This window comes from Paramormyrops kingsleyae, chromosome 5, assembly GCF_048594095.1.
Source record: "Paramormyrops kingsleyae isolate MSU_618 chromosome 5, PKINGS_0.4, whole genome shotgun sequence".
In the NCBI taxonomy this organism is placed as follows: Eukaryota; Metazoa; Chordata; class Actinopteri; order Osteoglossiformes; family Mormyridae; genus Paramormyrops; species Paramormyrops kingsleyae.
In genome coordinates this window covers 21,542,655-21,686,833 of record NC_132801.1, presented here as the reverse complement: position 1 = coordinate 21,686,833, position 144,179 = coordinate 21,542,655, and the positions used below count along the sequence as shown (strand labels likewise).

At 42.0% G+C, this 144,179-nt stretch overlaps 5 protein-coding genes and 1 long non-coding RNA gene across 16 annotated transcripts; 3 read left to right on the top strand and 3 right to left on the bottom strand.

Moving 5' to 3' along the window:
• Positions 1 to 9,536: 9,536 nt before the first annotated feature.
• LOC140590887 (uncharacterized) lies at positions 9,537 to 18,124 on the bottom strand. The gene is made up of 5 exons (XR_011991772.1): positions 18,085 to 18,124; positions 17,780 to 17,812; positions 17,610 to 17,665; positions 10,369 to 10,516; positions 9,537 to 9,608 (listed from the first exon to the last, which is right to left on the bottom strand). It is a non-coding gene; the product is annotated as an uncharacterized lncRNA (long non-coding RNA).
• Positions 18,125 to 36,770: 18,646 nt separating this feature from the next.
• Positions 36,771 to 79,897, top strand: LOC111832878 (protein FAM171A2-like). The gene is made up of 8 exons (XM_023790616.2): positions 36,771 to 37,011; positions 56,260 to 56,487; positions 60,945 to 61,037; positions 65,189 to 65,347; positions 66,577 to 66,756; positions 72,284 to 72,397; positions 72,555 to 72,681; positions 72,913 to 79,897. The coding sequence occupies exons 1-8, from the start codon at positions 36,810 to 36,812 to the stop codon at positions 74,369 to 74,371; spliced, it is 2,562 nt and encodes an 853-aa protein (XP_023646384.1). The 5' UTR covers positions 36,771 to 36,809; the 3' UTR covers positions 74,372 to 79,897.
• slc25a39 (solute carrier family 25 member 39) lies at positions 79,875 to 94,346 on the bottom strand. Of its 5 annotated transcripts, none has more exons than XM_023790621.2 (13): positions 93,386 to 94,346; positions 90,808 to 90,912; positions 90,177 to 90,236; positions 86,980 to 87,030; positions 86,019 to 86,128; positions 85,208 to 85,275; positions 84,489 to 84,613; positions 83,781 to 83,954; positions 83,442 to 83,551; positions 82,511 to 82,592; positions 82,387 to 82,413; positions 81,823 to 81,903; positions 79,875 to 81,555 (listed from the first exon to the last, which is right to left on the bottom strand). In XM_023790621.2, exons 2-13 carry the CDS (start codon positions 90,902 to 90,904, stop codon positions 81,437 to 81,439), a joined length of 1,104 nt encoding a protein of 367 aa, XP_023646389.1. In that variant the 5' UTR covers positions 90,905 to 90,912; positions 93,386 to 94,346; the 3' UTR covers positions 79,875 to 81,436. The 5 variants fall into 5 exon arrangements, with proteins under 5 accessions (XP_023646389.1, XP_023646385.1, XP_023646387.1 ...); XM_023790617.2 differs by lacking the exon at positions 93,386 to 94,346 and adding an exon at positions 91,373 to 91,481; XM_023790619.2 differs by lacking the exons at positions 86,980 to 87,030; positions 93,386 to 94,346 and adding an exon at positions 91,373 to 91,479.
• A 97-nt stretch (positions 94,347 to 94,443) lies between these two features.
• Positions 94,444 to 111,990, top strand: grnb (granulin b). The gene is made up of 16 exons (XM_023790622.2): positions 94,444 to 94,572; positions 99,992 to 100,132; positions 100,705 to 100,842; positions 101,330 to 101,414; positions 103,361 to 103,470; positions 103,853 to 104,009; positions 104,119 to 104,202; positions 104,279 to 104,370; positions 104,960 to 105,104; positions 105,644 to 105,741; positions 107,929 to 108,138; positions 108,233 to 108,457; positions 108,594 to 108,857; positions 109,087 to 109,320; positions 110,062 to 110,298; positions 110,968 to 111,990. Exons 1-16 carry the CDS (start codon positions 94,540 to 94,542, stop codon positions 111,106 to 111,108), a joined length of 2,394 nt encoding a protein of 797 aa, XP_023646390.2. The 5' UTR covers positions 94,444 to 94,539; the 3' UTR covers positions 111,109 to 111,990.
• Positions 111,991 to 112,123: 133 nt separating this feature from the next.
• Positions 112,124 to 121,306, top strand: LOC111832883 (interferon-induced 35 kDa protein homolog). 3 transcript variants are annotated; one of them, XM_023790624.2, is made up of 11 exons: positions 112,124 to 112,526; positions 115,597 to 115,773; positions 116,197 to 116,254; positions 116,348 to 116,437; positions 116,591 to 116,749; positions 117,295 to 117,411; positions 117,612 to 117,750; positions 117,874 to 117,980; positions 118,637 to 118,820; positions 119,514 to 119,617; positions 120,173 to 121,306. In XM_023790624.2, the coding sequence occupies exons 3-11, from the start codon at positions 116,243 to 116,245 to the stop codon at positions 120,371 to 120,373; spliced, it is 1,113 nt and encodes a 370-aa protein (XP_023646392.1). In that variant the 5' UTR covers positions 112,124 to 112,526; positions 115,597 to 115,773; positions 116,197 to 116,242; the 3' UTR covers positions 120,374 to 121,306. The 3 variants fall into 3 exon arrangements, with proteins under 3 accessions (XP_023646392.1, XP_023646394.1, XP_023646393.1); XM_023790626.2 differs by having other exon boundaries at positions 115,597 to 115,776; XM_023790625.2 differs by lacking the exon at positions 112,124 to 112,526 and adding an exon at positions 115,032 to 115,232.
• Positions 121,006 to 138,738, bottom strand: LOC111832882 (mitogen-activated protein kinase kinase kinase 14-like). 5 transcript variants are annotated; one of them, XM_023790623.2, is made up of 18 exons: positions 138,707 to 138,718; positions 138,466 to 138,565; positions 130,865 to 131,138; positions 130,558 to 130,633; positions 130,237 to 130,453; positions 129,448 to 129,489; positions 128,796 to 129,155; positions 128,572 to 128,706; positions 128,346 to 128,475; positions 127,904 to 128,032; positions 126,879 to 126,983; positions 126,548 to 126,711; positions 124,276 to 124,426; positions 123,769 to 124,140; positions 123,168 to 123,274; positions 122,524 to 122,665; positions 122,230 to 122,330; positions 121,006 to 122,118 (listed from the first exon to the last, which is right to left on the bottom strand). In XM_023790623.2, exons 3-18 carry the CDS (start codon positions 131,112 to 131,114, stop codon positions 121,954 to 121,956), a joined length of 2,646 nt encoding a protein of 881 aa, XP_023646391.1. In that variant the 5' UTR covers positions 131,115 to 131,138; positions 138,466 to 138,565; positions 138,707 to 138,718; the 3' UTR covers positions 121,006 to 121,953. The 5 variants fall into 5 exon arrangements, with proteins under 5 accessions (XP_023646391.1, XP_072568484.1, XP_072568485.1 ...); XM_072712383.1 differs by having other exon boundaries at positions 130,865 to 131,141; positions 138,466 to 138,738; XM_072712384.1 differs by lacking the exons at positions 138,466 to 138,565; positions 138,707 to 138,718 and adding an exon at positions 134,047 to 134,323 and having other exon boundaries at positions 130,865 to 131,141.
• Between the last annotated feature and the right edge of the window lie 5,441 nt (positions 138,739 to 144,179).

Genomic DNA, 144,179 nt, shown 5'->3' with positions numbered 1-144,179 from the left:
ACGCCGCATATGCGCTCAGCACCCCTCCTACCTGCTCCGGACCAGTCCGATCCGGACCTGCCTGCTGCCGCCGCCGCTCTGCCCGCGGCAACGTCCGCTGCTGCTGCCGCCGCCGATCTGCCTGCGGCAACGCCCGCTGCCGATCTGCCCGCGGCAACGCCCGCTGCTGCTGCCGCCGCCGATCTGCCCGCGGCTGCGCTGCCTGCTGCCGCCGCCGATCTGCCCGCGGCTGCGCTGTCTGCTGCCGCCGCCGATCTGCCTGCAGTACCGCCTGTCCAGCCTGTCCAGACTGTCCTGCCTGTCCTGCCTGACCCGCCTGCTGCAGCTGCCACCACTCTGGCTGCGGCGCCCGCCGTGGTGGCCCCTGCTGGCCGCGTGCTGGCGGCGCCTGCTGCGGCGCCCCCTGCTGGCCTAGAGACTGCAGCGCCTGACGTGGTGCCCCCTGCTGGCCGCGTGATGGCGGCCCCGCCTGCGGCCACGCCTGCGGCTCTGGTGGCCTCGCCTGCGGCCACGCCCGCGGCTCTGGCTGCTCTGTCTGGGGCCACGCCTGCAGCTCTAGTTGCCGCTCAGCCCAAGGTGCCTGCCGGGGCGCCCTCTGCTGGACTCACGCCCCAGGTGTCTGCTGAAGCGCCCCCTGCGGCTGCTAGCCGTCCGCTCGAGGACACCGCTACGTCCGCAGCGCCCCCTGCTGCTGAGGGCCACTCACCAGAAGAGGCCGCTCTGCCCGTCCAGCCCGGCTCTTCCGTCCTGCCCGTCCAGCCCGACTCGTCCGTCCTGCCCGTCCAGCTCGGCTCTTCTGTCAGCACGCCAGCCACGCCCTCGGCTCTGGCCGCGCTGCCTGCCGTCGCCGCTCTGCCCGCGGCACCGCCTGCTGCCGCCGCCGCTCTGCTCGCGGCAATTCCTGCGGCTGCCACAGCACCGCTGGTCCAGCCTGACCCACTCATCCTGCCTGCAGTCCCTGCAGCTACTGAGGCGGCCCCCACTGGCCCAGTGACTGAGGCGCCCCCTGCTGGCCGCACGCCCGAGGTGCCCGCAGAGGCGCCCCCTGCTGGCCGCACGCCCGAGGTGCCCGCAGGGGCGCCCCCTGCTGGCCGCACGCCCGAGGTGCCCGCAGAGGCGCCCCCTGCTGGCCGCATGCCCAAGCCAGTCTCGCCTGACCTGCCCGTCCAGTCCGGCCAGCCCTGCTCGCCGGTCCTGCCCGTCTCGCCCTGCTCGCCGATCCTGCCCGTCTCGCCTGTCCTGTCCGGCCAGCCCTGCTCGCCGGTCCTGCCCGTCTCGCCTGTCCTGTCCGGCCAGCCCTGCTCGCCGGTCCTGCCCGTCTTGCCTGTCCTGCCGGCACCTGAACTGCCTGTCCTGCCGGCTCTCGACCTGCCTGTCTCGCCTGTCCTGCCGGCACCTGACCTGCCCGTCTCGCCTGACCTGCCCGTCTCGCCTGACCTGCCCGTCTCGCCTGTCTTGCCTCCGGCTGCATCGCCGGCTGCTGCCGCTGCTCTGCCCACGGCAGCCCCTGTTGGCAGCTCGCCGGTCCAGCCCTGCTTGCCTGTCCAGCCCTGCTTGCCTGTCCAGTCCTGCTCGCCTGCGGCTCCGCCGGCTGCAACGGCCACGCCCGGGGTCCCGCCTGAGACTCTGACTCCTGTCCCCATGGGGGACCTTGAGTGGGACCCCTCGGGGATCCGATTGCTGGGTTCCCCCGACCCAGGCGGGCACCGGTCTCCTACACCGGTGCCCCTGAGAGGAGAAGCCCGGCAGGCCCGCCTGTCTGTGTCCAGCAAAGGGAGGGGACACAAACGTCGGGTCCGGGTCCCGCCCTCCCTGCCCCCTGGCTCGCCCTTGCGCCCCCTGGCCGTGGCTCGGTGGCTGCCTGCGGGTCCTACGGCTCCGGCTCGGCTGTCGCCTCCGGGTCCCCCTCCGGTGCCTCGTCGCCCGCCTGCGGTCCCTCCGTCGGCGCCTCGTCGGCTGCCTCCGGGCCCCCCCGCTTCGGCTGGGCGTCGGACGGCGCCTTCCCTGGCTCCGGCTGCGCCTCCGCCTGTTGCGGCTTCCCCCTTCTGCCTGCCTGCGCCGGGGTTCCCTCCTGCTCCCTCCTCGTTTCCTTTGTCGGTCCCTCCGTCTGTCTCCTTGTCCCCTGTGTGGTCCCCTCCTGCTCCGGCCTCCCTTCCGCCTGCGGCCCCTGCGGCTGCCTTCCCTCGCCCGCCTGGGTTCCCTTGGGCTCCCCTGCTTCCTCCTCCCTTTCCTTCCGTCCCGCCTGTTTCTGCTCCTCGTCCCTCTGTGTCTCCTCCGTTCCCTTCTGGTCCCTTTGTCCCGCCTGTCTTTGCTCCTCGTCCCTCGGTGTCTCCTGTGTTCACTCCTCGCCCTGTTGTTCCTCCGTTTTCTGTCCCCTCTGTGTCTCCTGTCTCTGTCTGCCTGTCCGCGTTTCCTGTTCTTTGTCGGGTCCTGTCTTTCGTTTCTTCCTTGTTCTTGTTCTGTGTTTCGGTCTTGTTCCCTGTTCTTCGTTGATGGTTTTTGGTTTTGTCTTTCAGGTCCTGTTCCCCGGTCTCGTCTCGTCCGTCGCCTCCTCTCTGGCGCGCCCGGAGTGCGCGCCTTTGGGGGGGGGTTCTGTCACGCCCTGCTCCGTCTGCTCCTGATGTGTGCCACGCCCCCTCATTATCCACGTGTGCTTTCCCGATCGTGCCCAGCTGTTCCTTGTTATGTCGGCTTGTCTTCTGCATTTAGTCCGCGTCTGAGTCAGTCTTCCCCAGATCTGTCATTGATGTTTGTTGATGTGCTTTCCCCGGTCCTGTCTTCTGGAATAAACCCCGTTTGCCTGCATTTTCGGCTTGCTTTGCCTGCTTCCCGGCTCGCTCGCTCGCTCGCTCTCCAGTCGCTCACCTGGTCACAACACTTGTAATAAGTGCAAAGTCATAGTCAAATATGCACCTGACTCCGGGACGATTAACATGTCGATAGACCTGTCGCAATTATCAATTAATTGCCTGATCGCGATAGTTTGAGGTGACCGCGATCATTTTTTGGATAATTGTCATAATCGTTATATACCTATAAATTGAAATGTTTTTACTCACTATTTAATAGTCTTTGCAGTACAGTTTTGGAATTGTGCTTGTATCTTCTTTTTCTCATTCGGTTACTCCCGTTTGATTGGTTTGATTAATGACGTCTTTTCCGTATGCTGCTATTGTTTAGCTGCGCACCGTCCCGCTCTAGCAGAGTAAACGGCTTCACAGACCAAACGCGGCGCGCACTGCGCTGCGCTCTGAAATCCATTATTTCCTAAGGCTTGCGCGGCGCAAGGACGGTTTCGCGCTGCGCCGAGCAAAGCGCAAGCGCAGAGCCAGAGCGGTACCGCGCGCCTCTCACGGAGCTTGTGCGAGCACCGCGGTCAAAGTTTAATTTTGTTGAACATTGATCACTGCGTGCTGTGACGCATTGTCGCGCGATCAATAGAAACAAGGCAAAACTTTGACAAGCAATATGAATTACCAGGCAAAACTTACGTGTCCAAAACTGCAATCCCCAATTTATACAACCAACTAAAGGATGAGGTTCTCTAGGATTTAAAAGAAATCGGAATCTGCCTAGCCAGTAATGAGCATGATCGGTTATGTGTGAAAAGGATATTGACTGTTGTATTGTTATGATAGGCTTGGTAATTATTACTGGTTACTGACTGTTTCTGCCTTTTTATATGTTATATATAAGGTTCAAAGTGAATAAACAGGGTTTCTTCATAAGGTGTATGCGTATTATTAAACTATGAATATGTTCACTTTATACAAAGAACAGGAAAAAGACAATTAAATCGTTAATCGCAATTATTTTTATGACAATTAATCGTCAGTTAAAATTTCATGATCGTGACAGCCCTAGGCGTAACTCAAAGTAATTTTAATCATTTTTATTAGAGGAAAGTAAAATGTAACTGTTAAAGCAGTCATATCTGGTTTAGTTTACGTGGACTTAACTGTCTATTAAAAAACCACCAGTAGTTTAAAGTGTGATGTAACACATTAATACTGTGGATCAACACACATTATTTATCACTGGCTACCAAGAAGAATTAAAAATACATGAGGAAAATCTTGAATTTAAAGATGAATGGATGTATGTTTGCTTTCATAGCCTCTACAGTTGGCTTCCCTGTATATTTAATATGCATTGAGAAGCAATCAAACAACAATCAGTGAAATGTCCTTTGTCATATCTTGCGTGTATTTAATGTTTATATTTCAGATATAGAGATTCGGGTGTAAAGTCTGAAACAGTGGCAAACACAGCACTGTGCGACGAATTTTACAAATGTGTATAACTTCAAACCTATCTACTAAGTCACTCTGGTATGAAGCGTTTTAATTGCAGTAAGCTAGGGAAGACTCTCCACATGCACTTGAGAGAAAAGAAGAGCGTGGACTGGATAAAGTTTAACTCTATGGAGTGCACCAGGGGCCCCTTGCATGGGGGGGCATTTCTTCCCTCTTTGGAATAATTACCTTATAACTTCAGATATAAAAGTCACAGACACATGCCTGATACCTAAAATCAAAGTTGACCCCTTTACAATTGATTGTAGGAAGTTCAATAACGAAATGAATAACCTGTGTATAATTTATGGACATGCGAATATAACAAAAACAGCTGGAAAAATACAAAAACCTGTCTTTGTGTCTTGGATTTTTGTAAATATTTCAAAAACTACATGATGGAATAGGTCCAATTTTAAAAATCTGGTTCCCAAACTTGTTTTCTACATGTGTGCCCAATTTCATATCATTTGATGCAGCCCAACAGGTTTTACGGAGGAAAGAGCAAATGGTGCAACTGGGAGCCTTTCCTATCCAAAACCTAACCTAAACTAATCTGAAACTTATCCAAAATGGCAATAGTGTAACTAGCAGTGATTTTGGGGTAGCAACTTTCTTTCTAAATGCATTACCACTTATAGGTCATAAGTAACAATTTGTCACACATCATCACCACACATTTGTAGGAAAATCTATATTTTATTCACACGACTTGTGCCAAACTTATCCAAAACCTATCCAAAACCTATCCAAACTGGCCACAGTGTAACTAGCAGTGTTTTTTGGGGTAGCGTCTTTCTTTCTAAATGCATTACCACTTATGGGTCATAAGTAACATTTTGTCACACAAAATCACCACACATTTGTAGGAAAATCTATATTTTATTCACACGACTTGTGCCAAACCTATCCAAAATGGCCGCAGTGTAACTAGCAGTGTTTTGGGATAGCGTCTTTCTTTCTAAATGCATTACCACTTATGGGTCATAAGAAACATTTTGTTTCTAACCCTAACCCTGCATAACTGTGCCCAAACAAAGCCCGACAAGTGCCCCGCATAACTGTGCCCAAACAAAGCCCGACAAGTGCCCCGCATAACTTTGCCCAAACAAAGCCCGACAAGTGCCCCGCATAACTTTGCCCAAACAAAGCCGACAAGTGCCCCGCATAACTTTGCCCAAACAAAGCCGACAAGTACTGTACATAACTTTGCTCAAACAAGGCCGACAAGTGCCCCGCGTAACTTTGCCCAAACAAAGCCCCACGTAACTTTGCCCAAGTGAAAGCCAAAAGCGCTGCATTACTTTGCACACTTCAAAGCTTGACAAAGGCGATGCGGAACTTTTCCCAATGTACCACAATACAAGTGTTACCAAAGCAAATGTTAATTGTAATTTACTGAATCACGGAATTATAAAAATCTATAGAATAAAAGAGTAAACTGTAAATAAATGTACTTATGTCGAGCGTTGCATCCTCTCCGCGCAAAAAAGCGTCCTCCTCCATCGAATCAATGGATAAAAGCGACACTTTCTTCCCCCGAACCACTCTTCAAAATCATCTTCTGTGCTTTCTCAACAGTGAAAGTCATCCGAGCCATTTTTCTTCAGTCAAAAAAGTTGTTGTCCGAAAATAACTGGGTAAACTCACGGAGACTACGTGCGCAATGCGTAATCGAGACACTCCCACAAATACTGCACCTGCAGATAATAAGTTGCGCATTCATGTCCCCAGCGCGAAAAACAATGCCCAATCAGCACATCCCATACCATTTTGCAAACCTTAGACACACCTCTATTGGATGAAGCAAATGACACTGTAATTTGATGTTCATGTAAAAAGTTTATTATGGTGAAACATAACCATGGGCAAAGGTTCAGTGCGTAAAAAATAATGTGCTAGCAGGGAAGCAGAGCATATATCTGAAAAAATACTTGACAATGAAGGATTACAGTGATTGATTTATGTACATAAGAGATCAAGCTTTCAAACGAGGGTAACTTTGTCATTTTATTCATTGGTTTTCTTCTGAAACTCCGAAGATAAAAAACATTGCACGAATGTACAGAATGCCGACTGACATTTTTCCGCGATGAGTGAGCAAGCTATTTGAGAGCATTACAGTCATATTTATGGAAAAATGCGTGTTTTGTCTTAATACTGTGACGGTTTATGAAGTATTGGCCGTGAAAGAAAAAACCATGGCACAAAAATTGCGCAACTTTCTACAGATATTATGTGAAAGGTTTTTTGTAGTGTAACAAGCCGTTTTTGGTTGATTTGATACATTTGTTTCTTTTATTGAACGTCATTTTTTTTTGTTATTGAAAATTTGGACGTATGCGTCCGAACCACTAGGCGGCGACAATGAAAGAGTTAAGAAATTGCTGTGATACCCTTAAGTCCGTGTTCAGTCTGTCTCCTTAGATCCATCATTGAAGTCTCTTGGTGTTGTGGTGCCAGTCCGTGCTTGCTGAATGTCCCTACTCCCCGTCTCCATTAAAACTCGTATTCCCAAGTCCTATGCGTCCCTCTCGTACTTCCCCATTCTGCGCACTGTGCCTGAACATGACAGATCTCTGAAAGAAGATCACAGATGAGGTAATTTATTGGCTGCAACAGCCTGAGATTAGGGGTGCACCGATTGCAGTTTTCTGGCCGATCAACGATCACCGATCCTTAGGCAACCTTACCTGCCGATCTCGATTTTTTTTTTGCCGATCTTGTTTCTTTCATAACTAAAAGACAGTTACTTCAATGTTTCCATTTTTATTGAGTAAATTGATATGAATACTCACAAAACATGAGGTAGTGTCCTCAAATATAAACGAACATATAAATGAGCATTGCTGTTTGAACTACAAAATCATATTTTTTCTTCCAGACTTTAATTTCTCTAATTTTGTAAAAAAAAAATATATATATAGCTGTTATGACACACTTGTCCAAAAAATAGGGAGGGAGGCAGCCTGCACTGCACCTCTCTCGGGAATGGGAGAAAAGGCTGATTTAACCCTCTGGGGCCTAGGGGTAGGAAACACACTTTCACTGACTGGGGCATGATCACACATTTCATCACACTTAATTCATGGCAAATAAATTATTTCTTATATATTTGTTTTGCCATTACACTCATCTTTATTTTAATATATATTGTAAATATGTCAGATTTTTGTTAAGTTTGAAATTTGACATCAAAGTATAGACATTGCAAAATGCAGTTTGGAACACTTGCAGAAACATTATAAAAGTACATAGTAAGCAATGCTGGCAGTTTGTTTTGATCCCAGATATCTGATCACCAAAGTCTTGGCTACATGAAGATGACTAAATGGTGTAGATGCAACATTAATTTGGATAAATAAATAAGAAAAACCTAACTCATGTAACTATTTCTGGCTCCTTTCATTGAATATGTAGCAACTTTCATGTGTATGAATGAGCCATTGTCACCTGGCCACGTCCCCAACCCCCTTTTATGGCGCTGAAGGGGATGTATCTGGATCGCGTTTCACCGTTGCGCTGTTAATCAAATTACCATGCGAATGCGATTTGAATACGCGCTAATGCGGCTATTTAGAATGTGAATAGCGATCTTCGGGTGAGAGCGGTACTACACGCCCCCGATGCAGGTAAAACAAAGTAAGATGACATGGTTTACTTTTTTGCCGATTTAACCTAATTAAAAAAACTTTAATACTTCCGACAATGGACGTTTTGAAAAGAAGACAGATTACGGATTTAGCCAGCGTTTTTTTCATGATTATACATTAAGATTTCAGCGAGATATTTATAAACTGAAATAGACGCGAAAAGTATGCGATGTCGTCGACGACATACTCGACCCCAAAGAGTTAAAAGCATATAACTAAGATCGGTGGATCTCATGGGAATATGGTCGATTTCTGATCCCCTCAAATTAACGTGATCGAGGCCGATCGATCGGTGCGCCGATCGATCGGTGCACCCCTACCTGAGATCCAAAAGGATCCCGCAGCACGGGCTTTAGCCAACCGGAGCAGGGACATCCTGGAGGAGATGTCCCTGCCCAGCGACACGCCTTCCCTGGCTGTGGCTGCGCCGCCACCTGCCGCGGCTCCACCTCCCTCCTCGCCTTCGCCGGATTCCCCTCCAACTTCCTCCTCGCCCCCTCTGGTGACCCCTTCGACTACCTCCTTGCCTCCTCCACCTGTCCCTCCGTCGGCCTCCTCGCCCCCTATGAGGTCCCCTCTGGCTCCGACCTCGTGGTCGCCTGCGCTTGCCCGCTGGGGTCCCCTCGGGCTCCCAGTGTTCCTCCGCCTTTCTCCTTCCTGCCTTCTGTGTCTGCCCCTCGTCCCTTTGTTTCTCCTGTGTTCACTCCTGGTTCTTTGGTTCCTCCGATTGGTGTTCCCCCGGTGTCTCCGTTCTTAGTCTGCCTGTCAGCGTTCCCCATCCTTTGTCAGTTGTTGTCTTGGATGTTTCCCTTGTGCCTGTTCTGTGTGTCCATCTTGTTCCCGGTCCCTCTTTAATGTTCTTGGTTTTGTTTTCCCCAGGTCCTGTGCGGTTCCAGGTCTCGTCTCGTCCGTCACTCCCCTTGAGGCGCGCCCAGAGTGCACGCCTTTGGGGGGGGGGGAGGTTCTGTAATACCCTGCTCGTCTGATCTTTCTGTGTGCCACGCCCCCTCATTTACCACTTGTGCAATCCCGATTGTGACCAGCTGGTTCCTGTTATTTCGATTTGTCCTGTGTATTTAAGTCCGCGTTCAGTCTCCCTAGATCCATCATTGAAGTCTCTTGGTGTTGTGCTGCCTGTCGGTGCTTGCTGAATGTCCCTACTCCCCATCTCCTTTAAAACCAATATTCCCAAGTCCTACGCGTTTACAAGGCCTAACAAAACATCATTGTCACTGAACAATGGGAGCATTTAAAAGCAGAGGCTTTAAACATTGTTTAATCTATAAATTCTTTTTGAAAATCATATGTGTAAATTGTCATTATTTCACTGAAAGTCCATAATTGTCAATTCCCTTTTGAGTTCACATTCATAAGCCCACTGTTTCCCTTCTGAATGCATTTTGTCACTTTATTCCTGTAGTCTATCTCAGTCCTGATTATTAGGAAGTAAAAGTAACATATTTATACAACATTTCTAAAGCTATATATAAAACAGCATCCAGTTAACCCTCTATTTAGGACTGGATTCCCTCCATAAGCCTACATTCAGTAAGTGGCTATGAAAAGCAGATGGATACTCACATGTTTTACTTTGAGCTGGATGTTGTTCTGTCTTGCTGATCTTGAATGCAGTTCTTCACCAATGAGCTGAATTGAGCATCTGCTTGAAACCATATGTTTTTCACATTTAGCACATTTTTAATTGTAGAAGTCATCTTTATGAGCTATCCAACTGTTCTTTATTACTGCTAACTTAATTGTTCTAAGAAATTGGATGGATTGCGGTTTTAGTCATTTGGATGTGTCCACTAGAAGACTGTCATTCTTTATTTTTTTAATTGTCTATCATTTGAGGCAGGGGAAATATGTAAGATCTATAAATATGCAATGTGCCAGTTGCATTAAAGAACATGCCAAGATTTTTTCATTGCTAATGTCTGAAAGACTGATACTGTATCCATCCATCCATCCATCCATTTTTCATGCAGGATTGGGTCTCTGAGAACCTGGAGCCTTTTTTAGGATGCACATGCCACACCCTGAATAAGATATCTTACAACTGTAAAATTTGTCATTTCTCTGTCCCAATCATTAAATTACCAATAAGGCACCTTGAGAAAAGCTGAGTTCAGCTAGAAAATCTTGACAACCTCATCAAGGAGACCTGGACTCTGTACATAATGTCAATGCCTCTGACACCTCCAGATGGAGTCGTTCCTTTTAAATGTTAACATCACTGCTTTTATGAACTGAATTATTAAAAGTGTCAGTGCTAGATTTCATTAAAAAATGGTAAAAACATACATGATGCCTTCAGCTTTCTGCTAATTCTGCAGTTTATTCTGTTCCCCTTTTTGCTTGATCATTCTTGCCATAGTACCATGGTAATTGCATAAAATTGTAAAAGAAAATTAACTTACTGGTCATAGCAAATTAGTATATGGTGGAGGGAGAAAAGCTTTCTTTTGAACTTTGCTCTTGCTGAAACACTCTCAATTCCGTCCCCTTGTTAGGTGACACTGTTGTCCACCTTCTAAGACCACCATTCCACTTTCAACAGGCTGTGCTCTATTTTAAAAAAGGAAAAACACACCTGGAATGAGGAAGAGGAATCTCATAGCAGCCAGAACGTCTCTGTGGAGATTTCCTTTTCAGTAAAAGGAATAGAAATCTACCAGGCTGGAACAAAATGAGTGCATGCTCTAATCCATGGGTGCTACAGTCCACTTCAACCTCTGCTGCCATATTGCAAGAGATGTCTTCAAGTAGGGCAGCCTAGGAATTACCCTTTTCTGCAGTGCGTTGGATTTCCTGCCCACACGCGCTGAGGGATGAGCCACAGCACTTTATTGTGTGAAGGTGTATGCTCTCCTCATTAACACTCAGTGTGTTTCTTCACTTACCAACCACACTGCACTGAGGCCCAAACACCATTCCATCTGATACCTGTAATGTGCATATTTAACACAGATGGCTATAGATGCAAGCTGGTTTTGAACTCATATGAAGTACAGAAGTCTACAAATGCTGTAGAAAGTTGGATTTTGAACTGATTTTCATAAATGAACTATGGTAATATTATTGATTATTACTTTATGTAAACAGCCAACCATCCAGTTTCCTTAAGCAGTGCTAAAAATAGTCAAGCTGCAAAAAAACAGGATCACAACTTTTCTGAGAGAGAAAATCCACTATTGTGTCCATTTATCATATAATCACAGAATACTGTCTTTTCTCACGGGACCCCACATCATTTACACATCCAACCGTCCAGGTTCCATAAGCACTTAATGGGGTTGTAGTAAGCATGCAGTATATTCCAGGAAGTATAGGGCAAGATCCCAGTCCATTGTAGGACATATGTAAATACAAATGCTCAAAAAATTGAAAACACCCATATTTGAATATGAACTTAGTCAGAGAGTAATTTTCATCATCCCAGACTTTTTGCCTATGTCCTCCAAAATCCTAACCGGCTTAAATAGGAAATGCCAAATCATTTTCAACACATTCACCATTGTTATTGCTTATGCGAAAAACTAATCATGTCACTGTGTATACTGTCTAAACATTTCCAGTGTGTATTCATAGGCTTACGGCTGTGGAGAACAGATGAAGCAGTTGATCTGTTCAGTTCTTAGAGTTCCGTGATACCCTGTCCAGTTGTGAATCATATTGATTGCTGCTGTTGTGTTGTTTAGAAAACATGAGTGGTTTGGGTAACAATAAAAACCCTTTATCTGGCCAATGAAAACTGCATAAAAGCCTGTAAGACATAATGGCAAAGGGGTATCATGCAAAAATCAGTGTTTTTTCATCCAACCATGCCTGTACATGCTGTAACTGATATAAAATTATTATTTCATGCTAATGAGTTTTAAAATCCCCTATGCAATAATTGACTCATCAGTCACGCACAGTATCAGTACAAGAAACTGTCCTGATCCCCTCTGTCGCTAATCGTCCATCTCTGGCCAAATGAAAAGAGAGCTGGCATATCGACAGGACACAGGGTGATTCTTAAAAAGCTCAGGAGATCCTGAAGATGCAGCAAATGGCCAGAGCTGACGGTTCTTTATTTACAGAGCCTGGTGCTGGGGAGAAGTTGGCTCGGAAACAGGGGAGCGGGGAGGAAGGTCACAGGCAGACACTCGCTTTAATTAAAGGCTGCCTGTGGTGAGAAAAGATCCCCCCCCCACTTACCTAGTACTAAAAATAACAGCTCAAGCTGCAAAACGACAGGTTCATAACTTTTCTGAGAGAGAAAATCTGCTATCATGTCCATTCATCATATAATCACAGAGTGCTGTCTTTTCTCACGGGACACCACATCATTTACACATCCCAGAACCGTATCAGGATTCTGAACAATTTTTACTGTAATATTATCACTCTCTTACAGTATTTGTCTCTTGTGATGAATATGTTGAACATAACTTGAGGTATCACACATCCTATAGTCATCAAAGCATTCTTTAGGAGGTTGGCAGTACGTTTTACTGTTTTTTTTCCAGTCAATTTCCTTCTCTTACCATGCTTTAGGCACAGATGAAGCCTAAATCTATGCAATATCAGCAAATGCAAAATTAATTTGTTCCAGTGATATCTGTTCTCTTTTGTTTTCTTGGCAAGCAAACACAATAATACCTCCTGCTTCATTCAGCTCTCAACAAAACATCTGCATGTCTGCTTAGCTGAGTTTTGAGACAAGTACTGATTTGTTAGAAATAGAAAGCAGAACTTGACAGACTGTCGGACGTGTGTTCCAAGACACACATTCTCTGGCAATACAAACTGTAGCAATGATTGGATGATTAACATGTTGTCTTGAAAATTTATAAAAATGTTCGATACTACAGAAAGCCAACATATTTTTATCAGTAACGTCCCCTTTCTCTCATTGCCCTTCTATTGCAATGCACAGTGTGTAGACCACAATTAAACAAACCTTTCACGTGTTAAACAGTATCTGAGGGAACTGCTGTTATGCCCATTGGAACGAAGTCCCACCTACCTCAAGAAAATGATTGGCTACTAAGTAAAGGAAGACAAAGCTGGGGAAGAGGAGGGTTTTGGAGATTATGCTTGGATAACCTTAGTGCAACTATTTTTTTTTTGGCTTGGTCTTGGTATTTGGTACAAATTTCCTGTCTTTTGACATTTGTGTTTGTTTATGTTTGTTTGTCTGACATTATTTGAGTCACTTGTTTGTCCATCCATCTGTTATCTGTACCTGTTTGTCTTGTGCAGGGCCCCGGAAGCTACGGGCACAAGACAGGAATAACCCAGGACAGGGTGCCAACCTATTGCAGTCATTTGTTTGTATTTTGCACATTTGCAGGCTCCTTTAGTTCTATACCACACTCCACAGGAGGGGAAGTACCACTTTTATTTTGAATCATTTTCTCCTTACCTGTTTAAGTAGAAATGCATACTTTCTGTTTATATTAGTTAGTTAGCTAGTTGGTTGGTTGGTTGGTTAGTTAGTGTTGACATCTCACCCTGAAGTCACTTGTGGTTATCCTGCTTAATAATATACTGAAACAATGGCCCCTCCTTCAGATGCTGGCTGCTCCAGCCGGTGGTCAGGTGCTCATGTGCTCACTGCAGCACTCTGGACAATGGCCATGGGCCGGAATTTCAAAACGGCTGTTTTGGACAGTCGGCAAACCTGGCCACAAAGCCACACCCCAGCTACCCAGGGCAAGTTAGCAGACAGATAATGGCAGTAGCTGGAGCCATCTGCTCACAACGGGGGCATTGAAATGGAGTCACTCAGTCTCGCCATGGGAGTCGTGCATGGTGTTACTGCCTGGATTATCAGCTTGCCTGCTGTTTGAAGTCCACCCCCACTTTTTAATCATTTTTCTTTCTCCGTTGTTTCTATTTTTCACTGCCTCACTCCGTATTCCTACAGATGCTGTGCTCCCTCTATCTCTAGGAGCTGTGTGCATTTTTACTCACACTGCACCACAGTATATGGTAAGGTAAGGTAAACGTTTTTGTCCCTGAGGGGAAATTTATTTCAGGCTCCAGGCCACTGCATTCAGTAACATACATTGCATTCAGCAGAATCACACCATACAATTAACACAACATATCTTATACATTATACATTGAAACATATACATGTACTGGACTCCAGATTATAAGGAAACTCAGAAATAGATGTACTAATAGATAGATAGATTGATTGATTGATTGATTGGACAGGCTGCTTCCAGGCTCAAAGTTTCTAAGACACCAGTACATAAGAACAAGGTGAAGCAGGAGACACTGGGAAAGACCAGAAACCAGCCAGGTGAAGGGCAGAAGCGACTTTCTAATGCCAGAGATGACTGTCAACTTATCTGGCAGTTTCTCATGAATCGTACGATGACATCAAGTGACTTTGTAAAGGAATGGGGAACATTAAGTGCAGGTGTGAAGTGCATTGCTAGGACAGTTTGTATCAGGCTCCTAGAAGCAGGACTGAAGACCCATAAAGCAAGGAAGAAGCCCTTCATTAATGAGAAAGAGAGAAGAACAAGACTGCAGTTCACAAGAAAAAAATATTATTCACACACACCTGTAAATTGAGAAATGAATGAAACAAAAAAAATGTGCTGTGGTCTCTTAATTTTTTTCCAGAGCTGTATATGCGTTGTTTTTATGTTTCTGGCTTAGTACTCCTAAACATACAAGGAGAGCCAAGGCCTTCACAGAACATTCACACACTACTGGATACTGAGACACAAATCCACCCGAATCCACTCTCACCCACCTGTACTGTCATTCACAGGCCACTTACAGTACATTTAATAAAAATATATCTTATGTCTAGTAGTTAGAATCAGCATCTCTATAACTTGCGTTTTATGCAGCACCATGAAATTACGGGTTTCAAATAAATGAGTCTCTTCTTTTTCACTCAGTAATGCATGTTGCTGTTTACACACAGCTCTCCGTCAGCGATCAGCTATCATACAGCTATCAGAAGCGAGCAGCCTTTTCTTATAGCGGGTCAACTTACTCCACTCAGTTTGCTAAGTACTGCGATAGCGCTGTATGCATGTCAAATACACCTCTGCTATTGGCTTGTCATCAGATCTTCAACAACATGACATTTGAATGATTGCATTGTTTTAAATTCATGCAGTGTTTAATGCATACATATAAATGGTGGGGATTATGACATTTTAAATTCTGGCTGTGAAATTTTGTAAAATCTAAGTTTATTTAATGTATTTAATATATGAGTATTTTAAAAATGATGTCTTTTAACATATGAGGCGGTATTTTAAAAATAAGATATTTTTAAATATGAGCCAGCTTTTTAAAAATGACGCATGTTAACGTATGAGCCAATATCTTAAAAATGACCCATTTCAGCATATGTGTCAGTATTTTTCAAATGACGTATTTACCTTTTGATGTATTATAAAATGTGAGCCAACATTTTAAAAAGTTAGACACTGAACCATTTTTGCTCAACCTGGAGCTGATTGTAAGTGCAGACTTGGCAAATCGGTGGCTCCTCTAGTTGATGAATATGGTCGATATATCATAGCTCTCCAGGACGCAGCCTCTCTGTCCCATTAAGGACCAACAAGCACCAAGCTGACTCAGCTCTTTCAGTGCCGCCAATGTGACATTCTTCACCCATCAATGTCCCCAAACACCTGCAGCTCCCTTTACTGGGACACTTATGAAACGTCACTTATTATGCTGCAAAAAAGGTCCCCTGCTGTACACGCCCAGGTTATTTAATTTATGGTGCCACAGTCAGGCCCCATCCTGTGTCCCTCTGTAATGTGGGCAGCCAGCCAAGGTGACCCCACAGCGGGTGATGTACGAGTCCTCCGTATGTCAGCGTGAGCAAGGGGCGCCAGCCTGAGCCTGAGCCTGTAATCCCTCATCCACACCATTCTACTCTCTGTTACCACACACCTATGCTCATTCGCTGTATATAATTAGTGAGCTAAGGGGATTAGTGACATTCAAACTGATGACCAATACATTTTGAATGAAACAGGATGCTGGGAACCTGCCATTTTGCTAAGTTAATATGCAGGGCCATAGCCAGGATCAATACCGAGGTCAGAAGTGTTAGCCTATCCTAGGTGTGTCCCGTAATAGAATGTGGTAAATGGAGCTGCAGAAAAAATACAGAGGATTTGACCTCAGTGTCCTCAGTGGTAGTTACAGGCATGTATATACGCAATGGAATATTTGTATAAATGGTTTAAAATTGTGTTAAGTTTGGTGTTTAAAAGTCAGATTGGGTAAATAAAGTGCTTCAAGTGGAAAAAAAACAGGTGCCAGTGTTCCCCCTGTTATTCAGTACCAGCAGATTGTTAGACTGGTACACAAGAAATGGTCCTAGTACTCTGAAGAGGAAATCAAAGAGGTGAGTACCAACCCTCTTCAAGAACTGGGTAAATCACAATTCATAATCTTTGCCATAAAATATAATTTGAAAATGGGAAATTCATAATATTGAGGGCTTTTTTCCACTACATGATATACATCAAAAGGGGTGGCACAGTAAGCATTGTCTCCTCACACCTCGGGGGCCAGGGTTCCATGTGTGTGGAGTTTGCATGTTCTCCCGTGTTGTCATGGGGTTTCCTCTGGATTCTCCGGTTTCCCCCACAGTCTACAAATAGGCTGAGGCTGATTAGAGTTACCAAATTGCCCGTAGGTAGGTGTGTGTGTGTGTGTGCGTGTGTGTGTGTGCGTGTGTGTGTGTGTGTGTGTGCGCGTGTGTGTGTGTGTGTGTGTGTGTGTGCCCTGCAATGAATTGGTGCCCCATTCTGGGTTGTTCTCTGCCTTGCGCCCATAGGCTCTGGACCCCCCGCGACCTTGAGTAGGACAAGCGGTTTCAGAAAATAGATGGATGGTATACTTCATAAAGCAAATAATCGTAAAATAAACTTTTACAGATAAATTTAATTTCTGCATTAGCACATGAATGCAGTCAAATAAGGAATCATTAATGATTAAATGTATTTTTAAATGTTCAGACAAGTAACTAATTGCAACTTTAATCAGTAATGCTTCCAACTGAAAGTTGAGCAATCTATCTACAGTACATGCAAGTTGAGTATCTACATGAAAAAGACCAAAAGAAAATAAAACATTGCATTGTTGCCTTTAATGACGCAGCAAGCTGGATGCTCTTCTCGGAAAAATATACTTCCCCATTGCCAAACTGCTAATGCTGAAGGAACTCATTTCTTCAGGAGTCTTCCAACCTTAAAAAAATATGTTCTCAAAACATCCAGCATGTTCAGCTTGCCTGATAAAACCAGTGTTAATGTCAGATCAGTTTTGTTGTTTGGAATATATGTCATATATACAATCCACCCATTTTCCGTAACTGCTTGTCCATTAGAGGGTCACGATACACCTAGAGCCTGAAAATCTTTCCTTTATTAAACTGAAATAGCTATATCTAGATGCTATTTTTTAACTTGGTAGAAATTGTACAGATAATGCGTTACTCTTTGTGTAATGAATCCATTGTGTAAATTGTGTGAGACCTGCTTTATTTCCATTTTTTCAGTGTATGACCTGGTCTGGTCCAATTCCAAAGACCAAGCTCTTCTGTGAAACTGAAAGTTCTCCTGTTAGGATATTCAACATTGGACAAAACATAAGATGGTTAATCGGTACTCACCAGCTGGGGTGATGTCATCCATCCATCTTCCAACAGAATGCATGGAGTCCCAGAGCCTATCTCAGGCAGAACAGAACATTAGATAGGATTACAGCCTGGGTGGGATGCTAGTCCATTAGAGGGCATGCACACAAACACACACTAAGAGCAATTTAGAGATGTCACTTCACCTGACTGATTGTCTTGAACTATGGCTGAAAATACTGTAGGAAATGCGGGGAGGAAGTCCACATAACACAGAGAGAAAATGCAAAACTCAGTCACTCAGAGTGGAAGGAAGAATTTTAACACCAACCCTACAGGAATGAGGCAACACTACTAACCACTTTTCCACAGATTGCAATTTTTCAGACTCTAAGATATTCCTAACTGTCATTGTATAGAACAATAAAACAGAGAAACATCTCTCAAACAGCGTAGAACTGTATCAATACAAAATATGAGATAAAATAGGGAAGACAAAAAGTATACATACATCTATCCATCCATTGCTGTAACTGCTTGTTCTATTCAAGGTTGTGGGGGGGTCTGGAGCCTATGGGTACAATGCAGGGAACAACCCAGGATGGGGTTCTAACTTATTGTGAGACACACTCACATACCATTTGCTTACATAGGCATACCTATGGGGGGAAAACTGGAGTACCTGGAGGAAACCCCATGATGACATGGGGAGAACATGTAAACTCCACACACATGGAGCCATGGCAGAGACTCAAACCCTGGTCCCAGAGTTGTAAGGCAATAGTGCTAACCACTGCATCACCATGCCACCCCAACTATACACTCACCTAAAGGATTATTAGGAACACCATACTAATATGGTGTTTGACCCCCTTTCGCCTTCAGAACTGCCTTAATTCTACGTGGCATTGATTCAACAAGGTGCTGAAAGCATTCTTTAGAAATGTTGGCCCATATTGATAGGATAGCATCTTGCAGTTGATGGAGATTTGTGGGATGCACATCCAGGGCACGAAGCTCCCGTTCCACCACATCCCAAAGATGCTCTATTGGGTTGAGATCTGGTGACTGTTGGGGCCATTGTAGTACAGTGAACTCATTGTCATGTTCAAGAAACCAATTTGAAATGATTCGAGCTTTGTGACATGGTGCATTATCCTGCTGGAAGTAGCCATCAGAGGATGGGTACATGGTGGTCATAAAGGGATGGACATGGTCAGAAACAATGCTCAGGTAGGCCGAGGCATTTAAACGATGCCCAATTGGCACTAAGGGGCCTAAAGTGTGCCAAGAAAACATCCCCCACACCATTACACCACCACCAGCAGCCTGCACAGTGGTAACAAGGCATGATGGATCCATGTTCTCATTCTGTTTACGCCAAATTCTGACTCTACCATTTGAATGTCTCAACAGAAATCGAGACTCATCAGACCAGGCAACATTTTTCCAGTCTTCAACTGTCCAATTTTGGTGAGCTCGTGCAAATTGTAGCCTCTTTTTCCTATTTGTAGTGGAGATGAGTGGTACCCGGTGGGGTCTTCTGCTGTTGTAGCCCATCCGCCTCAAGGTTGTGCGTGTTGTGGCTTCTCAAATGCTTTGCTGCATACCTCGGTTGTAACGAGTGGTTATTTCAGCCAAAGTTGCTCTTCTATCAGCTTGAATCAGTCGGACCATTCTCCTCTGACCTCTAGCACCAACAAGGCATTTTCGCCCACAGGACTGCCGCATACTGGATGTTTTTCCCTTTGCACACCATTCTTTGTAAACCCTAGAAATGGTTGTGCGTGAAAATCCCAGTAACTGAGCAGATTGTGAAATACTCAGACTGGCCCGTCTGGCACCAACAACCATGCCACGCTCAAAATTGCTTAAATCACCTTTCTTTCCCATTCTGACATTCAGTTTGGAGTTCAGGAGATTGTCTTGACCAGGACCACACCCCTAAATGCATTGAAGCAACTGCCATGTGATTGGTTGATTAGATAATTGCATTAATGAGAAATTGAACAGGTGTTCCTAATAATCCTTTAGGTGAGTGTATATGCCCACAATATATATGTATGTATATCTGCAGAGCATGTACACAACAGATCATAAGCAATTGAGGTAGTCAATGAAATGAAATAGTGTTCTGCTAAGTGGTACAAGTGCAATAGTGAATATAGCACAAGTGACAAAGAAGAAGTTCTATCCTGAAATTGTGTAGGAATTTATGTATTAAAGTAACCATGAATGAATCAAGAATAGGGGAGGGAACTGAGTTCTCTTCTATACACCCAGATCCTTGTGAAGCTAGTTAGATAAAATGAATGTAGGTGCATGTTTCAGGGTGGGGTGAGCCTTGTTTATCTGAGAGGCACTGTTGAGCTTTCCGGATTACTGAGGAGGCATTGGTGCTCCAGGACCCCTCCTCAGTAATCGGGCTTGGAGTACCTCTCCACTGCTTCACCATTTATGTAGAGTAGGGTGCGGAGGTGTCGTTCTGACTTGTGAAATTCCACAATCACTTTCTTAGTTTTTGTAATATTTAGAGGAAGGTTGTAATTATTACATCATACAAGCAGCTTCTGTACCTCATTCCTATATGCCAGACTTATCATTGTTGTACAACCAAACATTGTGACATCGTCTGCAAACTTGACAATGGGATAAGAGGCACAGACAAGCATGTGTGTATAATGCAGTGAGCTAAGCACATCCTTGTGGAACTAATAGGCCACTAGTTAGTTTGACTAAGCAGGCTACAGCATGCAGAGACTTGGAGACCGAGAAGCTTGACATTACAGATCCACACCTGATACACCACTTTCTATCCCTATACCATCACGCTGACATACACATATACCAAGCAGGAACTATGAAGTCGGTGTACTTTGAAACTGTGTGATAGACGTAAGCTGATCTTAACCAGAAGTGTACCTATGTAAACTCCAAGCCAAGCCATGCATTGACAGCTATGGTTACACAGAATAGAGTTTAAAAATCCACTTTCTCCTGTGTATGCTCCAGGGCAAGACGATCAAAACAAGCATGCTTTTTGTTCATTTTTGTGGCACAGTTTTAAAACAATGTATCATGAGATGCCCTGCTTTTCACCCTGTGTTTTCTGGGATAGGTTCCAGGCCCATCATAGTCCTGAACAGGATAAGTGATTAAGGATGGATAATTCTAGTATGAGCTGACAATATTAACAGGGAAGGACATTTTTGGTATTTTAGGTTCAAACCTAAACACATAGCAGGTGCAGAAAAGGGCACGATGCCTAGCAGCAGTGTTCCAACACATCAGACTGCAGTGTCTAGGAGACTGAGAATTGGAATAGCTACCATGCAGTGTTCCAATGCATCAGGCTACAGTGTCTAGGAGACTGAGAACTGGAATAGCTACCATGCAGTGTTCCAACGCATCAGACTGCAGTGTCTAGGAGACAGAACTGGAACAGCTACCACTTATCTGGGGCAAGTGGCCACAGTGGAGGCAGCAGAATCTCTCGTTATTTCGTAACATGGAATGTTTCACTTGCAAGGGGGGAACATTCTTCTTCTTGCTAGCAAGAAAGTTAATTTGGCCAAAAACTGGATCCAGGGAAATACTTGTTATACAAAAAAAAAAAAACTGTTTCCAAATACTGAGTCTGATGCACGCATATTCAAAGAACCTTCGTGTGTTTTCAGTACAGCACACTAAGGATCACATGGTTCACAGGATCACAGGAATTTCAAATTTTAATGACACTTCAAGATATTAATAGGACAGAGTATCTAAATAATACACGTCAGATTACCTGTTACCATGATCAACATGGCACAAGAGATGAATAAGAAAGTTATTTTGGAGTTGCAGGAATTAACTACTGACAAATAGAGCAGGGATGTGATGCCATAACTGTTACAGAATTTTTCTGAAGATGATTTTTCAGCAAACTGGACCAAATAACACAATTTTTTCCAACAGTGAAATAAGCAGAAAGTGTTTTTAGTTCATGGCTTTATTATTTCAACTGTGTACTTTTATATATTTTGCTCATTATAATTCTACCACTTGTTTCTCCCTTACAGAATGAAATTATATCACGCCATTAATAATATTAATTTAAATGTTTCTGGTGGTTAAACAGACTTTGTCAGAAATATGGAAATGCACAAGCATCCATCAGTCTCATTATAGCAAACAGCTGCAGCCAGCATTTCAGAAAAAATCAAAGCTGTAAATTTGTGATATACTTTGGAACACTGATGGTGAGGATCTGCACGTTGGCATGGAGTCTAACCTTCATGGGAGTATGGGAATATTGTCTCTGCTGTAGGTGGGAACGCAAACATGGCATATGAGTGATTCGATTGTCTTGTGACCTTAAAAACAGGGGATTGTATGCTATTTTTATGAGATCATTTCCCTGTGTGAGTCATAAGTGAAAAAAGTGCCTCAAAATGTCAAATGGAGTGGCAGTTAATAAAAAAGCAGAAAAAAATCAAACCATTATCAGGGTGTTTGACAAGCTGGTAATGATAGCAATTCGCTTTTCGGAGTTACTGGTCTCCAACATCTTTCTCTGTAATTATAGGAATAAGCTCCACATGGTCTCTTGGGAATTACATTTTGGGTGTAAGGTGGCCTCAATTAGCCAGTAGTATCACAATTTTGGTTCTTTTTTTTTTGAGTAATATAACAACAATTTAATAATTTAACTGTCAGTTATACAAGAAAATGGATATGAATCTAATTCAACAACTTTTGTCCTTCGATGAAACACATGCTATGTCTTATTGCACATTAAACACTAAAAGGGTGGTATTTTCACTTTAAACCATGCAATTGCTAAAAGTCCTTCATATTTTGGTTGACTACAAGTCATTTTTAAAGGGACAATTAACTTTATGACTTTCATATAAACTATCAATCAAGCTGCTTTCCTAAGAAAACCAGAGATGTTGAATCAGTGGGCTGCACCCTCAGCTGACAGTGGATTATGCAGAGGAACAGCTAATGGTTGTAACTGTACATCACTCAGCACTATATGTTGGTATAATTTGTAGCAAAATCAGCAGGTGGTGCTTTGATTATTAATGATGCTGGTGTTCAGTGTTGCTGATGGCCTGACATACTTAAGGAAGGCCCTTAACCCCAACTGGCCAAGGGACGCTGACTGACCCTGCTCCCTGCCCCTGACCTTCTTCACTTGTATGTTGCTTTGGACAAAACTTTCTGCCAAATACAAATTTAAGCTGTGAACCGTCAATTCACATCATCTATGTAGTGCAGGTACTCATTTCTTCTACTAAGTGTCTTTGGTTGACATGTAAATTAGAGAAATACTCTCTGATTGAGGAGGATAGAAGCCTCAGGAGTTAAGGAGAAGACGTGACGTGAAGTAACAAGTTTAAGACGTGCTGAACTCAGACTTGTAATATGGCTAGTTGGCTTACAAGTTAGCTCCTGTAACAAGTTTTGCTCTGTTTTTTACCCTGCAGTGTGCTACCCTATAGAACGGGAAATGAAGACTGCACAGGAATACATGTGCGCAAATCTCCGAGATAACAAAGAACCTGGTTTCACCCATGCTAATAGTGTTTCACGATTGGCTGCTCACTGGAGCTGCTTTGGTGTTCCCGACTCGTCATTCATAGACTGCAATTCTGTTTTCACCGCAATTGTGATTGGATTTTTTTTTTCTCCTAAAACAACATACACAACCCTACTGATTAGGCATATCTGACACTGTGGTTTTCTTGGGGTGTCATATGTAAAGCACGACCATTTTAAAATGACCAATAAACGAACCCCACGCCCCCCAGGTGCACATCCAAATTTGTTCCATTGGCAGGACAGAATATCCAAAGAATGAGGGGCTGAAGAGAATGAAGAGGAGGATGAATGGGAGAACCAGAGAATAAGCAGCTCAAATTAGACTCATATATACAGAAATATATGCAGTAGAATGTTTGTCAACAATGAACATTATTGTTCAAATAAGGGGATGACAATGTCAATATATGTTGTGAAGGGTGAGCGAGCGAGCCGGGAAGCAGGCGAGGCAAGCCGAGAATGCAGGCAAACGGGGTTTATTCGGAAACAAGACAGAGACACCAACAAACATCAATGACGGATCTGGGGTAACGTACTCAGACACGGACTAAATACAGAAGACAAGCCAAAATAACAAGGAACAGCTGGGCACGATCGGGGAAGCACACGTGGATAATGAGGGGGCGTGGCACACATCGGGGTCGGACGGAGACGGGCGTGACAATATAAAGGGACATAGAGCTTGGTGTCCCATTGCAGTGTATAAATAAATCTTACAAAACAGAGATTCAGGGGGCATGATGACTCAGTAGGTGGCACAATCGACTTCATTACCTCCACAATATTTTGGTGAGTGAAGCTTACATATTATTCTCTGTTTACTCCAGTTTCCTGCTGCTGTGTAATGGCATGCTGTTAACTGGAATTTCCAAAATACCCGCCGTGTAAAATCCCCCGGCCTGTATATACCTCTCCCTTGTGCTCTATGCTGCCCGGAATAGGCTTCACTTCCCCACCCAGTCCAGGATGCGTGCAGGGTGGAGGACAAATGTGCAGAAAGAGATTCACTTTGACATCCAGCATGCAAGAATCCAGGCCAATGCACCATTAGCCAAACTAACTTACATCCCTATGTACGTTAAATAGCATATGTAGACGTTTTAAAAGCCAGAAAGCTAAATTTGTAATAGCACTTAGATGCCACACTCAGATATTTTGGTGCTATTAACATTTTCAGAAGCACTCTGGCGAGGAGACTGGTCTGGAAGGTCTGTCATCATATAAAATGACAGGTAATGACTAAATGCCAAACTGAGGCCACGTCTGTGGCTTGCTTTACTGTGTTGAATTAGATGTAGGGTTGGTAGCCTTTAGGTCCCATGCTCTGGGGTCCTTTAAAGCAGTTTGGTCATGAAAAAGCCATTCCTGGAAATGCCATTTCTGAACGTAAAATAACAAAATTTCATGATATTTAATTAAAGTTATTTTTAAAAAGATTTCAGACAGACTACAGTATTAATTGGTGTATTTTCAGTGATTTTTGATTCCCACACCCAGCTGGTAACGTCTGCATGTTCTCCCCATGCGGATGCAGGCTCCTTCCTGCAGTTCCTTCCAGTGAGTGCCCTGCTCCTCCACTTCCAGGCAGTGCCCTGCTCCTCCGCTTACAGGGAGTGCCCTGCTCCTCTGCTTCCAGTGAGTTCCCTGCTCCTCTGCTTCCAGTGAGTTCCCTGCTCCTCTGCTTCCAGTGAGTGCCCTGCTCCTCCGCTTACAGGGAGTGCCCTGCTCCTCCGCTTCCAGTGAGTGCCCTGCTCCTCTGCTTCCAGTGAGTGCCCTGCTCCTCTGCTTCCAGGCAGTGCCCTGCTCCTCTGCTTCCAGTGAGTTCCCTGCTCCTCTGCTTCCAGTGAGTGCCCTGCTCCTCCGCTTCCAGTGAGTGCCCTGCTCCTCCGCTTCCAGTGAGTGCCCTGCTCCTCTGCTTCCAGTGAGTTCCCTGCTCCTCCGCTTCCAGGCAGTGCCCTGCTCCTCTGCTTCCAGTGAGTGCCCTGCTCCTCTGCTTCCAGGCAGTGCCCTGCTCCTCTGCTTCCAGTGAGTGCCCTGCTCCTCTGCTTCTATAGGGAGTGCTCACCAAGTGTGATCTTTTCAACTGTGATCCTTCTGCACATATGAAGCCTTGAATAAATTTAAGCAGTATCAGTGTTTAGCTTGGCTGCTTTCCCATTTAATAGCAAACCAACACACCAGCACCATCTGAAGGAGTGTCATCACCACATAGGTAGCTAGTCGTGTCACACCTGTGACTGAATGACCACAGATCTTTACTCCTCACTCACTCCAGAAACGGGGTGGTCCTCATCATCGCTCTCCAACCCAGAAATAGTAATATTAAAAATAATTACATTTATGGGTGCAGTAATTAGGAAACCTGCAAGATAATTAAAATTTATGCAGATTTAATTAATATACATAAGAGAATTGTTCTATATTGAGAGGTCAGTTATTTCACCATTGTAATAATACAGATTAATATAACTAGCCTTATTTTGAGTTGCACTCAAATTCTTGAGTTGCACTTTTATTACTCTTCTGAGAATTTTCAATAATTTTTGCTAACCTCAAAATGAGATTTATGGGAGAATCAGTCCATAAGCTTCACCAGACAGCCACGGCAGGTCCCACGGCACAAAAAGGGAGATGCATTTTGGATTTTTTGTCTTTTGCCAATTTAGAAACTTTTGTGGCACTAGTTAAAAATATTTGATTAAAAAAATGCGCCAGCCCTGCAGGAATTAAGCTAATCAATTATCTAACTGATATAATCAATGATATTAAGACTGGAATTTTGGGATATCCTCAAACCTGGTTTAATCCTCGAAGAGTGTGCTTGAATCAGGTGCCCACTACCGTGTTTTTCTTGCAGGTGGGGTGGGGGCTGCTCTGCACCCTACTATTACATCGTCACTATGACTCGTCATCAGTGTATATATCAGCCTGCTCACACTGTGTTCTCCAGTCTGTTCATTGTTGTAGTGTCAGTGAGTATCTTTACACCTGTGCTGCTCTGCCCCACCTGTCATGGTCCCTCACAGCTCTTTTGTCTGTCCTCAAAAAATGGGGTTTTTACCCCAAGGCTGTATTTTGGGTTGTTCCTCCTTTTCTCGGTGTGACAATCTTCTTCTTCAAACTATCTGTCCTTCTCCCTGTTCTTCATGCTTTTTGGTTGTGATTTCTGACTTCCTTTCTAATCAGGTTGTTAGCAAAAATGATTAAAGGATTTATTCATGTTCTTATGGGAACGCGATACTCTTAGGTCGCCTCATAACTCTTCCTGAATAAATTGGTTTTACCCAAAATGTAGGCCTTACTCATTATCAGTCACATCCTAGATTTTATTAGAACTAAAATAATCAGTGTTCATAGTGCTTATATACTATTCTTTTAGATTAAACAGTGAAAATATTGTATGTCTCCAAACTATGGGCTTCAAAGTATGGTTTAAAGAAATGTTAGAGGTATTTCCTGACTAACTTTCCAGGCAATATGTAAACATACCTCTCAGAAAGTGATGAGAATGTATCTGACCACACCAAACTTTGTCTGCCAGACCTAGAGAAACTCCTTAACTCTGCTGAATAGGTCTTTTGCTTAACAATACCAGTAAAAAATTAAAATTCCTTTACTCTGCTGAATAGTCCTTTTGCTTAACAATACCATTAAAAGTTGTGCCTGGACTCTAAGGTATATGATCTTCAAAGTCATACAGAGAGCTTCTCTTTTATCACCAAGTGAACCACAACTGACTGAAGAAATTATCACGTTATAAAACATATGCCAAGGATCTTTCTTTCATCGGTGGAATACAGCCAAACTCCAAAACAGACTGTTTTCCATATGATTCAAAGAAGCTGGCCCAAGCATACATTGCTTCAGCATCTTATTATTTTAATGCTAAGCTTCCTGGTATCCAAATGCTTCCCTGAAGTGCTTCCAACTGGTACCAGAATGCCCCTGCAAGAGAATTTCCTCTAACTAAAATGTGTGAGAATATTGTCCTCATAGCTTGTCTGCTGTCCAGGAATAACTCTCCGTCGGATAATGAAATATAAAAACAGTTCTAATCCACACCACAGGATGGGCACTTCAGCACTGACATGACGTTTGTCTCACTGCCCCCTTTTTCAGATGCTCTTTGCCATGAATATCAGTTTCCTGTCTGAGGTTTCCCTCATTTTCACATATTTCCTCCACGTCTTATTCAACCGTCAGCTACTTAACAATGAAATGCTGGGCAATTCTTTCATTCTATTTGCACTGAGGGCCATTGGGTCTTGAATTCACAGATCAGCAAGCAGCTAAACATCCAGCTCCTAATCTTGATATCCCGTGTACCATTGTTTCTGATGATTAGCATGAAAAATACATGTCATTTCCAATATTTGATTTTTTTTTTTGAAGATTACAGGTTACAAGGGATATTTAAAACCGCAGATTCTAGTAGAGATTGCTGCTTTTCATTCCTTTAAGGTGGAGATTTTCCACTGCTGAGGTAACAAACAGAAAATGTCACTGGAGAAAGCACAGGGAATACAGGCAGCTTTTAGCAGGAACTGGCTGGCTGCTTTAACACCTCTTCAGAGGTGTTCCACTTGAGGACAGTTGCGATTATTTTAAGGCCATTTCCTATAGTAGAAGACCAACCCCTGTTCATCTACTTGGCTGAATAGACAGCCAACGATATTAATGCAGTGCCCAATATAAATCGACCTGGGCGACATGGAATCAATACAAATCCAAGCTTTGTTTTCAAAATGGTATTTGTATCCAAATACATTGTAATGACTGGTCAGGGAGAGGATCCAAGTATGGGAGCCACAAGTGTAATTCCTGAACCATAGTCCACAAACAGGCAGAGGGTCAAAATGCATACTGAGGCAAATAAATTTAAATGCGTAATCCAAATCCATAGTCCTAGCACAGATAGAAAGTCACAAAATCGATACAGGGATTACAGGACTAAGAACGAAAACCAAATCTCAAGATAAATTAATTTTAATGATGTTATGCTGTGAAAAAACATATTTATTGTTCCCATTGTTGACTTCAGAATTACTGTCATAATAGCCAGCAAGTACATTTGTTTCCTCACTGTTCAAATGTTTTGCATGCGAGAGAAATATGAGAGGAATCAAACAAAGAGAGAACAAGGCCCCTTTGAGGCCTCACCCCTTAACTAAACACGTTTTCCTGAAGCCTTCATGCTTTCCCCACTCCCATATGATGAGCACACCTCATATTTCTCAACTATTTCTCAACACCACACAGATGACCCTCTCTAAACTTTTACACAAACAGTAACTTAATCAGGGTCAGCTGAATTTCATTACCCGGGGTATGTGTTAGCCAGTGACTGGTAATCACTTTGCCCAGTCCTTTCCGTCGATCAGTCTTCTGGCTGTTCACAGAAAGAAATGGCTGTTGGAGAGTTACACTATTAATTGTTCGCTTCAATACAGCTATACTTGCCAGGATCTCAAGAATGTGCCACAATTGCCCTCTAGTGATCATACGTAGACATGACTGAATAATATTCTGTAAGAATCAATATTTTAGATTGTACTTCAACTAATCTGAGGCTATTAGAATCCTAAGAGGATATTGAAAATAGCAATTTAAATCCATAATTAATAAAATATCCCAGAAACGTATGTTTGCCAATTATCCTCCCCTAAGCACATGTTTAGGTTTTATTATATTTTTGAAAAAATAGAGTAATAAATTAAATTAGTTTATGTCATATTATAATGAGCCCAGTGACCTTAGGTAGCATAAGCAGCTGGAAGTTGCTTGTTTCCCTTCCCATGTCCACAGACATGTAGGAGGAGAGGTGCTTTTTCATCGTCTGTTACTTTCTTGTTTGGGCAATTTATATTTTGGGTCATCTGCCTAATATATATTTCAGGTTGTAATTTTTATATTAACATTTTTTATATATTATTATTATTGTTGTTGTTGTTATCATTCTAAAGAGTAGCTCAGCAATTACAAGTCTCAAGCTGGAAAAACTTCTAACCAAATAAAAAAGTAGTTATATTTTTAAACATCAATGTCACATGTAATGATCATTGGATAAGCAACAAATTTACAAAGTTAGCAACATTGAAATGTGATGTCACACCTCAAATATATCCCTAATAATTGTCAGGGTCAGCGCCCGTCCATCCCTGTCCTTCATGTCTCTTCCTCGTTTGGCCAGCAGGTGTTGCTGGCCATCTTGTTCCCTCCTCTGTCTTTGTGTTAGACCCTTGTGTGTTTTTTCTGCTCCCCAGACTGCTGTGTGGCTAAATGGGTTGAGTGTGTTGCCCAGAAGCTATGGTCCTCTGCTGATGGGTTCTAGGTCAGCCTTACCAGTTGTTTGTATCTATTGGTTTCCTGTTTTTTATTAGTTATCTTTGCTTCCCTGTTTCAGTTTTCCCTGCTTGTGTTCTGTTAGACTTTGGTTTTGCTTGTACATGTGACTCCAGCCCCTGTGACTCCTGCCCCGGTGCCCGTGACCCCGGTCCATGTCCCTGAGGAGGTCCCGGACTTCCCGATCATTGCTCCTTTCTCCTTGGAGGAGGAGGAGCTCGAGTGAGACCCCTCAGGGACCTCTCTAATGACTCCTCTACCCTTGCCCCGGCGAGGTCGATCCCGGCCTGAACCCTGCCTTTTCCTGCTCCTGCCTCCGCATCTCCTGCGGCCCCTCCGGATGCTGCCCGTCACCCGCCGTGGTTCCCTCGGGCTCCCTGTTGTCCACCGTCCTTTGGTGTTCCGTCCTCCTGCCTGTTCCCCCCTCGTCCCTTTGTCCCTCCTGTCTCTGCTCCTCGTCCCCCTCTGGTTCCTCCGTTCACTCCTGGCCCTTTCGTTCTGTCTGTTGGTGTTCCCCCTATGTCTCCCTTCCTGGTCTGCCTGTCTGCGTTTCCTGTCTTGTGTCAGGTGTTGTCTTGGCTGTTGCCCCTGTGCTTGTTCTGTGTTTCTGTTCTGTTCCCGGTCCCTCGTTGATGTTTTTGGTCTTGTTATTCAGGTCCCGTGTCCCTGGTCTCGTCTCGGCTGTCGCTTCCTGGAGTGCGCGCCTTTGAGGGGGGGTTCTGTCACGCCTGGCTCGTTCCAACCTGCTGTGCGCCACGCCCCCCCTCATTACCTCGTGTTACTCCCCGATTGTGATCACCTGTTGCCTGTTATTTTCGGCTTGTCCTGTGTATTTAGTCTGAGTCCGTTTTCCCCAGATCTGTCATTAATGCTAGTCCGTTGCTGTCCTGTGGATTCCCCAATAAACCCTCATATCCCACATTCTTCCCCGCTTCCTGCCTGCCCGTCTACTGCGATCGTTACAGCCGCAAAGTGGATTGTTGCCTTTTTCACGCCTACACCATGCCCTGCTGTCGTAATAATAATATATCTCTGGTTTTACTTTTTAAAAAAGAAAAGTCTTATATTCAATCAGAAAAATTTTGTCAAATTAATTTTATCACTGTTTTATTATACAGTATTTGTTAGTCTGCAAAGTCTGAATTATCAAACCTCTTAAAATATAATTGTTTGTGGGCCTAATTTGCAATTATATTATGTATCTATCTGACAGTTTTATTTATATTCATAAACATATTTGTCTTTTTGTAGATCTCCTGCTTGCTAGAATTCCACTGCACAGTTCTGAGCCAAGAAACCTGGTGCAAATATTTTACATATACAGCTAAGGTACAATACCCACCAAATTCATCTGCAAACTAATAACTTATCAGTCATGAAATCAATGGGATTAGGTTTGGTTTCAACATTGGTGTTGACCAAATCAGCTCCGAACCGCCCCCCAAAGCAGGGGTTCTCAAAGTCCAGCCTCAGAGGCTTAACTTGCTTTGAAGTACAAAAATACAATGTACAACCACAATATTTCTTGCACAAGTTGAAATGATCAGCGAGAGTTAAAAAGTTCACATTGTTGTTATATATCGATGCCTTTATTGAAGACTATTGTTCATTCATTAAAGTTCATGAAATGCTGTTTTGTTATTGTTGACCACCATTGTTCCAGACCTCTGACCTTGAACAAAAAACTGATGTGGACCTTTCATCAAAAAGTTTGAGAATCCACACAGTACTCCCACAATATTGGTAGGGACATGTCCCTACCATCCATACCCACATCTAAGTCTTTACAAGAAACCAAGTAGCCCTAAACATGTAATTGAAACAGTAGCGAAGTACTAAGTACTTGTAATATCATAAGTAGTGACAGTAGGTGGCAGTATCACCTCATAAATGGAAATATCTTTAAAACTGTAAATATTTGTAGTATTCGTTTGTATTTAATGATTAAATGGTTCAATAATATAAACAGCAAGAAAAATAATTTTTTAAATTTAAGAAAAATAAGCCATAACATGATTCATAAATATTCAATAACACACGCTCATTCTTGATGGCGAAGACAAATAGAATAACTTCGCCTTCTGGCTTCTGCTGAGCAGGACACTCTATTTACTGAAAAGACACATGATATGCGCCCTGATGTCCCGCCCCAGAAGCGGACCAGAGACACCCATGACACCAGTCAGAAGATCCTGAACCTATAATTTGTAAACCAAGATATGCCACTTCACCGAGTGTCACTGGCTGAAAGCGACAATCCCAGCTGCTGGACTACAACGGATCTACAGGTCAAGATCGGTCATGTGATGCTTGACTGTGACTGGCTTTTACTCACGTGGAGCTGGAAGAAAGACTAGACAGCCGTTAGCAAGTCTCCTGCTGCCCCCTGCTGAGCGGCTCGTGCCGCTGCTTCACCTACTGCCAGAACGCACATATACATTTATGTAAGCGCATGCAGTGGGAAATCAGCAGGGTTAATGGGGAGGGACCGTAGTAGAGTGTGGATCTGTAAAAAGCTGTATGCAGCTCTCTTTCTGAGCAGAACTCCCTCTTGTGGTCCTGCATCAGTAAGAAATCTTTCCCATGCTATCTACCAATAGGTGTGGCAAATCAATTCAATTTATTAATGACACAATTGTGAATATCAGCTGAAACACTTCATAAGCCTTTCAAAATGCACTTTCTATTTACAGGGTATACTTTAGTATTAGCTATTAACACATGAAAACCTATATACTTTATAATTTTGTAAACCTAAATAATTTGATTCAAGGCACCACAGGCATCCGGTGAGGGCCATGAAGAAGTTGGTTAATGTCCATTAAAATGTTTCATTTGTGTGTGTGTGTGTGTGTGTGTGAGAGCGGGTATACCTATCCTTATGGGGACACAATGTCCCCACAACATAATGAATACCCGGTTTTTTAATGAATACCCGGTTTCCTGGTCCCCATAAGGGAAAACTCAATTTTATAAAAATCAGTGACTGCTATGAAAAAACTAAAAATGCAAAAACTCTTGTATTTTATTTGGTTACTTATGGTTATGGTTAGGGCTGGGTGGGGGTTAAGGTTGTCAGTTTGAGGTAATACCCAACTTCTCCATAGAGGGCGTTTTAATGCACTTAGACAGCTGGCTGCACTGAAGCAAAATAAAGTACAAAAACACTAGCGGCAACCCTAACTCTAAGTATTTATTAGTTTTTGTTTTTTTTTTAAGATATCTCATTCCCTAAGAGACAATTATGTTTAAATAAATATTCAGCAGATCTTCCAATTTGGGTGGTATTGGGAACACTGTGAAAAAACAGTCTTACTGCAAACTTACATTTTTTATAAGGAACAACACTGTTAGACACTGCCAATTATGGGATGTCCTGTTGCCATGAATAAGAGAAACAGTAGCCCACAATTACATCCCTATTGCAATTTGTGTTACTGGCTCAGGACAACTTGCATTAGAAAAGTTGTCGTGGATGGACATCCACTATAGAAATATATGGTGGATGTACTCAATGCCTCTTGTTAAGTGTTAACATATAGTTGTAATAATACACAATGCAATAATACAATGGAGTTTGTAGGCTTATCAAACAGAAGAAATGCAGTATATCAAGGTGTTTACATGAAAAATCAAAGGCTTCTCATTTTAACCAATTTGTGATACAAATTTCTTATAAATATTTTTTAATTTACTGACATTTCCGATTATTGTTTGTATTCAAAGTCATATGTGTAATATATGAAGCCATAACTCCGAGGTGAATTTTAAGGCAATCCACATTTGAAATGATACAATTTGTTTAAAATGCATGCATTGTAATATGATCTATTGTAATTAGTAATATCTATAAGAAGATCCAATAATGGCTGTGCCTCTAAAGATAAGCACAATGTTGCATTTATTTCACAGTTATTATTTGCCTGTGGGTTGCCAATGCTTTTTGCCAAGCTGTTCTGGGGATAGCCTACAATTAGAGTGTTTTAAGATCATGGTCCACTCAAGCTCCTGGATCTGGTCCAGATAGTCTAGCCCTGGTGTGAACTGGCAGCTCTGGCGCAGTGGACAAGCCAAACACCAGTTCCAGTGGGGTTCTGAGCTCAGTCAAATACAGGGGTCTGCTGATGTTCTGCTGCATTGCTGCACGATAAGCCCACAGGACCAGGGGAAGCAGCAGGAAAACTCCTCCAGGAACTCCATCGCTGTGTTGGTGGTGCTCCAGTCAGGAGCCGTGTACACCTACGGCCATTTTGTAGAGTAGTCCATGTCCACAAGTATGTAGAAGTTCCCAGCTTGGGTACGGGGAAAGGAGTCCAGGAAGTCCACCCCTATATGCTCCATGCTGCCTGTACAGCAGACCCTCGTGCTTCTCCAGGGTGCCGCATTGGGAGTTCCAGGCCTTAGTCTTTGGGCCAGAGGCCCGTATCGCCTCCCAGCCCGGTCGCCCGGCCTCATTCAGCCGCTCCCTCACCCTGGCCAGCACAGGGTCACTGTGCTGTTCCACAACGAGCTGCTGGTGATCGATGTCCTGCAGAGCCCCATTGCTTTACACTGTGCAGGCAGCAGCCACCACCACAGAGAGCTGGGCCTGTTCCTCTGCCTGGCAGCAGCGGTGACAGATCATGGTGATGCAGAACCAGTGAGACAGGGCATCCACACTCCCATGCAGCTTCCCAGGGCGATGCTGGACTTTGAAGTTGAACTTTGCCAGCATCTCTAACCAGTGGGCCAGCTGTCACTCTGGGTTGTAAAAGCTCAGGAGCCACATGAGGAATGCATGGTCCGTCCACAACCATGTGCTCCTGCAGGCCTGCACCATGGCTGGCAGCTCCTGCCGGGTCACACCGTAGTTGTGCTCCTGCTTACTCAGAGTTCAGTTGAAGAAAGCAACTACACACCCCTCTTTGGGTCCTGCCTGCGACAGCACTACGCATAGCCCCTGGTTAGCATTCCTGTCCAGAATGCATGGAGATGAGGCTCCAGATGTGCTAGTATGGGTAGTATGGGAGCATCAGAGAGGACTAACGGCAAGCTGGTTAAAAGCAGCGATGCAGGCATCCATGGTCTGAAACCACTTGTCCTATTCAGGGACAAGAGCCAATCCCAGAGGCTACAAGCACAAAGCAGGGAACAACCCAGGATGGGCCACCAACCCATCATAAGGCACACTCACATCTACAGGCAATTTGGGAACTCCAATTAGCCTAAGCATTTTTTTTTTTTTTGGACTGAGGAGTAAGCCAGAGTACCCAGAGGAAAACCCACAGGTAGAACATGCAAACTCCACATATGTGGAATCCCAGCAGAGACTTGAACCCAGGTTCCAAAGGTGTAAAGCAGCAGTACTACCCACCACACTACCCCAGGCAGGAAGTCTTCCACGCAAAACCAATTCCATGCTCAGTAAAATGTTGCAGCGGCTTTAGGATTCCAATGAAGTCCTTAACAAAGCCGTGGTAATATGATGTCAACCTCAGGAAGATGCGCAGCTCCACCACAGTCCGCAGAGTGGGCCAGTTTTGCACAGTCACTGTCATTTTCGGGTCGGCAGCCATGCCCTCCCCGCTGATGATGTGGTCTAGGTCCTCTCCTCCTTTGCAGCTGGCACTGGCTGCCACTGTCACGCTAGAGGACTACCACGTCTGTAGTAAAGCAGAGGGCTGCCTCCCGCACATCAATGGTGAACTAGCAAGTCTAGTCCTTTCCTGCACGTATACCAGTCACTCTAAGGGCATTTTTCCACCACACCAGGTGGACTTCTGGTCAAGTTTCAGTACCAAAAGTTCCAGTACCTGAAGTACTAAAGCAGCTGGGGTACTGATTTGGCACTTCAGTTGGACTTGCAAATGCTTTGTCGGTTATGCAAACAGCCTGCCTCTGAAACACAATACAATCGCTGTCTTAAAAAAAAGTTACTAACTCAAAAAACAGCAATAAACAAAGTTAAAATAAAAACAACACTCTGAAAGGCATTGCAGATCTAATAAGATGCATACTTCCAGACTACTGAAAAGCTTCTGCCCAAGCACTACCAAAGGACTGAACTATTACTAAATAATTGTGTATTGCATTTAAGTGCGAGCTTCTTATCTCATGTCTTTCACTGTCACCCATGGGATCAATGGGACAAAAAATGTAATATCTTGGGATTCATTGCAATTATTGTAAAATAGAACTATTCCACCATTGTGTATACTTCCACCATGTATGTACACCTATGCATACAGAGACACTGTTTTATTGGTTTATATTAATGCTTGTATTTTTACTTTGTTGTCTGTGTGTAGCTGTGTCAAATCTGTTTGAGGATTCTGTCTTTAATTACACTGTATGTACCATTCAGAGAACACACTAAATTTTGTTGCTCATGATGCAATGACAACAAAAGGAATTTAATATAATCATTATTCAAATTCAGTACAAAAAAACCCATTGGGATTATAGGGTCATTTAATACCAGTATCAATTTTTGCACCAGCTAGACCCTTAACGTATCATGAGCTCCTCTGGTGCAGTAGTAAAGCACCAGTATACCTCACACACAGTGCCCACCATGCTGACTAGTCAAACAACACACTAACTCACAACTAATATTAAACACCACACGACATTAACATACGGCACCACAATAACACAATGCATGATAAAAACAGAGCTATCTACATTATTTACGCTTGGCATCAGTCCAGCAATGCGCTGCACTGCCCAATGGGTGTGCCCAGCGCTATAATAATCATAGATAATATTATGCAGATTAACGGAGATTTGAGTTCTAGGAGGAGCATTAAACAAACTCATTAGGCAAGCTGTAGCCTACAGAATATAGGCGTATAACAACATTGCTTAAAATTTGTGCATAAACCTCTACTATCACGCGTAAATAAACCGAATAAATATTACCCTTTAAGAGTGGCGTCGTTTTTGTCTTGCTACTAAAGGCTATTTTATTGCATTATTATTATGATTAGGACCTATGTGGTACTTTACTCGCTAGGATTACGGATTATGCCATCCACTCCATGTATCTTGCATATTCCATGGTTTCCACTGAAAGGTTCTCCCATTTTATCTAATCGGTAGCAGCTCAATAAAACATTTTTAGACAGATTTGGGTGGCGTGTTAAAGGTTAAAGGAAACGACCGGTTTGATTAATAAACCTTATTTCAACGGGTATTTTTTTTCGCCTCTTGAAGAGACCGCAGTACCTCGTCGCACCAGCAGGGGGACAGCGCGGGCAATTGCAACCTCCAGCGTCTCCTCCCATGTAAGACAATGAGACTAAGCAAAGCCGAAAGGCGGCGTACATGGGAGTGGGCTACCGTGTGAGATCGCAGTCGACTCCAGCAGCCCAGAAAACAACATGGATAAATGGCCACCTACGTGGGAATGGTGATGTAGTTAGAAGAATGCCACCTCTGCGCGTCTGTCGTTTACTCTTACTTTTCCTTTTGTTTGATATCGCCTGGATAGCGCTTGCAAAATCCATTCCGGATCGGGGTACACTTGGTGAGTTCATATTCATATTTATTGTGAAGTGTTCTCGGTAGGAGTGGGAGGGTTGGCTGTCTAGCGAGGCGTTATTGTTACATGTTATATGTTCGTGCGATCAAGCTTTGAATGAAAGGATAATGATGGGGCCATTGTGCATTTGCAACGAATCTGGTTGAAATGGATTATGTCCAAATAAAGCCAAGCGTTTTGTGGTTAACACGGCGGCGTTGGTCAGTTTGAAACAAAGGGTTCTCAATGAGAACCGCCCCCCAGCAGCACCCAGTGAAAGGCTGAAATCAGAGGAAAGGTGACATCCATCTCTAATAAAATCTTAACGAGATAAGGCTTTAAACCTCTGTAGGGAAAATGTGAAATTAAATACAATTTTACGTAAGACAAAGACAGCACTATACGTGTTACAGTATATATTCTGCTCTTGCCTGCCAAATTACCGCTTTACTGTTACAAACAGCGTCGTTTTAAGCTTTATTATTAGGCGTATGGAATAATTTAGATTCCTTGCCTAAACAAACTGCTCTTAGCAGTTTAACAAAATGCCTATAGCAATATGTTTATATTGAAGAAATCAATTATGAAATACCATGCAATGCCCTATTTTCAGTGCATCTATATCAGCATATTTCTCATCAGAAACCGTTTTCGTGTATTTCCCTATAGTTTACAAACTACTATATATACTTCGTGTCAGGAATCAAATGCAACTATGAAATATTAATTGTATATTTAATATTACATACACATTTACTTTTTAATGAAGACAGGATTATGCAAATCACCACGTATCACAGCATATGATCGTTACAATAATCTAAAATTAATTTGTTAAATATCTGCTTTCACGGCACATGCCTTGTGTTATGTTTTGTTTTGCTTTGTTTTCAGAACACACTGCAGATTAACCAGTCTTACACATTCCTTCAGCTCTTTGATTAGACTGTTACTGGACAATTTGAATTGTAGTCTATATTCAATCTGCAACCTTCGGAAAATCCATTAGATGTTTAGTTTTGCACCTTACTATCTTAAATTCCTGATACATCTGTTTGATGTGGGCTATATGTTACCATCATCAAATTTAATTCTTGAAGGTACATCTGTTTTTTTCTCTGTTGCTGTATTGCAGTGATTCAGTAGAAAATTCCCAAAGACCACTGATGACATCATGTTTTGACCTTGTTACGGTTTAAATGAATTACAGAATAAAGTCAATCCAAAGATTCCTATAAATGCTAAAGAGAACAATGACATTTCACTTTAGACTCTTGCCCTGAGTCATTTGAAATGTTGAGTTCATTCATCACTGCCTGTTTCTCAAGTAGCATATAGGTAGTTCCTCTGGAGCAAGGTGTTCTGTAAATGAAAGAGTCTGGAAAGTTTGTACTCCCTGATGTCTTCTAGTAACAGTTGTCTGTACTAAAATATTGCATTTGTGTGTCTCATAATTAGGGTTGCAAAATTCTAGGAATATTCTTGTTAATTCCCATACTTTCCCGTTAATTCCCATGGAAAGTTTCTAATGTGGAATATTTCCAAAATTCCCCAGCTTAACTTCCCATGGAACGGAAAGTTTCAGGAAAATTTCCAGAAATTTTCCAGCCCTTTGCAACCCTACTCATAATTCCTAAATTAATGGAATGAGGCTCACATGAGGGTCAGTGATGATAACTGAATACTGATGTGCAGAATTCTATGCCTTTTGGATTGGGGGCGGACTTATATACACAAGGCCTTTAGGAACAATCAAACAGTTCGTCATGTTCAGCGTTGTGGAAGTATGAACAGAAAATGTGTTTATATGCAAGCCATAAAGTTGAGTTCAGAAAACGTAATAGGAGCATGTTGTTTTAAAAATACCAATTCTAGACATTATAACCACTGCAGGACATCAGCGCCACAGGGCTGGGTGCTGGTCCACCATGCTGCCCTTACCAATGTCCAGAAATCAGTAAAATGTTATATGCTGTAAGTCTTGGTTGGAAATATCTAATTGCTGCACAGCATCTCTTCTTGCAGACAGTCAGTGGTGCAGTTAAATGAGTTTGTATTCACATAAATCAATTATATTTACAGTAATTTAAAATACTGCAAGCATGGTTTTTGCACCTCCCGGCTTGGGGGTTTGAATCCTGCCTCTGCTTTGGTCGTGTGAAGTTTGCGTGTTCTTTCCTTCTTTCCTGGGTTCCTCTGGGTACCCTGGTTTCTTCTTGCAGCCCAAAAATGTTACTAATGCTACAAAAGTCATGTTTCCTTTCACAATTAACACTATAACATATGTAAATCATGAAATTATTATCCCTTTTAAAGTTAGGACAAGCTGTATGTTTAGTAAATATTACGTATTACACCTGGGAAATGCATGTGTCACGGGTGATCCTGATTGGGCAGCAAAAGCTAGGCTAGTTTCATTAGCTCAGGATGGATAATAACCACCTGTAGTGTTCCATACTGATTAATAAAACCCAGAATCTTTTTCCCATTTTTTTCTTATTCACCCCCCCCCCCCCAAAAAAAAGGATGCATGAACAAACCATGGGTCAGGAACCATGGAACCATGGAACTTCAAAGTCCATGAACCAATGTTACACCAGAAACAGTCCTCCAGAGTGCGACCAAGTGGTTACACGTGCAACCATTAATTGAGAGTGCGAGTTAAAACTTCATATGGTGACATCTGTGCGAATATGTGATGGATATTAGGATGTATTGCTCTGGCGTGGGAGCTGTATTCATGAATTGTGATTGAAAGTGTTTTTTTTTCCTTTCCTGGCTCACTGCGTCTTTTTTTTTTTTGCGGAGTTTGTCTCTGCCTGCTTGCACGCAGCAGGACAGTCATATATGTACACTGATGATATAACATGCGAAACAATGTCTCTAGCTGTGGCGTTAACATGCTCCAAAAATAAAGAAGTCTGTAGCTGATTACTTTAAAATAGCAGAAAGAGGAGGAAGCTGGAGGTGAGGGAGAACCAAAGAAAGGTCCCAAGACGGGTGATGATGAAAGTTAAGTTATTAAAGTTAAGGTTCAGAATAAAATATTTTACAAATACAGTGCTGTATCGTGGGTCACTGTCAATGTTTCATCAATACATAAACTAGGGTATGCAAATTAAGACAACTATTCATCGGCATGCAAGGTCATGGATTAATACCATGCTGCACCAAAAAAAAGGGTGCAACCACATCATGTGCTGGTGCGACTAATTGGGAAAGCTGGTAACACCAGTGCTACCACTGGAAAAGCTAGTCTGGAGCCCTGCCTCATATTTAGCAAATGATTCTATCCAAAGTGACGTAAAAGTGAGGCAAATAGCACATTGTAAACAACCGTACTAACAAGGAGTCACCTAGGCATAAGTGCAGCCAGGCTGAGCTTCCAGTGAATGCCCAGGTACAAGTGCAGCTAGACTGAGCTTCCAGTGAATGCCCAGGTACAAGTGCAGCTAGACTGAGCTTCCAGTGAATGTCCAGGTACAAGTGCAGCCAGGCTGAGCTTCCAGTGAATGCCCAGGTACAAGTGCAGCCAGGCTGAGCTTCCAGTGAATGCCCAGGTACAAGTGCAGCCAGGTTGAGCTTCCAGTGAATGCCCAGGTACAAGTGCAGCCAGGTTGAGCTTCCAGTGAATGCCCAGGTACAAGTGCAGCCAGGTTGAGCTTCCAGTGAATGCCCAGGTACAAGTGCAGCCAGGCTGAGATTCCAGTGAATGCCCAGGTACAAGTGCAGCCAGGCTGAGCTTCCAGTGAATGCCCAGGTACAAATGCAGCCAGGCTGAGCTTCCAGTGAATGCCCAGGTACAAGTGCAGCCAGGTTGAGCTTCCAGTGAATGCCCAGGTACAAGTGCAGCCAGGTTGAGCTTCCAGTGAATGCCCAGGTACAAGTGCAGCTAGACTGAGCTTCCAGTGAATGTCCAGGTACAAGTGCAGCCAGGCTGAGCTTCCAGTGAATGCCCAGGTACAAGTGCAGCCAGGCTGAGCTTCCAGTGAATGCCCAGGTACAAGTGCAGCCGGGTTGAGCTTCCAGTGAATGCCCAGGTACAAGTGCAGCCAGGTTGAGCTTCCAGTGAATGCCCAGGTACAAGTGCAAGCAGTATTGGAGCAGGAGCTACTCAAGAGCTACACAACTACACACACAGTAACTAATAACAAAAAATTAAAGTAAGATCCCAATAAGACTATGCAACGGCCAGCAAGTGCAACATCAATGAAGTATAAGAGCATTCAAAGAACAATCCAGTTAGTAAAGGAACTGTTTCTTAAAGGTAGAGAGTGAGTCTGATGGCCAGACATGGAAACACCACATCCAGAACCCTGAGGTCTGAGGCCACAACATGACCTACTGAGCCCCTATAGTTTGAATAGTAATGACAAAGTATATATTACAGTGGAAACTGCTTATAGTGATCACGGTTATAGTGATCAACCGCTCATATGGATCAAAAAGCTTGTGACAGAATCATTCCTGTACAAATACATTCCTGAACAAATAATTTGCTTATAGTAATGAAGTAGTCCACTTAAAACTGTGGTAATTATATATATTCAATGATCCCTCGCCTATCGCAGAAATTACGTTCCAGAACTATGAGCAATAGGTGAAAATTTGTGATATAGAAAGAGCGTATAAACATTTTTTTTATAGTTTAAGCATTAAAATACCCCTCCCACACGCTTCAAACACATGTAAACATATTAAAATACACTTTGCAAACACATATATGTGGGTGTCGGGCTAAGGATATTAGTAACATAATAATAATAATAATAATAATAATAATAATAATAATAATAATAATAATGTATATGTATATATACACCTCTCTCTCTCTGTATACGTAATGGAATAAGTAAAAATAAAAAACATTTTAAGCTCAGTATCAGTACCAGTATCAGTATCGTAGGGCTTAAAACAAAACGAAAAGTTCACAAAAAGTTTGCTCACAACAATCAGATCACAAGCAAGGTACGTGATGGGCAGAGAACTGTGATGCGTCGGGGAAAAATTTGCAATACAGCAGGGGCGCGATAGCTGAGCCGCGATATAGCGGGGATCACTGTATTTGTCTTGCAGTAACCGATCTGCTTCTGGCTAGCTAATTAAGGTTCATGCTGCAAGCACAAAAAACATAACTAGAAAAAGAAAGTCATTTTCTCTCAATGACCAATATAGACTCATCACAGCTTATGATAAACCGCCACAAACGAGCCAAAGAGATGCAGCAGCAAAACCACAATAAGTGCTTTGAGACAATGTATCATTGTTTAAATGTGCTATATAAATAAAATTGAATTTAATATTTATGTACAGTACTGTATTATAACATTTGAATTGTACACAGTTCAGTAATTTAAATTGTAGAGTACTGTAATTTGAAATGAATTTGAAACAGCTGTTCTGTATTTTGAAATCTTCAATAAAATTAAGTAAATAGTGACGCTGTCGGTTTTATTACCTTATATTCATGTAATAAAAATACAAATGTCAATTAGATAGTAATCTTGCCTGAGACATAAAGAAGAAGAAAAACATCGGTTTTAATGATCATCCACTTATAGTGATCAATTTTACCCAGGCAGACGTGATCACTATAAGTGGATTCCACTGTGTTTGTTGGTATACCAACATTTTTCGATATGTTCTACTGACTTCAGAAATGTAAATAATAATAATAAAGAATGCTGTGTTTATTTACTGACTGTATGAATGTATAAATTGGAGTCATGGTCTCTTGGCATATTTACTGCTTGGACATTAAGAATGATTTTAATGACCTACTTCTGCATATCCTGTCCATTTTAACCACAGTGGACATACCAGGGCCTTCCATTAAGCTAAAAAAGTGGATTTTCAATTCCAAAGAATGTTGGCTCAATATTTTTAGAGATTTCCATGAAAGAACACTGGAATCTTCGGTATTTTTATAGTTTGAGCACAACTAGGGGGCACCTCATTCTGTAGTGATTTGTTAAAGTAAATTGGTGGGTTAGCAAGTTTTATTCCCATTAAAAATTGCCTTGAATGTGTGTTTTTTTTTTTAAGATCTGAGAATTGTGTTTTCAGAAAAAAATGTGAGTATTTCTGGCTATGAGACAGCCATAACACGCTTTAGTCATATGTGAGTGCAGCGAGGTCATAATTTGCAATGTTAAGGACCATATAATAACAGTAAATGACCAAAAGAGTACGGCTGTGAGGAAGATAACAGAGCACTTCCTCTGCTAATGGAAAGCTCGTAAATACAACTGAGGAAAATGTCAGAAAAGACTGGATATATTTGAGAAAGAAGCTCTCCGAAATGTCAGACATTGGTAGCTGGCAGCTGAAAGTCCACATTAGTCCTTTCAACCAGACATTGTCATATCTAGGAATGCTAACAACGAAACAACTTTTTGAAAGCAATGTAACTGGAATAATGGGTGACTGTTCCGAGATAATTTCCAGGAAATTGACAATTTCGGTATGATTTTGGTGCCTATGTAGCAAGAAATAAACTTTGATAAATTGATATATTTACACAAGGTGTGACAGTTTCTGATCTTGACATTTATCTTTCTTCACAATAGTAGTAGATTTTTTATTTTTTTTAAATGTATCCCTTAATAGCTCTGTTACTGGAGTTTAAATGTTCAGCCCACATTTGCTTTGGGTTTCCCTCTGCAGTCTAAAAACATGCAGTTAGGTGAGTTTGTGTCTCTAAGTTGTCCTTAGTGGGCAGTTCTGTAAGTGTATGCTGCCATTGTTTTATGTTTTGTTTTATGCTCAATGCTTTCTGGGATAGTCCTTTGCTGGATGAGTGGATATAGAAAGATGAATATGGATGGATGGATGGATGTTCATTATTATAGAATAACACAAAAATTGTAATGTCCATATATTTTAAATAAATGTTCAATATTTCATGAGCACAGCTTTAAAAGTCCTCCACCTTATGTCATTTGTGTGGTTTATTTAGATGTGCATAGTTTCATTAGATCATGGGAAATGATCATTTTATTTTTAGTGCCTGCTAGAATAAATGTACATGCTTCAATGTTCCAAAAATATCTCATACTGTACATCTCTATTCACTCTGTCTATAACTCTGTCTGAAGCACTAATAGAGCTTTAAGCCCCACTCCCTGATGGGCCCAGTGTGTTCTGATTGGTCAGCTTGCCTGATTGGTTAGCTTGTCCTACACTTTCCATCCCTGTCTTGCAGTCTGCAGACAGATCCTTGCACGTAGGCAGCCAGTAAGGATTGTGTTACGAGATGACCTCACTATGTCACAGAAATAAGGGCTGGAATTCCAACGAGACATTTTAAGCAGATTTAGAGAAGACTGGTTTCTGTTGGTGAGTTACTCCCTTTGCCATGTACTTTGGGCCTTAAGACTTTGCAGACCGTTTACATGCACATAAACACACTATATAACACACTAAAGGAAAGGGAAAAACAGGAAATGCATAATATGGCCCCTTTAAATGGTTTTCAGGAAGTATTTCAATGTAATGTAAACACTCATGACTGGTAAGGGCTGGACATAGAAGCTTTATCTTAAAATAAGGCTTTTAACTATACCTCACACAGGTGGTTCATTTAGTCTGTGATTTATCAATCTATATGCTTTTCATTGTTATTTATCGCTTTCCCAAAAATGGAAGGCTAGAAAGTTGTGATGACTACATAGTCATATTATTTATGGTAGGCTTTGCTGTAGTTTGGATTAGTCACTACAAAAAGATGAGTAAATGGACTCTGCCAAAGCTACAAAGTTCATTCCAAGGCCAAACGTCTCGCTCCCCTCATCACCTGACAACCACACCACCGTACAGGCCCAGTGAGAATTGGCAGGCTGCCTAAGAACATAATTCCCCAGCTGTTTTACTGGAGGATTTGGCCTGTTCACACCAGACAGTGAGGAGCAGGATGGCTTTAACAGAGCTGCCCACTGCAGGTGCGAGTTTGGCCACACAGTAGCTGTAAAGTAAACCTCCACAAATTTATAACTTCAGCCACAACCAGTTAACATGGCCAGGTCACACAGTGGTGGTAAATTTCTGTTCAGACAGGCAATTGAGAAGCTTAAGATGACTTTAAGATGAAAGTTAATCCATCGCACCGTTTTTCCACAAACACCAGCTTGGTTTTTCAGAGAGCCCAGGAACAGAATAGCGATACACCATTTCTTCTCTTCAGCTACCACACAGATGCATACACACACCACAGGTTTTTACCACTTTTCAATTCATTTCATAAACTGCAGATTTTTTTTTGTTATTCTTGTTAAGCATTGGAAGGTTCACTATAAATGAAAATACAAGTCAAATAAAACAAGTTTCCTTTATAACATGGATAGAGTATGTAACTGCATGTCTGACATCCTATTAACTGGGTGTGTGGTGATGACATAGTCAAATTCTAGGCTGTCCTTTAACTTTAAATGCACTAGATAGCTGTTTCATCCCATGAAACAGAGCAGTATTTAATGTCCCTTGTACAAAGAATGCATTGAATTTTCTCTGCTATTATAATTGCTAGAGGAGGTTACTTTGATGAATTAAAGTTATGACATTTTCTTGCTAATAAAGGTACTAAAATGGTGAAAATGCTCTAAATTAATTTGTTAGCAAAGAATATTGAGCGTATTCTTAGTAAATGTGACGTAAGTAAGATGCAGATGTAGAAAATCTCAGTGTGCAAAACCTTTTGACCATTAGTGTAGGTGAAAGCAAGCTTGGTGGTCAGATGGCATGCAGCACCCCAGGAGCTGGGGATTAAGGGCCTCGCTCAAGGGCCCAGCAGGCATCTGATTATTGTACCGAGGCTGGGGCTCAAAATGGTGACCTTCCGGTCACAGGTGCAGAGGCTTAGCTGACTGAGCCGCACGCTGCACCTCGCGAAAGCCACAGGGCATAAGACAGAGGACCCCAAAATGGGTTTCCACTTCCAGTGAAAGAACACCCAGTACTCATTTCTGAGAGGCCAGGTCACCTAACCTCATGCTTCTGGACCATGGAAGGAAAGCCAGACAAATATTGGGGGAACCTGCAGACTCCACACCCAGAAGCAGGGGCAAAATTCAGAGTCTCAATGCTGGAGGTATGAGACAACTACAGTATGTTACATGCTGCTGAAAATGCATTCATAGTCAATCATTTATTCGTGGATCCTGGTTTGAACTTACCGGCATATGATTTCATTTTGCCGTGAGGCCTTCCCTTGATAAGGTTTCCATGGTTACAGTGATTCCTGTATCTCATTAGCTATAGCCACCTGAAATCAGCTGTATGATATCGACAGTGGGAGACCCATGTTTTTACTAATGGATCCACTTTTTGCATGATGCTCATCAAGTTAAAAAAGTGCACTATTTTCCAGTTTCCATGTTATTTTCACATCTATTGTGTAAACCAGGGTTTCTCAACCCGGTCCTCGGGGACCACCAGACGGTCCATGTTTTTGCTCTCTCCCAATTCCCTGCCAATTGGGAGAGAGCAAAAACGTGGACCGTCTGGTGGTCCCCGAGGACTGGGTTGAGAAACCTTGGTGTAAACCACTGTCTGCAGCTTTTTGAATCATATAAGTAACACCCACAGTCATTGAATATGCTGGATTGTCTATTTATTAAGTGATGTGTATTAGGCACTGTCTAGGCAGTACTAGTTTGATCTGCTGGACAACAGAATGAAATATTACGATGGACACGGCTTTCATTATGAAGCAACTTCAGGTTGAGTTGAGCAGCTGGTATGACTCATTGAATCATGTTACCCTGGCGATTTTCCCAGGTTTATTGTTTTTTTTTTTTTGTGTGGCCCAGTGGGTTACAGTGCCTGTGATCAGAAGGTTGCTGGTTCAAATACTGTGGCAGGCAGATTGATGTCATTGTTGGTCCCTTCAGCGAGACCCTTGACCTCTGATTGCTCCAGCAGGAAGAAAATATATACGTTACTTTGCATAAAAGCTGAAGTGCCTGCTTGTGGGGAGGCATTAAAGCAATCCTGTACCTCCCAAATATGCAGATTAAACACACATGATACATGATATCAGTAACAAGACAAGGCAACATGGCTACCACTAATGGCCACAGATTGAATGCATTACTAACAAAGCCCTCTGTCTCTTTAAATGAATCCTTTGTATGTAATGTATTTTCAGAACTATATACAATACTGTAGCAAAAGAAAATAGTTTAAAATGTTTAAATTGGTGTAAACTTATGTTTTATTTTTGTCTGTCGAGGTGTGAGCTTTTATATTTTATTTTAAAACACCTCCTCAAGTTAACCCAGTGCAGTTTCCAGTGATCCATTAGCCATGCTCACGGCTAATCAATACCTCATGGAATTCATTAACTAGTTAAGTTAATTAATTAAGTCAGCTGGGTTTTGGGTAAGCAAAGCAGTGTTCTTCTATCCATCCAACAAGATATCAGTAACTTTTTGGAGAACAGGGACCTGTATCACAAAACTGGATTTCTTACTTAGCTAATTTGTCAGATTTATGGTATTCTGGGCTAAATATAAGGGAACAATGAAAGTCCATTTAAATGGGGGGACCTTAAATCTGACAAGTTAACCCACTAAGCAAGAAATCCAGCTTAGTGATACCGGCCCCAGAAGAAGGATTTTAAGTTTTTTTTTTGTAAATGTTCTAATGAATTTTATTATATAATAAAATACATTTAAATTTTTCTTATATTAAAATTAATAATAAGCCTTTAATACATTTAATTATCATAATATTGTCGTGCTGAGCGGGGACAGAACGGAGACAAAGGCGCAGACGTCAGGGTATCGGGGAATACAGGGTTTAATTACAGGTAAAGCAGGCAAAACACAGACGGACAATACAATGACCGGACCGGGGAAACAAACTGAAACGAGGACTAAATACAGAGGACTAATGACAATAACCAGAAACATAGGTGTAATTTTTGGGGCCTGGAACCAATTAATTGGTTTTCCATTATTTCTTATTGGGAAAATTCGATCCGGAGTTCTGAACTGATTAAATTCGAATTCTGAGGTACCACTGTATTTATGGTACAGATAAATAGCTTGAAATATAATTTTCTTTGATGGCCAAAAGCATTTGCTTAGTTCTGTGTATATATATAAATGATTTCACTGAGAATATTTCAACTTTCATTTTAATATGTATGGAGAATTTTATACTTTCAAGAATAGATTTTTTATTTGTCTCCTTGTCTTAAGCAATACTGTAATCTGAAAAATCCATAGACGCCAAGAGGTAATGCAGGTGTGAATGCAGAGAGAGAGGAACATAGGTTTTTCCACATATTCTCAAAGAACCACCTGGTCTTCCTCCTCACAAAGCAACGACTTGTCATATAAACCTTGAGACAGGGGCGGGTCACTGGGGACCCCTGGCATAGAGACAGCAGATGTGTGGATAAACATCCTGACGAGTGTCTTGCTCCCTCAGGGCATAATTTCTTAATCCAGGCCCTTGCCACTGTCATTCTAATGCTGTTTTTTGTCTTAATATATTAAACATGATCTTAATTGTTGAATGAATTAAATTAATTCATCTCGCATTCCAACAAACACATAGACGACTCAATATAGTTGTGTTTAATAAACATTATCTGTAAAGATGTAAAAACAGTGAATTGAGCAATAGCCTACTGAGTTAATTATTTATTGTGTATTACTTATTTATTATTGCAATAGAGAGATGGAGAATGCCGCTTCTTTGAAAAAGATTTATGACCTAAAGGTCAAAAGGTTATGGGTCAAAAGTTCACTGGGGGGGGTGGGCGTGGTTGGGGTGGAGCCAGGTGACGCAACAACTAGTGACGTTGTTAATAATTTCCATATGTTGGGAGAGGGGGTTTTATTATTGATTTATGTATTATTATTTATTTATTTTTATTATTTTAAAATTATTTTTTAATTTTTATTATTATTATTTAATTATTTATTTTATTTTGACTAGTTTGGAGAGTGAAATGAAATTTCAGCAGTGAATTGTGTGCTGATGAGTGTGATTTGTCGGAATAGCCCCGTGCTATGAGGGTGATGGCTGACGGTGCCGAGTACGGAGCTGAGCGGCTAGGTTACCTGATGGAGTGTGAGCGTACGCTGGGTCTGCCTGTGGTGCGGTACTGTGGGAAGGTCCCGGTCGGTCCGGAGCGTGTAAATGTTGCGGATAAGGACTTTGGAGATTCTGCAAAGGACTCGGAGATTGTGAGAGCGATGTTGGAGCTTATCCCTGTGTTGCGTGAGTCTGAAAGAAACTGTGTGAAAATTAGAAAGTTGGAGCTAAGAATGAGAGGAGGAGGAGGGTCTGACGCTATCCTCCAATAAACGCTTAGCAGCAGCAGTTTGACCTTGTGTCTGTGTCTGTGAGGGGAGGGTGAGTGGGTAGTGTTTGACCCCCCTGCAGCAGCAGCAGTTTGCCTGCGTGTGTGCGTGTGAAAGTGGTAGGGAGTGAGGGTGTCCCTTTTTTTTTTTTTTCTTGTTTGAAGTTTGGATTTTTCTGATACAGCCGTTATTTACATCCCCGTAGGTCACCCCCGGGTCAAACTGTAATTGGGCCACACATCAAATTGGACATTTTGTCTTACAGTATATAACATGGTTTTTTTTTGTTTGAAGTTTTGGTTTTTCTGATACGGCCGTTATTTACATCCCGGTACTGTAGGTCATCCCGGGTCGAGCGTATCGCATTGTAGCATCAATGACCAGAGAGACTTTATTAACCTATGAAGTGTACAGTTTGAAGTGTACACTTCAAAGTACACTTCAAAGACCTTCCCACAGTACCGCACCACAGGCAGACCCAGCGTACGCTCACACTCCATCAGGTAACCTCCGCGCTCAGCTACGCGCTCAGCTCCGCGCTCGGCTCCGTCAGCCATCACCCTCATAGCACGGGGCTATTCCGACAAATCACACTCATCAGCAATTCACTGCTGAAACTTAATTTCACTCTCCAAACTAGTAAAAATAAAATAAATAATTAAATGATAATAAAAATAAAAAAAATATTTAAAAAAAAATAATAAAAATAAATAAATAATAATACATAAATAAATAATAAAACCCCCTCTCCCAACATATGGAAATTATTAACAACGTCACTAGTCACCTGGCTCCATCCCAACCATGCCCCAACCCCCCCCCCCCCCCCCCCCCAGTTAACTTTTGACCCGTAACCTTTTGACCTTTAGGTCATAAATCTTTTTGAAAGAAGCGGCATTCTCCATCTCTCTCTTGCAATTAATAATTAATTGCAAATATGCAGAGAACTATATGTTCGCATTCACTTGTCCTATAGTGCACTTGTGTATCAAAGGACAATTGGCAAACAAGTTACAGAAACACTACCTCATACCTGCAGTGGAAACCTCAAAAGTAACTAAGCTACATTGAATAACAATATAATGATATTGTTCCAGGGGTTCATGATGGTAAAGACCAGAATGGGTGAAATATATGTTTGAGGAGCATCATGCAATGCGGTAATTTATATTCCTACAGCACCATTATAGGTAGGGCCATAACTGTTATTATCGTTATACAATAATGACCCTTACTCATGTGGCTACACCCCGAATGTTACAAACATTCATGTAATGATGGTCAAGCATCCATCTTCCATCCAGCACAGTGCTGTGGTGAGCCTGTGATGAGTTTGAGGGCAAGAGAGAGCGTGAACATGATGCCAGACTACTGCAGGGCAAACAGTTGGTCAGTCAAAATCAAATATAATCATGCACTGAACTGATGGCAGCATAGGTAAAGCATTACTCATTCTTTAGAAGCTACCTGGGTCTACCAGATTCCAGCAGTCCACTGCTGTTTGATAGCACTTTGGGAAAGGACATCCTTCCGCTCACATTGGCACTGTGCAATCTATAACCAGTCCTTGTTTAAAAACAAAGAACTTTCCAAATTGTTTCACATTATCATCTTGTCTTTGTTTTCTCAGGGATGTAGGTGCAAAGTGTTTGCTGTTCATGACAGTAACCGGATAAACAGTTTGTAGGTGTGTTTATTTGAGAGTCTTACAATCTCAAACATGGTGTTTCCTTGCATAGTTTGGAGACTTTGTCATTGGCTTCCATTTCAGTTATCTGATGGCCACTTCTGGCTCCGACAATGCAGATTTCCTTGGAAATTTCCCTTGGCTGAGCTAACACAGGAATTCCTCTTTTTCTCAGGAAACCTTCCCGTTGACTTTACGCCCTTCATGTGGAGAAGCCCCATCTTTGCGTGTTTTTGTTAAAAACACTGGGAAAGTCTTTTACCTCTGTACCTTCATTTTATTTGAATGGACGAGTAAGTTAGATATCTGGCTGTTTGTATTGTGCTGATAGCTTAATGTAATGTAATTTATTGCTCTAGCTTAGGATGCAGATTCTCAATACACTTGCAGTTTTGAAATACAAGACAGTTTAACTTGGCCTGTGATTGTTCCATAAATTCCCAAAGGTGAAATGTAAGTCATTTATTGTGTTAATTTATAACCCTAATCCTTTCTCCGTTCCCATCAGACAAAATAAAATAAAATGTTTCTTTCCCCTTTCCCCATTCATGAAAATTATTTGGTAACATTTTTCTTAAGGCTGTGTTTTTAGTAATTTATAAACACATTTATAATACATGATAATGCATTCATAAAGCATTATAAACATGGCTATCAATTTTTATGAAAATGCATGACACGTTATAGCCATGTTTATTATTCATTATGTCTGCCTTGTTCAGCTCTCATCTATAATACACTAACTATGCATTAATAATGCAGTACAAAGCATCCTTAATGCTTATACTGACCATTATAATGCATCATGGAGGTATCTATAGTGCATTATAGATCACCTATCACCTATCAATGCTGCACCCATCGTAGCACAATGCACTACTCAGTACTCATGTGTTTGTGGCGATGCTGGAGTAAACAAACCTACTGAGCTGCCCATTGTATAAAAATATAGCATGTACAATTATGTATGGTACATATTACTTGATAATGATAATGAACAACCATTTTACTGGTTTGTGTATTTACTATACTGTTCTTGTATCGTTATTTAGACTATACCATATAGCCTAGGGGTGCAGTAGGCTATGTCATCTAGGTTTGTGTAAGTACACTCTACGATGTTATCACAGTGATGGATTTCTTAGCACTTATCCCTGTCATTATGCGACACATGACTGTATAGATTCTGGTAAGTGAATCTACACTCAATACATAATTTCTGCTTTATACCGGCTGCTGTGTAGTCATCATATCATTCCTGCTTTTACTATGTGTCAGTGTTATTTTAGGTTTTATGTGTTTTTGGTCTGATTTGATAGATTATTTGTTGCTTTATGTCTTTTTGGCTTATGAAGGTTAACAGGCAAGCTGTTCAGGCATTTGTGAAAGTTGTCTATATGTATCCATCCAACCATCCTTCATGTCCCTTATTCAGTACGAGGCTAAGTCTGCAGCCTGTGCTGAGAAACACAAGGTAAAAGGCAGGGAATGTCCTGGATGGGTAGCCAGTCCGTCACGGGACACAAAATAACTACCTATATGTAAAACATTGAGAATCGTTTCAAACATGATGCAAAAAGGAATCGGTGAGCAAAATGGCACAACATATCTTTGAATATCATTCTTATGTATAGATATGGATTTAGATATAGGTATTTTATTTAGGGAGATCAAACAAGTAACATGCGTTTCCAGCCACTTTAGACGTTCTGCATGTGCCAAAGAAGCAGGCTGCCCTTTATGGAATTAACTGAGCCGTGAAAGCACATTCACTTTGTTCTCGTTTAAAGGGACTGTCTCTCTTTCACTCACAAGGTATTTCTTACTTATTGATGCTAAGCATGTAAAAGTGCTGTTCTGCAACCTTAGACTGCTGTGGGAAGCAAGCTTTGCTTGTGTGCCAACCCTCAATTAGTTCTTTTGATGAGTTATTGATCTCTTGGGGTTTGCACTGCTCTGAAGCTTACAAACTTGTAACAGCGGCATAATTAAACCGATAGATTTTTGCATTTCAAGCTTTGGTTGACTTATCATTTGAAAAGAACTGATCTCATAAACACAAGTCTGTAATATCTAATTAGAATTTTTAATTTTCCGATAGCTTATCACAAGCTCTAAGGTGGAACATAGCTACTGACCATCATGGTCATGTGGGTCTTCACATTCATTATTCCCAGTAGTGTCATTTCCATTCCTTAGTTTGGACAGTAACTCTGGACCAGAGACCCATTTATGTCAGTCAGCCATACTGTAGGGTGCATGTTTATGTTTGCTATTTGCTCCTTCCTTTCCAAAACAATAATTTTCATTTGTTTACTTGCAACACTTTGTTTCCTTCAAATGCTCTAGAGTGAATCACCCAAATTTAGTTCAGTTCTGACTTTCCCGTGTCCCAAGACCCTGTAAGCCCCCGAGTCTTTTCCAAAGCCAGGTTACCTTGGTTAGTCATACCGCCCTGATATACTGACAGTTACCCCACACACACACTCTTACTCAGCTGCTCTCCTTGTATCGGTGGCCCAGGGCCAGCTGCAGAAGCAGACACAAGAGGTCCATCCTTAGAGCAGGTGAGGGGTGGAATGAAATCGATTTGGAGAAATTTATGTCTCTATTCTCCTTACACAAAGTGCCTTTGGTTTCTGGATTAATCACAGAGAGGAGGGGGAGGAAGAGGACATCCACCCTCCAAGCTGTAGGGGAGAAGGGGCAAGTCCTGATTTTGCCATATTCGATGTATCCGTGGGTCAACAAGGGAGGGGTTTATTAAGGGACATGCCGTAGATTCAAAACGTAGGAACATGCTTACCTGCAAAGACTGGACAGAGCAATGTAAGGGCACATCTTTGTCATGATGATGATAATAATAATAATTAATAATAAAAACTAGGCTTGAACTTGAACTAGGCGACTTTACAATCACATGCACAGAGGCTTAGCATGCTATGCCGCAGACACGCCTCAGCTGGAAGCCTTGAATTTGAAAATGAGAGTAAAATGGACCAATGAGGTGATGTCATACAATGAAGACTGTGATTGGTTAAATAAGTGAAACACAGGCCCCTCCCTTGTTGACCCAGGGAGGCGTTAAACTCTGCAAAATCACGATGTCAGGCAGAAGGGACTGAGCACAGGAAGGGATTGGCTGATGTCTCTGTTCTCATATGCCAAGCTTAAACTGTCTGTTCTGGTAGACCTAAAAGAGGACTGACCTCTGTGAAGGCCTCAGAACATCTGCTCTCACTCAGTTCATCAGCGTAAAAAATTACTTGATTAATTATGCTCAATGAAGCCCTAAATTTCCAGATCAGTCCTTGGTTCATTTTATATTATTTAGTTGTAGAGAACCACACGGGATGTCTGACTTTATATGCACTGCTTCATAGCTGTGTGAGGAGCAGCATGCAACAGCGTAACCATGGTACAGGCATTGTGGGCTCCAAATAAAAGCACACCCCCAGCATTTTTAAGGGTTATTTTCTACAGTTCTACCATGGACTTGGCAGGGCCTCACCGGTCATAGTCCAATGAAAATAGCTTTTAAAAAAAGTATTATTATTTATTATTTTTTAAAAGATATTTTTCAGTGAACTGTAATAAATGTCATTTCTGTTTGATTCCAGTCATTTTTATTTAATACACCCAATTGTGGGAGCTCAGCCGCAAACAGGGAGAGACGAGAGGTGCAGCAATGATGAACTCTCCCCCCCTCTGATTGTGTATCCGCTCAGTAACTGGCTGGAGCGCGGGCAGTAAGCGTGTGTCTGTTACTGTCTCTGAGTATTTCACCAATATAATATCTGTAGACCCTGTCATTACATGTCCATTCCATAGTTTAGGTAACTTATTTCACGTGTGGGTAAAAATATTTAGGCTTGCTGGTCTCGTCATAAAAGTGCAATGAAAAAGGAGCGGGGGGGAGGGGGGGGGTGCAGCTGTCACATCTGCCTCACTGAGGAGGATGTGAAGGGGACCCATTTGTCCTGAACGGCATTGGCCAATAAAAAAAAAATCACCTCCACTGACTGACCAAATTTAAAAACCTGCCAGATTACCATCACAGCACAGAGAGACTTGGGGGCAAAAATCTCCCATTTTTCTTAGTAAATAGAAATAAATCGGAAATAAAGGGAGCAGATCAATTAAGAGGGTTCATAAAAAGGAGACATATTTAACATTTTCTACTCTAAGTTGGGGTACAGATTGGTATTTTTTCAGTATTGGGGGGACATGACCCCCCCCGAAAAAAAAGAATACATGGTTACACCCATGCTGTGCAGTATATACACCCCTGTTTTACAAAATGTAGCAGTCAGTGTTCCATGAAAGTGTTATGGCTGCGTGGAAGGAGAGAAATCATCTGTGATGAGTGATTCTAGCACTGAGCTTGCATTGGTGACCTGTGTATGTTTAGGGCTATGAGAATGTATGTAAAGTCTCCACATATATGGCCTCAGGTGGATGTTTATTTCCTAAAAGGACTCAGTATATGATCTGATTAAACTTCTGTCCGCTATTAAGACCTTGAATGTCCAAATTAATGTCAGTAGTAGTGATTAGTATAAACCAACTCCTTAAAAGGTAGAAGCCCCATCGCTATGGAAATTGGAGAGAAACGATCATGTGAATGTGGGATGAGGGACCTCCAGGGATAATTTATTTTGCCGAAGTTGCTAAATGCTCTATCGGTCTGCAGCGAGATCTTCTTGCTCTTGATGGAAATAGGACAAGCACTGTTCTAAGGCCATGTTGTGTAGGTTAATTTGTCTTTGATAACTTGGTAACAATGCTATGATGCAGGGTGTTTAGAGGCATTGATTACTCGGTTGATTGACTACGTTGAACGTAAAATGTAAGGAATTTGAAATAGTGCATCATTTTTGCGATATACTTGTTTGATGGCTACATGTGCATGGAGGGGAGAAAACTACCTTTAGAGCTATTGGTAAAAAATGAGGAATTTATTACTAGTATAACTCAGCATGATGGCTGTGCTGGTGCTTAGGTTGAAAAGAAGCAGAATTTCCCTGTAATCATCACTCAACTGTGTTTTTGGCAGACAGGCAATGTAATGAATGCAACAGAAAAAAGAGAGGCTGCTGGGCTAAGAATTTGCAAAGCAGTCATGTGTGCATAGGTGAAATGGTGCCAAAATCACTCATTAAAAAATTACTATATGTGAAAACAAAATTTGAGTTTACAAAAGACTGTTCCATGTCATATTTGACTAATGACTTTCTTGTCTCCATTTTACAGAGGTACTGCTCAGAGTTCAAGTGTTTGACAACAGTGACCTTTCACCCCTGACGGACGCCACTGTAGAAATTTATGGGAACCAGTCTATCTTGGCATCAAGCAAGGCAGTCAGCGATGGGATAGTCGTGGTGAGGTTTCAGTACCACCCAGGAACATGGGTGATCGTCGCGGCATCCAAGACGGGTTACGTCACGAACTCTGCTCCCTGGCACGCCAACCGTATCCCCTGTGAGTAAAAAGTGCTGCTAATATATATATATATATATATATATATATATATATATATATATATATATATATATATATATATATATGTACATAGCAACTTACATGTGTGTCTGTATGCAGTGTGTGTGTATACATATATGTAACATATAATACAAGGATCTCTTTTAATAGATCAAGTGTGTGTGTGTGTGTGTGTGTGTGTGTGTGTGTGTGTGTGTGTGTGTGTGTATATATATGTATATATATATATATATGTATATATATATATATATATATATATATACGCACACACACACACACTGCATATATGTGTCTGTGTGTGACAAACCATTATAGCTAACAGAGATACTGTAATGTGACTTACAGTGATTGGTGATTAAATCCTGTAGAAAGCGACTGCCTGCCTACATCCACTGTCCACTAACATGTCATTTGTCAACTGTAACACAAGCACCAGTGCGGTCTGCCTGAATCCCACCGTGGCTATTTCATTTCCCACACAGGGAAAATCTCCATTGCGGTCTTGAGTTCGGAACTCCTCAGTAGTACCATTTGCTGACAGTTATCGTCAAGCTATAATTCGCCATCCTGCACCGTTGAGAAAGGCTGTTGGGGAAGCTACTGATCTCAGTGCCCAGTCTGACGCTCTGTGTGTCTTTGATTGGAGGTTCACCAACCTGTTAGACTGACCATATAGCTGTGGGGGCCTCGATCAAGCCCCCTAACCCCAAAAACTGATCCAGGTTTGGGACAAGTAGCTGACCCTGTACTCAAATATGTGAAAATATTTCTGTCATTGTAAAAATTGCAATAAAAAATATATAATGGATAATTGTATTATCCAGCTTTGCAGTAATATACAGGAAGTCATTAATCCACAATCTGTTTCCTGCAATCTAACTGAAGCTGTTCAGACTTCACATTCCATCGCATGAATGTCTGATAAACTGGTTTTGGGACATGATTTTAGCAGAATACAGAGAATGCTGCAGTGGTTAATCCAAATGTTCTAAGATTCAAGTCATTTAGGGGAACTTTTCAAAGGAAATTTTCTACCTTTGAATATGCACAAAAGTTGTTAAGTAAAGAAACTGATCTTTGTTAAAATATCTGCATCCATGTGAGGTGCCTGGGGTGATGGCGGCCTGTCTTCTATGTCACCAATCACTTCTGTCTATAAAACAGCTATAATTCATAATCATTGTGGGACATGGAAATTACAGCATCCAAAAGCAGCTCAGATTCAGTGCATTGAAAACATTTTTAGCTTATGGAAACTGAAAACTTGCAGAGCTTGCCATGGCGGTGAAAAAAATCTTATTTGTCTGACTGGAGATCTGATACATATGGAAAATTTTCAGACCCTTTCAAGTTGTCTACATTTTGTTATGTTTCAGAGTCATCTTAAAATGGATTTAGTTCATCTTGTTATAATCAATCTGCACACAGTATTCCACAATGACAAAGCAAAATCAGATTTTTGGAGTGTTTTGTTAAAATATTAAGAATAAACTGAAATGTCCATTTACACAAGTATTCAGACCCTTCCCTTAGTATGTGGTTAAAGCACCTTTTGGCAGCAATGGCAGCCTTAAATCTTTTTGGGAATGACGCTACAAGGTTGGCACACATTTCCTTTTGGACGTTTCTCCCATTCTTCTTGGCAGAATTGTTCAAACTGAACCAGGTTGAATGGGGAGTGTCAGTGCGCACAAAGAATCCATTTTAAGATGAGTCTGAAACATAAAACATGGACTACTTTGAAAGGGTCTGAATCCTTTGTGCCTGCACTGTAAAATCTCCCCATTCTGGCCCAGCTATTCCCTTTTTGTGCCTCAAAATTTTGTAAAATGAAAGTCCCCTGGTATGAGTTTAATCTTTGCTAAGAATCAAATGATAGCTGCTTCCATTGTCTCCATTTGTCTCACACATCAAAAATAGTGTCAATCGCAGCCATCATCTGAGCAGGCAAAACACGCAAATGGGAAGCTCTGCCTGCCATGCGTGGGATAGTCATCCACCCATCCATCTCCTAACCTTCTACTCTGATCAGAGTCACAGGGTATAGTTCACGCCTATAATTAGCTAATTTAAATATAGACTAATTTATTCAAAACAAATAATTTTTTCAATGACCAAAGAATGGAACTTTGAAGGTCATAGGTGCTTTCTATGGAGGTGGTTGATCACATCCAAGAACAAGCAGCACTCATCAATTTAAATGTCAATGAGATGTTATAAAGAAAGTTAAATCACAATATGTAAATGTGAGACTTGCTCCAGGCAGGAAGGTAAACAAAGCAACGTGACATGAGGTTAAGGGGAAGCAAGAGGGGTTTGTTTGGGGATAGGAGAGGAGATGGGTGTAACATAAGCATTGTGGAAACAACTGACAACAAAAGACAAAAAAGATCAACTTCATATAACGATTGGGAACAAGATAGGTGATCCATGTCAGAGCAGACATTAAAGGGACTGTCTGAAACAGTCTGAGGACTGTACAACCATCTTAAAGGATGAGCCAGGAATGAATCTAAAGATGCTGAATGCACAAATATTCTGATTAAACTGCAGGTCAGATCAAGAGGTTAATTAATATTGACATTGTGTAACTTGTAGACTATCCAGCACTTCCATGTTTTATTGCAGCACTTGATTTTTGGTACGACCTTTTATTTTCTTTCTAATTTTTCTCAAAATCCAGCCTCCCTCTGCCTCTTTCTCCTACATCAGACATGATGAATTACATAAATCCGCATCACAGCCAGGACATGGGCTTCCCCTGCTGATACCAATATTAACTGACATGACAACCTCCTCTTTATCCCAGACACTTCTGTCTGTGTGGAATAGACTGTCCTGATTTTTATAGGTGGAGCAACATGTCTCTTTTCTAAAATTAACACACTGTATCGTGGCACCAGGTGGGAATTATTGGAAAACACACCAATAAATTTCCCTCCTGTGCAGTGCTTGCGGTGAGGACATGCAAAAGGTGCACTTGTGCATCATGTTGTGACACCCCTAGGATTTGGGCTTTGGCCAATACTACAAAAAAAAACCACAAAGACAAGGCAGGGGAGCATGATGCGAGTGGCTGGACTCTTGTTATGAGCATCGTGGCTCTCTGAACATTGCAGAATGAATGATTGAATTTTGTACAAAAAAATCTTAAATATAAGAAATTATGTGTTTCATAAACACTTTCACATTAAATTCCCAAATCTTACATTTGCCAAATAGTAACAACGTACAGTGTGAGAAAATAGAAATGAACTGAATACAACACTGTAGCCTGTTTGCAAATTATTTGCAGATATTGCAAGTAGTGATAATGAAGCTCAAGTTATTTCATTTATTTAAAAAAATGATTAACACTATTTTATAACATGCATTTTATCTACCAGAGTTGTAGTTATTATAAAATTTCAGGATTTTTAGTTCAGTTATAGAAAGATTGTATTTGAAAAGCAAGCAACATCCAAGCTTCAGTCATTTTATGAAAATAAATAGTAAAAAATATATTCTTCTGCAACAGCAGTTTTGATTGTGGTGCTCCTTGTAGAATCCGTGTCCCACATGATTTTATATTATGTTCTGTTGAACCTGTTTGGAAGCTTCTCCTGCTATTTGTGAAAGCACCATTTTCCTGGCACCTCATAAGACTAGTAAACATGGGCTTTTCTATGCTGAAGGTATGTCCGGCTTGGTCTGGGACTGTATGGCCCTGCTTTACAGCAGATGGAAATGAGCTCTGAGCCTAAAGACACCCAGCTTTCTTCCTGCTGCCTCCCTGAAAAGACGCCAAAGCAGAGCACACAAGAGCTACCCTCCAGGATATGCTCAGGCAGGGCAAGCTGTCCTCGTGTGAGAAATCGCTCCTTGTCCCTTGTACACAATAAACAAAAAAGACCCTGTCTGATGATCTCATCCAGCTTTTGATGAAGGCTTCATGAATGAGGTCACTGAAGGATACTAATGTAGGCCTATGCACTGGATCCCACTAGTCCAGCTGAATTTGCCATAAATCTACAGGGATCCTTTTGTTTGTTTCTATCACATTACCGTATTCTCTCACCGCAAACAATGCTTGGAGGAGACTGTGCAAAGTGGCTCACGGAAATGTCTTGGACCTCTTCCTGACTTGTACCATCAGTAGCTATACAGAGACCGTCACTTCCTCAACCAAGGTTCAGGTTGCACAGTCACAGACTTCATTGTGTTAGATGAAGACTTCTTCAGAGATTGGGATACAAGATATTTTTGCATCTCACATAGCTCACTAGACCCTCTAGGCAGGTCTAATCGAAGAGGGGCTCTGTTATTACTGAGTCACTGTACTGTACCTTGGGAATATGGGGGATGGGTAATGTTATCTCTATGTATTCAAACCATCCCTGCTATAAATTTTGTAATGCCTGACTGCTGATGCCTGTTGGTGATACTGTCTCTTTCAGTGTATGCATCAGTGAGCCTCTACCTCCTTCCCCAGAGACCGGCTACCCTCATCCTTTATGATGATGTGGTTCAGGTTCTGTCAGGAACCCCAGGTGAGTGTCCATATGTCCGTCTCGGATCTTCTGAGCTTCAGTTCTGGTGAAAACATTATTCTTAAGCAATTTCTGTAATTCATGTCAACTTCTGGAGTCTTCCTGTTGGGAGAACCTCTATGTCCAACAGAAATTATTAGCTGTTATGCAGTTAACTATGCAGTTAACTAACTGCTGTCAGAAACCAGATTTATGTATGTGTGAAGGTCTTCTTTTCCGCAAATGGTGTAAAATTTCCGGAGCGATATCTTGAAATTGTTTGAGTCCATGGGGAAGACTTTACTAAATAGCAGCTGAAATTTGCAGTGAACGATGACAGTGTCCAGAAGCAAAGGGTATTTTTTTCTTCTTTCTTGTTGACCCACAATGACATGTTAAAAAAGAGCATCAACGGGGTCATAAATTTAAGCCTATATAAGGATTTGATCCAACCAGTCATCTTCCCACCATTTTACCGTCCCACCATTTTACCACAGAATTGGCATAACTAGGCCTGAGGACAGATTTGCCTTTTCTGCATGCTTCTTCAGCTAGGCCATGATATTCCAGGCCTCAATAATTTGTCTCCCTCCAACAGGCCACCCTTATCCAGTCCAACACATAACAGGGCAGTTTTATGTCTTGGCGAGCTCGCCCGAACACTGATTATGGCCGTTAATCTGGGCCGTAAATTATGGTGTCTTTCCATCTGTGGGAGGGCAGCTGAAGAGGGATCTTTACACACAGCATGCCCTATCTCCTGAAAGATCTGAGTGTTTGGGCCTGACGGTGCAGTGAGTGGGATGTCTGGTCCCGTTCAGTGCTGTTTAAGCACATCGTATTGACTTACATGAGCGTGCTCAAAGGGAACTCTGTTTAGTACACAAAACCAATTATTCCTTGTGACACTCAGCCAAAGTATTTTTGCTTGTTCACTGTTGTCCATCCATACCCCAGGCGCATCCATGTGACCCAGACCTATGGAAAAAAGCCTCATCGCCGCTTGAGTTTTGTTCTTAAAGTATGTCTGTCTTTTCCATAATACCTATACGAATACACATTGTGCTGCATGTGGGGAAAGCTCTCCTTGTCAGCGCTTCTCTACTGCAGGGAGACGCCAGGAATCTATGGAGGTATCAGCTGTAGGTGTCCGTGGTCTGTGGTGGTTATTTAAGGATAACTGGACATTGGTGGCTGCTAAAAGAAGCTGAAACTGATAGACCTTATGTTGTAGAAAATGTCTAAATAACTAGTTGTTGTTTTTGTACGTAATATTTATATGCAAAAATGTCTGTCAATCCATCAATCCCCCATGAAAACTTTCTCCAGGAAGGTGAAAGCTGTCAAAGCTCAGGCAGGAAGCCAATATGCCGCGAGGCGTCGCCCAATTACACCCCATGTGTGGGTTTGGAGATGTGTCCACTAACTACATGTTTTTACACTGCGAAAGGAAAAAACTGCACAAATATGGGTAGAACACACAAACTCCACACATTGAGGGCCTGGGGAGGGATGCAAGCCCCCAGCCCCCCAGCCCTGCAGGCGTGAGGTGGTCCTGCTGTCCAGGTCAGTGATATCCAACTGCGTAAAGCCTTGGACAATAATACAAACATAACAAGCATATCTGATGGGCAGCCTAAAATGACACCCCAGAAGTAGGAAAAGTCATTTTGTAGTGGAGCCCCATGGAATATGACAAGTTATTTTAAATTTAGGCTCATCTGTAATTACAGAACCTGATTCTTAAGGGATCAGGCCTTTCCTGTGAGCTGTAGCTGTTGCAGAAGGAGCTGAGATTTTAGGACTCCGTTGTGTGCTAAAGGCACTTTGCGTGCTCCGGCGTGGCCATGATGTGGGGGTCGCGTTACAGCGTCCCTAGAGGCTGCCGGTGCTTCCGTACAGCTTGCAGAAGAGGGAGAACGTCTGAGTGCAAAGGCAGGTGAGCACGCCCGTCGACGGAAACGGGCTGGCGAGAACAGCACAGTGTGTCGCTGTGGTTGCCGTGGCAATATGAGGGCACCTGTGAAGAGCTGGAAGGTAAACAGAGAGAGGACAGAGATGGTAGGGAGGGTACAATGAGCACCACAATCTCCCAGGCATACGGGACACATCCAATTTAAACATTTAAAAATATTTTAAGGTTTTAAGCTACATTTGTTGCAATATGCACATGTCTGAGAAGTGATTTTTAATGTCTTCACCACTGGATCCACTAGGCTCCTTCTCCAGTTCTAAAGCATGTAATTAGGGGAATTGGCTTCTGCAAGTTATGCTGTCTGGTTACCGTGGGGGGTCACATGTCCTCGGCGCTGAGGCGGCTTCCCTCCATGCTGATTAAGATCGTCTCGGATGCAGTACTCAAGGGTGGGGGACAGTGCCCGCAGGAACCCGGCCCGTCAAAGCTGGTCTCCGCAGAGCTTTATGTTTCATTGCTGCCCTGTCTTGTTTCATTGTGCAGGTTTTATGTGTATAGAGTGAGAGGAAGATGGAGACTGGAAGGCCCGACTTGCCAAGGCTCAGTTTTACAGCTTTAAAAGCTGCATGTGGTCACTTGTTATCTTCGCTTATGTCACACTGCAGCCTGATTCAATTATGCGAGATCACCAGTGTCCAGATGGGTTCAGCAAGCTTTTCTAAGCGATAAAGGGCACAGGAGAATTGGGGGAGGGTTCATAAGGATTAAAGAGGTTCCCTCTGGAATAGATTATTCCTTAGACACCCCCCCCCCTCACTCCGGGAGGGCTGTGTAAACTGCAGCAACTGAAGGGAAGCAGCAATTTGCAGTGAGTGTAGTCGAGCCACTTCAGGGAAGCCAGCATGCTGCAGATTTTCCAGATAGCCAGTGCTCGTGACTGACAGTTCTGCCACACTTGAACTTTGACCCTTGCAGCAGTGTCATTACCATTAGCATTGGGTGCAGATAGATCTGCTTTTATGGAAAGTCTGACGAGGAACGCTTTAAGGTCAAACAGTTGTCCTTTTCTTATCCCAAGCAATGCCCACACCCCGTGACATGATTCATATTGGATATTTTTAGGGGATTTGGCAAACAAAACTCTCTTTGTATCTGCTTACACCATGACGCAGGGTGTTTTTTGATCTATGATGAACCTCTCTAACTTGCAGCATTATCGACACAGTGTTTAATATAGGGAGCGACGACGGAGAAGATACTTTGGGTGTGGAAACTGTGACCTCGACTCCGTAATGAGCTGCTGTTAATCGATACTTCGTAATGATCCGCTTCACAGCAGAAACTTGAATGTGGTTCCTACGAGGTGATGTCATGTCCCAGCTCAGCTGAGCGCTGCTGATAGGCTTAACGAAGATCGGCCCAGATACGACCTAATCACGTTAATGCAGCAAGACAGGAATTTTTTAGGAAGCTGTCATTTCCAGAAGCACTTTAACCCAGGGGGTCACCACTGAAACAGGGCTTCAACTAACCTTGTTTAATACATTTTTAAACAGTTTTATATTTTATAGGATTGTCTTGTATTGAAAAATAAAATTATCTTTGTCACATGTTTTCAGGTGCGGATTGAAAAACTATTTAATCCAGAATGCAAAACCAGCCCCCCGCCTAACATTGTTTCTATCTTATCGTTGGATGCTAATTTTATCCATAATAGAACAGATCCAAGGTTTCTGGGTACATAGATGTGTTTAGTATCTTTTATCCATTTAGTGATGCTGGGGCTCCCAGATGTAAGCTGGGCATGTCTGGGATTATACTGCTCTGCAGAATTCTACTGCCCTGCCTCAGGTCACCTTTGTCTTATTGTTGTGAGACGATGTGAGAATTTAATTGGCTGTAATTCCTTCTTTTAGTTCTGTGGAGCTGGAAAATATTACTGGTTTCATAACTGCAGGAAATATTACTCAGTGAGCCATTTGTGATTTCACTGATGTTGGTTTGACAGGGCAACATGATGTAAAATTAGGACTAATATGTTTTTGCATCTCCGTTCTAAGTGAAGAGATGATTTCTGTGTTTGATGGGGGGAATGTCTTTGGGTGCCCTAACCACATTACTTACTTCTAGCTGTATCTGCGTTAGCTACATAAAATATTTCAGTGGCAGATATATAAAGCCCCTGAAATGCTCGCTGCATTGACTCCTTTATGTTTTGTAAAAATTCACCTTATTTGATGCCCCTACTTACCCGCAGGTGGCAGGAACCAGCCATGGATCCAGTTGCAGAGTAAGGCGGTCCACCTGCCTCCCGGCACCTCCTACACAGACGTGTGGGCGGTGCTGACTGCTGCCAGGAGCCAGTATGAGATCGGGGGTTTTCCATACATGCTGGGCCGTGAGACTAACCACACAGGTGACTGGACATGCAGGGAAGACTCAGAATCAGAACACTGTGGCGGGTTCTTGGATGGAGTTGCTGCCACATGGTTGGGACAAAAGCACTGACCTGCAGGTTTTAACCATTCATCCACTTTCCTCATTCAGTTCAGGGTTACAGGCGGCCCTGGAGCTTATACCATGTGACACAGGGAACAAGGCAGGGATGAAATACCAGGTCATTGCAGGGTACATACACACACCGACACACAGTCACATAATGCATCTATAAATGCAGTGTTATACAGGTAGAAATAAGACTAGAGGCTGTCACAGGAATGATTCCCTGTGCAGCAGCACCGGTAGGGTATGTGGGCACACCCTGGAACCTGGAACCTGGCATTTCAGTCTTGGTGTTTGGCCATAAAAATCGTGCAACAGCTTGCAAAGTGAGGTGAGTCAGTGCGAGTTATTCAGGGCTCGGCGGCATTGTTGGCCATCTGGGCACAAGCGGAGGAGGTCAGCCATGTCTAAAGTCTGATTTACATAGAAGAATTCTTGGTGACACTTTCTATGAAGCCCCCTTTTATAATGCATCACCCATGCAATCATAATGCATTCATAAAGCATTATAAACACAGCTATAACAATTTATAAAAAGGCATAACACATTATTGCCATGTTTATTATGCATTATGAATGTTCTGTGAAACTCAACTATAATGCACTATAAATAGCTTCATAATGCATTATAATGGTCAGTATTAGAATTAAGGATGCTTTGTATTGTATTATGAAGCTATTTATAGTGCATTATAGATGAGAGTTTCATAGAACATTCATACTGCATAATAAACATGACTATAATGTGTTATGCCTTTTTATACATGCTTATAGCCATATTTATAATACTTTATGAATGCATTATGAAGGTACATATGATGCATCATGCTGACTGCTTTAAGATAAGTGTCACTCAATTCTTTAATACCACAAAAGGAATATCCTTCCAACGTGGGATTCTGTGCTTTCTCCTCCCTTAGGTATATTTATATATTTACCTTATTTGCTTTGACCTGAGATGTATGTATACATGTATGTTTATGGGATGTCCAAGTGTGTTTGTGTATCCATGCAACTGTACACAGACATCACAGGCAGCATAGGTAGGAATGCACCCTATGTACAGACATGAGTATATTATGGATTATACAGACGCTGTAAAAGTGCTTTAGTGGTGATGGCGCCCTATGTGTTCGCACGCAGGGGGAAATAGCAGCTGGCTGGAGCTGACTGCGGTGGCAGCGGTCAGTGCCCACCTTTATGCCCGCAATGGGAGTGCCGTGCAGGTGTCGGAGCCCATCCATGTCTCCATCCCCCTGCCCTCTGACAGCCCAGTGAAGGTGGACACCAGCATCCCTGTCTGGCAGTTTGAAGCCGCCACAGGTAAGCAGTGCCCACTGGCAGTGCCCACTGTGCATCACAGGTAGTAACTGGAAAATGTGCTAAGCGGAAAGGCCACTGACTTGAGACTGACGTAAATCTCTTTTGAGACTGACTTGAATCTCTTTTGAGACTGACTTGAATCTCTTTTGAGACTGACTTGAATCTCTTTTACTTCGTAAGTCCTAAGACAGCTGTTGCCTAGAGATGAGCTTCAACAGTTGAATCTTTGAGTTGGCTACTTAGCCTGTACAAATGAAGGAAAACTTAAACTATGTAAGTCACTACAAATATTTTGAGTCTATTAGGCACCTACAATAGATACTTCAATTCATTACAGAATGGAGTATTTTACGCATTCTAACTTGAAAGGAATGCTTTATGAGGACAATGTTCCCTTGATATTGAATGAGGGGAAAGGTCCTGAAAGTTCACCGCAGCAGCTCAAAAGACCGCCCATGATTGTTCGGCATACATATTAAAATTATCAGAAGTAAATGAGAATCTTTACTGAGATTGACGTCACTCTTTGATTTGGACCGCCTGTGCAAACGGCCGAATGCCGTCGCCTTTGTGATGCATCCGCCATTGTCAGGGCTGTGATTGAATGATCACGGCCCTCCGTGAGCCTAGTGCATACACAGTCTCAGCAGTCCGGTTATGCAGTGGTGCAGTGGCACGCTGGCTCTGCTGAGAGAAGCTTTCCACTGAACATAAAGCAAACTTTAAGCCTTAACTCATTCTTCTTTACTATTGAAATTTTCACCCATGTATCATTTTGGAAGAATCCCTGGATTCAGTAATTGCAGATGTGGGGTACAATGTACACAGGATGTTATATAGTCAGAGTAATCCTACCTAGGTGTTTAGAGAATCAGCGATGTGCAGATATTTAGCGGTAAATACACAACTGCTATGCAATTGCTTAGCTTGTTGTGAGAAAATGCAGTAAATGGATAAAGGATGTAATAAACCTCTTAGACTGCTTGAGTCCATGAATCTGATTCCAATTACGTATATATAGAAAATCGCCCTTCAGGCTCTTTACTACTGTTGAATCTAGTGTGGAGTCTGCATGTGTTGTAATTACTGTGCACATCTGTATGGAAACGGCACGTGTGAAAGCTCACAGCCAGTTCTGCCGATGCATTTGTGATGCCGTTGAGCAAGCCTTTAGAATACATACTGGGACTATTTCCACTTCCAGAATGCTTCATTCAGGCCACTGTTGCCAAGGTAACAGGCAGGAATAGAAAGCAATGGAATGGGAAAAGCTATGAAAAGGAGAGAGAATAAGGGGGATTGGTAGAGCTGGTGATGGGTGGGTTGCCATTTTCTGCCAGGCGCTCTTTAGCCGCAGGTTTATTTTATAGATTTGTTGATGATGGTTTGCATTAGAGCGAAGCAGCATGGCATGGTGGTGCAGCGGTTAGCACTGTCGCCTCACACCTTTGGGACCAGGGTTCCGTGTGTGTGGTGTTTGCATGTTCTCCCTGTGTCATCGTGGGGTTTACTCTGGGTACTCAGGTTTCCCCCCACGGTCCAAAAATATGCTGAGGCTATTTGGAATCACCAAATTACCCATAGGTGTGGATGGTGTGTGAGTGTGCCCTGCGATGGGTTGGCACCACATCCTGGGTTGTTCCCCACATCCTGGGTTGTTCCCCGCCTTGCACCCATAGCTTCTAGGATAGGCTCCAGACTCCCTGCTACCCTTTATAGGACAAGTGGTTTCAGAAAATGTATGGATAGAGCAAATCATTGAAACTCACCTCTGTGATTTTACTGGCCCAGCGCTATATTAAAAAACCTGTTCCTAATTACATATGCATTCACATTTACTTTATATGGCAGTCGCTTTTGTCCAAAGCAACGTGCAATTAAGGCAAGTAGCACATTACAAACGTACATGCTGTCAAGCAGTTGACTAGGCATAAATGCAGCTAGGCTGAGCTTCCAGGGAAAGCCCAGGTACAAATGTAAGCAGGAATGGAGCAGGAGATACAGAATAACTTCTAACAAAGCAAGAACCTAATTCAGTGACCGGTACTGCAACATTAGTATACCTGATATGATGATGGATGGATGAATGAATGAAAGTTGCACTTATATAGCACTCAAAGCATTTTATAAAAGGAATGGGGAGCCGCTTCAGCCACCGCTGTGTTATGCCCACCTGGATGATGCGATGGTGTCCATGTTGTTGACTTTCTTGTATTTACGTTTATTTAGTTGGCAAGCACGTTCATCCAAAGCTGATATGGATAATCCATGTCAAGCATCCACCTTTGGTACTAGTGGTGCTAGGCTATGCTTCCGGTGACCGGTGTAGTATAGCCGAGGGTATATATGTATGATACATGTATGATACATGTATGATACATGTATGAAAAGCTGACTGAAATACCAACTGAGCTCTGGGCTTGAAATGATTCATAATGCGTCTATTTAAATTTGTCCGTCTCTGATGTGTTTTGTTGTACTGGTACAACACAACTCTTCCCCTTGGAAATAAAGCTGAAAAAATTCATAAACTGAATTTGTTAAAGCAAACCTATAAATTGCACATAGATAGGGGTTGTGTGTTTCTGCCCCTAGGATTTTTCAGAGACGGTGATAAAAAATCGGGGATTTTTCTCTTTTTTTCCTAAATGCAGTGTAGCTTTCAGCCTATATTTGATGGCTTATAAATATGCAAAGAGAAATTTAGGCCTTATGGGCAGAAGGGATGTGATCGAACTTTTTTTTTAATTTGCAGAGAGCCTTGAATTAGCCAATAGGGGGCAAACTTCACCAGCAAAATTTATTTCATAATGCATTTTAATATGGTGGCCCAGTGCTCAGCGCCATTAGCTCCTACCTTTAGGGTTGGTGGGTCACATTGCACTTACTCCTCTGCGTATGTGACGGTTACATGTTTGTCCCAAGTCATCTGCACTTCCTCTGGAAATCCGCAGAGAAGTGATTAGGATAACTAGCATTCCTAAATCGTCCGTAGTGTGTGTCTCCTGTGATGGATTGACGTTCTGTAGCAGATGTACCCCTGCCTTGTGCCCTGTATCTCTAATATGTTCCAAGCGCCTCCATGATCTTAGGATCAGCAGGTAGATGGATTGGTCCAACTCAGATTGTTCTGGGCTGTCAAGGCTCCATGGTTCGGATAGGATGGTAAGATGAAGACTAAACACTCTTTGGATGTCAGCAATTTTATACATTATGGATTACAAGCAAAGCAACAGAGGCCATTCCTAAAAAAATCAATTTCCTGTTTTGGGCATAGCCTTTTATCAGCTGAGCACAGCAGAAAAAATGTTTGCCTTCCTGCCTGATATGTGGGCAATGTGAACAGGCCGATGACGTAGCTGCTGAACGCAGTCCTGTTATTTGCAGGGTTCCCAACTCTCACGCATGTGGCGTGACACTCACGCTCTCTGACTGTCACGCTCACACAGGAAATCTTACGCCAAATCGATATTATTCCATTATAAACCTAAAATTAGCTACATAAAAAGGGCAGTTTGCAAACCCTACAGACTATCTACAAGGCAATCAAACTGTTACATGCACGTAAATGTGTGTGCAGACTTAAGAATCTCACGACGACCGGCTACCAAAGTTAGTGACACTGTATCTGTAGCTCATTCATCATAATAATCTGTGTGGTCTTTGGCACTTCATATGTATGTAGTTAAAACAAGCAAGTGTAGTACCTGCCCATCGCAGTTATAGGGGGCACCAGTGTTCATCCTGCCACAGCATGCCACTGTAGAAAAGTATGCCATTTGTGGGTTATGGTTGTCAGACAACTATGCTGTCAGCCACAGCTGAGTCTGTGTATTAAGTCTCTCTTGTCTGTAGAGTTTCTAAAAACTGATGAAAGTATCTATGTGTCATTATGTTTGTAGGCCATTTTTATTTCTCTCCCTGGAGTGTGAGAGTAGTGCGTGAATGCCTGGAGAAATTCATGTACATTAAGTGATTATTTTAAACATTTGTATTTCATGTTAAGGGGTGTAGGGTTTGATATTTTCTGTGGGTGATGGTATGGTGGCGAGTTGGGTGACAGCTTGTGGGAAAGTGTAGACCACTGTGACGAAAGCACCCTTGTGTGGCAGCTAGAGTGACAACAGACACTGTGTCCGTAATGGTGAACTGGACAGGTGGACTGGACAAGAATAGCTTCGGAGTCTCAAAACAAGGTGCAAAGTCAGCCATATGTCCACATGCACAAAACTGCAGTACATTTATCACAGATAACATCCACCCATCTTCTTATCCAGTACAGAGTTGCAGTGAACCAGGAAGTATAGGGTGGGGATCAGTATGGACAGGATGGACACACACAGACACACACACACACTGAGCTTGGGTCTAAGAATGGAACCCACAATAATGCTGCCCCGCTGATATATTATAACACCAATTATAGACTAACTATAATTAGACTGACTATAACTTCACATTTGTGAAACCATCACCCATGAATAATGAACTGGCTCCTGTGCATTTTGCAGACAGGCCTAGACACTGCTGCTGCGAGATACTTATTTGAAATTTTATGCTGTGCAGTTGCCTTCTACTACAGCATTGCTTACATCACACACAAGCTTTCAGCTAACATGCTTTCTACATAGCAGTGTTGCATGGATTTTTTTTTGTCTCACTAACCGATCAGCAGCACCCAGGAAATAGCAAAGGTTTTAATTACAAATTAGTCGGCCACTGGGTAGCTTCCTTTCTTGCTCAGCTTGAATACTCTTTACCAGTCTTAAGCAGACAATTTGATTTATGATTTCCATGCTGCCCTACAGCGGAGAAGATTAAATATCAGGCCATATGAGGACAGTGCTGTGAGGAGTAGTATGTAGTGTAAACTAGTGCATATGTTTGCATGAGATACTAATGCTTAAATTGTTTCATTATGAATGACATCATCCTGGAAAATTTCTATTTGGACACTTGGAGAAGAGCGATCATTCTTGGCTACTGCTACAGCCAATTCCTTCTCTGTAAACAAACCTCCTTTCCCCTGCAGAGAGTTCTGCTTTCACCATTTGTTCAGTACTGGGGTGCAGCAACTCTGTCAATCTGTCCTGTGACACCCTCAGATGAAATCCCACAAAGACATTAATGGCTGCAACCCCCCTTTCAACCTTAGGTTGAATAGGAAAAGCACATTGTATTTTTACACGGGAGATGAAAAAATAGTGGAAAACAAGCACTTAGCTTGGACTCTGAAGGCTGATTTTTGTTCATACAGTGACATTTTTAAAATTCGATTTCTCCTAAGCTTTTAAACCATTCAGAGACACTGGTGCCTTTTTTCCATGTCCTCTTTTGGTTCGAAGGTCAACAGTCTTTGAATTGAACCTTTGTTTGTGCCTGAACATGCACAATGGTAGTCACACTGTAGTTTGCTGCACTATGACAAAACAATAGACGATAGACCGGCAGAAGTGTCCTACACCTTTAGTTAATGGTTCATTATTTAGTCTCTTGGCCTGACTTCCAATCTTTTTTCTTCTTTCAGGGCTCTGGGTCAGGAATGGAACAGGCTACATTAAAAGAGAGGGCCTGCAGCTCATCTGGAGTTTCGTTGCCTCACATCTGGGGCTCTGGGTGGCAGCAATCCCTTCAGCTACAGGTAAGCACAACATCTGGCCATGCATGGCCGTCCCTGATGCATTTCAGTGATGTCCATGGAGGATCTATGGTGCCTTGTGGAACAGCCTAGGGGTTCTGTGCCCAACTGTCCAATGCAGACTCTGCTTTTAAGGCATTAAACCAATCTGTGGTTGCAGGCATGGGTTTCAGCTCCACAGGCTTGCGAGACATGACCACCTACCATACCATCTTTCTGCTCGCTATCCTGGGCTCCATGGCCCTGCTAGTGCTCATCCTACTGTGTCTGCTTCTCTACTACTGCAGGTATGACTTTGCTTAATCCATTATTTTATGAAGTATCTATGTATACCGCAAATCATTCAGACATTTCTGGCTTTACATGTATAGACCAGCTAAATGTAATACTTATGAATCAGCACATCCAAGTGTTCACAGCTGTGCCATGAACAAAAATATAAATTTTACCTGTTGATGCTGGTAGTTTTTCTAGTTTTAAAGTATGTTTTTTAATTTTGTATTTTTTTTGTGATCTAGGAGGAGATGTCTGAAACCACGGCAACAACGTCGCAAGAAGCATGTTTCCGCCACACTAGACAACTCCAAGCGAGACCAGGGAACCTCAATGTCTCGCCTTAACCTTATCTGTGGCGGGCACATTGAAACGGCCTCTTCCAAAGGTGACAGGGACGACCTCAAATCCGAATTCACCTCCTCTCAGGACTTCCAGAGCTCACGTGAAGAGTTCTTCCAACATGTCCCTGCCCACAAATTGCACCACTCAAAGATCAACAAGGACGGAGGCCCGCGGCGTGGCGAAAGCTTCCAGATGGTGACCCGCTCTACAGAAGCCAGCAACCTGGACCACCCTCTGTTGCATAGTGACTACACCAGGAGCTGCAGTTCGATGGAGGACAAGGGGATTGATGGCCTGCGGCGCCACAATGCCAATGACAACAAGGGCTATTCTTCTGATCCCCCATCCCCTCCTCCTTTTCTTAGTCACAAGCCAGAAGGCAAGCCCCCAGAGTACTCCGCGTCCCAGGTAGCAGACCATCTTGCCCGGCCCACTTCCTTGAACACACAGCCTAGCCAGTTCATCTTCTGTGGCTCCATCGACCAGATGAAGGAGAACATGTACCGAAGTATGGTGCCCACTCTGGTCATACCAGCCCACTACATGCGGTTGTCGTCAGAATTCTCAGGGATGGACCAGGGGGCAGAGTCACAACAGCAGCAAAAGCAAGATCTAGACGATGTACCAGGATGCCACCAGCTCACACCCCAGCAGCAGCAACAACAGATCAGTCCACCAGGCGAGGACCCCGAAGGTCGCAACTGGGGCCCAAATCCGTCTTCAGGTCCTGTGCGTATCCCTGTGCTTTTTAACGACTCGACTATGGCACAGATGAATGGGGAACTCCAGGCCCTAACTGAGAAGAAGCTGAGGGAGCTGGGTGTGAAGCAACATCCTCGGGCCTGGTTCATCTCTCTGGATGGCCGTTCCAACTCTCACGTGCGGCACTCCTACATAGACCTGGGCAATGAAACTAGTGTCCGGCTTGGCCATGATGCTAACCTGGACTCTGGAGTAGACTTCCGTGAAAGTAAGCCGATGCTCCACCGCAAAGGCAAAGGGGAGAAGGCCAGTAGTAGTAAGGGGCATAGTAGCAAAACCTATTCTAAACTGGCCTATGCGGATGACAGAGAGCCCAGCAGCAGTGAGAACCGTACTGCCATGGGTTCACCTGAAGACAATTCCCTCACCCCGCTGTTGGATGAGGGCCAGGAGCCCCGTGGGACTGGCATTCCCAGACGAGGCCGCAGCCGGGTCAACAGCTCACGCAGCAGCAACAGCGAAACTCGTCGGGACTCTATGACCAGTGCCGAGGATGAAAACGACCCCGATGACAAGGATGATGAGGGAGAGAACAAGAAGAGTCCCTGGCAGAGGCGAGAAGAAAGGCCTCTGATGGTTTTTAATGTCAAGAAGTAGAGATAAGCCCAGTCCAACCTCAAACTCTTTGTGAAGTTTTTTTCCTCCTTATTTTGCTCTACTCACCTTCTGTGATGTACTTCTAGTTCAGTTTGTACGGTTGTGGTCTTCAACAATGAAATGCAGAAAATCCAAACACGATGCAACATAGTAAAAAGCTGGCCAGAGAAAAGCACAATGAAGATAAAAGATACAAGAAACCTACGTAGATTATCACTCTCATTGGTTTTTTTCCTGGAAGAGTCCAGATATTTGGAGAGAAAGTGGATTATTATTTTTGTAGTGATTACCCAAGCATGTCACTTTAAATGCTGAGATCTTGCTAGATATTTTTCCTCACACAAGGACTCTCTAGAAAGAATCAAAATGGCATAATGAAAAATCAAGAAACTATGGAAAAGCAGACTTTCAAGAATGTGATTTTTTTCCATTTTTTATTTCCATGTGCTGTAAACTTCATTTTTACCTTTTGAAATTTTTTTGAGAATCACATATCCGAACACAGTTATGGTGTTCCGTTTTATACTGACTTTGGACACAACCTGAAAGCCTAAACAAGGTATTTTACTTTTAAGTATCCTCTCCTCTGGGCAGAATTGAGGAAAAATTCTGATGTAAGTATCACAGATTTATTTGGGGTTTTCTTTGCTGTTGTCCCATTTATATTTGTCTGCTCATTATATTCTTTTACAACAGCTAGAAAGCTGAAAACAAACATAAAACTGTCGTCTGTGGCTGTATGAACTATCCACAAGGCCTTCCTTAAAATTGTCATTTTTGTGTGAATCTAATGAAATGGCTTTGTAAAAACGCAACTTAAATATTTCGTTTTTTTTTTAATGAATGTGGAGCAATGTGTTTCAGTTGAGAACTGCTTTACAGCACTGACTGTGTTCTCTGAAGCATTACCAGGCACGGCCTCTGACAGATTCCTCAATCACGTGAAAGGTTGCTATGAATCATGAATATGAAATCTTTTTTTTTTTCACTTGCAGCTATTTGCTAAGAAAGGTTTTTCTGGTAAATTTGTATGTTTATTTCCAAGAGAAATCTTTCCTGTGTCATTGAGATCAGATTAACAGCTGATCAGTCAATGCAGCTATTGCATAGTGTCCTACCAGTTTGACAGGAAAACCCACAGTGTGCCACCTAGTGGTAGTTTTTGTTTTTGGCTGAAAAGATTCAAGTCATACAGAATCCCATGTATTTGAAGCACAAAGTCCGCTACAGAATCCTAAAATGTACACAGAAACATATAGTGTTTTGTCCTCTCCCCCACCAACCCCAAGGTTTTTTATTGAGACTTTAAAGGATACATGCGGTGGAGCTGAAGTCTTGAAAGGATACGTAGTGGAAGAACATTAAGTAGATAGTGAACAGAAGTGAATGGACAGATAGATAAATATGGCTGGTGTGTCATTGAGTGTGTCAGGGAACTGTGCCGGCATCTAGAAACTTGTGAGTTCCAGCCCTTTTGCTGGCAGATTAATCGTATCAGTTGCAGGGCCTTGAGCAAGGGCCTTAACCCCTACTGTGCCAAGGATGCCGGCTGACGCTGCTCTCCGACCCCAAAGCTTTCCTCACTTCTATGTCACTTTGGACAAAATTGTCCAGTATATGTAGGAAAGAACAGAATATGGAAACGTGGGATGCTGACAACTCTGTGTTTCTTTACAGCACTAGCATTTAACATATACAGTGAGAAGCAAAACTTTTGGGAAGTAAAATTGGTTATTTTTGTTATTCCTAATTTGTGTTAATAGGTCAAAAAATCAACATGAGGATAAAGTACAGAATGCCAACTGTTATTTCTAGGCGATGTTTCCCATACAGTAATAGCCAAATGTGAAATATGCCATTTGCTGTGTCTACTGAGCATAAGTATCGGAACAAAGGATTGACAGGTCATTCTGATTGTTCAGGTATTCCATGTTCCCATAATTGTGAACACAAAAGAGCTATGAATGTGTGGAGTTGGTTGTAGCCATTGGGAGTTTGAATTTGATGTGTGTTTGATGTAAAGATTACAAACGAGATGGAAAAGCAAGCAGTTTTGAAAATGAGATTAAAAAACACTAATCAAAAGCATCCAAGAATGACTTCACATTCCAAAATCAACAGTCTGGAGTGATTTGAAAAAGAAACAGGCTACTTGGTGTGTTGGCAATTTGCAAACATCAGGCCGTCAGCAGTGTTAGAGCTGTGAAGAAAACCCCCAAAATAAGGAATGACAGCTGGTCCACTGAGTGCAGGGGTGAATGTGCCAGTGTTCACCATTCACAGAATAATTCAAGAAAAGAAATACTGAAGCCACACTGCGAGGTACAAACCTCTGATCAACACCAAGAACAGAAGAGCCAGGCTGGAATTCACGAAGATGGGCCAGATGAGTTTTGGAGCAAAATGTTATGGACAGATAAGGTGAAGATTAACCTTTATCAAAGTCATGGGAAGGGGAAAGTGTGGAGAGAGAGCATACCACTTCATCTGCGAAGCATGGAGAGGGCAATGTCCTTGGGCATGCATGGCTGCTTCTGGAATTGGCTCCCTTGCCTTAGCTAATGATGTATTTGGAGAGGTAACAAGAGAATGAATTCTGAGGTTTACAGAAACGTCTTATCTTCCCATGTCCAAGCAAATACCTCAAAACTCATTGTTTGGAAGTTCACAATGCAGCAAAACAATGACCAAAACTGCACACTTAACCAAGTTCATCAGAAAGAAATAATGGAAAGTTATAGACTAGCCAAGTCAGTCTTCTGATTTTAACCCAAATGAGCATGCATTTCACCTGACGAGGAAAAAACTGGAAAAAAGTCAGAAACACCCCAAAACAGGCACCAACTGAAAGCAGCTGCAACAAAGGCAGGGCAGAGCATCTCAAATGGTCAAAAGTCAGGTGCCATAAGACATGAGGCAGTTATTAACTGTAAGGGGTTTGGGACCAAATATTAGGTCTGAACAATTTAGTTTTGCTTTAAATTTATTTGTACCAGTACTGATACTGATCTGAAACTGGAAGAGTAAACAAGACAAAAGAGAAACAAAACAAGAAAGAAATAAAACAATACAATATGGCAGGCAGGCAGACAAAAGACGACACAGTCAAAACAACAGGGGAACTCATCAGGAGAGCAGGTAAGACTGGTGCTGTATATTGTAATCTCTGCCAAAAACTTGTGCCAATCAAAATCTGGAATTACTAAAAATTTATTTCACCACTCTAAGTATTGTCATCCAGTTATATATACAGAATACAAGCACTTACAGTCACAGACACCAGCAAATAATGTTGCAACTTTTAGTCGCATCCAGTATTGGTTCAAAACGGGACACATTTTATTCTTATCAATTCGAGGCTGGTGGCAACTCTGTCAGCAATGTCAAAACCGCCCCCCTTAAGGAGCAGTGAGGCAGAGGAAAATAATCCAGCAATGAACTGTACTGTCGGCATATTACTAGTGTTACTGTCTGTCATGAAAAAAATATTGTATGATTTATTAAAATTAGATTTCAGTTTGCAGTTCTTTGTGATCTCATGTTCTGTTTAAGGCAAATTCTAAGGGAATCTTATGCTTAAATGGAGCGTAAAGAGAAAATGAATTATTCTTGAAAATAACGATTTATGCATTATATCATGATAATTATATTAACTGATATGAAAAGAAATCCTGATAAAATATGTTGCCATGTCTCCCAGCCCTAATTCCTGTGTTAGAGAGAATGGAATTTGGACAGTGAAATGAAACATATTTTCTATGGTTGAAATGAAAGTGCAACTATTAAATGTAACAAATGTATATAATTGAAAGATGTGTCCTTCCAACTGCTGGTAGCTTTTCTTTGCTTTCTTCTCAGCACAGACACACATACGCATACATACACAACTGTACCATGTTTTCTGCCCCAAGTGCCTTCTTTTTGCATTGTAAATTGTGGCCAATCACAGAAGGCCTTTTCAGCATGTCATAAAATAGGTGTTGGGTGTGTGACCAAACTAATGCATTCAACTGATCATCCGAATGAGCCCCCAAGGCTTCAGGAGGAGAAAATTAAAGAGAAATTACCTTGCGCCCTCAGATTGTTTATATGCAAAGGTTGAAAAACTTGATAAGCTGATTAAAACTGGATGTGAAGAGTCTGAAACGAACTGAAAATAGTTGTGTAGCAGTGTTTTTATGCTTTTGCAGATTTAAACCAGACTTTCCTTTACGCCACATTGTGAATTGCTTAATGGTTCATTTCAGCCAACAGCAGTCGGTAACAATACTCGAGTCAAAAATAAACGTGATGGTCTTATGAGGGCATAATCTGTTCTACAAGGAACACTGTAATAAATCAGGGGGAAAAGATGAAGCAGAACATCCTTAATCCATGGCCTGTCACACAATAGGGCTATGAATGTGAAGACTTGTAGCACAGCTTAGAGAGCAAATAACAGGATTACTCAGATTCAATCTATCAGCACAATGTACCATCAAATTAGGCCATGTTCTGTGTAAACAGATCATGACAGAGGTCCTAAAAATGTGGTCATGAATGGTGAATCATACCATAAAATGCTTGTAATTTTGTAAAGGAGACAGGTCACCATGCAGTCCTAAGATGTGCCCACAGGGTCACGTCCTTGGCATGTGGGAGTGAGAGTGGGCGAAAGCATTTGTGTATAGAGAAAAATCTTAAGAGGAGCCACAAATGGAGACTGTTAAATCAAACAAACACATGTGGGCATCACTTACCTCTACAGAGCAACCAGGCAACAACAGAACTGTTTTTCCAGAAGCCATAAACTGCCTGTAATTTTGGGTCATACCTGAAGATTTACGACATTGTCTTACTAAGCTTTCCTGTGTAGCTGGATGCATGATGATTTCCTGTTGAACGAATCTTTTATTATTGTGATGAGTGCTTAATGCAACGCTTTTGTAAAATGGCTCCCCTGCACTTTCCTGATTTTTAAATAAAGTTATGGTGTTTATATTGGAACAGTTCAACTGAATTGTTTTCCCAAGAATCACTGTACAAATGGGATTAAATGTGCAAATCATATTTAAATGTTAATTTACATCTTTGAGCAATGCTTATAAAATGTCCTCAGACTGCTTTTTTTCCCCCTTTAGCCAACCCTACAGCATGCTGAGTTGTATCATTGTGCAGAATAGTTCAGACTTTTAAATATGAACTCCTGCTGTCCTGGCTTGTAAGACACATGGTGTTTGAAGGATGTCTCCTTACCCGCTTCTTCCCCAATTTCTGGTGACATTTTATACTTGCTTTCATTATTAATGTTGCAAATATTAATGGATTTAACATGTATAGTGTTTTGCCTTGTCTGTAAAGAAATTAAAATGGTTAAATTTTATTTATGATGCTTAAACACCAATTACCCATGCCTCTGTTTTTTCAGTCAGTCAGAAGTAATTATAGTAGGGGCAACTCACGGATCCTGTAGGGGGGAAATAAATGGGTTGTTTCTGAAATGTATGACAGGAAGAGGAACAAATAAAAAGAGCACTGATGTCTTTATTACCTTTTCATTTTATATTCAAGTATTTAAGAATTAAGGACAATAAAAACAATTTGAAATCCTACTGAAGATAAGGTAGTGTTCACAGTACAGCGTGACCTGCTACACCAATCGATCGTTTCCACTTAAACAGCCTGCTGAAATTTTATTTCACAGGTGGGTCTTAGTTGAATTTGACAGAGGTATACTGGTATTTTTTCCGCAACCCAGTCAAACATCCCTGATGTAATCAGACTACAATGTAGACATACATTTGTCTGAATGTTTCGTAATTTCCATCATTAAGCATTGACACTTGGAACTTTGCACTCCTCTCAGTACTACTCATAGCTTATCTGAACCAGACGCAACATTCTGGTGAATCCAAATACCTGAATGACAGGGATGACTTGCATTACATGCATGTAATGCAAGTCATCTGCTATGCAGTCATAGCAGATTTCCCACAGTGGGTAGCTTATTGTTAAATTAGAAGTGACAGGCTAACCCTTTTATTTCTGAATGTTCTTTATGGAATTCAAACAATGCCAAGGACCCTGACCTTGGGTGCCCCCTGTGGGTTGGGGACTGCATTGCAGATTTACTGCAAGCATAGGCAGCAGGGCATGCATGACAGTGACAGCTCACATGCCACACTCAGTCTCATTTCACTGCATTAGGTGTCTGTTCACCTTCCCATCACCACTGATTTTTTACATCTGGAAGAAACCTCCAAAACGCATACATCTTTAAATATGGAGGGCATCAGTTTGTATGACAGATAAGAGGACAGAGGGTTGCAGAATCTTAAAATCAGGAGGTGGAATCATGCATCCATGCTCAGCCTTAAAATATATCACTAATTCAGTAGCAATACAAAGGGAAGAAGCTGTAGACCTATCCACTATCATCAGTAGTTCTCAAAAACATTGCTTAGTCCAAATATCTCAAAACTCTGCTGCAGTCAGACAGAAGTGTAGCAAGTCGCCTTCCACAGGGATGCAGAATTCAAATCCATACGATCCACTTGAAGAGGGAAAACCCCACCAAGCCAGTGAAAACTCCCCTCTTTACACAGCGAGTACAAGACAAACTTAAATATCAAAATCATGTGAAACTCCTGATTCCTGCAGAAACAGCCCCATTTTCTAGGCCAGTCCCTGAAGAACAAGGCGCAAGTGTTTAATTGGCCACAACAGACATGTAAGGCACAGCTCTGCTGGAAGCTTCCACAGGGTGAAAGGACTCCGTCATATGGACACAGGCTAGCCTTTGCACATTATTACGAAAGAACCACCCTGCAGGACTAATATGCATGTGTGGATCTGGATGCATATTCTGCTATTTTGTTTTGCCTATTTGTGAGTCCTTTTGCCAACACGCTTGAGAACCAGCCTGGAATTTAAAAAATAAATAAAAAATTAGGCAATCTTTACAATGGTGACTTAGCAGGATAAGAGGATAATGTGTTTCAGGTGTGATTAAGCTGTGTGCTGTGAGTGTTTGTAGACTGGAATTCCAAGTGTAGATTTCGACTGAGGGAGGGACAGGTGAGCCCCTCACATCCTCTGCAACAGCCGCTCCTGGTTCAGCCCCTCAAAGAAGGTCTTCCCAAACTCATAGGTGCTAATCATGATAGCACAGGCCGGTGCTACTTTGATTAGCCTGGGCAGGAAACCTGAGAGCAAGCGAGACAGAAGCTCTGTCGCATTACACTGGTTTACATGGCAGGTGCACACAGGTGAAACTAGCATTCTGAACCAAAAGGCAAGGCTTAAAGGAACTTCAACCAGCGCTGCCTTACGGAAGGTGTGCCACGGCAGAAAAATAGTTTGGGAAACACTGCTCTGGATGGATCTGTGTTTTTTTAAATGTCAGTTTCCTCACATGATAAACACTCAAAAGTGAATTCATACTGGCAGCCAATACGGTCCCTGACGCTCACCTACAAACAGGCCCCTGCAGCCAGACTCAGCACAGATTCTCCGCATGATGTGCAAGGTAGAGGAGGGCTTCTTAGCCGAACCTGAGAGAGGAGAGAGATGGCAGCGGTCAGTCCCTGTACAACCGTCCCCCCCCCCGAAGATGTCAGCAGGAAGCGAAGCCACTTGGTAGTCTTCGTGTGTCTTCAGGCATCCCTTGTCCATAACTGTCAGGGTACAAACCACGGGGACATCATTAACGGAGACCTGGCTGGTAACCCCACCCCAAAGTGACTGTTGGTGTGGAGGAACAAATAAAATAAAGACGAAGGAGTGCAGCTAAAAAACAAGTTTTAAGAAGTTTGCATCTTGAAAGATCCCATTCTGCTTTGTGTCCAGACTTCCAGATGGCAGGCAGAAGCAGTGCACAGGGAGTCAAGCGATTAGCAGCCCCCCAACCCCTTGCTAAGCCGCGCAGGCATCCTCCGTATGAGGGACAGCAAGCCACTGGTCCCTATGAGGGTGGGGGGGAGGGGGGACATGTTGGAAATAAATGCTTGACTACACTCTCCAGACCCCAGACCTACTCCGTCCTCCAGGCCGATGTGCCCTGTCTGAGAGAAGGGGAGAGACCGGAGGAGAGGCGCTTTAGTCAAACCAAGGGTGAGCAGTCCTCCATCAGCCTAGCAGTCCGCCCCCCCCCATACTAACCCGCCAACATCTCCATCTCCCCAAGCTGTATCTGCCTCCGTGTCTTCACCACATCAAAGGGAAGGGTCATCACCGCCGCCACCTGCGGAAGAAGGGACACGGAAGCTGCTCACACACCTTAGCTGTCCATTATTCAGTAGGATCGGTCAAACGTTAAGAGTCTACCAGCCAAGAGCCGAATTAAGCCTGCGGGAAACAGGGAGACAAAGCCTGCTCAACACCACCAAGGACACTGGGTGTTCCAGGAGATGCACAGCACATAACCCACAAGGCCTGGTGCTTTGCTTGAGACTAACATTAAGATTATCCAAGTGAGAAACACCACTTGAGGCCGCTGCTGAAGCCTGGATATGTAATCTCTGCCCGCAACCCAAAGGCTACAGAGAAACAGCAGCGACACAGCGCCTATGTGGTGTTTTACAAAAGGGTAGATGGGTCTTGATCTTAGACTCTTAGAACCAGTTCCTTCCAGTTTGCTAAAGTCAAGGTTATAGATGCATTTTAACAAATTCAAACGTCATCTAGGCTTATATTGGAATACCTATTAATAAATTTGTTGCCAGAGGTAAGACTATTTATACAGCATTGGAAGAAGATCTCCAATCAATTGTCAGAGCTTATTTTTCACTTTAGAATGGCATCAAATATACCCAGAGAAAACTGGATAGGCAGTGGGACAGAGAAACTGATTACAATAGCCCCGCTATCTCAAATGCGACTAATACAAAGCCGGCATACAAAATAAACAAACTAATGGCAGTAATTAAATGCTGATTTTGTGCTAGTGACTACACTCAGCATCAGTCAGCCAGCAATCTCACATAGATAAGAAAAAGCAGACATGCAGAAAGATAAGCCAACCATCAGACAGCTTCCTGCTGGGAGGCAGAGACCCCCCAGGAGCCAGGCGTGGGACCACAGCTGTACTCACCGCCCCTGAAATGGCCCCAGCAGTAAAGCTCATGGCAAAGGTTGGCTCCGAGACCTGCTGGTCCTTGCAAAACTGGGCCTTCACCAGCTCGTAGATGAACCAGTACACCGCTGGGAAGAGTGGGAGAGGCTGTATGAGGATCTAACGACCAGCCAGGTGGTCATTTCATTCTACTGCTGCTTAGCAAAAATCAGAAGCATTGCAAACAATTTGAGTATCAGGGAATCTTAAAAGAAAACACACTTCACCATAAAAAGAATGGGAGGCCATTTTTAAATTCTTGCTACCAAGAAACCCCACCCCTTGAAATCAACCCAAGCTGGGCTAGAGAAGGGTCACCTGAGAAGGGTACATCCCTCAGGATGGTGGGCCCCCAGCCCCTCCAGAGGGACACCCAGCCATCCTGGGCCACAGCTGAGGAAATGCACACCCTCAGCTCCTGGTAGGACAGCTGTCGTGACTGCATCTTGGTGCGCGCCAGCTCCAAGGGACTGATCACGGTGACCGCACCCACTGCGGAGCAAACGGGCGATGTGGCTGACAGGGCGACACTCACACGCGACATCAGAACGGCCCGTTCATCATGCTCAATACCTCCAGCTAAATCTGAGGCTACGCTGTACACAAGGCAAAGCTACACATCAGCCTTACGTTTCAATGCAGCCATGGGTAGCCGCTTTAATAGAAGCTTGAGATTAACCCTGGATCACTGTATTAGAATTAGGTGATCAGTGACCATTGTTGACACACCACAGCACACAACAACAAAATCTGTCCTCTGCATTTAACCCATTTGTGACATCGTGACATAGCAGGGGGCAGCTAATTCAGCGCCCGGGGAGCAGGGCTTGGGGGCGGTACCTTGCTGGTCAGGGATTTGAACCAGCAACCGTTCAATTACAAGTGCGCTTCCCGAACCATTAATTGACATTAATATAACTCCAGCTTGACAAGACATGAGAAGAAGCACATACACACAAAACAATGCAATAAATGTAAAGTGGGAGGGGTTAGCAAAGACCCCCAATGCAGGCCCAACATACTCACGCCTGGCTAGTGCCCCAGCCGCCAAGGGGACGAAGGTCCCCTGGTAACCCAAGCGATAGTGCAGAAAATGCCTCAGCTGATCATAACAGGTGAAGTAGATTACTGTGGCTGGTACTGCCATCACCCTTTGGGGGGGGAAGAACATAGGAAATAAATATCACTGGTGTTTCTACAGCATCAAGCTTTATGAGCTTGGGACACCTCCTCACATCATCAAGATGCATTCATAATCTAACGAGGAATTTAGCTTATGGAGCAAACAGGATTCCCTTTAGGTAAAACGTGCTCTCCCACATTGTGTGCTGACAAGGCATATGGTGAAGTTTCACCCTGAAAGACTTGCTTTTGTCAGTGCATTACAGACTATGCATTCCTCAAAACAAGCATCAAATTTCTCTGGTCATGTTAAAATGTTAGACTTCATCATTATGCTAACTGTCCATAAACCAGTACTGCTAGTGGGAACTGTACATTTTTTGCATTTATGCGCTTGTGGGGGGTGGGGGTCACATTTTTTCCCCAAAAAATTGTGGGAGTTCCTTCCAGGTTCAGTCAGGTGGACTGAAATCTCTTGGCGTGAAACTGGCACCCCATCCACGATATTCCCCCATCCACGGAATTCCCCCATCCACGGTATTCCCCCATCCACGGAATTCCCCCATCTTAATGCCCCATGCTGCTGGATAGATGACTAAGATGGATGCCGTGTGCTTACTCACAGTGTTGGTGGCAGCCCACTCCACAGAGATCTCACTCCCTCATGGCGTGTAATCTTAACGAAGGCATCCTGTACAAAGAGCCAGTTAAGGAGACCCGTCAGGCATTCGCCAATGACAACTTAAAGAATACATATGACAGCACATAATGTAATGCTAAAACTAACAAACACAGGAGTAAAATGCGTTCTGTTTCACTGAAATCTCTTCTTTTGGTGTTTTACATAAAAGCAAACATATCAATCCAACAGAATGTGGCCCAGGGTTAAAATACAGCTTAGCATCAAATTAATTCCTCTATTCACATATCGTCCCTGTCTGACGAAAACCACAATACCCAGTTTGACAATTGTGACTTCTTACTGCTTGTTGGCATAAGCCCATTGTGTGTAATGACAGTGTGGCGTCTAATCGACCAATGAAAAGTCATCTATTTAACTTAGTTTGTACTAGTTAACATTTGTATTCATGATAGTTGTTTGCATGGGTTACTTTATATTAATTTTAACAATTTAATTTTGATAGCTAGCGAACTAACATTACGGTTAGTTGTCAACATAAAGCAAGATAATGGCTGTGTAAAGATGGGTTTCTGTTTGTGGTGTTATGGGCATCATTACCTTGCGTTAGGTTTATTTCATAATGTATTGTACAATTAGTATTTTTTTTTTGTACTATAAGGCCATTTACATTATTGCACTGATGCAACTTCCGCTTTGAATATTGAAGACGGAAGACACAGAAACCTAGCCGAACCTCAACGGCGAGTGGCGTTTAACGGAAGTGGCGAAAGGCGGGAACAGCTGCTTCTTACCAGGGTACCGCTGAAGTGGGTGGGGCGGCTGTACCAGGGGGCACAGCGCACGTCGTTCTGGCAGACGTACAGGTGGTCCATCAGGCCGTTACAGTACAGGATGCACTTCCCTGCAGACACGGCAGACATGGTCAGCCCATGCGAGCTTAAAGCTGCCAGCCACAGACCAACCAGCAGGGGGGGTGACACCAGCTGCCACGGGATTTATAACTGAGCATGGGCAAAAGTCACTGGCGAGTTTCATAAAATATACATCAGACCATTATAGAACATCCTCTGGAATGTGGAAACATTTCCAGAACAAAACACACACATGAACCTACAGGTACACTAGTGGCCAAAATTGTGGAGACACTTCCAATTTTTAGAGACTGACGAACTTTATTCAACTCTTGCTCTAGTTACTTATTTAATCGTCCAACGTATGATATTTATAACATTCGTTTATAAACATTACCGGCAGTATTCATGTAGTAATTTTTAAAGTGTAATGCCAAAAACGATAGGCGTTTCCACAATTTTAGCCACTACTTTATCTTCCCTTTTCATGCTTTCAACCAGAGTGCAAAGGTGGAATCAAACAAGTCCCCTCCCTCCATAAACAATGTTCGGTTCTTAAATTCTGTCAAAGGAGCTTTATAGCAAGAAGCTAGCTCTAGAAATGCCACCTGATTCAGTTTAATATCCCTCTATACGGATCTCAAAACCACAGTACAAACGGGGTGTGAAATAACAGGTGATTTCGATGGTGAACAAAACACACCAGAACACTCGTCTATCGTGCCATGGCAGTGCATTCAGTGAGACAAGGGCGCTGTAAACAGAGAACTTTTTTAAGCTCAATGTCCCATCTAACCTTTCAGGTTTACACGGAAGTGATCCTCCTTCCACACTGTCTGAACTGCAGCTGAAGCAAAAGAGCAGGTGGCTGGGATGCGCACATGCAGTGAAACATACTCACACTTAGCAGGCCGCACAGCATTGCTCCAGGGTACAGCCTCAACGGCCAAAGCTGCGGAGCAAACGACAAGCAGCCAGTCAGTGAGCAGAGAAAGGGAACTGCCGCAGTGCGATGCCAGCAAGAGCTCTCATAAGCGACCTCTCTGCAAGGCCGAAGCCAAACTCTGCTCTGGGGATGACAGCTAGAGGCAGGCCTGGGACCTGCATCACGAAGATGGATGTCTTGCTCAGCCTGTTGCATTCAGTGTTAGGGAAGTTACAAAAGTACCCCATTACAGACAGAGGTACAAAGTTCAGGTCAGTACTCTGCAACTGCCTCTATACTCAACCAGTTGGTTAAAACAAAACCCAGCTCTGGATTTGTACTTTCTGAACCTGAACTTTCCACCTGTCGGTAATGGATTAAGAACATAAGAACATAAGAACATAAGAACTATACAAACGAGAGGAGGCCATTCGGCCCATCGAGCTCGCTTGGGGAGAACTTAACTAATAGCTCAGAGTTGTTAAAATCTTATCTAGCTCTGATTTAAAGGAACCCAAGGATTCAGCTTGCACTACGTTATCAGGAAGACTATTCCATACTCTGACTACACGCTGTGTAAAGAAGTGCTTCCTTAAATCCAGTTTGAAATGTTCTCCCGCTAATTTCCACCTATGGCCACGAGTTCTTGTATTTGAACTAATGCTGAAGTAACTATTCGGTTGAACAGCATCCAAACCTGTTAGAATCTTATAGACCTGGATCATGTCCCCCCTCAGTCTCCTTTGCTTGAGGCTGAACAGATTTAGCTCAAATAACCTTTCCTCGTATGACATTCCTCTAAGACCAGGAATCATTCTTGTGGCCCTACGCTGCACCTTTTCTAAGGCCGCTATGTCCTTTTTAAGATATGGTGACCAAACCTGTACACAATATTCTAGGTGAGGTCTCACCAAGGAATTGTATAATCTTAGCATTACCTCCCTTGACTTAAACTCCACACACCTGGAGATGTACCCCAACATCCTATTGGCCTTTTTTATTGCTTCCCCACACTGGCGAGAATGAGACATGGAAGCATCAACATACACACCAAGGTCTTTCTCATAATCAGCTACCTTTATTTCAGTAGGTCCCATAAAATACCTGTACTTTATATTTCTGCTCCCTACATGGAGTACCTTACATTTGTCTATGTTAAATTTCATCTGCCAGGTGTCAGCCCAGTCACTAATTAAATTAAGATCCCGCTGTAGCTGCTGAGCCGCTAGTTCAGTATCTGCTACACCACCCACCTTGGTGTCATCTGCAAATTTCACCAGTTTACTGTATATATTGGTGTCTATATCATTTATGTAAATTAGGAACAAAAGTGGTCCTAAAATTGAACCCTGCGGTACCCCACTATGAACGCAGGCCCACTGTGACATCGAGCCTCTTATAACTACTCGCTGCTTCCTATCCGTTAACCAGTTATCAATCCAAGTCGCTACAGTTCCTAAAATACCTGTCGCTTTGAGTTTAAGTGAGAGCCTCTTGTGGGGAACAACATCAAAAGCCTTTTGGAAATCTAAATAGATGACATCATAGGCCTTCTTATCATCAACTTCCTGAGTAGCTTCCTCAAAAAACTCCAACAGATTTGTTAAACAGGATCTACCTCTCCTAAATCCATGCTGGCTATCCCTCAAAATGTTATTTGAGTCCAGGTAATCTACCATTTTCTCTTTGATTATAGCCTCCATAACTTTACCAGTTATACAAGTTAGACTGATTGGCCTATAGTTTGACAAATTACTTCTATCCCCTTTTTTGAAAATGGGCGTTATGTTGGCATGCTTCCAATCAGAAGGTACCACACCTTCAGATAAGGATTTTTGAAACAGTAATGTTAAGGGTCGGCAAATAATATCCCTCATCTCTTTTAACACTATAGGTAAGATGCCATCAGGGCCCTGTGATTTATTTATTTTGAGCTTAGCTAGGCTTTGCAAAACATCAGCTTCAGTTATATATATATTAGTTATAGACGATGTTGAATTAGTAATAAGAACTGGTAAGTTACTAGTGTCCTCGACAGTGAATACCCGTGCAAAACTATCATTGAACTCATTTACTATGTCAATGTCGTTTTCAATTATAAGACCCTTACTATCCTGCAGATTAGTAATTTCAGCTTTTAGAGCTCTTTTAGAGTTAAAATACTGGAAGAAACTTTTAACGTCATCCTTAGCCTCCAATGCGATCTTCCTTTCGACATTCCTTTTAGCTCGTCTAATGTCATTTTTTAATTCAGCCTGTAGATTTAGATACTCTTGCTTTATTATGTCATCATCAGTTATTTTCCATCTCTGGAACAAAGCCCTTTTCCTCCTTACTTTATACTTTATGTCCCTATTAAACCACCTAGGTTGCAATTTCCTAGATTTATTCTTGCTAGAAACAGGTATGAAGTCCTCTTGTACTTGCAATAATGTGCTTTTAAAAAATTCCCATGCCTCTTCAACAGTTTTGTTATTTAACTCCATCCAGTTCACGGTTTCTAGTTTTAATCTCATACAATTGAAGTTAGCCTTCCTAACATTATATATTTTTGATTTGGACTTTGCTCTTCGGGCACTAAACTTAACCTCAAATTTAACCATGTTATGATCGCTACTGTCAAGTGGTTCTAAAACATCTAATTTACCAATCCTGTCCTGGTTATTAGACAAAACAATTATTTTTGTTAGTAACTTCTCCAACACTGGTCACATTAAAGGTAGTTTGGGCTAAATGTAAATGAACGAAGATAAAGCCCATCTCAACTGGGGTATGTTAACTCTAATTAAGAAATCCTGCTTTGTGTTAGAGGTTACAGCTCTCAGCCTGTCTTCAGGTGCAATGCCAGGGAAGCTCAATAACTCAGAAGCCAATCAACAGAGCAAAGGGTGAGATCACTGCAGTCTAGTGTGACAGCAAACCATTGTTCTGCCACAGCAAAGAGATGGTATATGAGCACTAAGGGATCCATGGTGAGATCAGGTTAATCCTATAGGCTCAATGCAGATCATGTGAGGTGCCGCATTACGCTGAGGTACATTGATAATGTGGATAATGAAGGAAAGATGACTAATTCTTGATTAACAATCACCAGTAACAATGGACAGAAATGAAGGAAAAATTAAAAAAAAAAAAACCAAACAGCAACATTTGAAGCACAGCAGATGTGGTACCTTGATAGAACGGCGTTTTCTGGGACTGCAGCCTTATCTTCACAACGTCCAGGGGTGTGACTGCGTGTGTGAGCGGAGAAGTTGTTTAAATTAAAGATATACTTCCTATAGGGTTAAAACTGGAGGGGGATTGCAACCAAATAACAGCTTGTATTTCCACAGGGAACCTGGAGGATTTTAAATAAAGTTTACTGGCATAATATAACCACATGTCCCTCAGAGTGAGAGCGAAGGTCAGCTGGTGAAGGGCTGTAACTGAGCTGCTCTATGAGAGATTTCCCGGCATTCCTTAGGGAGAGATAAGGGGCTCCGGTTTATTCACAAAAAACGCTGTACACCAAACAAGGCACACTCCAAATATAACACTGCTACACTGGAGAGCAGGGCGTTGCTTCTCCTCGCCCACACACCATACTGTAGACAAGATGTTTGTGTGCAAGTGTGTATTCAAGCTGTCGGCACTACATGGTTTCGCTCTTTAGAATAGCCTGTACCAAAATAATGGTGAACGATGACAAACATGTGAACACATCAGATTGTTCTGTTCTTTATGATGGCCTAAAGGCTACAGCATCATCGGGTTCTTCATCAGAAAGCAAAAAAATGGGAAATACACTGGACGGACTCTCACCGAACAGAGAGGTGAGGAGGGCGCCCGTCCCAGAGGCCAGGATTTGCTGCATGGGGGTGATGCCACAGGGTGGACAGACAGCTGCCCGCTCCCCCATCCTGACACCTGAGACGACAAAGCATATTCATGGGTCAATTCTGCCCCGTATGTTAAAACACTTTAAGCATGAGGTTATCAGACCTTTACTATATGTTATGGACTCAAGACCACAATGTACATACAAAAAGAAAAAAGAAAAAAAAAAAAAAAAAACTCATGCTGACTTTTTCAGCTACTTAAAGCAGTAGTAGCAGCAGTATACTAATTATATACAGAGCTCCTAAGATATTCTTAAATATCATTATCAAGGTTCATGCAGTCCTTCAAAATGACTTCAAAATGTTATCGTCAAACTCCCATTCTGCATGAAGTTCTAGAGAGCGACGAAGCTTGTATTTCTGTAAACAAGGTGCTCATCCCTCAGGATCTATTCCCCAGTACAATTTCTGTACTGCGAGTTCCAGAACAACATACAGCGGGAGGAGCGAAGCAAGGCCAGGAGCAGACAGAAGGGCAGATACATTACTGTGATATGGGGGTGCTGCCAGAGGGAGAATAATGAGCACAAGGATATCAGGCACGCTGTTCATCCCAGGATTCATGTTTATATGTGCATGGGTGCCAGTACTTGACTTATTAGCTGTTACAAGCATAGGTGTGTAACCCAGAGCCCATACTGTAATCAGAAGGTCCATTCGCTTCCAAAGCTTATCTGTCATGTGCCTGTCAAGGGGTGGGACAGCAACCCACACATCAGCAAATATAATAAACTAGAAAGAAGAAAAAAATATATACTTTCCATCACACAAAATAAAAATCCCAGGTGTGTAAAACCCAGCAGTATTTAATATTCACCTTTGAATTATTGTTAGGCTTAACTCAACCTACTCGTTATATTACCTATTATTTAGTTAAGAATACTGTCAGACAAGTAATAAAACCGCTTGTGTTTTTGTCCCGTAACTACATGATCACGAGCAAACTGGTCGGGTGCAGTACAAACATATTTTAATGGCGGTCTGTTTCAGTGTGCTTATGCCGATATGGATTACCAGGTCGAGGGAGCACTTGTCCCCTTTTATTTTATGACAAGCATCCAGAGTTATTTTCCCTGGCACTGGACCCCTCCTTTCATCTCTGCTTGCAGTCATGCATAAAGGATAGAGTCTACATCAACTGGGCCGACTAAACTCCCAGCCCAGTGCTCTCAGAAACCAATTAGGTGCACAGCAAACTGCAGCTCAGCTGTCGAACAAAAGTCTTTGTACCCTTATGCAACAAAAATGGCAAACCTTGAGAACATTCAAATGTAAAAACTGCAATTACTGCTATTCTGGTACATTCCCTTGATCCAAACTGCATCATCCTGGAGAAAAATAGCATTACGTCCTACTTCTTTTTATATATCTGAATGCCAGTATTTAAACTATTTTACATTCTTTTGAATGCTGTTTCAGATCAGAAGACAAATTTATCACCTGAAGATACTAATTTACTTCCAAGTCGAGTGAAAATGTGCAAACCTTCAAAGCGCATCTAAAGCGGCATTTGCAACAGTTCCCTTAAATAACGTTGAAATTCAATCTACAGGGCAGGATTCCCCAATTCCATCGTAATCACTAATTACCAGGTTTTGCAGGGGTATCTAAGCAGGGAAGTCTGCTAACTGGCCCTCCAGGACTGGAATTGGGGAACGCTGCTATAGTGATTATCTTTAAAATATTTTAAAGGTGTCCATGAAGCCCTTAAGTATTGATCAGCACATGGGGGCTCCTGAATAAGCTTATACCCCTAAAAAGAACTCTGGACAGTCACTGTTCCAAGAGAAGCTGTAAAAAGATGTTACCATGTTTATGAAAATGTAACATGTAAAATGTAACTTTAACAAGTCTAACCTAGACTTGTTAAAGTACAGATGCATGAAACCAAGCAGCTGAGTTGTAACAAAAACGATTTTCCAGAAATTTTCCAAACTCGTTCCAGGACTTCATCCGATGTCGGTCCAGTTTTCAGTCTGTGTCCTTTTGTGCTGATGCTCTGAAGCGAGTCTCAGACACCGAGCGCTACGTTAAACATGGTAACAAGCAACCGCCACCCTGCAGTCCGCCCTCGTGTTAAAAGATGTTTTTCGTATGACTTACCATCAGAAAACATTAAACGTTGTAACCAAACATAAAAAGCGACATCGGAAAAACTTAAAGTATTACATTTTCATGTTAATATTGCATTTTCTTCAGTTATATAATTAAAACATCATCTAAATGCTCGCCTAAAACACTGAAGAGACAATAACTCCAGGTTTACCTACATGGCCTCACACTGGTAATGTTACAAAGCTGAATGCAATGCAGCTACCTAAATCCCCCTGGCCGTGAGGAACTAGACCGTATCACACTCCACACGTTTTTACATAAGAATATAAATGCTAAATACATGCGATTAGATGTTTAATCTGATGCATAATCGACTAGCTGGTCCAAACGACGGCTAGCAGGTTAGCAAACCGGCGGGCTGCTTTCGCGGCTGCAGTGCTACTCACCCAGATTTGCTCAGTGTGGAGATGAATCCGTTTTTGAATTTTTTTGCACCTCATTTGAGTAATAGTAGGATAAATTTCATGGCCCGGACACTTCCGTTTCCATGCCGCCGTAGCCACGGCCGCCTAATCGCAGGCGAGGACCTAACAGTCCAGCCGCTTGTTTTCACCTCGAAGGTCTATTCTTCTTCTAACGTGGGGTCATTATAGGGGCCGGTAACACTGGACGCGCTATTCTGCCACCTAGTGTCTGGCGCTTAGAAAGGCAGGTCCGCCGGGGGGAGAGAAACGCAGCTAACATAAAAACACGTAAAGAGGTAATATTTGTAGCGCCTCTTGTCGGAGGTTCAAACCCTGCTGTATGGGTAAAGACTGAATGATGCTACGCCTGTAAAACAAGTCAACACGGCATGTACGTACTGTAGGTATACATGGTATATAGGGAAACTTGATATGTCAATATTATTTTTTCACATAATTGGTTCTCATTGTTTATAATCTGCAAGCCAAGTCCCGAAATCACCCCCTACCCGCGTCCTCGGTCAGTATATTCAGGCTTCTGGGTTCAGTTACTGCAGCATCATCTTTACAGGAAAGAAAGATGGGGGCCTTGTATGAGACCATTACCTACACGCTGTTCTGTCTGCCTCATACTCCGCTTACCCCAGCGGTTGATCAATCAAATATTAGGTATCAGTTCTCTAGATTAGCTCCTGTGATATAGCTGTTAGGCTGATCATATCATAATCATAACATCAGCCATAATCAACAAAATGTAGCTGGTACGGCGCTTTAAATGTGTTACTAGTACCTACTTTTAAAAGACCTTTTGCATTCAGTGAAAACAGATCTGAACTATTACTCGCAAGATTACTGGTATGCAGCTTTCCAATTTTCTATACCTAGCTGGAAAGAAGATTAAAAGTAAGAAAACCATTCCCTTTCATCTCAGCAACAGCACAGTGTGGCTGAACACGTGACTGTTTTTCAGGGTCAAATGCTATACTTATTGACAACCGTGACGACCAATCATAATCTCCAGGCAACCATTTTTAACCAATCAAGAGTGGCGGCTTTAACATTGGGCACTGTTTATACGTACAATTGTGTTGTAATAAACTATTCTGTGGTTTTGGTAGTTTTTTTTTTGCAGGTTGATGTCTGTTTGGGCTGTCAAGGGGTTTTCGACGGTAAGTGACCCATAATATTATTTTACGATAATTTTCAAAATAGCTGTCTCACTACGGAAATAAACATATTAAATAAGGAAGATGTAGTGAAAAAACAAAGCTGTCTATGCGGATGGTGGGCATCAGATTTTAATCTCTCGCTAGACAGTTTAATGACACCGCAAGTAGCCACTATAGCATTCTTACACAAATTGCATGGTTTTATATGTGATACGCTGAATTGTTTGCTAGTTGTACCTTTCTTTTAACGGCCTGTAACCGTAATTCGTTTCAACTGGGTTTATGCACATGCGTATCCATATCTAACTTCCAAGGGCTGAGCAGTCAATTGCCAGTACTACACCGGTACATTTATAATATGTTGGTAAATATGCCTGTTGTTTAGGTGTTGTTTAATGCCTGATAGTCAAGCCTTGCGATACGGTTAACGTTATTGACATTACATTCTGATTCCGGATTTCCAAATGGTATTCATAAAACCCTCATGGTAAATATGTGCAAGCTCTTAGTGACTTGCATTATACAGTAGTTTTGTTTCAGGTCGTATATCTGGGTGTTTTTACAGGAACATCGAAGTGTAAGGATAGTTGTTCAACAGCTCTGCTTTAGGACCACCGGCCCCCCGGGTTATGAGTTCATGCCCTCAGCTAACAATTTGTACATTTCGCACCTAGACACGCATTATAGTGTAAAGCAGGGCTCTTCACATTTTTTTCAGGCCAGGGAATCCTTGGTGGATAGAGAGACAGATCTTTACACAATTTAAAATTGTGCTACAGATTAGGCTTGGCATATATCAACATGAGCATTTACTATATAAACAAGTTTATTTATTGATTAATGACCCTATTAACTTATTTACGTCGTCTTGTTGCTGTCAATGAACAATTATAAAGATTATTGATTTGAGGTTTGTAATTGTTACTTTTTTACACTATTTCTATTTCACTTAATAGATTTTTAAGGTGAGTGTGTGTATATGGTTCAAGTAATTTCAGTAAGTTCAACACTATGGGCTGTGGATAGTGTTTCTTGTTTTAATACAGGCAATTAATGTACAAGGCACAAATCAAACCAAATTAAGTGGAACTGACAGTCTATAGTGGAGTGGAGGTCATATATATGAACATACAAATATAAACAAACTGGACAAATTACAATATCACTACATGCAAAGCCATTACATTGTATAACACCTCATTAGTAAATACCCAACAAAATCATAACAGCGAAAAAATGGCAACAACCAGTTTTCAGTCTCCATTCATCAGAATGGGAGGTGAGATCACGTGCATGCTGAGATTATGTGCTGACATGTGTTCATCATCTGCACAACAGCTGGCTAATGTGGGTGGAGATTACAAAGACAATTGAGTCAAGTGACAACATGTTAATTTATCAGTGGTTTGACTTATTACTGGTGTGAGTTTTATTTATAGACATTTTTATAAAATTTCATAGACCCCCAGCAGTTCCTCTGTGGATCCCCTGTTGAAGACCCTTGGTATATGGTATAAAGTATTCATTTTCAGATTTAATGTCATTTAATTAAAATGTTGCAGAAAAGGAATTTAGAACCATATTTTGTGTTTTGAGTTTTGCAGAATGTCAATTCTTGCATGATGTTCTGTAATATGCAACAATTTATCAGTAAACTTAACAAATGTGAAGAATTGTACGTGTTTATGTATTTTTTTTTTCTGCTGTCAAATATGTAGTCTTGAGCCACCACTCATTTCTTTGTTTTGCTGGGAAAATGGGACAATAGGTAGTTATTTATTGCACCATGTGCAACACATGTAAATACGGTATATACCACAAAGAGAGTTTGTATCATTTTAACGAGCCTTGTCTGAACTCTCTTAGGCAAGTTTTCTTATTATTACTCTAGGTAGTCTTCAGGAATAGTCCTCCAGGCTTCTTGAATGACATTCCAAAACTCAGCTTTAGACGTTGGCTACATTTTGTTCTGTCTTCTGTCAAGAAGATCCCTACACTGCTTCAGTAGTGTTGAGATCCGAGCTTTGGGGAGGCCTATCCATGGTTGATAGCATTCCATCATGATTTTTATTTCTTTCATGGTATGCTTTGACTGCATTGGCAGTGTGTTCAGGATCGTTGTCATGCTGAAAAATGATGCCATTGCCAGGCAGATCCTTTCCAGATGCAATTGTGTGGTGGATCAGAATCTGACGGTACTTTTCACTGTTCGTAACAGTCAATTTTGATGAGATCATGAACACCTCTGGGTGATATGTAGCCCCAAACCATCACAGAACAGTGAAAAAGAATGTATTATTGATGGGTGTAGACGCTCACTGTTGTAGCTCTCTCCTGACCTACTCTTTACAAATTGACAACGCTTTGAACTTAAGACATGTTGCCACTGATTTTCAGTCCAGTTCTTGTGTAATTTGGCAAATATCAGCCTTTTCTCCCTCTTTCCCTTCCTTAAGATTGGCTTTTTGACAGCCACACTTCTATTGAGATCATTCCTGATGAGGCTTCGGCGAACAGTACATAGATGAACTTAAGGGCCAGATGCATCTCTCAGGTCCTCTGTCAGGTCTTTGCTGGATTTTTCTTAAGGGGCGTAACTTTGAGATACTGTTCCTCAGCTGCAGGTAGTTTTTTTGGGCCTGCCACTTCTTCGTTTATCCTCCACTTGTCTAGTTTCCCCAATTTTTTCAAGGACACACTGCATACCATGCTGAGATATGCTAAGTTTTTGGCTAATAGCTCTTTGTGAATCACCTTGTTGGTGCAAAAATACCATTTGAGGCTGGTCAAACTGTCTTCCCTTTGGCATATTGAATATATTAAATAAAAAAAAAAAAATGGGAAGAAATGTTTCACTGTGACAGGCTGCTAAGTGCCTAAAGCTACAAGGTGCCTAGATAAATGTGTTCCAACCACCCAGCATTCAGCATCACCAGTTTACTAACCACCAGCCGGTTCCTCTGTAATGATCTGCACCTGTTTCTTCACTGGTTCATGCCTTAAGTAAGATGGCTTTGTTATGCTTGAATGATTCTTAAGTAGGTCACTGTGTGGCTTAACAAACAGAAAACATCCCTCTGTAACTGGTCAGGTACAGGGACAGAACCGAAAATGAGAGCCAAAAACTTTGAAAGTCCTTCAGGAAGCCTGGAGAACTGTTCAAGACTACAGTAAAAATACAAGAAAGTCTGGCTCTCTAGAGACAAAATATAATAAATGAGACTTGGAAAGACTTGTACAATTTTGTGTGTGTGTGTGTGTGTGTGTGTGTGTGCTATATGGCCAAAAGTTTGTGGTCTCAAAAAAAAAAAATGCAGAGACATTTGCAATTTGTCTCTGCAAATTGGTACGTTCCCAACACATATGAAAATAGCTAAAGTTATACCCCCATACCAAAATGGAGATGGACATCAATTCACAAATTACAGGCCTGTTTCTGTACTGTCACAATTCTCAAAAATACTCAAAGTTTTCATTAACAGACTTGACAAATTCATTGATAAACATAAACTATTAACGGACATCTAGTATGGTTTCAGATCAAACAGATCAACATCAATGACATTAAAGGAATTAATTGTAAGAAATATCACTAATAACATAGATCAAAGACAATGTGCAGTTGGAGTTTTGACCTAAAAATGTTACTTGATAAAATGGAACACCATGGCATTAGAGGAGTGGTGTTGGAGTGGGTCAAGAGCTATTTGAGAAGCAGGCAGCAATTTGTGAAAATTGGTGAATATCAGTCAGAGTGCCTGGACATTGTTTGTGGAGTCCCACAGGGGTCAGTATTAGGACCAAAACTGTTTATCCTGTACATCAATGATATATGTAAAACATCTGATATATTGCAGTTTTATCTTATTTGCAGATGATACAAATATGTTTTGTACTGGAGAGAATTCACAACACCTTTTGGAAATGGTCACACAAGAATTTATCCAACTAAAAACATGGTTTGATAGAAACAAGTTATCACTTAATTTGATCAAAACTACATTTATGTTATTTGGAAATTGTAAAAAAAGATGCTGGAGTCAAATTGTTGATAAACTTCCTCTACTTCAACATTATTTTTCATACGAAATTTCTGGGTGTGACAATAGATAATAAAATTTCCCGGAAACCGCATATAAACCATATACAAACTAAACTGTCAAGAAGCATCTCTGTACTAAGTAAAGCAAAACATCTTTTGCATTACAAATCACTCCATATACTTTACTGTTCACTTATATTGCCAAACTTGGAGTACTGTGTGGAAGTCTGGGGAAAAGCATACAAAACTTCTCTTCAACCATTATGTAAACTTCAGAAAAGAGCAATTAGGATTATTATTAGGATTCAGAGACCACTAACATTTTGTTCTTGAAGTTTGTGTATAAAGCCAGATATAATATGATGCCAGGAAATGTACAGAGGATGTTTTTTGACAGAGAAGGTGACTAAACTGAGGAGAAAGTTAAATTTGAAGACTCTTAATGCACAAACAATGGTTTAAACCTTTTGTATTTCTATTTGTGGAGTAAAACTCTGGAACAGTTTTCCAGTGGACCTACAGCAATGTTCAGGCATTATTCAGTTTAAAAAAACTTTTCAATACCTGCTTTTGGAAAATTATGAAACTGATAAGCTGGGTGACTGATGGGATATAGTAATGAGGGGAGGTGGGGGATAACAGAATATGGCGATTTGGATAAAGTGTTGAGCATGCGGTAGGGATTAATAAGTATGTACATACTTCCTCCTACTCCATTTCGGACTTCTTTTTTTTTTCATTTTATGTTAAGATTTTGTTTATTTTGTCTGCAGCACACACGTGTGTGTACCTATATAGGTATGCGTGTATATATGTATGTGTATATACTGGTTTGTTGTATATGTTTGAAATAAAAGGTTATCATTCTGAAACCAAGGGTTTTAATATGAAGTTGGTTGGCCCGTTGTTATAATAGCCTCTGCTCTTCTAGGAAGACTTTCCATTAGATGCTGAAACATTGCTGGAGGGATTCAGGTTGGATACCATTCAGGTTTGATATTAATGTTATCTGGTCCCTTTCAGTGAGCTTCTGGTCTACCCCTTTCTGAACTTGTTCCCAAACGTTTTGACCTTTAAAATCACTTCATTTGCAGTTGATGAGGACAGCTTTAGCAGGGCAGAAATGTGGTGATCTGACTTGTTGGATGGCATCCTATGAGTTGAAAGTCACTAAGAACCTCTACAGCCACCCCTCCTGCTGATAATGTTTGTTGCAGAAGATTGCGTGACTTTCGGCAAAAAGAGTTAGGGACCCCTACTCTGAATTATAGGGGTGTCCACATACTTTTGGCCATATTGTTTGTTTGTTCTGTAATGTGTGTCTTTTGCCGTTTATATAATCTTATGTGCATGTCTCTCTCTCTTTTCCTTCAATAGATGCTGAAGATAAGTGTGTTATGCGTTTGTGTGCTATCCCTGGCATCAGCACTGACCTGTCCTGACAGTGGCCTATGTGACAACAGTAACACATGTTGCCAGACTGCTTCTGGAGTGTATGGATGGTGCCCATTACCAAATGTAAGTCTACAGGGAAGATACTGTTAGACTACAACAGAATAGTCATGATTTAAAAACTAACATGCTTAACCTGGAATCCCCATCCCGCAGCCCTGAATGCTAGCGATAAACTTTCAGCTTCACAAACACCTTATCAGCTGTGCATATCAGCAAATGACTAATTATTCGGGAGGTTAATAGACCAGGCATATGGCAACTTCTACATATACCTGCCTAAGCAGGAAGTCCTACCAAGAGTGATTTCAGTGGTGAAGCCAGAAAGTGACCATCCTTTTGTGTTTAAAAGATCAGAGAAACTGGGAAGGGGGAGAGACATTTTTAGTGTTTCAGGGGTGTGGTACTGTTTAAGTATGCACTGATAAGTCATGAACAAGGCTGAACCAACACTTTCTATGCACAGAGACTTTTGTGTAATGCATTTGTCCAAAGTGTTCATCTATTGGATTCGTTTGTGTGTGTGTTTGTTTTTAATAAGGGCAAACTAAAATACGTCAAGCTAGGACCTCCTGTAATCTGAATGATGGGCCGCTGCTCCTGATGCCTCACACATACGTATTTAAACTGGTTTCCAGGCTGAATGCTGTGGGGATCATTTGCATTGCTGCTTTGCTGGCATGCTGTGCGACCTGGAACATTCACACTGTTCCAATGCGAGCCACACCCTGCCCTGGCTGCGCAGGATTCCAGCAGAAGTACCCCTATTCCCACAGGTGACAACCTGCTGTCAATGACGGCTGTTTATAGCCTTCCTCTTTATTGTTTGCATTCTTGGTTGTACTGTTTATCCCATACATTACAGCAAAAATGCTTTGCATTGTCGTATGAATAGTATGTATGCTCTAATGGTAAATAGACTATTCCAAAGTTCCATCGGTATAATAATACTTGCTTCTGTTCCGACTGAAACTGTACACTAGCAGTGCAGAAACTCCGGATTAGTTTGCAGACATATTTAGACATGTCTTTGAAATAAGTTTGAATGGAGTGTGATGCTCCACACTAGAGGATCTGTATGATTTTATTTGATCTAAGAAGAACTGCAACCACAAAAATCTGTCCTGCCAAGTTGTAACATAATAAAAAATGGATGCAATTTCCTTCTGTATAAAATTTGCATGTAAATAATGTTGCAAACTTCCTGTGTCACCATGTGTTCTGTTGCTGCTGTTTTCCTGCCTGGTCACGGTCTTCTTCTAGGCCTGGTCCTGCTTAGATGGTGGGCAGTGTTGTCCTGATGGATACCATCTCAGTGATGATGGAGCTTCCTGCACTAAGAATAAAGGTTGGTTCATTTTCAGAAAAATGATCAGAAAGAGTATAACTTAAATGCAGGAACCTCACAAAATGCTGAGGTAAACTAGCCACCCAACAGAAGGAAGGGAACTATCAGTGTGAAGGAGATGTTTAATTTTTTTTTGCTGATTAGGTGACACTGTTTTTGAACAATGAGGCTGCTTTTGTTTAACACTAGTGTCATATTTCAAATAAGGCAAAAAAGTTAAAAAAAAAATGAAGGGGGATGCAAATACACACACACACACACACACACACAAAAACAAACACACACACACACACACACACACACACACATATATATATATATATATATATATATATATATATATATATTATATATATATATAGCGCATATGTGAACCACTTTTCATAATCAGATGCAAAAGTGTTTAATTTTGCTATGACTTATATGACTGTGGTTTGCCATTGGCCAGATTTATCTTTCATACAATTAGAAACAACATTTTCCTGCCTATTGGTGGTTTATACATTTTAACTTATTACTTAAACTGTGATTATAATTTATCTCTGGTCTTTATGCAGAAATAAATTGGTCTTATTGCATTATTTTTTTCTTTGGCTGGGGATGAAATTTAAAAATGACAAAGGTAATTAATTGATTCAAGTTGAATATTATCATTAATGCTTTTGAACTTGAATAAACAATATTAAATGAAAAAGCAGAAATACACAGCCTGTGATACTTGGTAGTGTTTTATTTTGATTCAAAAGTAGTGTGTTTGCATAACCCACATATGCATTATATTAACTTGAATAGGAGACTTGAGTGAATAGGTACGTGTACGAATGCTTTGTGATGTACTGGTATTCCATACAAGGTTAACCTGGAAGGAGGCCCTTGCAAACATTGATGGATGGACGCTTATTGAATATGAGCTCCATACATCATCATAAAGTAAAAGAAATCCTGTGCTTTTTACCCAGAAGCATTGTGTAGCAAAGGGTTTACTGCATGTCTGTATTATAGGATATTGTTTCTCATTGGTTTAAGCATTGCAAGTGAATAAAAAAGAATGATGTTGGACTGTTTCTACCAAGGAACAAAAAGTGTGATTTCATAAGAAAATGTCAAATTGGGAAAAGCAATTTCACAAGGTAGAACAGTTAGCCTTAAGGTTAACTTTAGCAATCAAAGAGAGGCTACTCCCTGTCTGTCCCCAGTCTGTGTTGTGGGTAGCATTACATTATTACTCTGCTGAGACATTATTTGCACAGTTTAATTACCAAGCATAAGCATGAACTATTGTCCTTTCTAACTTTTTTACTTGAGATAAAAGATTAATGTGTAACCATATTATTATCTAAAGGCTCTGCTCAGAGTTTTACAGTCTTGGTTGAAAGGGCTGAGTATTTGCATGGAGTACAGGTGCAGGTTTTTGAGCATGCATGTGCAGTTTTCCATTAAAAAAAAATAAAATAAAATAAATAAAATTATACATATACCCTCACCACTCCCCGTTTATTAATTTAATTTAATTATGATTGTTTTTGATTAGGGACAGATCTTATTCTTGCATATCCCTAGTTCTCTCAGTTATGATTAAACATTATGATCTTGCAGAATAACCAAAATTCATATTTCATAAATGTTCTCCATCTGTAATGTGTACAATGGGAATGCCCAGCATGCATCAAAACCTGAAGCTCACAGTACTGCGTTACTGCTGTATAATTATGATCCCGAATAAATGGCGCCCCCATCACCTCTAAAACAAACTGTTTGCATTTCCTTTCGTGAAGACTGTCACAGGCTTCCTGTTCTTGGAAAATTCTGTAGGCTGTGGTCTGCAGTTTGAGACATCTGGGCCATTCTGACATCATCAACTGGAGCAACTGGTTCGGCAGACACGTACAGCAGTTCTGTTACCATTCTTGTGAGGATTCTTCTTTCTTTCTTTCTTTCTTTTAAAGCAAGTTATGTGGAAGCCGTCATCTGCCCCGACGGGGAGTCGGAGTGCCCCGATGGAACCACGTGTTGTCAGCTCCCAGACAGCAGCTGGGGTTGCTGCCCCATGGCCAAGGTGAAGGGGCTGGGGGGATGGCACAGCAGTCGTTAAGGTTGTGGGTTTAAGTCCCAGGAAGGGCCCTACTAAATCTGCTTCAGTGGAGGGGTGTGTCTTTGTCTGTGTGTGTGTCTGTTTTGTGTTACATAACCTATCAAGTTGGAAGAGGAAAGGGGGAAAAGAAATCTTAATAACTAATCATGAGATTTAAAACTTGTTTTTAATTACCTTATAAACTGACTAATATGCATTAAAAAGCTGTAAGGATATACAGTATCACTGTGATACTGTATGTGAAACATTATCAAAGCACATAAACTGGGGAAAAAAAATCTTACCGTTGGAATGCATTAGGATGTTTAGTGGCTGCGGTTTGAGTTTTGGATCCTGCTCTCTGCAGGCAGTGTGCTGTGAGGACAGAAAACATTGCTGCCCTGAGGGTACCAAGTGTGACCTCGAACACTCGAAGTGTTTGTACCCCACCCAAGGTGAAACCATAATTGTGAAGAAGTTCCCTGCCAGAAGGAGAGCATCTCCAGAGGACCATGGGAGGAGAGGTATGCTGTCACAATGTCTTAGGCACTGTCACAATGTCACAGCTCAGCGTTTGGTTTAGCCCAGGGATGGGTGGGGGTCCATGCCCATGTAAACGTCTCCTCCCTGCAGCTGCAAATACTCCAGGTGGAAAGAGCCAGTACTCTGGTGGACAGACCCCTCTGAGAAGGAAGCTGACTGCAGCCCCCAGTGATGGTAAGGAAGCTTGCTCTGCGAGCCGGCCGCTGGCCAGCTGGGCTGTGCCATCAGTCTCCTCCGATTTCCCTTTCAGTGATATGCCCAGACGTGGTGTCCAGGTGCCCGAATGAGATGACTTGCTGCCAGCTGAGCAATGGGAGCTACGGGTGCTGCCCCATGCCTAGAGTGAGTGTTTCATGGGGTTTATGTCTTTGGGGGGGGGGGCACTTCTTCTGAATATACTATTAAATTTCGTTTCATGAGTCATGCTTTCCATCCTTGACAGTTGCATGTTTTCTTAACAACACAGACTTGTTCTAATAATTACCCAGAAAGACTGTGCTCAAACGCCCTTAGACGCGGCTCTGATAGCTGAAAGTGTCTCAGTGCTGAGTTTGGCAAAGTCGTGTGTGTAGAACTGGGACAAGTCCTTTGATTTTAAGTAGATGTGTCATTTGGCTACTGTGAGTTGTTTTTTGTGTGTTTGTTTTGTTTCATTTTTTCCTGTTGCAACAGTTTTTTTTTTTTTATTTTAAACATCATGCCCAACTTGTGAGCTGCTATGAAACCTACTCGCAGGGCTCAGATTTTAAGCTAACGTTTTAATTATCTCATGGTCTCGGCTGCAGTTGTTTTGCCTTTATGTTCCGCTCGTCAGCTTAGACACGCTGATTAATCTAGTGGGGATTCCAGGCGCGCTCAGCAGTTAATAATATCAGTTAGGATGGTCTCTTGTAATTTGTGTGAGGTGCTCTGATTCCTGTCTCTCCTGCAGGCTGTTTGCTGTTCTGACTTCCTCCACTGCTGTCCTGATGGCACCAAGTGTGATCTGGCCCACAGCACCTGCGTGTCTTCTGGGGGGAGCAGTGTATCCTGGGCTGCCAAGCTTCCTGCAAAGCCGGCTCCTCAGGCAGAGAGAGGTTACCTCCACCTCGCTATACGCCAGTGCAGTATAGGCTGTTTCTAGATGGCCAGCTCAGTGCATGTTATTTCTCAAGCCTCTCCTGGTAATTAGACAATGAGGAGTTTTCAGTTTTACACTTGCAAGGTAGGGCATTGGGTGAAAGGAGTGTAATACTATACGAGAAAAGACAGCGCCGGACAAACAGTAGTGCAATGTAAGACAGCACAATACAAGAATGAATAAATAAATAAAATGTGTAATTAAGTTAATATGTGCAGTTTTTCTCGATATAACTTTAAATCAGCTTTAAAACGGCGTATAGATTTTAAGGTCTTTTTAAGAAACGTTTAAAAAGAAATGTGAAAAGGTAATTAGGGCTGATAGCTAGGAACTAATTAGAGCAAGTCAGGGGAATGATTTGAAACGCGTCCAACACATGCAGCTCTCCACGGTCTCCCTTATGGCAGTGGTTGTTGCAGTTAGGCTTGTTAACAATGAAAAGCATTCGATGCAAACATTTTTGCACTGCTGACTCATTGCCTCTCTGTCTCCTAGGCAACGTTGTCCCATGTAACGACACTGTCGCCTGCCCTGACAACACGACCTGCTGTAAGATGGCCGCAGAGCAGTGGGCGTGCTGCCCTTTCTCGCAGGTGCTCTCCCGCCTTCCCTTCACATTGTCTACAGGTTCAATTAGCACAGCCACATTTCAGAGGACTTCTGTGTTCGGCCAGTGTTTCTGAGAAGGAAAGCGCAGCATTAGCACCTGTCCAAGAAGGCTCCTTCCCATTGCTTTGGAAATTGATATTTGCATTTTAAGAAGTGCTGACTTTAAACTAAGAGGGAGATTTTAATCTAAGAAACTGGTCAAAAGCATGCTGTCAAAATAGAATAGTGATGCTTCACTATTCCCCATGGGTAGGGTTGTCACGATCATGAAATTTTAGTTGACGATAAAATGTCATACAAATAATTGTGATTAACAGTTTAATTATCCTTTTCTGTTAATTTTATAACACTATCAGCCTAGAGTTAAGCTAATAATAGTTTAATAATACATATACATCTTATGAAGAATTGAATTTTGGAACATATAAATAAAAATTGCATTTCTGTTTGCCTTTTGAGCTTTCTAAACAAAAATTGTACAGGGCAGATATGACATAAATAAGATGTTAAATGCACCACCCAATCCCTTCAACCTTTCGTTCTCGCTGCAAACCATATTGTGTACATTTACAGCAAACTAAGCCAGATAACTTATTGCAATTAAGGTAGTCTGAGGTAAATACAAGTGAACAAAGATAAAATCTATTTAAATTGGGGCACCTTAAGTCTGACAAGCTATCCGGCTTTGTGAAACGTGATACAGAGCCCTGGTGTTAATAACTCCATTGACAATCCATGACAAAACAATCCATTTTCTTTACTTGACATCTGAAGTTTTCACTCCGGTCGCCTATTTCCACTTTTTGGATCACCACTATTACCTAAATATCCTATATCTGAAATGTTTGCTTATATTTCCATCAGATGATATTGCTGCTATCCAGCGACATGGTATTTCAGTATACACACACCTTTGGTTCACTATTTTGTGTTTGTTCTGTCATATTTATATCCAGGGGTGCACATAACTGGCACACAAGTACGCATTCACCGTACGTGAAAATATGTATTTATTTTATGTGCATTCTTGCTGTTATGACAAGAAATCAGTGTGCATTTTAGCCTTTATACTGCAAAAGTACAAATCAGCTACATAAAGATTAAAATGCACAGTAATTTCTAGTCATAACGGCGCAAATGCACATAAAAAATATGCATTTGTGCTGCTACAACAAGAAGGGTCAGGGTGAGCCAGCAGATGTGTGACTATTCTGCCAAGGCCAGGGTTCGAACCGACAGCCAACTCTGACCCCCTGAGCCACTCGCCACCCCCAAAATGGCCTTTTTCCATCATAGTAAATATTGAAACTCCATTATCCAAAACTCTCAAAACTTCACTTGTGTGATGAATTATGCGAATCGGTTTTAATTACGTTATTATATATACAGTAAAACTGGTCTAAGTCGCCGTCTTGTAACTCGTCGATGTGGCTAAGTCGACGCTCAAGCAAAAGTCCCGATTTTTCCTAATGATGTTTCCTTTAAAGTTCCTTGTGTAACTCACCGCTTGTAAGTCGTCAAATTCCCTTAGTCGTCACCTAAATCCCGGTCCCGAACAACACAAATGAATGGATTTTCCTACCTGTAAATCGACACCCCAATCGCTGCATTCCCACCGCCTGCTTGTCACCACGGCAATGTAGAAACGGGGAATCCCCACCTATCGCACTAGTTGCTCCCCGGTCTTAAGTCTTGCGTGTATAGTGCGGTGTAGTAGAGGTATGGTGTTATATTTACTAGTTGGCAAAAGGGCGAGATAGACATAAGTCGCCGAAGTGTCGATTTTATAAGTCGGCAAAACGGCGAGTTATATTTACTAGTCGACAAAACGGCGAGATAGACATAAGTCGCCAAAGTGTCGACTTAGGTGTATCTTGTCAATTCTCTAAGTCATCACTTTTAAGCTGGTCCCGCGAGTGTCGACTTAGACCGGTTTTACTGTAATTATAAATTATCCATCCAGTTTCCAACCCACTTATCGTACTGGGTCGCGGGGGGTCCGGAGCCTATCCCGGAAGCAATGGGCACGAGGCAGGGAACAACCCTGGACAGGGGGCCAGCCCAGCACAAATAATTATAAATTATTATAAAATAATTATTTTGGTCCTGTGAAGTTTTCTGGCTTGTTGCTGACTGCGCTGACAGAATCGTCTTGTTTGTTTCCCGCGCAGGCAGTGTGCTGTGACGACCACATGCACTGCTGCCCCCACGGCACCATCTGTAACCTGGTCTCCAGCACCTGTGACACTCCCACCAGCCCCGTGCCCCGGCTAGACAAGCGTCAGCCGGACGACCAATGCAACAGCACCGCCTCCTGTCCGGGCCAGGCCACCTGCTGCAGGACGCCCAACGGAGACTGGGCTTGCTGCCCACTCCCTCAGGTTAGGTCTTCACTATCGTTATTCGTGGGGCTATCCATTTGGGTGTCAGGCCTGTGAGATGGTTTCGCCACTGAACGCTGACTCCCTTATGCAGGCAGTGTGCTGCGACGACCATATTCACTGCTGTCCCCACGGACACACCTGCAATGTGGCGGCCGGCACCTGCGACAGCCCCTCAGGGCCTGTCCCCTGGCGGGAGAAGAGACCCGCACGCATCTCAGAAGCTGATGAGAAGTGCGACGAGCAGACTGTCTGCCCCAGAGGGACCACGTGCTGCAGGCAGAATTCCAGAGAGTGGGCTTGCTGCCCCCTTCCCCATGTGAGTCAGGGCAGACAGACCCCCCTCCCCCCCCCCCCCAACCCAAATCCTAACTCTAACCCCCACACAACCACACACACACGAATCCATGAAAGTGCTGGTTGTTGCTCTAATTCGACTCACTGATGCCCTGCAGGCAGTATGCTGTGATGACCACGAACACTGCTGCCCCAAAGGGTACAAGTGTGACGTCTCCCAGAAGACGTGCAACAAACCAGGGGCCCCCGGCCTTTCATGGGCCCAAAAGCTGCCTGCCCAGATGAAGCATGGTGCTGAGGCCAACGTGAGCGCCCCCTTTGGGGGAAAGGATAAGTGTGACCCCTATTCCAGCTGTCCCAAAGATAACACCTGCTGTTACATGAATAAAGTTGGCAGATGGGGCTGCTGTCCACTGCCAAAGGTAAACACCTCTGTCACTACCCTGCATTTCTATCTGAGGGTTACCAATATTGATGAACAAGAATTTGTCATAGCAAGAACTAGCGGTTCACTGTTTCATTACATTTTTTTTTCTTGCACAATGGTTGAGTGGTTTTTCAGAGGCTGAAAGCTCGTAGTGTTTTTTCCTTCCACACGTGGTCTCACAATGCCGTCTGGGAAATTCCCCCATGTCTTCCTACTTCCACCAGGCAGTGTGCTGTAAAGATGGAGACCACTGTTGTCCGAATGGCTACCAGTGCGACCAGAGACAGGAGTCCTGCATCAGAGGAGGCCTGGTGATTGGCTGGTACCGGAAGCTGGAGGCTCAGTCTCATCCCATTACGGCCTCCGACGTGAAGTGTGACACTCAGAGCAGCTGCCCCACTGGAACCACCTGCTGCCCCCTGTCTACGGGACAGTGGGGTTGCTGCCCGCTGGTCCAGGTCATTGCAACCCCTCATCAAAGACTGAGAATTTGAAGTTTTACCGGTTAGGTTTCAGTTGGGTTTTTCTAGGAACAGTGTGTGGCTCAGTGGGCTAAGTCTCTATACCTGTGATCAGAAGGTCATCTGTTTGAGCCTTAGCAGAAAAGTCACATGTCCGTGGGCCCTTGAGGCCCCTAACCCCGTATCCCCAGTATACAGTTCTGGAAAAAATTGAGACCACTCTATTACAAAATATATGGGAACGACCAGAAACCAAGCCATATAGAAGAAACTTTCTAACGCCAGCGATGACTGGTAACTTATCTGGCAGTGCCTCATATCAGTTCGTATCAGGTTCCTAGAAGCAGGACTGAAGACCCATAAAGCAAGGAAGAAGCCCTTCATTAATGAGAAACAAAAAAAAACTAAGAACAATCAGGCTAAAGTTTGCAACACAAAAAAATCTATATTGTACACAGGTGCATACGCATAAATGGAGAAGTAAGTGAAACTAAAAATTTTGCTGTGGTCTCTTAATTTTTTCCAGAGTTGTATGTGGAAAGTACAATGGGGTAGCGAAAAGAGAATTTCCCCATGGAGATGAATAAAGTATCACTATTTTATTAGAGAATTTAAGGAATAGGAGTCTGCAGCACTTCAGACTACCTTGATTTCACTTCTGTGGCCTTCAGCTACCATTTCTAGTTACTGCCTTGGTGTGTTCTTACGTCCCGTTATGATGTCCCGCCCCCTCCGCAGGCCGTCTGCTGCGCCGACCACGAACACTGCTGTCCCCAGGGCTACACCTGTAACATGAAGTCCGGCACGTGTGACAAGGAAGAGGGACACGTCATCCAGAAAGTTCCCGTGAGGCCGATTTCTGGGTCGGACCCGAAGGGAGCTGGAAAGGCCGACAGCCAGTGCAGTCACTGCTCAGAGGGAGAGACCTGCTGCTGGAGCTCACATACATCTGAGGCCTGCTGCCCATGGCCTGAGGTAGCGTGTGCTGCTCCTTCCTGCTAAAGCCAGGCTGGAGAGCCCCCGTCCACATAGGGCCACGACATGGGTTTTGCGTTTCCGGGTGGCTGGTGTACAACCGGTCAGCCTGTGCACTAGGTGACCCTTGTTATGATTCTCACCAATCTTAATGAAGATATGACTTGGAATGAAACCGACCCTCAGAGCTCACAGACCAGTGTGCATCACTGTTACAGGATATTTGGAAATGGGTGCAGTTGCAGTACCAAATGTCTTGTTTTTTTGGGAGATAATGCCCTCTGATTCACTGTCTTTATTAATAAACTATCATTCCATGAGTTAATTTCTTTATACTAAATGAAAAATTTTAACTGATTTATTCAAGACGCACATATGAACCAAAAATGTCCCTTTTCAGATCTTTTTCGGAAAAACATGCGTGGATAAAGTTCCCAGTTCATATTCATTTAGTTGGCTGCGTGTGTGTGTTAATGTAATTGACATTCTTTCCTCCTCTTGTTCATGTTCATTTTAAGAACCCTCGCCTCACTTGGTGTTTGAGGGGCAATAAGAATATTATCAAAAACAAAGGCCTGAGTTTGATTTGCTGTCACTTTGGTTTGATAGGTCGCTGTGGGAAAGTGAGCAGCTCTCGCTCTTTTCTCTCCTGCCCCATCCTCCCTGCAGGCCGTGTGCTGTAGTGACATGACACACTGCTGCCCTGCGGGGTACACCTGTGACCTGGAGGCTGGTTCCTGTAGCAGACCCAATCAGCTCAGCTGGGATTTCCTTCTGACACGCGACAGCAGAGCCGTAACTCCGGTGTGACAGAGAGCCTTACTGATGTCCAGAGCTCTTCATCAAAACCTGAGGACAGCAGACAATATATTTTAGACTTAATTATGATTTTGTGTTTTTTTTTTTCTCCTCCTGGGTTCTCTCCTTTGGTGAGATGTATAAATGGAACTTTTGTTATAAGCAGACATTCATTGAGGAAGCTGATCTGGTTTCAACTTGGACGTTTCCTACTGTTTTTCAAACCTCTAGCTCAAACTGAATCATTTATGTCACTGGTATTACTAACCTTGTTTGGATGTTTCATTTGATATGTTTTTAAATTAATATCCTAGTTCAATGTGACACACAGTGCTTTTGGAATTTTAAATTTGTTTTCCTATTTATAAAAGCGTTTTGTTCCTCTGTCAACTGCCACTGCAGATTTAAACTTTACCATGCAAGTACTTATGAAATATAGATGCATATCACTGGTGTGGTGTACCTGCGAGGGAACCACTGGTAATTACCTTATCGTATTCTTCTAAGTTTGTCACCTCGGTGCCCATGCTTTCTCACAATCTGATGAAACTTTCTTGGCATATTTTGAGATTTGCACATTTGGTTGCAGAAGGCTGAGACATTACATTTGCAGAAGGTAACAGATTACTTGTATTGCCCTAGAATGGATTTGATGTATCCATGCTGGTAGGATTGACGTTAGTGTTCTTAGAGAATTTTTCATTGTTTTTATATTTAATTCTTACAATTGTTTTTTTCTGAAACTGTCATTTTGAAATGTGGATTTTGAGGGACTCTTACATTTACCAAAGGAGTTCAAAGTGCAGGACTTTGCAGGTTCAGCATTTTATTGCATGTCAGATGTGACATAATCAGATTGTTTGGGGTTAAATAAAAAGATAGTTACTGCCTCCAGCTTCCTGCTTTCCCAGCTTACTGGATTTTTCATTTGGAAGAAAAATGCAGGTGAGAGCTGGTACAGAGCGTATATGATAGGGAATGGAATTCTGCAAGAGTGAGTGTGCAATCTAGTATTGATCAACATAATGATTAATGACATCTTTGACCAAGAGGAGCTATAAGATAAAGGTCATATGCTTCTCCAGGCATCATATAAGCCAGTATCCCTGAAGTTATATGCACAGGTGCTTAAGCAGATGAGAGGTAAGATTTGCTTGGCGTCACATCTGATGAAAATCTTACCTAGAGATACAATAGTGATAAAGTCGAAAGTAAGTACAAAAATGTTAACTTGCTGCCTCTGTGGTGTAATACGTAAAGGAATCGGGAGTATGATATAAGATGTAGTTTTTTCATTTCTGTCTACTGACTTACACTCCAGTACAGTAGGTGGCAGTGATGCATCTGTAAGCTGGTTTTCATACGCCAATAGCTCCTAGAAGAAGACGCCCCACAGTTCTCGTCGCTATGGTCCCCGTCGAGGGCTTACGGTACTAGCTGCTTCCCTTTTGCTGAGCAGCGATTGTATAAGTCAGAGCAATTTTCCTAACTTAAAAATACATAGTTAATGTCACAATGCGTGTTTTTGTTTCTGCATATGTCTAAGAAGCGTCCTTTTGAATGTAAATTGTTTTGCTGATGCAGAAAATCATTTTAACACCAGCACAGGGTTGCCAGATCTCACGCATCTGGCGTGATACGCTTTCAGAATCTTACGGTCACGCAAGAAATCTTACGGCAAATCTTTATTATTACATTATAAACCTAAAATTAGTCAGATCAAAAGCGTTGGGGCAGTTTGCCAACTCTATTGACTATAAGACAATAAACTCTTACATACATGTAAATGTGTGTGCAGACTTGTCTCGAATTGAAAATCTCACTTCAGACAGTTGACGTAAGTTGCTACTCGCCTTTTACTTTGTTATAAGCTGGCTGGCCATTAACTAATACTTGTCTGTGTATAATAAGGGAAGTTATAATAATAGATTATAAGTCTACTTTTTTATTGGTTGCTGATAGTGTTTCCTGGCTACTTGGTGAATGTGGGCTGCTAAAGCACTTGGATGGACGTCGCATGTGTGACTTTTGTTGTTTTTGTGCGATTCATGTATAAGGGAATTCAACAAGGTGGAGATGATCCTGGCAGGACGCTATGCTTGCCGTAAAGCTGTCATTGTGAATTCTCATTTCACAACGCCAAAATATGCAAAGTAACTTCGTAGAGTCTTATATTAATCGATTTAACTAAACTATACATGGATCAATAATTAGCTTTGCTTGTTTCTGTTCCAAGTCCCAGTACAACGTACTGTTATGAATTTTACATGAAATATCAGAAGGCTACTCTGAAAATTGGGCATTTCTTATTGCAGACATGTTAAAATAATATGGAAGGCATCATCAACACAGAGAGGTTGAAGTTAATACATTGTTTTGCCCCTTTTTCAGAATATTGGCGATGGCACTACTGACCATCCTTACAGACGTGCATAGTGTCTGGTATTGACTGCTATCCACGTAAAGTGACCACAAAAATGGGCAAGAATGAAATTGCAGATATCCATTCATCTCATGGCCACCAGATCGGTGTCAATCTGAGAGCCGGTGGTGAAACTGAAACCTCAGGTCCAGTTTTACTGATGTCATTGCAGATTATCTACCTGCAAAAGTTCAGTGAGATTAATAAATTGATAATGCGTTACTTGATTTCATTATCAATAGCGGAATACATTTGTCAGCATCTGTTTAGCAAAATAGTTACATTTTAATAATGTAATGGTATCTGCGTTAAACACACGCGTGCAGCTCAATATTCATCAAGCAGCACATAAACTGAAAAACAAGTCACACACTTTAATATTTCATTGGACCACTTTTAGCTTTGATTATGGTCCACATTTGTCAGTGCACTGTTTCTACGTGGTTATGCAACTTTTCAGCATTTTTTTCATTTGCATTAATTTCTCATCGAGATCTTGTATTGAGGATAGATGAATTGAACCACTCCATAAAGTCTTCTTCAGCACATCTCAAAGACATGCAGTGGGACTGAACGTCATCAAAATGAAAGAACTGATTGTGGACTACAGGAGGCAGCGGGGCTCTTACCCCCCTGTCCACATTAACGGTGCTACGGTGGAGAGGGTGAGCACCTTCAAATACCTCGGCGTCCACCTACAGGAGGACCTCACCTGACCCACACACACGTGCTCTGGTCAGCAAGGCGAGGCAGCGGCTCTACCATCTGAGGCAGCTGAGGAGGTTTAAGGTCTCTCCTGCTGCTCTAAAGGCCTTCTACTCGGCTGCCATAGAGAGCATCCTGACCATGAGCATCACATCGTGGTTCAGGAGCTGCTCTGCCCAGGACCGGAAAGCCCTGCAGATGGTGGTAGCGGCTGAGCACTGCACCAGGTCTGCCTTGCCCTCCCTACAAGACATTTACACCAGCCACTGTACGACCAGAGCAACAATAATATCCAAGGATCCATCCCACCCCAATAACCCCTATTCTGCCTGCTGAACTCAGGCAAACGCTTCCGCAGCCTTATGACCAGAACGGAAAGGTCGAGGAGGAGGTTTTTCCCCCAGGTCATAAGGCTCCTAAACCAGGACAAGTCTCAGTGCCCCTAGGTCTTCCACCGGACTTTACAGTGACTTTTCAGTCACTGTAACACTGACAGAACACTGCACACTGTGTACGTGTGCCCATTATCTCATGAGCACTGTTTACATTCATTTCACACCGTCCAAATTGTCGGTACATTTCTCAGGTCTCTTGCACACTGCGCTTATATTGCACAGCACAATACCTTTTACCTTATCATTTATGTATAGATTATGTGCAGTTGAACATATTTCATACATTTTTTAATTTTTTGTATTGTTCTTTTTATATATTTTATTGCTCTCTCATCATGCACAGCTGCTCGGCATGACCAGGGTTACATTTCACTACATGTTGTATGTGCACAACTGTGTACGAGAAGAATAAACCTCTTGAATCTTGAATCTTGGGATTAAAGTCAAGACTGTGGTGGCCAATTCAAGTGTGATAATAATTCCTCGTGCTCCCTGAACCACTTTTTAACTATCCGAGCCCAATGAAAATTGTCACTATCATCCTGGAATATGCCCATGCCATTAGGAAAGAAACAATCCATTGATGGGACAACCTGGCCATTCAGGAGATTCAGGTACTCAGCTGACTTCACTTTATTGCTGCATAACGTACAGTAGCTGAGCAGTAATAATGATCCAGTTATTGGCTCTTAAGTATCTGTTGATTTAAATTCAAACGGTGACTTTTTTGGCCAGGCAGTGTAAATAGTCTGTAGGGTTTGCAAACTACCCAACGCTTTTGATGTAGCTAATTTTAGGTTTATACTGGAATAATATCGATTTGCTTGAGCATAAGAGTGAAAGCGTGAGAGTGGGTAACCCTGCTCATGATTATGATGATTCTTAACTATAAAGGTAACCTGATATTCATGTTAGATGTATTTTGGCACAGTTTAATGTCCATCATTTTAATTAATTAAATAATGGCTTGTTTAATAGGTAGAAGCATGGACTCACCACTCCGGTGGATCAAGTTCTGCGTCTACCCAGCAACACCTTTGAAGCAAAAGTCACTCGCCTAGAACCGAAAATGAAAGGAGTGTTACCTCGTAGCCCATATTTACAACTACTCTAACTTAATATGCAGATTTTATTTGTCATTGGATTAAATCTAAGGTGGTATACGTATCTATGTGACACATTGTTATTCTAATAGCCTTGAGTAATGTTCAGACTGCTTTCTCGAATATGTATGGACGCTTTAATTGCTAATGGCAGAGAAACATGGAAGTATTTATATGTTTAGCTGAATAATCCACATGACGTTAACCGATTGCGAAAATCTAGGACGAAACAAAACCTTAGTTGCAAAGTGCGAAATTCATGTCGAAGATAGGTTTGATTTTCGTGACATTGTTACATTTACGTTCGTTACATTTACCGTGTGACGACTGACGATGTTTTGTTTTGTGTGCTCAATATTCTTTCCTAAATAGTACAAAAACTTCAGAAAATGGAGTAAACAGTCATAAGAGTAAATAACCATGATAAATGTTTCCAGGGTTAATGCAATTTACTAATCCATTCTCACATTTCCAGATTGACAGGTGCTTTTTCGCTGTCGACCGAGTGATTTCACGTAAAAATGTCTAATACGGTAAACATACACTTATTTCTTTCTAAAAGTCGTAACGATCCTCTATTTAAACAATTTATTTGCTTCATGACAGGATGCAATTGTTTTCTACAGGAAGATTCAGCTGTGACGAATGGTCAGACGATACTTAAAAATGATTTACATGATCTACAAAAGATCAAACAGGAGATTAAGATGTGCGAGGTGTGTATAATGCGGTGTTTACTCTTGTATTATGTGGTGGGCCTGTTTAATGTAGATGCTCAGAAGATAGACATTAAAAATCGGCATAAATGAATCCGATATATAATACGAAAAAATACATTTTGTTTCCTTCCATACGGAAACCGTGTGTAGACAACTCATGCGCAGTTGTTGACAGACCAGAAAGAGTTAAGTAACGCCAAAGATGACCTGTGGATACTGGCTGAGAGATTTCAGAAACAGAGCGAAAAAATCAAGCGTGAAATGGAAGAGGAGGAGAAAGAGCACAGCCAAAGAATGGATAATTTACAGGTACTGTATATAAGGTCATAAAAGAGCTGGGCAGGGAGATTTGTATTTTTGGAAATGTAATTCCTTATTGTTCTACAGAGAAGTTATTACTAGTTATTAGTTAAGGACTTTGATTCATATATAGCTTTGTCTGATTTGAGTGACATACATTGTTGACTTCAGGAGAGGGTTTGAAATAGCTAACCTGACACACTTCGACAGACAATAAAGTTTTGCATCAAGATCAATAAAACACCATTTTCTTTCACTGTCTAAGACTTTTGCACAGTATGTTATGCGAGCAGCAGAAAACAACACACAGAACACTGTGTGTTGTGTAAAAATAGGAATACAAATATTTACAGAAGACAAATATACAGAAGACACAGTGCAAGAGATCAAGACAATAATATACCATAGTGCAAGAACTAAAAACAGTCTGATAAAGAATGCCATTACCTTACCTGAAGTGAGCTGTGATCTTTTTTTTGTGAATATGAATGTGATGGGCACAGCATGCTAGTAATGTATTGCTAGTCCAGATGTGAGTGCTGCTTCTCTGCCAGGTGAAGTTAGAGAAGCTGCAGAAGGAGCAGGATCTTCTGAAGGCAGAGGAGCAGCAGATGAAGGATGAACTTGAGCGTACTGACAAGCTGAATGAGAAGCAAAGACGGCAGGCACAGGTAAACCAACCGTAACACAAACTGTGCCCTGGGCATTTCTGTAGCACTCATGGCTACGGGGATGGATCAAAATGGGCAGTGAATTGAATGTAAAGACTTCATCACTTTGAGGATCATTTGAACTGGATTTAGTTCTCGAGAGCTTGCCCTACACTCCTTTGTCTGGTGAACATCTCATAATGCTGTAAATGCTGTTGTAGTTCTCTGCAATAGTGCCTGAAAAGCGATTGGTTTTCTCTGGAGATGCAAGCAGCACGGCAGGAGGTTTGGATGTGAATTCTCAAATTGTCTATCCCATGGAAGGTGGGACTGCGCTGCTCACATTTGAAGAAGAGAAGGGTGAGCCATTCGGTTTACCCACCTGGAGAACATCATCTTTTCTTTTTTTTTGTATTTTAAACTGCAAGCATGAAGAAAAAAGCTCTGTGTACTTTTGAATGTCTTTGTATACTTTTCCTGTAGTGGCACAGCAAGTTCTGGCTCTTCAGAAGCATGTGATCCGCTTGGAAGATTGTTCCGTGACCCTAGAGGTCAAACCTGTACAGTTCCTCATTCCAAGCCACATAGAGGTATTGCACCACCTTATTTGCATAAATGGTCTTGATTAATTTTAATACTATGACAGAATTCATTATACGAAGGAATGACTAGCTCTTTGTTTCATAATGAAACTTATATATATTTGTCTGACTTACAGAGAACAGACTGCCTATGAGTTAAATACAATGGTTCGTAATAATGAACACGCACTATTTTGCTTTTCTTATTACTGTATTATTATCCATCCATCCATCCATCCATTGTCCAACCCGCTTATCCTACTGGGTTGCGGGGGGTCCGGAGCTTATCCCGGAAGCAACGGGCACGAGGCAGGGAACAACCCTGGATGGGGGGCCAGCCCATCGCAGGGCACACTCACACACCATTCACTCACACATGCACACAGGGAGAACATGCAAACTCCACACACATGTGACCCAGGCGGAGACTCAAACCCAGGTCCCAGAGGTGTGAGGCAACAGTGCTCTGTATTATTATAATAATAATTATTATTATTATTGTTATTATGCACTGTATTATATTGTTCCGACTTACAAATGCAACTTAAGACAGACTAAGGGACGCATCTCGTTTGTAACGTAGGGACTGCCGGTATTGCCTTTATCAAAGCAGTCATCTACAGTGCAGATGGCTGATGTGCTCCTTTTGTGTGTTGAACCGTCAGATGGACATCTATGAGTGTCCCAGGTGCATTCTAATCTCCAACCTGCCAAAGGACGTTGAAGAAAGCCGCCTCTTGGACAGGCTGGAGCTGCACTTTGGCAAGACGCGTAATGGGGGAGGTGAAGTGGAAACCACAGAAATGCTGGAAGATTCCAATGTGGTCATAAAGTTCTTGAATGGTGATGGTAGGTATGGGCATAGCGTAACAACGTTATTATGCTAAAATTCATGTTAGTAGTCTGGGTGCAAGATTAACTTTAACAGGGAGATAATACATTTTATAAAATTTTTGTATTGTTTCAAGTTTCATCGATATAGTGTATGGTGCAAAAATCCTAGTCAAAGAAAATGGTTAAAGCTATTTATCTAGGTAGTAGGTGTATATTTGGTGAGATAAACACACAATTTATCCTTTAAATATATACTAATTAACAACACTATAAGAATTTCTTCAGTTCTCCAAAAAGTTACTGATGTCTAGAAGAACACTGCTGTAGTTCCCAAACCTCTCATCACGGGCACCCCCATTCCATGTATTTGGTACATTCCACCATCATCATCTTACATAATTCATTAACTTAATTAGTTAGTTAAATAGCTCAATAAGGTATTGATTATCCAAACATGGTGTGCTAGTGGTTGAGTCAAAAATACATGAGTGTATTGGATGGTTGTTGCAAATACTGAGAGAACTTTAAGAGAGGCTTAAAATGGCTACACACTTTGATGGAAGTCATAGTTTTACACGACCATGAAGATCATTTAAATATCATTTTATTTTACTGCCTTAGACTTTTGCAATGTGCGGAATGAGGTTTTTATTCAGTAAAATCCTTATAAAAGAAGTGAAGACTGACCTAATAGAGGCTTTTTTTCAGTCACTGAAGGTTTGGTGCGTAAGAAGTACCATGATGTGCAAATGGACAAGAAGGAGAGAGTTAGAGTGACTCCCTTTGTGAATGGGGAAGTAACCACCCTGCAGGTAAATATTAATGAGAATGATGACAATCCATTCAAACAGCAATTACTTCAGCAGTTCTTTATTCAGCCATTTCGTATTTCACAGTGTTCAGTGACAAAGCCAGCAGGTTTAAGTGTATTCAATGCTCAATGTAAGATGTGTTTTTAAACATTTTATACCGCATCTTGAAACTGTTTATATCTGAAATGCAGGGCTGCTTACCCAGGGACGTCCTCTAAAAAGGGGAACCTCGTTAAAAAAACTTTAAACCCCACCTTCACCCTACCCTCTCAGTCGACAGCTTTTATTGTGACTACCACCACCCTGGTCGACATGCACCAAACTTGTCATTGTCTTTTGAAAAAGTTCAATATACCCTAAATTTCCACTACAAATCATTTAAAGATTTATATGCTACTATTTTAAATGGGCAGTGCCTGCAAATTTAATACATTTCATTTGTCAGCTTAATATAACAAAATAAAAAATACTTACTTTATTTTGGTGACTAAAAGCAGCCTTGGAAAATAAAAATAAAGATTTTAAGGTTCTTCTCGTACTCCTGATCTTCCTCAGACCCAGCTGTCTGTGGCCAAGCGTACCGTGTTACTCACTGGGATTCCCAGTATCATGGATGAAGAGACCATGCAGGACAGCCTGGAGGTCCATTTCCAAAAGTCCTCCAATGGTGGAGGAGAAATTGAAGCCATAGCCTTCAACTCTGTCGGCCACAAGAAGCTTGCTGTCTTTGACAATGACGATTCTGCAGACCCTTGAGCCTGATGTACTACAGGCCAGTCAATAATATAATGATAATATTATGAAGTGTTATAAATTCTCAAATCAGTAGGTATGTCCATGTGTCAATTCTACAAAGGAAAACATTTAGTAGTTAGCTGGGAAATATGTTTAGATTTTGAAGGTGATGTTACATTTCATTACAAGTCATAACTAAGTCTGATCTAAATTCTTAAATCAGAAATGGACTGCTTATGAATATTATGCACTAAAATTTATGGAACTGAAAGACATATGAAAATATATGTTTGTGTTTTAGGATAGCATTGATCAGAAATGTTACATGATCACATGTGGAATGTTTGAACTGATATTTTGCAAAGACAGATCACAGAGAAAAGTCTACACTGAGAGATTGGTGTAATATGTCTTTGACTGATCACACTGTTAGTTCCCACTAGAACCCGCTTGCATGGCCCGTATTTCATCACTCCTTGGACTTGAGGGCAATACTCAGATGTGACAGCTTGGTGGCAGCAGAGAGCACCAGTCTCTCAGACTATATGAAAACATGACACAATTTACACTACATAGCTGTATAAGCATTTCCCAACAACTTATTTTGAGGGTAAATATACTTTTTTAAGAATTAAAGATTAAGTAACAAGGTCTCAATGAACAAACAGTTTATTTGCCATATTTAACATTGGTAACACTGTTACTAGCATCTCAATATGACATCATTGATCAGCTATTCAAGAGAAAAATTGATATATTGCACAAATTACAAGTATTTCCCTGACATTAAAAAAACTAAAATGAAACAAAAAATAGTTCAGTTTAATGGTAGGTAACATGCTACTTTCATATACCATTAACAATGTAAAATTAATACAACATTCTACTTGGCAACTCACAGACAGTGCATAAACCCAAGAATGCCAAACATTTAAATAAACTTTTAAAAATAGATTTGTCAAACTAAGTTTGACTTATTTGGATGTGGTGTGCACTCATTTATATATTATGATCTTGCTTGAGGTATAAACCACATGTTCAGAATTCTCTAAGTTAATTGGTTATTTGGGTTAGGGTTAGGGTTAGAAAGGTCTTATGACCCCCAAGTGGTTTGATCCATCCCTTCAGATCTAATATGATAAACTGAGTCTCATATAATGCCTGTGTGCTTGGAAAAGTAGAAGACATTAATGGCACAAATACCATTGTAAAAAAAGCCACAGTCATTCCAAAAAGCAGAACATTTACATGAATCTCCTGTGCTGTGTGAAAAATTCTGAAAGAACTGGAACGGGACACAGAGCTTTAACACAGTGGCTAGTTTTTGTGTCCATAGTGGCAAAAGTGCAAAGGTCAAAACAATTTCATCTTTGTTTTCCAAAGTCTGCTTGGTCAAGGTGACACAGTGCTCAATTTTTCTTTTTTCTTATAAAAAGCAATTTTCAAAATGCTCTGTGTAGTTGACACATTAGAGTGCTACATTTGAATTCACTGAAAGCGGAAAGTGATAAGAATCCATGGTAAAAGGTTAAACAGTGGCTCATGATGAAGGCAGAGGTGTACTGTAGACGTAAATGGGAGAGTGTGACTGGATGGTGGGTTCACTCCCGTGTATCCAGCATTCCCTCACAGACCCTCCAGGTCCAGGCAGTACTGCTTCTGGGCGCATGGACACAGCGCATCTGTAAGCCCGTTTTAGGCAAAACCTGGTCATGGGGCACTAACCGGCCATCCAGTGTCACCAAGCTGAAAGCCCTCTCAGAGATCTGCAAGAGATAAATTCAGGACAGGTTGGGGACAGATTTTTCAGGAAAAATTCTACTTTCATCCTCTTTGCAGTAGACATAGGTCATACACAAACAGATCAATTGTCGTACTTGTTCACTTATTCCTGTGGCGACGTGTCCCACGGTCACCTTGGGGCTCTCCCGAATACAAAGACACTGCCCATTGAAGTTCTCTATACATACATCCACTCCTGGATGAAGAATTCATAAAGATTAGTGATAAGGATGATATACCATTAATTGTAATTTATGTAGGTTCCTGCCTATGCATTTTGTTGCAAAACTGAGTCAAGCACATGTTGTTTTTAGTTGACAGACTAAAACTTAACTATGGGTCAACAAGCCATTTTATGACCTTCTGTTCTTATGACGTAGCCAGCCCACCTTCAAAGCACCGTGCGGATGGCTGAGGTGAGGAGCCCAGCCAGCCAACATTGAAGCTCTGTCCTTCAGTTTGACTACTGTAGGATGAGTAGACACCAGAACTTAGATCATCTCCCATGCTGACCGACCACCAGCCTGAATCCTGCACACAGAGAGGACCGAGGGAAAACTTCAACCTTTTTTTCTTTCTTGTTAGCTATTTTCAAGGATCTATTAGTAGAAAAGGTATGAATTTATTTCCCATGCCTGTCAGCTGAGTTACTTATAAAAGTGCCAGATGCAACAGGCAGTCAAAAAGACATGGGCTGAAGGTAACCACTTAAATGTCTGCTCAGCACACAATGTCACCAGCAGGGAAACTCTATATATCCAAGCAACCTGCCTTGCCAGACCAAACCAAATAATTGACAAATCATCAACTCATCATGCTTATTATTATACTGGCTGACAAGTATTGCCCTGCAGGCAGGACTCTTAATGAAGACCAGGGAAATCCTCTATACCGACCAATTCACTCTGTTTTCGCTGCATATTATGGGATGTTCTTTGTGTTGTAGGAAATAACCAAAATACAATATACTGGAACAGCATAATATAGTCGTCTTGAGAATGTTAGATGTATTCAGTGGCTTCTGCTTCAGCACCTTCTCTCCAGGGTCCCTCTGAGAGGTACAGTCACTGCTCAAGCTGGACAACAACTGCTCCTGTAGTTCTGGGGGGTGTGGCTGAGATAGGCTACCCAGGATCAAGTCTGGAAAGAGAGCGTAGTAAACAGTCAGGGACAGAAAGCACTTAACTATATAACTATCTTGACGTTTCCAGAAATATGTTGTTAGGAGTCTTCCCTTTTTAGCAGTGAGGACTCCTTGTTTCAGGCATTAAGACAGTGACTAGTGTTACACTGTCAATCCAGACTAGTTTACTTCAAATCAGAATTTCACTCAAAAAATGACCACACAATTTCCTACACACCTACAATAAATCACACTGTTTGTTTTCTAAACAAACTGATCAAGCTATGATGTAATATGACATTTATTCCAGTTTACATTGGAAGTTTAAGGTTTGGGCTATTTTAGAAGTAACTTTAAAATATCATTGAGGAGAGAAGCAGTCATCTCATCTTCTGTTGCTCAGCTCTCAGGTTCCCATGAACCCTTGATGCTATGAAAAGGTCCGTTCTTTAAGAAGCCATAGCACTTAATTTATGGCTGTTTAAAACAGTCTACTGGCTAACAGTCTCACCTCGGCTAAGTTTCTGCAGTTCCTGCTCTGACACTGTATAGGTGCTGTCCACCTGCTCCCATCGCCAGGGTCCAGAGTCACATGCTGGGATGCGGAGGCTGCCCTCCGCAGAAATGCAATCTGAGGACTCCCACCCTCTGTCATCATCTTCCTCAGATTCCAACTCCTCTTCGTCTTCCTCTTCAGACTCTTCTTCCTCCTTCTGGGCAGTCTCCCTCCAGGGACTCACCCACTCTTTGATTCGCTCTGAACTTGTCTCCAGGGAGAACACCCGTCTGAGAGGAGACATTGACCTGGAGCTTCTGGATGACCCATGCTCTATACTTGCTGGCTCATGGTAGGCTCCTGTGATGGGGCTTCTGAGTCCACCCACTTCAAAGACAAAATCACACAAGCAGAGCCAAATGCAATTGAATTACTTAACTGCTGGAAGGGAGAACCATCAGTTTATCAAAGACATGCACACTTTAATTAGTCAATCTTTTCATTCATCAAATGAGGTCTCACATTTTCTCAAGGCTTTGGTGACTTTCTCCAAAAGCTCTGCAGCTGATGCCCTTTTCATTGGCTCTTTTTGTAATCCAGCTTTGAATACATCAATGGTGTATGGCTTACAGCTGGCTGGAATCTCCCTTAGAGGGGGGGGCTCGTTTGCAATCTATAAAACACAAAAGACTTAAATGAAACACATTGTACATGGTGTGATATTGATATTATATGCTCTTAATGTCTAATGATTTTTAATGTAAAGAAATCTTAATTGTCACTGATATAGACACAGAAAATCAATAATGGCACCCAACACAAGTGTATTCATCCAATTGTATCTAATGGAAATATTTAATCTGCTTGAGAGCAAATCATTCACATTCACCGCTACGATTAATTGTGTTCACACATTAAACATAATGATTAGAGATTGACATGACATGTTATTAGGACAATTCCACATTTTACTATGTGTAGAAATATGTTATCATTTCAAACATAACCAAAAACAAACAGATATTAATACACAAAACAGTATCTGACAGTCTAATTGTAATAAAAGGCAGAGCAGCAAAAAATATTTAGGACTGATCATTAGCAGTAAACATATGCACAGCTTTTTCATGAGTAGACCTCTGCTTTCATATAGCAGCATCTACTGAGGAAAAGTTTGTGTATTCATGTTGACATTTAATCTGTAGGTCTGACATGGAGCATAAAAATTACGGTCACCGTTCTCCTGCTCCTAAGTGATGAACTGCGAATCAGAATGAACTGACGGTTGACTAAAGTCACCACTGAGCAATTGTTGAGCACGTGAATTTTAAACAAAGGCTCCACAGACCCCTAAGTGAAATGACTCAAGGTGTGAAGTACAGTAACCCTTTCACATTTGCAAACTTTTTCAGGTTTGGTTATTGGCATGGTCACCATGAATAATTACACTGGAATATTTGTGGAGCTTGCTGAAACTGGCAGATGATGCATAAAACAATACTGAAAATGATTTGGATCACATAAATATATATATATATATATTAGTGATTCATAATATTTGCTAGTGTAAGTGCAAAATATATCTTTAACATTTAAAGTTTTGCAATGGGTACCCCGCGCATCCTTCTCTCAGCAACCAGCCTCACCCACATGACCCAATGTCATTGTGGTGGATTCTCACAGTAAGTCTCAAACTTTTCATTGCCTTTAGTTTTGCATTTTTAATAATGGGTCCAAAATGTAGTGCTCCCAGTGTGTATAGGACTGTAGTTACTTTGTACATACAGGGGTATCATTTAGAGGGTTTATAATTTATATAAAACATCTATAAAGGAAATGGCAAGGCATTAGAACTTGAAGTTCATTAGAACTCCAATTTCTTAAAAGTTGAACCAACCAGTTAGAAAAAAAATGACCTAGAACTCAATCTGAATCTCAGAAGTCGAACCTTGAACGCCGACCTCAGATAACTTGTATTTGCGGGGAAATGAGTCATGCGGCACATCTCTCAGCGGAAACAAAGGGTAACGCTTCAGTCTAAGCTTCGCATTCGCTGTGATAGCATCGTGCATGTTTACACTAGCCGAATACATATATTTAGACAGTAAAAATACATTTAGACAATGATAGACAGTAACAGTAATTATTATTATTATATAATAAAATACATTTACATTATATACTTACATTTAATTACAGGTAAAGCAGGCAAAACGAAGATGGACAATACAATGACCGGACTGGGGACACAAACTGAAACGCGGAAAAAACACATAGGACTAATGACAACATCCAGAAACAGCTGATCACACGGGGATTCCACACGAGGTTAACGAGGGGGCATGGCACATGGAAGGAGCGGACGATTGGGGCAGGACACATTGTTTGTTTTTTTTTTTTAACTTTACACATTGTTTGGATACATTGATTTTCTTACTTTACAAATTACTGCTTTGATAAATGTGCTTAGATGTGTTTAGTACAGTATATGCTCTTCTTGTTTTATCCTGTCCATTTTGTGTTTAAATGCTAAAAAAAAAAAAAACATATTTAGGTGTATTTTTTTGGGGTCGGGAACCAATTAATTGGTTTTCCATTATTTCTTATGGGGAAAATTCCATCAGAACTCGAACTTTTTAGGATTCAAACCCAAGTTCTGAATGGATTAAGTTCGAGTTCTGAGGTACCAAAGGTTTCAAAAAAAGTCAATAAAATACACTTAACTGATGGTTCAGAATGATGGCAAAAGCTACGTACTTTACTTGGGGCAGTGTGTAGATGGTGGGGTTCTCACCTTGAGGCACAGTGGGTGGGAGTAGTAGCGGGTCCAGGGATGGCAGCCATTGAGCATGTGCAGTAGCATGCAGCAGCTGCTCCAGACATCCGCCTTGGCACAACGAGGTTCTCCTTTCACCACCTCAGGGGCCATGTGTGTCTCTGTGCCCCGGAAGCTCTGTCCTGTAACCACGGCACATCATGAACGTCATCCTATCCCACTGCCCAATGTACTCGTATATAACGACCCACTGTGACTAGGGCTAAATCTGCCTAAGCACAATACAGCTATTGGCCTGTATTACAATGGCTTCTTGCGAATTACAGTTCCCTTAAGCACTTGATCTTACCATGGTTGGCTTTATTGCTCTCTCCATTGGGTCCCAGCCTTTCCGAGTGGCCAAAATCACAAAGAAAGATGTCCTTCCCATCCTCCGAGAGAAGCACATTGTCAACTGCAGACAGACATACAGAAGGTATGGACACAAGGCACTGAGGATGAACACACCCAGATAAGGGCTCCAGACAGTGGAACAGCCTGAAAGCCAGTCCATCACATACAAGCACACACTCATACGAAGAACACGCAAACTCCACATGCCTAAAGCAAAAGTGGGACTTGAACCTGGAGGTGTGAGGCAACAGTGTAACCATAGCTGTAATACTTCAGGTGAAATTAGTGATATCAACATATAGGCTGTAGTGAAGGACCTTCCCTTTTAAACTGAGATCCAACTCAGGTCACAGGAGCCATGTTTCTGTTATACTTGTTCAAGGAACTCCTTTAGAAGCATTGTGCTCAATAGATAAAAGTGAAATGTTAAAACACAGAACTGACTAGGAAGTATCCAGTTAAGTATGAGACTAAAGTTAAATAATAAATAAACTTGCTTTTAATTACTTTTTCAGATGGCTGTTGGTTGGGAGGTGCAGTTGTGCAGATGGAACAGAGGCCAAGTCTTGAGAAGGAAATGTGTTATCTTTTTATTTATATATTTTTTTAACTATGAGTCAAAACTATGATCATGTGATGGGAAATTCCCCCTCCCCCCACTTCTGCATTTCTGCTCTCTGCACCGAGCAGCGATGGAAAACAAACCTCTTGCGAATTTGAAAAAAAAAAAGGTAACACCACCAAAAGACAACAACAAACATCGTAAGGCTGGAATATAAACAAAGAAGTGAAACCAATCAAAAAATAGTGCATGTCGCCCATGTGTGAACGTTATAGTGATTTATGTGAGGGTGTGTGAATTTCCACAGTTGTACAGCTAGAAGATGGGTCTCCTTTTGTGAATATGTGTGGGAATTCATAATGCTCACATAATGCTACAACTATGTGCCATCAAGATATCTTCTTTCTCATTTGACTCACCTTTAACATCCAGGTGCAGGACCTGCTGCTTGTGAATGTGCTGCAGGGCCTCCAGGACCTGAGAGTGGTAATGAAGGGCAAGATCCTCTGGCAGTCGGCCTCTGTCCCTTAGCAACTGCCCTAGAGAACCTGAAAAGGAGGCAGATAGTTATGAGACAGACATCATTACTTCTCTAGATGGTGGCCTTTCAGACCTGAGCTCAGAAGCAGATTCAATAACTCAATATTGAGCCTGAAAGAGTGTTCATTGCATTTGATGGATGAACAGTCACTTCATTCAACAAATTCAATGAGTGACCATCAAATACATTGACTTAAGAACCATGAGATATTGTTGACTTTGAACAATGAGGCACAGTTATAATGTCAAATAAGTGAGATCAACCTTCTTGACAGAAAACTGGTTCTCGGAGTACTCTGGGAATAAACTCTGTTGACTCACTTGGCTTGAGATCCATGAAGAGGATAATGTTTGGGCCCTCTCTCACTGCCCCAAATAGCTCCACTACACGGGGAGATTTCAGGACACTCCACGAGCCCACCTCCTCACTTTTGAAGTTGTTCAATGGTATCTAGCATACAAGAAAAGCGAAAGGTGCGTCAATGCCAAGCGTCTGAAAAGATAATATCTGAAAAGAGTTGAGGTACACGGTTGAAACTGGCATTACCTTCTTGGCGGCACACTTGAATCCGGTACTGTTGTCCTGCACGCTATAAACATCCCCATACGAGCCACTCTGGATGTGGCTAATCAGGGAGAAGTCTCTTCCTTCCCTGAACTCATAATTCTTGGGCTTGAGTTGCTGGCAGACAAAAACGGATGGGTGATTTACTAAGTTGCAGGTGGTGGGTGGGGGGGCAATAAAATATCTTTAACTTTTACCACCCTCACCTCCTCAGGGTGGAATAAGAAGCCCTCATTTATATCTGCGTTGCATGCATCAAGGGATTCCTCTGCAGTTTCTCTCTCCAAAGCCTTGAAGAATGGGACCAAGAAGCAGCGGTCCTCCTGGCTCACAGTGTTCTGCAGGGCCTTCAGTGCTATATCATACTCACCCAGGCTGCTGACCAAAGAGTTTGCCCAGTTGTCCTGGATGCTCATAGCATCCCACGGGTGGATGTCGTGTGGCAGAAAACCAGCAGGTAATGCAGGACAGGCACGCTGGATTAACTCCAGTCCAGGTCCCTCCGTCTCTTGCACAGCTGACCTCTGGAACCTTCCATGGTCATAGCAGCTGATGAGGAAATCTTCCTGGATGGGCATGGGGGAAAATGCAGTGTCAGCATGGAGACACTAGAGCAAATATGACTTAATTTGAGATCAAAGTCTGGAGACTATTAAGGTTGTGCTTTGAAGAAGGCAATTAGACCTTTCTCATCACATGTTTCATTCCTATCAGGCTTTAGATGTCTGATCTATAACTGAGATTGGAGTCTTTCTTTTTATACGCAGTGTAACAGCTTATCTGGACATAATTATGGCAGATGTAAAAAGTGCAGCATATGTTAAACATACATTATCACCATCATTTGGAGATACTCACCTGGTCTGGACTTGTGGAGCATTCTGTTGTATATGGGTGAGGCTGTTAATGGAGACTTAAGTCAGACACTCAAGTTTTCAAATACCGTTTTCATTTTAAAATACAATCTGTGTTTAACACATCATCAATGTGGATGACACATCTCTGTGTGAATGGGAAACATTTTTCGTTTCACTTAATTCACCAGAAATGCCCTTTAAGAATACAATATAAGTATACATATCAGATCAGGACTTTTATGCTGTTTCAACCGAAAGGGGAGGCAGTGTATGGGAGAGGTGGTCAAACGATTTTCTAAGTTGCTGGTTTCACTTCCTTAATAGAGGAGCTAATGTTTTGGGTAAGGACTCCAGTGTTTCGACATCATTACCTATCCTTTTACCAAAGAACAATGACTTATCAGTGTACAGGCAGCATGTTAACTGCACTCCAATGTTGCACTCAAGAATGACTACCATGTTCATTACTCATGACAAAAACGGAACACAGGCTTTCGTGACAAATAAGGCCGAACCACAATTTTCAAGTGAATTTCAAGTCACAAAAACATGCATCTGCTGATCTTCCATGTTGAAGATAGATAAACCACCAGTGCTTCACAAAAATCATTTGTATTGGAGAGTGCTTGCCGTTTACTTAGCATTGAAATACTTGTATCATATTAGTTTCTGTCATGTACGGGCCAAGAAGATATGACAATAACCATTTTTAACATTCGAGATTATATAAGACTTGTGCACACAAGACAGACATCCTGTGAGAAGATGCTGGACTTGCCCGACTCTGTACCTGGCTAATAGAGCTGCTGCTCTCCTGCTCAGGCACTCCTGATGACGTTCCTTGTTCACACTCCTCCACATGTTCCCTCCGCCTTTTCCGACGCTGTCTCTTCCTCCGTTTGCTCGGGGAGCGATGGGGCTGGGGAGCCAGGGGTCCCACATGGTTCTCCAGTTGCGTCGCAAACTGAGCCAAGTAGTCACTTTCCAGGCTGTGTTCTCTAAAGGGCCTGCGGAGAACCGCATGCATGACCATGGATCATCCAGAAAGGACAGAAGCTTTCCTCGGGTACAGTCTTGCAAGATATGGAACAGAAAGGTTGAAGGTCCTCACCTGTCCTTGTTAATCAAGTGTGATCTAATGTAAGTGTGTTCTGTGCTTGTGGGGCTGAACTCCAGAGGTCCTTCACCTGGAATACAATCGAACAGTGTATGAGTATGACTAATACATCACACCAGTAGGGCTTGCACGTCATTCAGGAATCTTGTCCTATTCACTGTATTACCTACACCATTTTCAGTTTGAGCTGCGTCTGGTTAACAAAGTAATAACATGCATAAACCTCAGTTCTGTACACTTTACCCTACATTTGAATCTTCCCATAGCCTTCCCCTGGAGAAGTTCATGCTGTCCATCTTACTCTCAGGCTGGGCGATGATGGAGATGCAGAAAAGCTCCTTTGCCCCCTGCTCTTCGTCCCCCACTTGCTTGGCAGTGCCCCGTGTCAGCAGCACCTTCAGCGAGGGGTGGATCTCAGCGAACAGTAAATCCTCTCCGACCTCCTTTATCTCAGAGCACATCTTCTTCCCCTGGAAGGGAAACTCCACAGCTGGACCCCCCTTCAGCTCCTTGAAGGGGGTGGTGGAGTTGAACATCCTGGGCCCAGCCATGCTTTCTCCTTCAACTGTCCCACACTGCTGAAAAAGAGGTATGTCATCAATCAAGGAAATAGCGTTCTTGGAGCGGCTTCCATGTTGTTGAGCTTGCCAAGAGACATAACTTACATAGTTGATGTCCTTTGAAGACTGGACATTATCTATTTTTACTTGTTATCAGAGCCTAATCAGATATGGTAGCAAGAATAAAAGTACCTGCCAGTAAACTATGTCAATGGCTCACACTGTCTGGCAAAACAATAAGCTTGTTTCCCCACCTTCTTCATACCTACTCTTGAGCAGGGGCAATAATTCATAAAGTGTGGGAGGACATTCAAGATTTTTATCTTCTAAGAGCCAGGATGATATGATAACAATCACTCCTTTGTCAAGAAAGTATCTGATAATGAGGCAACTATGGGGACACACCAAAGTGTGAAGTTTAATGTCGAGAAAAAGTACTCTAAATAAATTTAACATACCTTCAAGCCCTGTGGGCGATTGATGTGTTAAAAGAGTTTTCTTTCCTGCCAATTAGTTGCTTGACCTGACCCAAGATAGAACTGACCTGCTCAAATGACGTCAACCCTTCAATTTCTCTAGCTTGGATGTAACCTGCCTTTTTTTGTATTTTTTGTGGGCTAAGTAGCTGGAAATTCTCCTGACTGCATTCAACAATTTGGCACAAGACAACTTGCTTGTGCTTTATGCTTACAGGTCTGTCAGGATCCCATCACTGTCAGTTTACATGTATCTAAAATCAATTCAGTATCACTTTCAGTCTTTCAATGCTTCTTGGGAATTTTTATGATTATGCACACAGCCCTTGGATGATATTTATCTAGCTATAAAAATCAGACATGACTTTTGTATTGTCATTTCCAGTATATGTGTGTTAACTATTTTACAGATTGTGTAAAGCTGCCTCTTTCCTTGTATTGGTCAGTCACTTTTTTCCTTTGCAAGCTTAAAGCTTTACATCCTCTTCCAGCACACTTTTTCTTGGGGCATGGACAGGCTATGGCAAGTCTGGCCTTTTTAACTAAATGATGGACAAGGCTGAGCCAACTGCCCAACCTCTCATCCTCCCTGAAGCTCTGGTCCTGTTGCAACATTGCTATGGGTTGCATCAGTGCATCTGCTGCTGACTTTCACTACAATACCACTTGGATGGCTTTTGGCCACAACGTGAAATGTGCTTCACCAACAGCTGCCCCTTTACTATTGTGTGCCACTCCTGCCTAACAACTGTTCCTACCATTTTTAATTAAAAATGATCAAGTTCCTTTGCCACAGTTTAGCATTGGTACCACAACACAACACAAACACTCTTTCTTCGATGGTAATAATCCAAGTTTGTCAAGGCAAACCAAACATTAAATGAAACATATGAGACATGCATTTGAGTTAGACGTTACCAGAAATTCACACCCTTAACTAAGAATGTTCAGCAGTACTGGCATTTATTGCTAATAGTCTGAGTAAATCTATCACTGACCCTGAAGTGTATAAATAGCTGGCTGGGGTTCTGGCAACCAGAAAGCAAAATACTCAGCTGGGCTCAGCTGTTATGAGCTTTCTCTGGACGCCCACCATCAACCTCTAATATACTACTCAGATGTGAGAGGGTGACTGACAAAGTGACTTTCTTCACTTTTTAATTCATATCTTTTCAATATTTTCCCATGATGTTTTGGAACACTGTGCAACACTGTAGAAAATTATTCAGTTTAAATATGAGTCATGAGGTGTATGAAATGACTTCGTAATGTTTTTTTTAAACACGACAATTTTTTTTTCAAGGGATTAAGTTTTATCTCTAAGTTAGACTGTTTAGAAATAAGCAGACGAAAAAAGCACTGGTGAAAACGGTTTTCCGGAGATCGTCTGTCAAAAGTTTGATCAGTAAATCGCAACCCGCCTGCAGGAGGGTTGACAAGTAATTTAATTCGCGATTCTTTCAATTATTAAACTAAAAAACAGGTTCGATTTCGATACAATACTACGTGGCCTTGGCGCCGACACCATACGGAGATCCTTTAAAGCACAGCAGCGGCTTATATTAAAAGAGAGGCGATGGCTCAGTCCTGCATGGGTCACGTTTCCTTAGATGAGCGGAGACCGATCTGCTTTGCGTGCGAAGCAACTTCAGAAATTAGCGCTTTGCGGGTCTGCCGCGCCAGCTAGGCACTTTGGCTCTGAATAATCTTCACACACACGCATTCTAACTAATAACAAAAAAAAGCACATTGTTGTTTACAAACATCCTTCATAAAAAGCTGTCTTCTGCAAGCAGCTCGCTAATCCGCAAGTCCGCGACCGCCATTCTGTGGGCCGCCAGCTGAGCGCCGCCGGCCGTGCGACCCCCAGCGCCGAAATAAAAACAGGCCCCTTCATCAAGCGCCGATGCGCTGCTGAAACTGGCAAAACAGCTACTTGCATCTGTGAAGAACATAAATTGGCTGAAAATGGCATCAGAATAGAGTGGTATTAAAATACATAGCTGAGTTAAACTTTTAACTGGTCTTTATTTTTTTACTCTGGTCCATGTCATTTTCCCCCAACGATATTTGTAGATTTCGATACATTCTAATGTATATTTGATACATTCTAACTCTGTATGTCATTAGTATTTAAGTAGTTCTGAAGTATACCCATCTGAAAAAAACTAAATGGTCACTAGGATCACTTGCCAAGACCCATTTTCCCACTAACACAGGACATACCCTGCTTTCCTACGAAATTCCTCCTGTTCCAACAGTTCACCCACACATGGCTTTGCCTGATGATGTAACATTTTAAAGTTTTTTTTTTTGTTACTTCCTGCTACATAGTGCCAACAACCCCTCACAAAAACGATCCAATCTGCAACTTTAATAGACTCAGAAAACAGGTCTGTCACGCTAACAAGCAGGCAGTGTGGCGTGCAACACACAGCAGGACATACCAAAGCAAACTTCAGCAGCTTCTCTTTTTCTGAATACTCTTCTCGTGTCTTTTTTCCCCAGTTGAAAGTGCAGTTACAGACCACAGCTGTCTTTCCTCATGCCGTCGTCCTCCACGCCTGCCCTGCTCACGCTCTGCTGCAGCGGATCCTGTTGGCTCACAGTCAAGTGAGCGCTTGGTTCCTGTCGCCCTCTGATTGGTGCAGTGCACTGTATGAGTTACGGGAAGGGCAGCTTCGGTTCCCTGGCCTCCCCCCACCTCGCTGCAAAGCAGTGCGATAGGCTTTACTAAGCCTGCCCTCCTTCCCTCTCTCACTCTCGCTTGCTCGGCTGTCTCTCTGACGTGCACGTGCATGACAGGGAGGTAACCACCTGTCCGACTTTAAGCGATGTTGAAAGGAAATCAAGGCCGATGAGGCGAAAGCTCTATATCGGTTTAACATTTCCTGTCTGAACAGCCCTTTAAATATTCCAAACAAGGTTGTGAATTGGACAGAAGATCTTTGTCCTTTCCTCTTTGTCAAGTTCCCTGTATAAACCATAGCATCTACCCAGTAGCTGATCACCTTAAAGCTCAGACTCGCTGGCAATCCTTTGCACCCTATGCGCACGAATTCAGCTGAATTGCATGTTTCTGGGCTGCAGGATGAAACGGGAGCACCCAAAATAAAACATGTAAACTCTTCACAGACTGAGGAACATGTACCATGCCAGCCTGAGGAACAAATGATCCATCCATTTTCTAGCTGCTTATCCTGGTCAGGGTTACTGGAGCATACTGAGCCTATTCCGGGGAACATAGGTGAAGAGGATACAGCCTGAATGCGATGTCAGTAGGAACAAATGATTTCCAATTTAATTATTATCAAAGTATCTTTATGGTACGGGTCATTGTTGCTGGCTGCTTTCTGGGAGAGTTCTGTGTAATCGTTACAAAGGACCACAGGACAGAAGAGGTCGAAACCTATGCAAAAGATACAAGGAGACTAACAGGTGCTTTGCACCTTGTGGACCTTCCACTCAGTTGAAGAAGTAAATCGCGGCCTGTTAGCTTCCTCTTTCCATGATATTATGCTTCATTCATGCTGGGCATTACACCAGTTTGTCCGGTATACTGGTTTTAATTTCCTGTACGGTATGAAGTTTTCATATACTCCCATACCGAAGCATAGCTGACACAGCTGTTATGTTTCAAATTCAGCAAATTATATAATATTATTAGATGCTAAAAGCGCCATGCATCGCTGTGCTGAGTGTACTAAGAGGAGACCCCTGTTAACTGTGTTATACTAACTATAACTGTTATAACTGTTATACTAACAGTTTTAGCTTTATAACACAACAATTCTCCATATATAACTGTTGAGCTATATAGTATTTGTAGCTCTTGCTTTAGTCTGTGCCTGAAAATTTGGATTACGTGTAATATAATTAGTTTTGCAGTTAAATGTATATCAATAAGGCAGAATCTCTAACACAATCAATTTATCATGGTAATAATTACTAAAATCATGCCGGTTAAGCAAACATGTTGTCAGACATATATATCAAACTATATATACGGTAATATCAATAAAACATGTCTCTGTGGAACAAAATATAGGTTATAATCAATAGGACATGTCACTATTAATTGAGCTGAGTATACCCCTTTTTTTTAAAACATTTGTATGTCTTTATTGATGTGGTTGCTTGCTGCCATGGTGAGAGTGAACTTGAAAAAAGTACCGTGATATGCCGTGAAACCGCCACAATCCTATAAAATACCGTAACACAAATTTCTGGACATATTGCCCAGCATTATGCTTCATGAAGTGGTGAATGCGTACCCTGCATGATTCATATGGTACTATGAGAGTTTAGCCAGTAAGTTCTACATCGGAAGCCACTTACACACGTCTCACCAGTCAGGCATGGAGGAAAATGAAGAATCTGCATACTTCCTGCATGGTTGAAGATGTTGTTGTTTTATTATTTGCATGCCCCCCCCTCCCCCCCCCAGGATCACTATTCACAGTCTTCAGCAATGGGTACTTTTAAAGCCATCATTTACCTGCACCAACATCTAGGACTGCATGGATTCAGTAAGCATCTCCACCCTCTGCTTGTATTTTGACCTACGATTCTTGGATTTTGATTCATGCCTGCTAGCCCACATAACCATTCATTAAAGCCACTAGCTCCATATTTGGATCTAAGAGCACTTGCATTACAAACCTCAGCCAGAGTTTTAAGTTCATTGATACATTAATGCCTCAGTAGATCCAATAATTGATCTTTTTTTGAATTGTTGTACATTGCATAATAATTGCAGTGATAGAATATTTTTTTTTTTGCAAATGTACATACAGTATAAATATGCTATTCCAAAACACTTAATTGAATACATTGCTGAAGAAACCCCGTATTTTGATATCTAAATGCAGAATTAAAACATTTTACTAGAAAGACTATGCATTAAGCACAATTTCTTCAAAACTAACCCCAGTGATGGCAAGATGGTGCAGAAAATCCCCGCATAAATAAGCGTCCTTAAGAGCACTTATATTATTGCCAACGTGTCAAAGTACATATTCAGATTTTTTGTTCTCCTCTGTGTGACATTTAACAGAGGAAAAAAGAAAACATTGAACGCCAAAGTATTCCTACTATGTGCACAGTCGGCCTTACAGCAGTTTCGTTCAGGTTAAGCAGATATGTAAATACATTATTTGCATTTATAATAATAATAATAATAAAAATGCCGTGTGAAAAGGATGGTACCAAGATTACACAATTTCACTAGGGCAAGTATTACATCTGTTTTGTATTAAAACTGTTTGAAAATTACAAATAACTATTCCCGAAGAAACAAACCCCACTACGGATGAAATGTCAAAATTAAGTGCAAAAAAGAATGATACAATTTTTAAATACAATTCTGAACTGAAATGTCTTGGTATTTCAACATTAAATGCAGATATGCTAAACGGAAAAGAAAACTTGTAGATTATAACCATCCTAAGCAAAGTCTAAGAATGATACAAAATGAGTGGATATCTTAAGTAATTTCTTGCATAATAATTAATAATTCTGTCTATTGTACTACTGCCTAAAAAGATACTTCACATAAACAACTAAGAAATGTTGTGTTATGTATTATGTGTGTGTATAGATATATAAATACATAGACATATAAAAGATAAACATAAAAAATGTTTAAATCAGGCCACCTAAAATGTGTAGCCTATTATTTACTGGAGAGAATCACAAACAAGGCTGGCTACAGCGCTGTGGTGAAAATCTAATACATTTTCCACCCACTCGAATGTCAAGCATACTTTAAATCTATGTTAAGGCAGCATGTCTGCCTTTCCTCAACAAGTCCTCTCATCAAGGGAAGTCAACCACAACACATGAACAAGAGCACTGGTGACAGGGAACTGAAGGCAAAAGGTAAAAGAATGATCGGCTGGCCAAATGAATGATCGCGCGGGTTGGCTACTGCCTGTAACACTGAGAGACACACACACACACACACACATACAGATTAGGCATCTATATCTTTGTGGGGACTCTCCATGGGCGTAAATCATATCCCCCCCAATAATCATGTCTTCCCCTAAATGGATAGACACCTCAACCCCGCCAATATTCAAACCAAAGTTATGTCCTTGGGACTCTTCTTTCATTTCTGTGGGTATAACCATAATCCCAACATGCTGACCTTAATTCCTACCCAGCCCTAACCTTAACAATTACTAACCAAATACAAGACTTTTGGCGTTTTTAGTTTTTTGATTGCAGTCTCAGATTTCTATCAATTTGAGTTTCCCCTTTTGGGGACTGTAAAAATGTCCCAACAGTATCAAAATAACAGGTTTTTTATCACATTGTGGGGACATTTGGTTCCCACAATGTAATATTTACATAACCCCCCCCCCCCGCAACACACGCACACACACACACACACACTTTGTCCCCTGCCGTATACTTTACATTCAGTTTACAATTGTGATTTGCCGGTGTATCACTGATGCTGTTAATTTTAAGTATTTTCTTTAACTTGTATATACGTAAATGTCCATGGGTGCATCACATCCGCCTATGAAGAGTATCGTTCATACTGGGAGAAAACTCGTAATCATATATAACATAGATGTCTGACGATTTAGTAACATCTTTCACAATTTAAAGAATGTGCAACAAAATAATGAATTTTCTAAGATAAAATATGAATCCATATCTTAATCAAACTTTCGTAAATAGCATGAATTTGATTAATTTTATAAGGAGTCTTAAACTGAAGCGCACGTTGATTTTTTTCCTCCGCCATTTTACATAATCACTAATTCTTAATTTTCCCAATATCGCCGTAATCAGTTATTATTCCCATTGCAGCCATTACAGGACTCTGAACGTAAAGTAAAAAGTTTACTTACCGTGACGATATTCTGGATAAGATGTGACTCCCGTGGAACAGGGAAATCTCTCACTAACGGTTTATGAAGCCCCGCAGTGTTGAAATATCTCGTTTGCCAACTGATTCAAGAAAAATCGAAAGTAACATGTAATATTAACAACCGGCAAAGAATCTTAAACATGTTGTATGTTGCAGGCTACAACACACTGTATAATATTTTCACAGCTCATACAGAGGACTACCTTCTGAACTCAGCCTACTTTATGAATTTGCCTTAGTCCTGACGTTGAGTGTGTTTAGACCGGATGCCAGACAGGGTTAGGGCAAGAGAGATAGGGCAACTGAGGACATCTGTTTGTTCTGTTCTGTAGGTAAAGGGCACTTTATAGCGTCCATGTTGAAAAATTGTGATTCCTTTAAAGTAATATAGGCCACTCCTGAATTTTTACTTAATTCACAGTTTTGGTTTCCTGTTTTTCTTTGTCTTTTTTTGCTTGGAAATTTACTGAATTTTCACAGCAATCCTGAGAAATGTTCAACTTGTTAATAAATATAATAATTAATCATACAGGCCTATACATTTCGTCCTATATGCAGGGCCCTAATTATCCATCCATTTTCTGCAACTGCTTATCCTATTCAGGGCTGTGTTGGGGTCTGGGGCCTATGCTGGAAGGTATGTGTGCAAGGGAGGGAACAACCCAGGATGGGGCACCAGCCCCTCACAGGGCACAAGGCAGGGAACAACCCAGGATGGGGCACCAGCCCCTCACAGGGCACAAGGCAGGGAACAACCCAGGATGGGGCACCAGCCCCTCACAGGGCACAAGGCAGGGAACAACCCAGGATGGGGCACCAGCCCCTCACAGGGCACAAGGCAGGGAACAACCCAGGATGGGGCACCAGCCCCTCACAGGGCACAAGGCAGGGAACAACCCAGGATGGGGCACCAGCCCCTCACAGGGCACAAGGCAGGGAACAACCCAGGATGGGGCACCAGCCCCTCACAGGGCACAAGGCAGGGAACAACCCAGGATGGGGCACCAGCCCCTCACAGGGCACAAGGCAGGGAACAACCCAGGATGGGGCACCAGCCCCTCACAGGGCACAAGGCAGGGAACAACCCAGGATGGGGCACCAGCCCCTCACAGGGCACAAGGCAGGGAACAACCCAGGATGGGGCACCAGCCCCTCACAGGGCACAAGGCAGGGAACAACCCAGGATGGGGCACCAGCCCCTCACAGGGCACAAGGCAGGGAACAACCCAGGATGGGGCACCAGCCCCTCACAGGGCACACATCAGTCACTCACACAAGCACACCTATGGATAATTTGGTAACAATTAGGCTGAGGCACATTTTGATGAAAATATATATTTTTTTTACCCATTTTGTTACTTCTTCCAATATTTCTAGCTGAAAACTTAATTCTGTAATATTTTGTGATAAAACTTTTTGTACATTTGTATAGCATCCTTTCACATTTTCTGTTGGTGAAAGAACTGTCAGGATCGGTCCCTGTCTTGCCCCCTTTGGTATGTCTGTTCCCTGTTTGCCCAGGAGGTGTCGCTGGCCATCCTGTGTCCCTAGCTCCTAGTGTGTCTTTGGTATTCCTCTGGCTGTCACACGGCTTAATGACCTAAGTGAGTGGTTGTTATCTAGGCTCACCTTTGTTGTGTGTTTGGGGCTGCTCAACCTCACCGTGTTTGTGATATGTCTTTCATTTTTGGTTTTTGGTTAATTCCTGTTATGTATTGGTGCATTTTACATAGCTCATTGTTTTATACCTTTGTCTATTCCTGCTTGTGTCATTATGTTCTGTTTTGCCTATGGCGCCGTCTTAAATATGGTGCAACTTGGATAATCCCTTCATCCTCCTAGCATGCCAGTAACCTGTAATGCTAACTTGTGGAAATTCTGTAGTATGACTGATATGTTTAGGTTCTTCTTGTAATGTATAAACAGCTATATTTTTGGTCCAGAAAGTAAAAATCCATGATTTACTTTCAACAAACAAGTTGAGCATAAAGAGTCACAGTCACAGAGTACTCAACTGGTTGGTTGGAAGTAAATCATGGTCTGGATTTTTACTTTCTGGACCTGAAATTGCCACCTCTACATGCCTGACATTGAAAAGGGGCATTAGGCAAGTTGTGTTACGGAGGGTTATGAAATGCTGAGGTTTAAAAAGAGAACAGCCATGAAACATAATTTCTTTATGGCTATCTTTAAGATAAAAAATAAATGAAATAGCTGTAAACTGAAAATCTGTTTCACGCCCCACAAGGAATGCATGGCGCATGATCTGGTTTTTATGTTGTTTTGGCCTCCCTCTAGTGGCAATTTACTGTAAATACAATATATTAGAGCAGGGGTAAGCAATCTTATCCAGAAAGGGTTGTTGTGTGTGTGGATTTTCGCTGCAACTCCCTAATTAGATTACTAATTAGAAGACTGATTGGTTGAAGAGTCCTCACACCTGGGTTTGGACAGCTGACCTAAAGGTTACCCAAAATCTTGCATGTACACTGGCCCTTTGCAGTTCAGATTGCCAACCCTTGCATTAGTGTGATCTCTATTCAACACATAACAATAAAGAACTATGCCCCTAATTGGCAAACTTACTCCTCAAACCACTAAATACATCTTTAGAAACTCCACCAGCAAATGAAACATCATCCATTTTCTTGAAACTGATTATCCTATTCAGAGTAATCTGGAGTCTAAAGATACAAGGCAGGGAAGAACCCAGGATGGGGCACCAACCCATCACAGGGCACAAGGCAGGGAACAAACCAGGATGGGGCACCATCATACACCATTCTCTCACACACCCATGGGCAATGTGGTACATCCAGGGGCAGCGTGTGGCTCAGTGGGCTAAGCCTGTGTGCCTGTAATCACAAGGTTGCCACTTCAAACCCAGCCTCAGCATGTCTGTGGGTCCTTGAGCAAGGCCCTTAACCCCCAGCTCCCTGGGTGCTGCTATGGGTGGCTGCCCTTTATGGACAACTTACTCTACAAAAAGCAAGTTGAGGGAAGTGTAAAGATAATTACCCCATGGGGAAATTGATAAAGTATTGATTGTTATTAATTAGCCTCAGCATGTTTTTGGACTGCAGGAGGGAAACTGGAGTACCTAGAGGAAACCTCAGGCCAACACAGGGAGAACATGCTACATACATATGGAACACTGAACTCAGCTTCTAGAGACGTGAGGTGACAGCACTAACCACTACACCACCATGTCACCCCCAACAAATCAAACGATGCATCTATAATCAAGTAATCATTTTTTAAAACTGTGCATCAAAACAGTAAGTCCCTCCTATCGTAGGAATTGCACAGTCTACTATTAGCACAGCAGTGAAAAAAAAGAAAAATAGTGACATTTTTAAGGCTTACAATACACCACTGGTTTTGGAACAGCTAATAGAAATATCCAAACTCTGTTGGTTTCCTGGGAAAAAATAAATTCCTTTCTTTGCACATTATTGTACTGGAGTGATTTTTTTTTGTAAAGATGTTTTACAAAAATTGCAGTGTTTTAAGGGAAAGGGTTTAGCATGGGGTGACAGAACGTGTAAGAAATGTAGCTTGTCTGGGTCAGTGCCCGCCTGACCCTTTTTCCTTGTGTCTCTTCCCTGTGTGGCCAGCAGCCATCGCTGGCCACCCCCTTTGTGGTCTCATTGTTTTTGGCCCTAGTGTGTCATTCTTATGCTGCAGACTGCTGCATGGCACAATGGGTTGAGCATGTGGCACAGAGGTCACCTCTGGTTATGGGTTCAGGGCTGACCAGAAGTCAGCTTTACCTGATTTGTTTAATTATTGTTTCTTCTATTCTTCCTAGTGTTTATTGATTCTCGGTTCTACTTGCGAAGCTTGTGCCTTGTTTTATTATGTTTCACGTGTTCCTATATCTTCTGAGTGTTGAATTCCTAGTGTGTGATTAGTGTTTCTTAGTTTCAGTGTTTGTTGGAGTTCCTCTAGTCTTGTGTTCATTCGTATAAGTTACTACACCTGTTGCCTGTTTTCCCTGCTCCGTTGTTATTGGCTGATTGTCTGATGTTCCACACCTTGCCCCTCGTTAGCCCAGTTGCCTTTTGTATTTAAGTACCAGCCCCTGCCCAGTTTTTCAGTCAGTCATTGTGTATTTATGTCTATGTGTTTTTGGCGAGAACGCGAGAGAGAACGCGAGAGAGAACGCGAGAGAGAACGCGAGAGAGAACGCGAGAGAGAACGCGAGAGAGAACGCGAGAGAGAACGCGAGAGAGAACGCGAGCTCCCTGATTGCTTGTTATGTTACCTTAGGAGTCTTGTTTTTTCTGTTTGCTTTTTGACCCCTTGTGGTCCTTTTATTTTATGTGTTTTCTACTGTGTTCTCAATTGTTAGTAAAATTCCCTGAAACTTTTGATAAAATGCAATTGATATGGTAAGATTAATTTATGTATAGTGTCCATCCATAAAATAGGCCACAGAAGCACATGAACTGGTCAGTGAAGCCAGAACTCTTTCTGAAGGCGGGGAAAATAGTCATAAACTGCATCAAATATAACCAAATGATGTGTCACGTCATTAAGAGCAAATCCAGTGACAGCCAAAAGCATTCCCTAACTACCTCCTCCACCTGGTCTAATCAAATCCTGCTTTGCCAACACAAATCCACATGGGCAGTTTTCACATCATATACTCTCTGAAAAGCTTACTTTTAAGCAATACATCTCAGAGTATCGGATTTATGGGCTGTGACACAATTGTGTACGATGATATCATTGTCTCATCAATGTGATTATGGCTGTGTGAGTAGCAGAGTGAACGAAGGTGTTAGCTATGCAGTTAACTTGCAGCTAATTTTATGGATGGTGTAATCAACCACAGATTGGTACAAATACTCTAAAACGTAATACAACAACTAAAATGCTATATGATGTGCACCTCACAGTGAAGAGTCTACTTATATATATATGACAACAGTTGGTTCTGTGTATATGCACAGGAAAGAAAATACAGTACTTTGATGACAGATGGCACCTCCTCCCAGAAGGGTGAGCAGTTAGAGCGGTGAGCATTGTGATCACCTACAGTACAAGGCAGTTGGATTACACCAGTGTCTCTCAACCCAGTCCTCAGGGACCTCCAGACAGTTCACATTTTTGCTCCCTTCGGGCTGAGAAACACTGGGTTACACAATGTCTATACATGCATAAAATGATGAATAGTGGGCTAAGCTTCTGTGCCCGTGATCAGAAGGTCACTGGTTTGAGTGCAGCCTTGCCATGTTGGTGGGTCCTTGAGCAAAGTCCTTAACTCCTAGCTTCCTGGGTGCTCCTATAGGTGGCTGCCCTTCGCAGCCAGCTTGCCCTCACCTACAGAGAGCAGGCTGGGGGAGGTGTAAAGAGAATTTCCCCACAGGGATCAATAAAGTATCTATTATTATTATAAAACTGACACAGACCATCAATCACGACATGCGGAGGCTCATAATAGATGTGAAACTAAACTACTCTTCTGAGAGGAAAGCTGACTTTTTGAAGGAGCTGTAGTATTTATATGGATTTTGAGAGGGCTCTGTACATAGTGAAGGAAATTTTATATCTCTACATTGTGAAGGAGATTCACTATCTGTACATTGTGATTATTGTTCATTTATAAGGGGAGATAGTACTTTTGACTAAGAAAAAGAATACATGAGAATACATGACCCTGATGCCAATGTTTGTCTATAAATGTAC

Bases quoted from the DNA above. Each gene is read 5' to 3' on its own strand.
- LOC111832878 (XM_023790616.2), top strand. From the start codon at position 36,810: ATGGGAGTGGGCTACCGTGTGAGATCGCAGTCGACTCCAGCAGCCCAG. The intron at 61,038-65,188 runs GTGAGTGTCCAT...ACTTACCCGCAG, and splicing joins GGTTCTGTCAGGAACCCCAG to GTGGCAGGAACCAGCCATGG. The intron at 72,398-72,554 runs GTAAGCACAACA...CTGTGGTTGCAG, and splicing joins AGCAATCCCTTCAGCTACAG to GCATGGGTTTCAGCTCCACA.
- slc25a39 (XM_023790617.2), bottom strand. From the start codon at position 91,448: ATGAATCCTGGGATGAACAGCGTGCCTGATATCCTTGTGCTCATTATT. The intron at 90,237-90,807 runs GTGAGAGTCCGT...TCACACACGCAG, and splicing joins CCTCCTCACCTCTCTGTTCG to TCACACCCCTGGACGTTGTG. The intron at 81,556-81,822 runs GTGAGCGTCAGG...GCTTGCTCTCAG, and splicing joins CTGCAGGGGCCTGTTTGTAG to GTTTCCTGCCCAGGCTAATC.
- grnb (XM_023790622.2), top strand. From the start codon at position 94,540: ATGTCTGTTTGGGCTGTCAAGGGGTTTTCGACG. The intron at 101,415-103,360 runs GTTGGTTCATTT...TTTCTTTTAAAG, and splicing joins TTCCTGCACTAAGAATAAAG to CAAGTTATGTGGAAGCCGTC. The intron at 109,321-110,061 runs GTCATTGCAACC...CCCCCTCCGCAG, and splicing joins GTTGCTGCCCGCTGGTCCAG to GCCGTCTGCTGCGCCGACCA.
- LOC111832883 (XM_023790624.2), top strand. The intron at 118,821-119,513 runs GTAGGTATGGGC...GCTTTTTTTCAG, and splicing joins AAAGTTCTTGAATGGTGATG to TCACTGAAGGTTTGGTGCGT. The intron at 119,618-120,172 runs GTAAATATTAAT...GATCTTCCTCAG, and splicing joins GGGAAGTAACCACCCTGCAG to ACCCAGCTGTCTGTGGCCAA.
- LOC111832882 (XM_072712383.1), bottom strand. From the start codon at position 131,114: ATGGCTGGGCCCAGGATGTTCAACTCCACCACCCCCTTCAAGGAGCTG. The intron at 129,156-129,447 runs GTGAGTATCTCC...ATGCCCATCCAG, and splicing joins GCTCCACAAGTCCAGACCAG to GAAGATTTCCTCATCAGCTG. The intron at 128,476-128,571 runs GTAATGCCAGTT...CTTGTATGCTAG, and splicing joins TCAAGTGTGCCGCCAAGAAG to ATACCATTGAACAACTTCAA.